This window comes from Xenopus tropicalis, chromosome 8, assembly GCF_000004195.4.
Source record: "Xenopus tropicalis strain Nigerian chromosome 8, UCB_Xtro_10.0, whole genome shotgun sequence".
NCBI lineage: Eukaryota > Metazoa > Chordata > Amphibia > Anura > Pipidae > Xenopus > Xenopus tropicalis.
This window is the reverse complement of record NC_030684.2, coordinates 52,023,247-52,145,142: the sequence shown is the minus strand read 5'-3', so window position 1 is coordinate 52,145,142 and position 121,896 is coordinate 52,023,247. Positions and strand designations below refer to the sequence as shown.

The 121,896-nt window shown below is 40.1% G+C and overlaps 2 protein-coding genes and 1 long non-coding RNA gene across 3 annotated transcripts; 2 read left to right on the top strand and 1 right to left on the bottom strand.

Moving 5' to 3' along the window:
* Positions 1-284: 284 nt before the first annotated feature.
* Positions 285-66,512, top strand: lhfpl1 (LHFPL tetraspan subfamily member 1). Its single transcript, XM_018096945.2, has 5 exons — positions 285-439; positions 11,705-11,789; positions 46,786-47,493; positions 59,648-59,746; positions 61,821-66,512. Exons 3-5 carry the CDS (start codon positions 47,112-47,114, stop codon positions 61,937-61,939), a joined length of 600 nt encoding a protein of 199 aa, XP_017952434.2. The 5' UTR covers positions 285-439; positions 11,705-11,789; positions 46,786-47,111; the 3' UTR covers positions 61,940-66,512.
* Positions 33,042-34,758, bottom strand: LOC116406746. The gene is made up of 2 exons (XR_004219788.1): positions 34,670-34,758; positions 33,042-33,292 (listed from the first exon to the last, which is right to left on the bottom strand). It is a non-coding gene; the product is annotated as an uncharacterized LOC116406746 (long non-coding RNA).
* LOC108648385 (acidic leucine-rich nuclear phosphoprotein 32 family member B-like) lies at positions 33,072-34,691 on the top strand. The gene is made up of 5 exons (XM_031891538.1): positions 33,072-33,120; positions 33,299-33,331; positions 33,740-33,884; positions 34,391-34,422; positions 34,504-34,691. Exons 2-5 carry the CDS (start codon positions 33,316-33,318, stop codon positions 34,671-34,673), a joined length of 363 nt encoding a protein of 120 aa, XP_031747398.1. The 5' UTR covers positions 33,072-33,120; positions 33,299-33,315; the 3' UTR covers positions 34,674-34,691.
* Positions 66,513-121,896: the final 55,384 nt, after the last annotated feature.

The following is a 121,896-nucleotide window of genomic DNA, read 5'->3' as shown; positions in this document are numbered from 1 at the left end:
GGCAGTATTAGGCAATGCAGAAAGGTTTGTGCCATGTGGCTGTGTAAGCAAGGTTGCCAGGTTGGTAGGTTTTCTGCCAAATTGGGCTACTAATTTAAAGCTCAGGCGGTTTCCAAAGTACAAATTGGGGCTAATTTTTGGAGCCCTGTCAGGGTTGTAGTTTGGAAACTAGCCAAACTTTTTTCCTCAGACATGCCTCAGTGCATCCTGGGTAATGAAGTTTTTATCTTACAATTAGCCTACTACTAAGATTTATATAAAACTACAATACCCAGCATGCAATTATAGACAGACGTTCCCTTTTTCTCTTTGCTGAACCTGAAGCAGCTAAACTACAATAACCTGCATGGACTGGGCACAGAGGGCAGGGAAACATCAGCCATCCCAATAACTGGAGAGGGGGTGCAGGGCATACGTAGTGATTATACGCTCTAAAAAGGTCATATATACTTTTATTGTTTAGAATTTGTTCATTGCTCATATTGGGCTATTTTTGGGCTACTTTTGAAGTGGCTTTTGGTTAGTTTTGGGCTGGTTTGGAAAAATAAATCTGGCAACACTGTGTGTAAGGGAATATGGAAAAAGGTAAGGACTTTACTCTCCTTTCACTTGAGGCTCCTAGGTTCCTGTTCTGAGCAGGACTGAATACTGAACACTGCGGTCCCTGGGATTTCTGTATGGATTCAAGGATTACAGATAAGTGGACACCAGCAAAATTATACACGGCTAGCCCTGAACTGTCATTTTTTATGTAGTTTATGACAAACAAATTTACCAAAGGGTTAAAAAATTGTCTTGTTTTTGTTCTTTGTTCTTTTGGGTTATTTTTCTATTAGTTTGTTTTGCTGTTTTACTGTACGCATCTCAATAACAGTACGGCAATCCCTCTCACTATAAATATGTGTGCCATCTTTGCTTTGTACAGTTATAGGATCTATTATCTGCAATGCTTGGGACCTGGGATTTTCTGGATAAGGGTTGTTTCTGTTTTTCAAATCACCATACCTTAAATCTGCTAATAAAATAAACCGAACAGAAATGCTAAACTATGCATTTCCATTCTGAGATCTGCTCCCTTGTGCTATTATTCTAAGGGCAGGGGCACATGGGGCAATTAGTCGCCCAGCGACAAATCTCCGCTGTCGCGGGCGACTAATCTCCCCGCAATGCCATGCCACCGCCTGGAATGTAAATCGTCAGTGGGATGGAATACGAGTCTCTGCGATGTCCCGCAGTTGCCCAAAATTTCCTCTCAAGGCAACTTCAGGCGACTGCGGGACATCACAGCAACATGTATGCCATCCCACCGGCGATTTACATTCTAGCCAGTGGGATGGCATTGTTGGGAGATTAGTCGCCCGTGACAACAAAGATTTGTCGCTGGGCGACTAATCGCCCCATGTACCCCTGCCCTAAAAGTGTTAAAAAGAATACAACTTCTTTACTAATAGTGCTTTTAGTTACCCTTGAAACTTTTTTATGATTTTGTGAATTATTTAGTTGAATAATAGGGTTGCTGTGCTGACTTAAATACAATTCCCCCAAATAGAAAATGGCATGCATATTCCATGTTCTTTTAGATCACAGCCCCATCCCTCGCATTAAAATGTTTGATCAGCTGTTTGATTTCCACATTGCTTTCTATCTAGCTTTAAATTCCCCAGCCCCATTTTTGCTAAATACCAGGCCATTTTATTTAAAACACATGGCTGGAGTCTTGTTTCTGTTAGGAGGAGCAGCCCTGCATAGGATTATAACACACACGCTGTTTTGGGCAACTGACTATAGAGCCTGTGAGGAGAAGTTACATTTCCCAATACACAAAGCAGCGCTTAAGATTTAGGGGTGTTGGCCATTCTTCCCCAAATATAAAGTACATTTATCCTGTATAGAACTATAGGGCCTGTAATTTGCTGCCTTACATATTATTCATATTCACTGAGACCTTTTGAGACCTGATTTAGAGAGTTGCAGTGTGCCATTTACATAAAGCCTAAATAGGCACCCATTACTTAGAAAAATGGGTGGGGCTTGTGGGAGACTTGTGAGGAGTGGGACTTGGGACAGGACCAACACCCAGGGCACTTTCATTGGTTAATCCAACCCTGGACAGTTGTAAACTATTAAAAAAATTAACCTAATGATGCATAAAGTTTTATTTTGGTCAGTCCTATCCATTGGAGTCCAAAAGGTGGAACACAGCACCCTAGCATTGTCTGCAAACGGTTCAGTATTATCACCTGAGTGCTTCCCAGTATTTAGATTTTTTTCAGAGTAAATGGCTTGGAAACATTGGTGGTAATATGTGTTTTCATTAGCATAATACAATTAATTTATTGTATCCTTACAGGGCACGATTTAAAAATTGTGCACCCCTGGCTGCTTGCACCCCCACCTGTCCCCAGCCCACACTTACCCCTGCCTGCTCGCATTACCCTCCAACCCCCCCAGCATCTCACCCTTCCCTAGCACTGCTGCCACTATCCACTCCTATGAAATCTTTTTTTGCTGGATGGGAGATCTAAATGTCTGGCAAAATATTTCGCCCAGTGCAACTGTGGCCAACTAGCGGCATTCCTAGGGTTGCCACCTGTCCGGTTTTGACCAGAACAGCCTGGTTTTCGGAAGGGCTGCCCAGGTCAAAACCTCCTGCCCAGTTTCCCTAATTAGGAAAACCGGCAGGACTCTGCAATCACCGCATAAAAGCCCCATCCCTGTCATGTCATGGCCCTGCCTCCGCTCCACAATGTCACGGCTCTGCCTCCTCCAGCCCCCCATTATGTCACCCCCACCCCCTGCTTTCTTAGCCGGCACAGGTGGCAACCCAAGGCATGCCATCCCTAGAATCTTGCCATCCTAGGCCCTGGCCTTAGTGGCCTGCCCACAAATCCAGCACTGTATCCGTAATAGTTTAACATTTAAGGTGTCACAATGTAATGCAGTAACTTTATTTAAAATAGTCTCCACCTAAAGTCTAGGCACCCAAACATTAAATAAAACCAGTAGGTTTGTTTTGCCTCCAGTATGGATTCATTATATCTTATATCAAGTACAAGGTACTGTGTTATTACTACAGAAAAAAAAATATGTTTTAAAATTATTTGATTCAAATGGAATCTATGGGAATCTTTTGAATGTGCTCTCTGTGGAGTTTTATTTTTTTGTTCCTCAAGGCTATTGAATTACAACCCAGATTTTTTTCAAGATACTAAAGATAAGGCCCACATGCAGCAACTGAATTGTGCATATAAAACATATTTGAAAAATCAAGTAGAGTAGCTCTTTTTGTTGTGTTGCAATGTAATTGAGCAGCATAGGAGCCCAATCCTTTATTGCATAGCCTTTCCCACTATTCTGCTCCCCTTGTCTCTATGCCCTCCCCCCCCCCCCCCCCCACTTTAAATCTAACTCTTCTTTTTGATTAAAAAAAGTAAAATATGGAGTTGTATAAAAATTCGGAAAGCTGGAGCGTTTTTGGAAGGAGCCAGGAATAATGCAAAAAGGTTGCTTTGCACCCAGCTGGAGAAGGAAGCTGTTTAACCCTTTTAGTTGAGAGCAGGCAAGGAAGGAAACAGGAATAGAGGCAAATACCCGATATAAATCATCATTACATGTGGATTTCTGGTTTTGTGAAATCATTTATTTGTCTCTTGGTAAGTAGTATGAGGAAACGGCAGCCTGAATCATTAGTAGCGGCGGCCGGGCTGAGGTGTCAGCTTTCAGGTAAGGGCTCTGCGCAGCTGTTCTATGTTGGTCCATGCAGGAGTTTGTAAGAAGCAGACTGCTTGCATTTTTGATGGAGTAGGTAATGCTCTTCGCTCTGCTCTCACCACACCGAGCAATTTTCAGGATACTTTACTCTGTGGTTAAAGAGTTTTGGGACACATAATTGGCAGAGGTTAAATTGCTATCTTTTCATTCCAGCCCAGTTAACAGAACTTTGCACTATTTACTTTGCAATTTAAGCTTGCAAATAGCAACGGCGAAGGGTTTCCATTTAGGGCTGACTCCTACTGTGGCTTAAAATTCCCCTAGTCTTGCAAAGAATTCAAATAAGGGATTAAAGGTGCACATAAATAGAAAAAAAAATAAGCAACTATTAGAATATGTAACCAGGTCCATTTTTTTTCAGCTTTAAAACTTTTAGGGTGCATACAGTGATTAAGGGGTGTTGTTTATTTAAAGGAAAACTAAACCCCAAAGCAAATATGGGTTGAAGCGCTGTACTTTATATCATAAACATACTGCATCAGGCTAAAGTTTCAGAATCTCTAGTACATTAATGATTCAGGCCTTCAAAGTTGTGCATAGGGGGTCACCATATTGGATTTTGATAGGTTTTTTAGTGACACTTGCATGCTTAGTGTGCTCTGGGCAACTGTTAAAAGCTTTTATTTAGGGGTTTAGGGGTTGTCGCAAATCACCAAGCAGAAAACGATGTTCGTCTGTTATAGAAGCTGATGCTACAGGTTGATTGTTAAATTGTAATCAGGCCTGGATATGTGGCGAGGCCACAAAGGCCCGGGACTAGGGCGGCACAAACTCAGTGGTGGCATGCTGCCCTTCCGCAGCCCATGCTCCGTATGGGAGTTTTAACATTGACGCATGCATGCTCACGGGGGAAGGGGTGTGCGTGTTCGCGCGTGCGGGGGGGGGGGGGCGGTAGGGGTTGCAAAATGGGTAGAAATCCGGTGCTGATCGTTATACAAATTGCCCTTGTTTCTTAGTTGGCATGTAAAATGTGAATCTGAATTAATTTGTGATCAGCCTTGTATTGTAATTCTTATATATATGCATATATGGAGTCGATCCCTAAGCATTTGACAGCAGCCCAGAGTGATGTCAAAGATGGTTTTACGGCGCATGTGATTGGCCATATTGCACATCAGTCGGGTGTTTCAGGGTCCTGAAATCCAGGCAGGCAGTTTTGAACTAGACAGCCCATGTTAAAACTGGCAACCCATGTTTTACAGCTCTTTGAAATATGTGACATTTTATAAATACATATTACTAATAATGTAGGTTGTATGATCACATGCTATATATAATATAAAAATACATTTCATTGGTCTTCCTGTACTATCAAGATTCATGCAAGGTTTGCAAGAAAGTTTGGCACTGTCATAGGCAGCAGGGAAGATGACTGCAGGCATTCTGTAGGATGGCACCGCTATTACAGGAATTGGGAATTAGTATAAACCATATATCTGCAGATGTGACCAGTTATATAGATAATTTTATATAGATAGGCCACATGTACAGTATATTACATAGTAAATAATCTACCCCTATAGTAAAATATAAGGATATTATATTATATTAAGTCACTGAGGAGTTCCATGAACATACACAAGTCATGGATCTCCAAGGTGACTTCTAATATCCTCATATTTTACAACAGGGGGTACTTTATGTATTACACCGTTTCAGTGAGCCATGTAACAACAATGACATCACTAAATACTGATTATACTGATGGCATCACCAAGCACTGTTTATAAGGATATAATTTAAAGGGCTCTTGTGTATTATATTTCTATTGATGAGATCACAGAACCCAAGTTCTTTTGCATTACATCAAAAGGTAGAATTCAATGCTGAAATGGCTTCTCTTTACCAACATGGAGGGTTGCTAAAAGCTTGTGGGATCAACTCCCAGAGAATCACAGATATGATTACAGATTATTAACAAAGGAAAACATTTAATTGGATATGGTGGAGAGTTTTGAAATTAGAAGAAAGAAAACTTTCAGAGATCAAAATGTGGATCTGACTTATTTTCTTGCATGGACACATATAACAATTTTGCAGATGAGATTTGGTTGATTGGATGTGATATTTATATCTGTAAACCAGTGGAAAAGGAGGTCTGAGAAAGTCTAATAGCAAGATCAGATTGGTTAGATGTTGGTGTTATTAAAAACTCTGCAGCTCTGAGTGTGCATATTATTGTTGTGATTTTTCCATCAAGGGCCACCTACTACTACTATTAGACAGGGGATACAAAACTGCTATATAGTACAAGTATATGTATTTCTTCCACAGAAACAAGTCATAATCAGCAGAGGTGGAATGCAATGTGTTGACTTTAAAGCACACTTTGGAACAAAACAATAGTAAGGGGTACAAGGAGCCCCAACAAATGTGCAAGTATGCTCCACAAATGAGGCTGGACTTAGGGTTGGTGGATAGAGTGTGGGAAAATAGCTAAAAAACAAACAACAAGATGATTCTTTTCATACTCAAGGAGGAGTTTTGTTTGGTCAGGTTCTGTTATTTGAAACTGTCCAAACAACCCACGCTCACAGTTTTTCATACAGTCTGTATAAACTTTGGTGCATGTGTGGGCCCCTCGGGCAAGCAGACTCTGCAGTGATTGCACCAAAGTCCATTGCTTAAAAACTGGGCCAGACAAAAATGAAGCGATCAAGTCCTAGTAGAAGGTAATCCAAAGAATTTGCTTCCCTTTACCCCACCTAAATTAAACCCCACCTCTTACATACTGTATGTATATGTATATTTTTATATGTATAAACTTGTAGAACTATAGCTTAAAACCATATAAAATAAATAGGCAGCAAAAATAGAATATAAATTCACGTGCTAAAAGTTAAGAGACTAGGGGAAGGTGGTCCCAACCCATTAGCGCTTGAACCCAAATACAAATGTTCTTCTGACCCATCTCTTTATCACGACTGTACAGTCACAAAATAGACATTCCTAACAGGCACTTTTTGCTGTGCTCCTTGCAAATAAAAATAAATTTCAGTCAGGTCTGGGCTGGGATACAAAATAGGCCCTGGCATTTTAAGTGCACAGAGGCCTAAACGAGAAAGCCCAACCAACAGTGACTGTCTATGGCATCTTTCAGCAGCCTCCCTGGCATTTGCCACAACCCACACATTGCCAGTCTGAGCCTGATTTCAGTCCCCCAGCACACTTACTTTCTGTTCTTTTACATGATTACCCTGTCTCAAACAACACACCCTAGTTGTTCTCACTGCTCTGCTTTATAAAACTCCCACGTCACCAGATTCTGGCCAGAAATGCTGTTTTGCTAACCAAACTAAATTATCGTTGGTCAAAAAAATGACAAAAAAGAGCTACTTAGCCAAATATCTAGGCAAAATAAAAATGTAAATGGTAATCTAATGTCAACAGCATTATTCCTAGCCTAAAGGGGGTGGTGAGCAAGTTGGCAATATTTGGTTATTTTTTTTTAAAAAAAGTGTGGATGTTGGCAAAATGAGACAATGGCATTCACACAGGCACAGATATACACACCCACATATACACACATACAGCTAAACACACCTGCACTTACATTATATTGCTAAAAGTATCAGACACCTGCCTGTACCATATAATTATTGTTTCTCCACTATAGGCTAAAAATTAGCATTATTTTTAAAATGGTATCTTTATTGGACCTTCCTGTAGATCTGCTATGGTCCCTGTCAATGTTTCAATTGAGGGGTTGGCGTGTCCTAATGGTCTCTGCCAAAAGCACAGTAAGAGAGGGACAGCCAATCACAGCTCTGCAGTCACACAAGCAAAGACAGGTTTCAGTTCCCTATCAGGTCAGCCTAGTTGCTGATTGGTTGCTATACTATAGCGCAGAGTGGTGTTGCAAGCACCCCTGCACAGATTGGGAAAGGAGTCAGCAGAAAGAAGTACAGATGGGTGGGACTGGTAGGGTTTTAAAGAAATGTTCGATAAATCAGCCTGAAACACAGCTTTCTAAGCACATTCCATCAGTATTGAAAAGAGTATAATGCACTGGCATTCTTGTTTTTTACACAACATGTCCCCTTTAAAGGCCAGAGGTGTGGCCAGGAACTAGCTTCACTATTCACTTGAGAGTATTTTAAGCTTGCTCACAGTTAATGCAGTAAATGCCTATTGACGGCTTTGATTCAGCAGACAAGGCCAGCGATTGTCATTTTTTTTTTTCAACGCAAAAATATTTGATGCAATTTCTTTTGTTCTCTGTGTTTTCGACTCGGCAAAGGCCTTTTGCATGGCATTGCGTGATCTGGAATGGGCCCTGCAGTGAGGGGGAGACAGGAAAGCCTGATGTGGCTTAGCCGCTGGAACAATAGCGCAGAAATCACTGCAGGATGTTTACAGCTGTTTATGAGCTAAAAGGAATGTAAACAGGAGCTGGAGTAGTGGGTTGATAGTAACTGCACAATCCCCGGTGGAAGAGAGCTGGATTATGTCTGAGCAACGCAGAGTCACACACCCACTCTTTAACCTACATACATTTTACACTGTAATGTATACAAATCTATATATACACACCACTGCCTAATGGATTTACGGTTTGACTTTGTGCATTACAGGCAAAAGATAAGTGTGTTTAAAGAGAAAAATTGATTTATTGAGTAACTGTATTTGTAATGTGTGAGTGTAGAGCAGAATAAATGACACAGCGCATCTTGCATTATATAATGCAGCCCCAGGGTAAACTGCTTCTTGTATTGCTTTTTGTCAGCAGTTAAGAAAGTTCTATATAACATTTAAATCAATAGAGGAATCTTAACATTTATCAAAGAGTGAAAAAAGAATTTGCCACTGTTCTTCCAAGGAACCTCCCCTGCTCTTTATTCACTTGTATAGGATTATCAGCGGCACCCTTGATAAATATGGCCCATAAGGCCATTTCCCATTCTTAGAAGCTGATGCCACTGAACCTGTATACCAGGGGTCCCCAACCTTTCTTACTTGTGAGCCAGAGTCAAATGTAAAAAGATTTGAGGAGCAACAGAAGCATAATAAAAGTTCACGGAGGAGCCAAATAAGAGTTGTGATTCTCTATTTGGTAGTAGAACTTATAGGAGGCTTTGTTTAGCAGTACATCTTTTTTTTTTTTTTTTTATTCAACCAAAACTTGCCCCCAAGCCAGAAATTCAAAAATAACTACCTGGTTTGGGGGCACTGAGAGCAACATCCAAGGGGTTGGTGAGCAACCACTGGTTGGGGATCACTGCTGTTTAGTGTAAGTAAAGCTTTTCATTTGTTTTTTTTTGTTTTTTTATTGGACACCACCCTTAGCCACTTGTATTTGTTTTTAAATATAACTAGTTTCTGCCAGTGTTTGGCAATGACAGAACTCTTGTGCTTCTTCTCACCCAGTGGCCTTATGTTCAGGTGCTTACTAATGCTTATGCTAAGAAAATCTAGTTGATAGTATGCACATAAGCGCATGTAGTGTTTAGGAACAATACTTATTCCAGTGGGAAAAAATTACTGCAATTCTACAGTAAGTGTTTGCAGTAGATGATTTACTAGATAAAGAAGCAGCATTTTTAGTTTTTAATGTGAACTGTTGCCTGTAGTAAGAGTTACCATGTGCCATTGAGAGCACAAGATTATTTCCATTGCAAAACCCTGAATTTGACAGATTTACCCTCCAGCTTTGGACAGATGGTTATATTTATGGTTCTCCAACTCCCTCTAGTGGAAATTAGCTGACACACATTATCCAAAACACTATTTCTATATGATGCCCAGCTAACCAAGCCAGGGTTATTTACCATAGCTGTACAGGGAAATAGCAAAAAAAAAAAAAAAAATTAAGCTATAGACATAACAGAGTAGTGGTTAATGCGGGCATGATTTTGAATCAAGTTGAACAAGTATATGTGACAGTCGTTCTACAGAATTGAGTGCTGGCTATTAAGGGTGAAGACACACAGAGCTACTAGTAGCAGCTACTTGTCACAACTACTAAAATAGACAATGCTGATCATTTACTGATAATTGTCTCTATGTGTGTTTAAGCAGAGGCAATTCTCGGTATTGTCTATGGCAGGGTATTTTCTGGAGTCTAGGAGCCATATAAAAGTAACAGCTACTAGTAGCCCTGTGTGTATCTCCCTGAAGGGCAAATAAAGCCCTGTATAGTAAATGGGGTAGTTTACCTTAAAAAAAAAAGGCATTGATACTTTTGTGCAATTTTTTAAAAAAAAAATACATAAAAACCAATTGTAAAGCTGCTTTTAGTATGTATCTATAACATACTAAAAGTTAACTTAAAGGTGATTGTAGAACTGATGGCACATGTGGAACTTCTTAAGCTGGTTGGCTGAAAAGCATCACAAACCACCTCCTTCGACTAGGGTCAGCCTAAAGAACACAGCTAAAATAATACAGTATGTGCTTCTAGACAATTTGGAAAGTAAAGTCCACAGTGCTCTACTGCTCTATTTTTCTGAAATGTTATGTATCATTCATATCAATTCCTGCTACAGTAGAGGTTCCTATAACATAAATACAAACACACTATGGTCAGTTTTATTAGGAGTCATTTAACCGCCTGTATGTTTTTGGAATCTGGGAGGAAACCAGGGTACTAAGAAGAGATAATGGAAAATCTGTTGGGCCCCTTCCTTATGGCACTCTGTTCCAAACCACTCCCATTTCTGGCTCTGCTATTTAGTTGAGTGGAAAACACTTGTAACGTCAGATTCAGGTGCTTTTGGGCTTTTGTGAGGCTTTGCAGGATGAAAAGTACCAGAGGTGTCAGGCAATTATTATTCATGGGAATAAAGGCTGTAGAAAGTGTTTTGTTGTGCTATTTAGGTCAGGAAAATGTGCCAGACTGAGAAATGCTGTGGGTGCCATAGCCCTTAGGCTATATTGCCAATGTCTACTATTGTTTATTTACCGATCTATGCAATGGTGAAAATTTTGTTGGAACAACAGAGCCACATATATTGGCGTGGCCCCAAGGTATTTCACGACAGACACAATGGTAGCTTTCCAAACATATCTTGACAAAGCAATGCCCCCCCCCCCAAGCTGCTTTTTTATGACAGAAACTCTGGTGCACTCTCCAAAGACTTAATTGCAGAAACAGAGGCGGCCCCCACGGATTTCACGACAGGCACAGTAGTGACCTCCTTAGCATTTTCTGACATACACCCTGCATGCCCACATCCTACCAGCGCTCCCTGTACTTGTGTCTCCAAGCTGCTGTACTTTTGTTGGTTGCCGGTATGGATAATACTAGGTAAACTAGCAAAGAAGAGACAGGGTATATACAGAAGCTCTTGAAGCTGAGCTGTCCAACATGATTTTATCTTTATGCTTCAGGCGATAGCCCAAAAATTAGATTATAAGGCCAGTGCCACACTGGGTGGGTTGTTGGCCTGCGGATTAATGCAGGCCATCGCAAATTCCACTTAGTGTGACTGAATCCGGGTTACACAAATGGCTTGGGTGCAGCAACAACTGATTTTTCAAGCAAAATGTTTCTTATCCGCAGGCCAAGAATCTTCCATGTGGCACTAGCCTTAATAAAGTATATATTTCTGGTATCAATATATTGGGACAATGTTTAATTTGCATAATTCTACTTTGGTAGGATTTAAAGGAACTTTTCCTTTAAACGTGCATTCTATGCACGGGTAGAGGAAAACAGATCCACTTTTCACTTTTTCACACACACTTGTGAACGTGAAAGTGTGCATTTTTGCCCCCAACAGTCACCCTGCCTTAAGGAGTAGAATTTCCACTAATTGTAGCTTCATGGGCATCTGCAAATAGGGGCAAGTCAGGGCACTCCCCCTGGCATTTTGCATACCTCGCAGCCTTTCTGTCCCATATTGCTGTTTAAATGTCCCATGGTGCTGCTTGTCTTCAGTTCTTCTCAGCTCCCTTCTCCTTGAACACACAACCATCTTGGATTTTTTTACAGGAGCGAGGGAGAGAGACAAGCAAGCAGCGTGGAAGCAGCAGGAAAGAAAAACATTGGTGTTGGTATTCTGCATGTACAAGTGCAGGTGAGGGAATGCTTCCAATTTATCAATTTCTGCATTAATCATACTGGCTTGTCTGGAGTTAATGGAGTCCTCATTGGCTATTTCACAGTGATTATACTTGCATGTCTGGTAAATATGCTGATCTGTTTCCTGTAGTAATTGTACTGGCATGTCTGGGGATAATATGCAAGTTATCCCTATTCTGCAGTAATTATACTGGCACTTCTGCGGTTAAAATACCTGTATCTATTTTAATTAGAGATTATATTGGCTTGTGTGAGGCTAATATGCTCATTATCCATATTCTGTTGTAATTATACTGGCAAGTCTGGGTTATGTTTTGGTAAAATGGGGATGGCATTTAGAGGTGTGTTTACAAAGTGCACATTCTTAAAAAATGTTTGCGGCACTGCACACAGCAGATTTTTATGATTTATACTCAGTGTCGAACTGGCCCACCAGGATTACAGGAAAACTCCCAGTGGGCCCAGGTGTAAGTGGTCCTGACCATTTGGCCTGTTTTATGGTCAATTCCTTATTTCTGAATAGGAAGAAAGAGGAGAAATAGATGGAAGAATAGATGCTAGCATGTAAATAAAAGAGACTTGTAAAATAAAGAGGTTGGGTGAGCAAAGGAGGAAAAATAGCTTGGAAAGTGGGCCTATGGTCTAAGGTTTTCTGGTGGGCCCCTGGATTCCCAGTCCGACACTGTTTATACTCTGTACTTAAACAGCCCCCAGTTTTACAATTACATAAGTTGTGAGCAACTTTATGCACTTTGACAATACATTGATTTCCTACAACCTTGGCACCTAGTTATTGTATACAGGCTACAAAAACAGGTTGTTTCCCACCCAAGGAAAATTTTCTGCAGACACCCATGGCTAGCTTTGCCCTTTGCTTTAAAGAATCTTAAAGCAGACCTGGTGGGTGGCCACAATATTATGCAGGTAACATCTTTTGGTGGGTGGCAAGTACTTTGAGGATGGAGTATGTACATATAAATAAAGGGGTTATGCATGAAACATTGTGGAATTGGTCAGAGCAGAGTTGTGTCTGATTGTAACTGGGCCATGTTAGTACAGATCTGGGTGTAGCTTATAACTTATAACCTTTTTTCCTGTCAGGAATCCAGGCCACTTTTACAATTGGGGGCCTATTTGCTATGCTGTGTACAAAAACGGCGGCAAAATTTGCCAGGCTTCACCGTGTAAAAACAGGCGGTTTTTTTTGTTACATAAAATAATGGCATAATCTGGTATCTCATTGCATATCATATAGAGGAGGCTGATCTGGAAACACACACACAGCTAAATCTAGCCATCACACTTAGTGAGCTGTAAATCTTTTACCCAGTTTTTTTTAAATCTCATTAAATATTAAGGAATTGTTTTAACTTCTTCGGCATTCTGACAAAATTAGTCTGTGTGAGACCAGAATAGCATCTTCCCTTCTCTTTATTTCCAGCCATTAGCTGTTGGATCAATATGCAGGGGATGAAAAGAACAGAGAGAGTGTTTTAGTCAGTGGGGCCTTTACTTAACCTGTTCCTGCCTGTGTACAAAGGCTTCACAAATTGAATGTTCACAGGATGCGTTGGTCTGTACAACATTAGGGTCTCAGAATTATTAAACATTTAACATTCAAGGGATACTATCACTAGTTTTATGCTATGTAGAATTGCTTTTTTCATTAATATATTATTGATCCAGACTGTACAGTATCTCTAAAATATAAATATTACATACAATATTACACTCGTTCAAATACTTATGTTCCTCACAGTATGTACATGTATGTAATGTTTAAATGGTTTTCTAGTAAACATAAGGTTTACTAATAAATAAGTGTCAACAATTTTGTCACCAAATTGCTTCATTCTTCAGGATACATGTACCCCAGGGAATGGGCAAATGTATTTATTTTATCAAACAATGCTGTATTGGGACAGTTAATTGTGCTTGAAAATGGCTGAAGGCTGAATGTCAGAATGGAGAGAACTGTAAACAAAGAATCAAGCAGTCTCCTGGTGATTCATTTCTGTATATAAATACTATTAATATCCTTTATATATACAGCACTAACATGTTAAGCAGCACATAGGTTATTTACCATTCAGTTTCCTGCCCCAGAGCTAATAATTTCGGGCCCCTGCAACATAACACACAAGGTTTAATGTAATCAGGAGCCAACTGACCTGCTTTTATGGGAAGACCACTGGCGTAATTATAGAGGAAATAGAGCCTGGACCTAGGGTTGCCACAGTATTTCAACTGCCTAGCTGGTAAAATTCTAGCCAGGGCTGTGGCCGGTATTACAAATTTACTAGCAATGTACATGCTGGTAAATCTGTAATCCCTAATGTTCTGCCTCCAGCCTGCCCCAATTACACCCTCCAAACCCCCTCCATCCAACCCATTACCTCTTTCACCTTGCAGCTCCCTCTGGTTTACCCATTAGCTTAGCCACTACATGTTAAGTCTGGCAAAGAAAACACACAATCTGCCTGTATAGGACTGCAACACACTGCATCAATTCCAGGAAAACTTAGAATCCAGGGATGTCAAATTGGGGTTCTACTGTAGTTCCTAGGCAGATTTGAACTAAGGACCCCCTGTAAGACATCTTAGTTGCTTATCTTATTTTAATTTAAATATATATGTGACAGGAAAAGGGGAGACAAGAAGATACAATATATGCATATTTTTAAATCCAATATATAAGGACTACTAGTTCAGTCCCCTTGTGCAGTAAATTTCCTTGTATTCTTTATGTCTGACTGAGGAGGTAAGTGCATATTATATAGAGTTTATTAACCTTCTTGCAGGACTAGGGTGTGGGACTTATTTACTCCTGTATTCCCAGAGCAGCATTGCTTTGGGATGGAACAGTGAAAATGGTCGTAGCAGTTTTGCACAGCTTGATAACAAAAAAGTAGATGTTGGAAGCAAAAATGTAATGGAAGCAAGTGGGATAGTTTTAAATATATTGAATATTCCTACTAGAATGCAATTTAGCTGGCTAGTTTGGGATTTTATCCTTAGGCCTATGGTACATATAACATTTCAGAAACTCTCCGTACTCTGTGCAGTCTGTCATGGGCATTGGGGCTATCTCTTTTAGCACAGTTTATCTTTCTCTCCCCACTCTACATTTTATGTAGAGGGTTAATCTGTATTCTGGTTACTTTTCCATGAATTTCTAACCTTATGCAGTGCAGCCATTTCTCTGCAAAGCTTTTATTTTAAAGTTGCTGTGCAGGGTTATGTATTCTAGCAATGCCTTTTCTTTAACATGTTTCCTCCTCTATTATTGATTGACTGCTTACTGGCAGTTACTTAGCAGATTATATTGGAAAGGTTACACAGTCCTTAGCAGCTTAACCATGAAAATGGTTACTGATTTTTCAATGGCCGCTAAAGGAAAAAGCTGAACTTGTAATCTATATGTGTATGTATGCAATGTTTTGGGCATATAAAAAAGACCTTCATAGGAACCTTTAGTGCTAATGCAGAATGTTGAAGGAAGTCTGAACATCTAGAGAAGGGCAGTGTAGTGGCAACAGGCTGGTTATGTACATTAGTATAACAGGTATGGAATCCATTATCCGGAAACCCATTATCCAGAAAGCTCAGAATAACAAAAAAGATTTCTCCCACAAACTCTATTTTAATCAAATAATTCAAATGTCTAAAAGGGATTTCCTTTGTCTCTGTAATAATCAAACAGTAGTTTGTACTTGATCTCAACTAAGATATAATTAACCCTTATTGGAGGCAAAACAATCCTATTGGGTTTAATGTTTAAATTATTTTTTTTCCCGGTGCCCTGCTGGCCTAGTCCAACCCTGTTCTGCATATACTGCTTTTAATGTACTGTGTATTCTGAGGCACGTGGAACGCTTCATTGAAGTGAAATATATTTCTAGGGTCCATGTAAAAACAATAAATTGGGTTTTTCTTTTAAATATGTTCCGTATGTTATTCTAATTATAAACCATGGTGTAGTTTATTCCACAGCAGTTATTGTATTTCCTTACTTCCTCCCATGACACTCGCCCACATATTCCTTGACACCCATTTATTTGCCTTTCAAGTGTCTTCTCTTGCATCCCTATGCAGTAGTGATGTGTGGGTCAGGCAGGTTCAGGCCGACCTCGGCCCATCACCTGCCGGTTGTGGGAGGGTTCGGGCTGAGCTCTTCCTCTCGCCCTCCCCACCTACAACCTTACACTTCTTCTCGAAAGCCCACGGATCTATAAATAGAGGAAGGAACCCGGGTCACGTAGGTTTCGGGTTGGGAGCGGGCGGGTTAGGGTCAGTTGTGGGTCGAGAAAATCTCGACATGCGCATCACTAATATCCAGCCTATCACCTTCTAGATATTAGAGTACATCAGCTCATAGCATTCCACTTACAGCAGTTGCCCATGCATTATGTGCCAGTAGAGATACAGTACATTATGTAGCACATCTAGGTGACTTTAAGATAGCATACTAGTGCTATTTTGTCAGCATTGCAATTCAATGCCAAACAAGTTATAATTATTGAACATTCTGTTTAGGGTCCCCTAAAGCTTCAGGAAGATGACTCGTTTACAAATGAATTGAAAGAGGCTACCAGTCAGGGGCACCAGCCAGTAGGGTTGCACCAAATCCAGGATTCAGTTTGGGATTCAGCCTTTTTCAGCAGGATTAGGATTTGGCGAATCCTTGCTCCTGGCTGAACCAAATCCAAATCATCAAAATCATGTGACTTTTTGTCACACAAACACAGAAGCTGAAATTTTTCTCTGTGCACTGCATGCGCAGTTCTCTTTAACAATGCCTTTTCACCAAGGATTCGAGGTTCAGCCGAATCCCAAAAATAATGGATTCAGTGAATCCCTACCAGCCGGTTCAGCTTTTAGTCCTCAAAAAGTTGTTCAGTCTAACGTCCCTATTATCACAGTCCCTTAAGTGGCCTTTTAATATGTGTTATATATGAATTCAGAGAGGGCTATACTTTAAAAGCATAAAGCATAAAAAAAGATTCAAACAGTAAGCAAAATTGCTAACCTTTTGCCTAGGGTTAGTGTACTTCTCCTCTCTGGAGGATGGGGGTGCAACACTGCACTCCCCTGCAAAGTACCCCCAGGGTGGCTTGTTACTTATAGAAGACAAAAGGTTAGTGATTTTCACCAATGGGCTGTTTCCCCTTTGTCACTATGCCTCCCTGCATTTATTCCTCCATGTAGCCACTCTCCCTTTAGATAGGTTGAAGGTTATGCTTCTTTAGATTGGAATAACTATTTTTTTGGCTGTATTTATAAATCATAACTAAGCTAGTTTGTAAGCACATAAGTAAGTGTCAGCTTAGATCTAGTTTCTCAACTATTTGTATATGTAGTACATTTGGTAAGGGTAGAGGCAGGCCCAGAATGGCAATGTGTGGATTCTGGGAAATGCCAGAGGAGCTGCTGTAAGATGCAACAGACAGTCATTACTTATTGGGCCTGTAGGGGGTTGTTTGGGCCTCCGTGTATCTGAAATAGGGCCTCTTTTGAATTCCAGTCTGGGCCGGGTAGAGGGTACTTGAAAATCTATTCAGCTCACTAAGACAGCCACTTTCCTTTTCTTGTAATAGGAATAAAAACTGTTTTTGAGAATGAAAAGTAGCTACAAAAAACTTGATTTCAAGGGTTAAAAAAGGTTAAAAAAAACAGAAAATAATTAAAAAAAACAGAAAATAATTTTAATAATACAGAATAATTTTGCGATGAAGACTACAAGGTTTATATTCTTAGTGATATTTGTTTGTCATTGTTACGTAACATTATATTTACATGCATAGAAATGGTTTTAATTTGTGTAACAAGTCCTGGCATAGCTGGTTGCTAGGGTGTCATTTTAGGACTTTCTGGTTGAATGCAAGCTTAGTCAGTGACTTAATGAAATCCTTGTTAGGATAATCTTCATGAGCTCCTCCTTTTCTAAGCTCATGATGTTAACTTAAACTTTAAAATTTATAAATCCAGTCCTGATTACTTTGTCACAAAACACTTTTTCTTTTTATTTTAGCTTAAATTCATTTACTACTTCTCTTTGCCTGTGAGATTTATTCTGTCACTATGCAGCTCATACTACACAATTCCTGCCAAAGGGTTATCAAGGCATTCTGGGAGTTGTAGTTCAGGGTGGTGTAAAGGTTTTAATATGTTTTAAATTGAGTTCTAGTTTCTGCCATTTTCTGAGAAAAGTTGGATTTTTTTTATGTTTCATTTTTCTTTTAGATTTATGTATGTTTTTTGGCAGTGTACGATTGTTTTGTTTTTTTCTCGGAAAATTTGAGAATTCAAATTTCAAGTTTTATTTTTAAAAACCACGAACATTCAAGATTTATATTGGGCCCAGTTCTAGTTCACCCAGTAGCAAGTGAAACTTAAACAAATGCTCCTAAAATAGCTGCTGAAACAATTCCTGTTTGGGAATAATAAATAGGATTTAATGGAAAGGAATGGGCATTTAAATTTCATAATTTTCTTGAATTTTTCTAATTTTACGGCTCGAAAAAAATCATTTATGGAAAGTAAACTCAACATTTTCATTTGACCCTACCAACATAATTGTGGCATTCAATAAATGTAAGAATGATCATGTTTTATTTGAAAGAATACCGTCAATTTTATACGAGTTTCAAGGCCAGAAAAATTCTAGTTTTAGTAAATGTGCCCCTTAGTTTCTGCCTAAAAAGCCATCCTGTTACCTTTCCTAACTGATAAAGCATATATTGTGAGTGGATTAGACAATGAAAATGCTAAATGTTCCTTGTCTAATCCAAATTTTATGAAACAAAGGGCACAGTTTATATTTATTTCCTTTTAGTAACAACTATAAAGCCACTGTATGAATTTGTGCAGATTGTGCTCATTTAAATCTGTCAAAGTAACTATGTATGAGACATTTCATTTACAGCTGCTTAGAAAGCCGCACCCAACAGTCACTAACAGTCTCAATCTCTGTCGCATTGTGACATCATAATGCACTGAGGTGCAGTGAGAAAGGCATCTCAGATTTCTTGTCATAACTGATGAAGAGCAAGATGGCGTTGTATTGGCCAATCATGTTTTTCATCTTACTTTTATTTTCTTTTGATTTAATCCTTGGATCTATAATAATAGGTAAATAGATTTAAACAGATAAGACAGAAGATTAATTTGTTTTAGCTGTAGGAATATTTTCAGGTTTTTTTTAGATGTAGGAATATGTTAAATTTCATGTTTTGCAGTGCACATCGATTTGCGTTAAGGGAGTCTGCAGGGCTAGAGTATTTCTAACATGTAGTATATCTTTTAGCTTTCACAGTTTACTGTTATAGATTATATTCTGTAACACTACGAATCTTATAGGGTTTTATTTCACAGGTACCCCGGGCTGGTGCTGTTTTCTCCTAACAGCGGCACCAGCCGGGGTAAAAGATAGGCGATTTAGGTCACTTGGGGGTGCCTAACATTTTGGCACCCCCAAGTGACTTTGCCTTTCCTTCTCCTTTAAGTTAATTTAAATCTGATCTGCCCCTTTAATTCAAAGTATTAGTCAAAAAGTAATGTAACATTTCTAGCCATAACTACTTAAAGCCACCGAGGAGTTGTGCAGGAGAACAACGTATATCATCTTATTTCTAATTTTAATGAACTGATTTGTTAAAGATGTAGAAATATGTTCAGTTAATAGTTTACAGGAAACTCATTATCCAGAGCATTCTGGATAACGGGTCCCATACCTATATGTGGTGCTAAACTGAATTTAAAAAAGTGTTTAAATTTCACTAGTTACGTCAATGTATTATATTCTGTAACGCTTGGGTAATTGTTGGGATTCTACTGTTGATCTTCATAGACACAGTTTTTGGATCAATAATAATAGGTGTCAGATATGGTGTCAGATATTAAAAGTGAATTAGATAAGATATAAGATTTCTCTCTAAAGTGACTTTTTTTTCTTTTTGCAGTAAAAAATGATACAGAAGAAAGTGACTATGTAGGTAAGTATAAAACTGTGAGTTTTTTATACTCAATCCCTATTATTTTACTGTATATACAGACTGTAATTCATAAATTACTTATGTTAATTGTATTTCTTGTTGGATGAAGTCCTTTCCATTTTTTAACATTGATATGTTTTGTTTTTAGCTGCAGAAAACTTAACAACTGCCTCTAGCAGATCATTTATAGGTAAGTGATTTACTTTACCTATTAATTTCTATGAATACACCTGTTGAATGTAGGTCTGTTTTTATTAACACTGAAATGTTTTGTTTTTATCTGCGGAAAATATAGATGATGACTTCAGCAGATCATTAATAAGTAAGAGATTCACTTTTCCTATTTATTCATATTAATACACCTGTTGGATGTTGCTCTTTCCATTTATTAACACTGAATTGTTTTGGTTTTATCTGCAGAAAATGAAGAAACTGACTCCAGCAGATCATCACTAAGTAAGCAATTGAATTTACCTATTAATTCCTATGAATGGCCCCTGTCTATCTTGAGAGGCTGTATATTAGTGAAGTTGAATGTTTCCAGTTATAATACAGCGACTGCTGTAATATTTTATAATGTTTGAATATAATTGTTATAACTGTTTTTTCCATTTCCAGTAGATATAGAAAAGGAAAAGATAGAAAGAGGTAAATATATAGTGCATAGTATTTAACATATTTACCTGTAGCTAACAATAACATTTGGCAATTCCCTGCTACCAGCAATGACCCCACAGCATGGGCACATTCTTCCACGTTTCTATACACATATGTATTGTTCTATACATTGCAAGTACTGTGGCAGCACTCCCTCATGTGGTTAGAATATTCTGTTTTTGCTTCTCTAGCAGGACAATACATGGAATATACAGTATAATGAATTCATAAAATCAGTTTACCCTGTGTTATGTACATATTTTAGTGAGAGTGCAAAAGTAATTTCCCAGAATGCCCAATACATCCAGTAACAATCTGTAGTTACCTAAAAATGTTGTTTCTACGTATTCTTTCATGTTTATTTTATCTTTTTCTTTTTTTTTTTTTTTTTAGAATTACTAGTTAAGCTTGTGTTGGAGCGTGAGAGCATGAATATAGCAGGAACAATCAAAAAAATATCTGTGTTTGCAATTGTTTTTGCTGTCCTGCTTGTACAAGTTATACTCGGTACATACCTGTACAGATGTTTTACAAAACCGTGAGTATTGTTTTCCCCGGCAGATTTACCTTAAAGTTAACTTTTGGTATGATGTAGCATATTTGCATTCTAAAACGTTTGCAGTTGGTCTTTGTTTTTTTAGATAGTCAAATTAGCCTCTTCTATATCTTGGAATGTGATCTGGTTTCTAGTGTCCCATGTCCCTAGCATTAATATGTGTTACTGTAAATAATATTTTTATTTTATTGTTATACCAATCTATCTTGGAATTTATCTGCTTTCAGGTTGCTAGGGCATTTGACCCCGGCTATCAGACAGCATTTTAAATTTAAAACTGGATAAAGAGAGAATTTAAAAAAGAAGTAGTTAAAAAGAATTACACCAAACAAAAATAATTGCTAATTGAAAACTACCTCAAAATGCCACATTGTGATAAAATAATAGTGTTTGTTCACCTTTCAGTTAAATTTTAGTATGATGTTGAGAGCGCTAGTCTGAGACAAGTTGGTCTTAATTTTTATTTCAATTTTTGTTTAGCAGCTCTCCAGTATAGAGTTTCAGCAGCAATTTGGTTGCTAGGGTCCAAATGACCTTAACAACCAGGAAGTGTTTTTTTAAAAAGTAACAATAACAGTTAACCTGTAGCCTCACAGAGCAAAATTTTTTTGCTGTTGGGGTCCGTGACCCCCATTTGAAAGATGCAAAGTGTTAGAAGAGTAATACATATCATTCAAAAACTACAAAAAAATAAATCATCAAGAAAAAGTGGCTTACAATTGACCATTCCATAGCATAGTAAAAGTTAATTAAAGGTGAACCCCCCTTTAATGTAAAGGAGAACTGCCCATGTAATTTGGTTAGTTTATGTTTAAAAACGTTTCATAAATACTTTTATCTTATACATATTTTATTGCCAGTTATTAACGTCTAACCTGTCTTTTTTCCCTGCAGCAAAACTGATGGAGCTGTTGAAGCAGAGGAAGGTAAGTATGTTACATAAATATGGGAAGTAGAATAATGTATTCTTGGGGAGTGACACAAATTAAGCAAGTGTTATCTTATAGGGCGTGTAGGAAAAGATGCAAATGCAGATGAAGAGGTAGAGGAAGAAGAAGAGGTAGAGGAAGAAGAAGAGGAAAATGAAGTTCCTTAAATAGAAAGTAAATATGTTGGGGAAAATGTTGTACTGTACCTAAAAGGTTATATCATGGGGTATATTAATATACTGTATTTTTCGCTGCGACAGGAGAGGATGAAGATTAAGCAGAGCCGTTTTAAATCAGAGAATTCAGCCTCATCACAGCCAACCCCTTCTGTTTAATATCTGAATCCAAACCTAAAGCCATATAAGAAGATGTGCATCTGAATATGTAACAGGTTACAGGGTAACCCTTTTGAAATAAAAAAGAACAAAAGTAATATAAAGTTGATACCTTTTATTGGCTAACTAAGATAATCATAGCAAGCTTTCAGAACATTTTAGTTCCTTCGTCAAGCTGATTACAATGAAGCTGTGGTGCTCTCTGATATATATATATATATATATATATATATATATATATATATATATATATATATATATATATATATATATATATATATAAAACATTCAGCTCATGGATCAAATAACCAGAAAAACGGAATATCTATCTGTGTGGAAGGTGATAATAAAGTCATATAAATGGGGGCCTGCAAGGGACAAACAGATCCACATTATCCTGTACCTTATCTTAGTGGCTTGATTTAAATTAGGGTAAGGGCTCTGGCACACAGGGAAATTAGTCGCCCGCGACAAAACTCCATGTTCGCGGGCGACTAATCGCGAGTCTTTTTCGTCGATTTCGGGAAATCGCGCTGCTGCGTGTTCCATCCCGCCGGCAACTTACATGTTCGCCGGTGGGATGGCGGGTCATGGCAACTCGGGGAGATTAGTCGCCCGTGACAAGGGAGATTTGTCGCGGGCGACTAATCTCCCCGTGTGCCAGAGCCCTAAGTTACTGGAGTGTGAAGTGAAAGGAATTCCTTGTGATTAACCAGTCCAGTATCTCTACAGATGTTTGTATTTCTGGCTTGGTGCAGGCAGTTCTTAATCTATATAACTCGCCATAAATCCAAGGCTCAGGTTCAGTCCCTTTTCCAGAGAGTTGAAAGTTTTCATTAATTTGTACTCCCATGCCTTCCTTACATTCTTTGTTTTTAAGTTTCCCTTAAGGACCAAGATTCTTAAATCATCTATGGAGTGGTGAGGGCTGTAAAAATGGTATCCTACTGGTGTGTCCAGTTTTTTATTTGTTATAGTAAAGTGGTGATGTGTATTTCTGTTTCTCAGGCTTTGGCCAGTCTCTCCTATATACAGTCCTCCTGTTGGGCATCTAGTGCACTGTATTAAATACACCACGTTGGAGGAAGGACAGTTGTACTGCCCATGGATGCTGTATTCCTCTAATGTGTCTGGAATCTGTATTTTGTCTGAATTACAGATGTGTGGGCAGTTTTGTATCGTTTTTTGCCATAGGGATAAGTTCCATTTTTGTTGGAACTTATCCCTGTGGCAAAAAACAATGCAAAACCTTCCCACACATCTGTAATTCAGACAAAATACAGATTCCAGACACATTTGAGGAATACAGCTCCCTTGGGGAATGGCACCATCAGACGCACCAAGTGCACTAGTGTTTTAAGCACTTTCTAGCCAAAAAGTGTTTGTTAGGTACACAAAAGACTTAGGGAAAAGGGCCACAGTCATATTTTTGTTACACAGGTATAGGACCCGTTATCCAGAATGCTCGGGACCAAGGGTATTCTGGATAAGGGGTCTTTCCGTAATTTGGATCTCCATACCTCAAGTCTACTAAAAAATCAATAAAACATTAATTAAACCGATAGGATTGTTTTGCATCCAATAAGGATTATTTATATCTTAGTTGGGATCAATTACAAGGTGCTGTGTTATTTCTACAGAGAAAAAGGAAATCATTTTTAAAATTCTGAATTATTATATTAAAATCTATGAGTCTGAGTCTATGTAAGACGGGCTTTCCGTAATTCGGAGCTTTCTGGATAACGGGTTTCCTGATAAAGGATCCCATACATGTACTTTGTATAACAGCTGCTATATATATTGGCACTATATAAACAGAGATTATACATCATATACCACAGTATATACCTTATATACCTTTGTTCCCAAGGTCTTTGCTTTTATTTCCCTTTCCTTATCCCTTTGTGCTTTTCCTTCACTTCCAAGATTTTCTTTTCACTTGCATTTTTCTTTTGTCTTAACTCTTTTTTATGGCTCAGCCAGATCCCCACCATGTGTATGTAAATACAGCAAATTGTAAGTGGGGGATAATATACAAGGCAGAGTTTGAAGAGTAAAGGGTTAAAGTGCACACAAAGTGAATAAGGAAACACTGCCTATCTCTACAACAGTACATCTCTTTATTCCTGCACAGACTATTGCACAAAGCAAAGCTCAGCCCAGCACCGGCCACACTTCCCCTCTCCAGACCAGCTGCTGCAGAAATCCAGCCCCCTGTTCCCTAGCCATGTGAGCAAGCACATCCAATAGGGAAATCCAGTCCCCTGTTCCCTAGCCATGTGAGCAAGCACATCCAATAGGGAAATCCAGCCACTTTTCCCTAGCCATGTGAGCAAGCACATCCAATAGGGAAATCCAGCCACTTTTCCCTAGCCATGTGAGCGAGCACAGCCAATGGGGAAATCCAGCCCCTTTTCTCTCACCATGTGAGCGAGCACAGCCAATGGGCAAATCCAGCCCCTTTTCTCTCACCATGTGAGCGAGCACAGCCAATGGGGAAATCCAGCCCCTTTCCCTAGCCATGTGAGCAAGCACAGCCAATGGAAGCATCCTGTGTTTTACTTGTAAGTGGACTGGGAAAGGTGTAACACCCCCCAAACTTGAATAACATAATAATGAATGAATCACCCCGAATGAAACAGCAACATTTGTTGGATGACCCCAAAGCGGGAGGGGCCAACAACAGCCAATCAAATTCACCCATTGACTTTTATGGGGAAATTGAAACTGCTGCCAATCTTACAGCGTTGAGGCTACACTCCCCAAACTTGAATCACACAGTCATGGGGTCAGCCTGAATGAAAATATGATTGTTGGATGCTCAAAAGTGGGCGGAGCTGTGAACAGCCAATCACATTTTATCTATTGATTTGTCGGAAATTCAACCTGCTGCCATTCTCACAGTAATAACACCAGGGTCCCCAAACTTTGCAGGATTAGGCACCAGATAACTGCAGTTCAAGGTTAGAAAAAGTGTGCAGAGCCACCAACAGCCAGATCAGATCAGATTTCACTTACTGACTTTTAATAGGGAAATTCATCCTGCTGCCATTCTCACAGTATTAACACCAGGGTCCCCAAACTTTTCTCAGTTGGTCACTAGGGGACTGCAGTTTTAGTTTTGAAAAAGTGGGTGGAGCCATCAACGGCCAATCAGATTTTAACTATTGATTTTCAATGGAGAAATTCACCTTGCTGCCAATCTCACAGTATTCACACCAGGGTCACTAAGGGACTGCATTTTTAGGTTTTAAAAAGTAGGTGGGGCCACCAACAGCCAATCAGACTTCACCTATTGAATTTCTTTGGTTTATATTTAAATTGATGCCATTATTTAAGTATTAATTCCAGTGTTGTTAAACTTTCCAAAGTTAGTCACTGGGTATTTGTCGTTCAAAGTGGGTCAACAGCCAATCACATTTCACCTATTTACTTTCAATGGTGAAGTGTAAAATGCTGTCAGACTCATAATTTTTATGCCTAGTTTATGCATAGTTGGTCACTCCAGTTCAAAAATAGGAAACGTGGGTTGGGCCACTAGCACCCAATCAGATTTCATCCATTGAATTTTATTGGTTCAAATTTAAAATGCTGTCATTCTCACTCACTATTTATCTCACTATTTATGCCAGGGTGCCCACTGTTTGTCACTGGGTGACTTCAACTCAAGGTTAGAAAAAGGGGGCACGCCCACTAACCACCAATCACAATTTACATATATTGATCCTAGGGTCCCTAAACTTTGCAGAGTTAGTCACTGGGTAACTGCAGTTCCAACTTAGAAAAAGTGGGCGGAGCCACCAACCGCCAATCAGATGTCACTCATTTGCTTTCAGTGGGGAAATTTAAATTGCTGCCATTCAGACACTATTAAAACCAGGGTCCCCAAACTTTGCTATATAACTGTGGCCCAAGGTTAGAAAAAGTGGGCGGAGCCACATTAGATCAGATTTCATTCAGTGACTTCACGTTTTTCCACCCAACGTGAAACTTCCCTTTCTAGTTTGTATATATAATTGCTATTAAAAGCCTGTCCTTTTTTAATTGTGTAATTGGGTGTTACCCTATGTCACAGATTTGCTCAAAAAGAATTACATTAGGCAATGTTTTGGGTACAGCATATGAAGTGCTTCTTATATCTTGGCTTGTTTTGACTGATTCAGTTTTATTATAAGACAAATGGAAATAGATTATTTAGTGCAGGGCTGTCCAACTGGTGGCCCCACACCTGTCTGGCTGCTTTGATGGCTTACCTTTGTGTAAACTTTAAATGGTATCGGTACTGAGATTAACTGGCCCCCTACATGGTTCACACCTCAGATGCAGGCTGTAATCCCCCTGTATTGTTTACACGTTTAAGGCCTTCTATTGTTCACACCTTTTAGTCCCTGTGTTGTTTACCCCCTGCATTGTTCACAACTCAGGCTCAGACTGTAAGCACCCACATTGTTCACCTGTTAACACCTCAGTCTGTAGGAGCAGTGCCAGCATTGCATCACTGTATGTACTGCCTGCCCTATGCTGCCTGTGTGTGCCGTACTCTGCCTGCCCTATGCTGCCTGTGTGTGCCATACTCTGCCTGCCCTATGATGCCTGTGTGAAGTGAACCTGGCAGGGGTTTGTTCTGGGAGTTTGTTAGCATTTGGAAATAGCTGTGGGGTCCCTAGGGTGTGTAATTATGTTCTGGGTGTTGCTGTGCTACCAAAGGGGAGCAAGAGCAATATGAATTTAAGGGGGTGTCTTAATATGACATAATAAACTGCTTTTACATATGAGTGAAGAGTGATATCCCTGCAGTGAGCACGTTTTTCTTGTTTTTTTGGGGGGGTAGTTTGCTGCGCTATCACCATTAATGTGGGTATAGTTTTAAAAGCTCTTGTGATAACATGGGTGTGGCTTGACATGGGTGTGGTTTAAAAAAGGTAGTGATCATAACTGCCTTCCATTATCAGCCCTCCACCACACTGGTCAGAAGAATTCCAGCCCTCGTTACCACAGAAGTTGGACTGCTGCAGATATTAGATAGGACTTTGATGTGAGGTTACTTGCAAGGCATGAGTTAATGGGGTTCAGAACAAGGCAGGAGGGGGAGTAGCCCATCAGCACTGAACACAGGTTTTTTAAGCTCTGGAAATGCACACATCACTTCAATTTGGCTTTAGTGTGATCAAGTACAGAGCTCTCTCAGTGTTCTTGAATGCTAGTTAGAGTGAATCCCTGCAACCTTGTGTGTTCTGCTAAGGCTTGCCCCTGGAACCGCACTCATTTCTGTAAAGATTGAATTTCCTCCCTGAATATATCTGGTCAGGGTCGGACTGGGGGTGAAGGGCCCACCGGGGCCCGCGCCCATAGCCTCCCCCCAAGAGGGGCCCCTCTAACCCCCCTCGCAGGGCCCCCCACCCGACGTCCTTCCCCGAGCGCGTAAATTTAACGCGTCGGGGCAGGAGCAGTCGGGCAGGGGGAGCGCCGCAAGGGTCGGGTCTGGCCCGCCAAGGCCCACCGACCCTGTATCTGGTGCTTGTTCCCCAGTTCCTCACTCTGAACTGCAATGTTTACCTTGTGCAGCCTGCTGGGTCCCCTCTTTAATCAATCCCATCACATTCAGCACAAGCAGGTAATCACTGTGACAGGAGTTACTCTATGATCCCTGATGCAAATGAACTTAGGTGCAGATGGGCTAAACACCTAAATTAGCTTTATATGTGGTATATATTTTTTAGATCTTATTGCTCTTTCTTTCTGAGAAGAGAATTATGTTGCTATGGAACACATCTTAGGTTATATTTATTAGCCTGCCCAAACAAAAAAATCACACCTTCACTATGGAAAATAGACACGGGCGGATTCTGTGGAATTAGATTAGACCAGGGGCGGCTAGGCAACCTGGTCAGCCACCTTGTCCCTGTACCTTCCCCTTGGCTGGGGCAATGACTAAGGAGCATGTACTAGGGGTAGGCAGGAGTGGTGCCCCCCCCATTGTTGCGCCCTAGAGAGATGACTCTGGCTACCCCTAGTTCCAGCCCAAGACAGGAGCCCTTTGCCAGATCATTTTTCACTTTTTTTGCAGTAAATAAACAAAACAGAAAGTAACTAGTTTGGTAAGTTTAAAATTGTGACTTTTTTACACTCATTCCCTATTGTTATATTCTTTATACAGAACTGACTGTAATACAGAAGCAAGTTGGTTTATGGTATTTCTTGTCTGATGTAGCTCTTTTTCTTTTATTAACACTGAAATGTTTGTTTAAATCTGCAGAAAACTTAGCAGCTGACTCCAGTAGATCACTACTAAGATACTATTTACCTGAATGTTTTTCTTGTGTATGTATTTTTATATGCAGAGAAATAACTATGTTTTTGTATAATTGGTTCTGTCATCCTGTTTCTATAATCTGTAACCCTGACAAGCAGCAGACTTTAAGATTAGAGGGCTCATTTACTAACCATTGATTTTTAATTTTAAAGTCGACTTTTACGAAATATACCATGCGTCTAAACGGCTAAAAATCCAAATTCGACAGTTCGCTAGATTGAACTCGCTGAGTTCATGTAGAAATCAAGTTCAGTTTTTTATCCCTTTTCTCGTAGCAACTTTTCCTAGCAACTTTTTTTTAAGTAAATATTAGGCATTCGGGAAAACTAATTTAGTTAAATTTGAAAATAAATTGCATATGTATTGAGGCCCTTTTAGTATAATGATGAATTCTGGCATTCAGATATATGGCTGGTTGCTAGGGTGTCATAGGACTTGCTGGTTGAACATAAGCTTAGTGACTTGAATCCTATTTAGGACGCTCTTCATTAGCTACACCTTTCCTAACCTTATTTTGTTAACTTCAAGTCCTAATGGAGCAAATCATAGCTCTGTAATGTGTTACTGCAAGCAACCTGCAGGGAACCCACTTTCTTGCAGGTAACCCATGGGTACCTAACCCCCTGCAGGGTTCTCACCCTTTCCATTAAATGCAGTCCTGGTTATTTTTATTTTATGTTTTCATTTATATACAAATATAAAAAAATGACTCAACTCAACTTGAATAAATGTAGTCCTTGCCTTTGCCTGTGTGAAACTACACAAATCCTAAAAAAGTTTTTGTTTTGGAGTTGCACCATTCTGTTGCACACTTCCACGGCATGTCTCAACAGTGTAAAGAAAATCATACAAAATAAAAAAACAATAAATATACAATATTTTCACCCACAGTGATTCTTATAATCTACATAAATAATGTTCCCTTGACACTTTTGTGTTGCAATTCATATTCCAGGACCATATATTTAAATATACCCTGTCAATATTCCCAATTTATATTTATGCTTTAATGTTCTCTCTCCAGACATGCTTCTACTAACAGACTTTTAAAGGAACAGTAACACCAAAAAATGAAAGTGTATAAAAGTAACTAAAATATAATGTGCTGCTGCCCTGCACTGGTAAAAGTTGTGTGTTTACTTCAGAAAGTCTACTATAATTTATATAAATAAGCTGCTATGTAGCCATGGGGGCAGCCATTCAAAGGAGAAAAGGCACAGGCACATAGCAGATAACAGATAAAACACTATTGTATTCTACAGAATTTATCTGTTATCTGCTATGTAACCTGTGCCTTTTCTCCTTTTTTCCAGCTTGAATGGCTGCCCCCGTGGCTACACAGCAGCTTATTATATAAACTATAGTAGTGTTACTGTAGCAAACACACCAGTTTTACCAGTGCAGGGCAACAGTGCATTATATTTTTATTACTTTAAAGCTCTTTCATTTTTTGGTGTTACTGTTCCTTTAACAACATTCATTGTAGGGTTGCGACCTCTGCAGGAGTTTGTCACAGGACAGGGGGCGGGCCATAATGTTCCAGGGCCAGGGAAGAGGAGGTGCCAAGTTGTCACTGGGTAGGGCTATGATGCAGCGATTGATGATTGCCCGATCGCTATGTCAATGTCAGTGAGTCCTGCCCGGTTTTCCCAATATGGTAAACCGGGCAGGAGATTTTGACCCGGACAGCCTTTCCAAAAACCGGACTGTCCGAGTTAAAATCGGACAGGTGGCAACCCTCATTAGTGTGGTAAACTGCAACTCTTTGTTTCCCATGGCTCTCTCAGATACTTCCAATTACTTTACAAGAATAAGAAGCATGCTCGTGTATAAAATTTTTACATACTTTAATCTTATAATCACTAATATAATACACTCACAAACTTTTTTTTTTTGTCATTGCACCAAATAGAAGCACTTCTGTATCATTTGGATGAGTAACTTATTCGGAAGTGCAGTGGGGCATACATACTGTATTTATTTACCTCTTTTTCTTTTACTAAGTTGTACTACTCAACTCCTGCCACAATAGGAAGACCAGATCACTTGAGAATTCAGGGATATGTTCAAAAAAATCCAGCTAGCAGGGCTGAACTGATTGCAGTTTATTTTAAATGAAATAAGTGCTGCCTTGCAACATGTATTGGCTTGCATGGTATTCTGGGAGTTGTAGTTCAGTAACAAAGGTGTCACTATTTTAGTATCCGGTAACTGAAGATAAATTCTAGTTTGTGACATTTTTCAGAATGTGCTAAAGAGCTCAGTTTATATATATTTTTTTAGTAAAACTCTGCATGAATTAGGGCAGAATGTACAAATTTATATAACTGTCAAAGTAAATATGGGCCAGATTCAATTCGATGATAATTTATTATTTTATGGTTTATAACATGAAAACTTATGGGATATTCTATTTGAGGTGAAAACGCTTGCAATTCATTTCTAGTTTTCCCCATAGGCTTCAATAGAGTTTTCATGTAATGAACAGTTTTGGGGTTAAATCTGGCCCTATGACATTTAATTTACAGCTACTTCTGCCTAAAATCCATCCTGTTACCCTAACTAACTGATAAAGCATATATTGTGTGTGCATTAGACAAGAAATATGCTAAAAGTTCCTTGTCTAATCCAAATTTTATGAAACAAAGGGCCCAGTTTATATTTATTTTCTTTTAGTAACAACTATAAAGCCACTGCATGAATTTAGGTAGATTGTGCTCATTTAAATTACTGTCAAAGTAACTATGTATGAGACATTTCATTTACAGCTGCTTAGAAAGCCGCACCCAACTGTCACTAACAGTCTCAATCTCTGTCACATTGTGACATCATAATGCACTGAGGTGCAGTGAGAAAGGCATCTCAGATTTCTTGTCATAACTGATGAAGAGCACGATGGCGTTGTATTGGCCAATCATGTTGTTCATCTTACTTTTACTTTCTTTTAATTTAATTTATGGATCTATAATAATAGGTAAATAGATTTAAAGAGATAAGATAGATATTTGTTTTTGATGTAGTAATATTTTCAGGTTTTTTTTTTTTTTTAGATATGTTTAAATGTAAAGGTTTGCAGTTTGCTTTTAGAAAGTCTGCAGTGCTAGAGAATTTCTAACAATTATTATATATTTTAATATTAACTATTATGGATTCAATTATTAAACACTAGGGATCTGTTGGGAATTCTCAAATTTTTTGACAAGAAATATGCTAAATGTTCCTTGTCTAATCCAAATTTTATGAAACAAAGGGCCCAGTTTATATTTATTTTCTTTTAGTAACAACTATAAAGCCACTGCATGAATTTAGGCAGATTGTGCTCGTTTAAATTACTGTCAAAGTAACTATGTATGAGACATTTCATTTACAGCTGCTTAGAAAGCCGCAACAGTCACTAACAGTCTCAATTTCTGTCACATTGTGACATCATAATGCACTGAGGTGCAGTGAGAAAGGCATCTCAGATTTCTAGTCATAACTGATGAAGAGCACGATGGCGTTGTATTGGCCAATCATGTTGTTCATCATACTTTTACTTTCTTTTAATTTAATTTATGGATCTATAATAATAGGTAAATAGATTTAAAGAGATAAGATAGATATTTGTTTTTGATGTAGGAATATTTTCAGGTTTATTTTTTTAGATATGTTTAAGAAAGTCTGCAGTGCTAGAGAATTTCTAACAATTATTATATATTTTAATATTAACTATTATGGATTCAATTATTAAACACTAGGGATCTGTTGGGAATTCTGACATTTTTGACCTCTTCATAACTCAACATATTTAAACATTTTATAGGTTAACGATTTAGAAAAAAAATGTCTATGACATTAGAATACAGGTATGGGACCTGTTATCCAGAATGCTCGGGACCTGGGGTTTTTCCATAATTTGGATCTCCATAATTTTAGTCTGCTAAAAACAAATTAAATATTGAATAAACCCAATAGGATTGTTTTTATGGGGTGCCGTTTGTCCAAAGTACATTTTGGGATCAAGTACAAGGTTCTGTTTTATTATAAGAGAAAAAGGAAATCATTTTTAAAAATTAGAATTATTTGCTTATAATGGAATCTATGGCAGATAACCTTTCCGTAATTTGGAACTTTCTGGATAACTGGTTTCCGGATAAGGGATCCCATACCTGTAGTAAAAAAGTAATCTCATGTTTGCATTCTTAGCGCCATGGAGTCATGTAGGAGAATCATGTTGATAATTTTACTGCTGATCTTTATGGACACAATTTTAGGATCTATAATATTAGGTGCCAGATGGGTTTAAGAGTGCATTAAATAAGATACAAGAATTTTTCTCTAAAGTGACTTGTTTTCCTTTTTGCAGCAAGAAAAAAAACAAAAGAAACATATAATGACTATCCTGGTAAGTATAAAATTAAAACTTTTGAATACTCAGTCCCTATTGTTGTATTGCATAAACAGAACACACTGTAATACACAAATGAGGTGAACACTGTTGTTTTTCTTTATCTGCAGAAAATGAAGAAGCTGACTCTTCAAAGTTTTTAACAGTATTTAAAAGTAAGATCCAATTTACCCTGAATTTTTCCCTGAATGGCCTTTGTCTTTCTTAAGAGGCTGTCCATTAGTAAAGTGCAATATAGTTGCCAGTTATAATACAGTAACCGTTTATCTGCTGTTATAATAATTTGTAATTTGTGTGTCTGATTGTAATAACTGTTTTTTCCATTTCCTGTAGAAAAAAAAAAAGAAACGATGAAGGTTGAGCGAGGTAAATACATTGGTGCATAGTATTTAACATCTTCACCTGATGGTAACAAAAACATTTGGCAATTTCCTGCTACAAACAATGGCCCCACAGCATAGGCACATTCTTTCATATGTTTCTATACACATGTATGGTATTCTATACATAGCAGCCACTGTGGCAGCGCTCCCTCATTTAGTTGGAATACAGTTGGAATACATTATTGCTTCTCTAGCAGTACAATACATGGAATATACAGTGAAATTAATTCATCAGTTTACCCTGTGTTATGTACATTTGTTAGTGATATTGCAAAACTAATTTCCCAGAATGCCTAACACATCCAGTAACAATCTGTAGTTACCTAAAAATGTAATTTCTACTCATTCTCTTCATGTTTATTTTATAATATAATCTCTCATTTGTTTTTAGATTTTCTAAATGAGCTTGTTTTAGACCATGAGGACTTGAATAGAATGGAATCATTTAAAATAGTATCAGTGTTTGCAGTTATTTTTGCTGTCCTGCTTGTACAAGTTATACTTGGTACATACCTGTACAATCGTTGTACAAATCCGTGAGTATTGTTTTCCAGGGCAGATTTACCTTAAAGCTAACTTTCGGTATGATGTAGCTATTTGCATTCTAAAAAGTTTGCAGTTGCAGTATTTTTTTATTCCTTATGTTTTTTACATTTGGTTTTGCAGCTCTACAGCTTGGAACATGATCTGGTTTCTAGTGTCCCATGTCCCTAGCATGAATATGCGGTATAGATATAAAATAAAAATGACAATAACAATTTAGCCTTAGAATTCATCCACTTTCAGGCTGCTAGAGCCATTATCCCCAGCTACCAGATAGCATTTTAAATTTTAGACTGGACTAAGACAGAATTGAAAGGGAAACAGTTACAGAGAAATAATTACTATATTACTATAATTATATTACTATAATTAATATTATAAAAATAATTACTATTTGAAAATTTGAGATTGCCACAAGTTAAACTGCCCATTTAATAATTCTGTTGTATGCATATTTTATACGCAGTTATTAACTTCATACTTGTCTTTTTCCCTGCAGCAAAACTGATGGAGCTGTTGAAGCAGAGGAAGGTAAGTATTTCACATAAATATGGGAAGTAGAATAATGTATTCTTGGGGAGTGATACAAATTAAACAAGTGTTATCTTATAGGGCGTGTAGGAAAAGATGCAAATGCAGATGAAGAGGCAAGTAAGGAGGGAGATGAAGAGGTAGAGGAAGAAGAAGAAGAGGAAGAGGCAGAGGAGGAGACCGAGGAAGAAGAAGAGGAAGATGCTGAAACAGAAGGTAAATATTTTGGCAAAATGTTGTACTGTACCTGAAAGGTTATATCATGGGGTATATTAATATATATATATTTCACTGTTACAGGAGAGGACGAGGATTAAGCTGAACTCTTTAAAAACAGAGGATTCAGCCTCATCACAGCCAAGCCCTTCTGTTTATTATCACTTCAGAGCTTCCCTTAACCTCTACCTATAATGTAATCTTCACGTGTTTCTGCATTTATCCTTGTGCATAATGCCTCAGATTGAGACATCTGGAATTCTTCTTTTCTTCATATGAAAAAAGAACTTTAATATGAAATTGCCATCTAATGTACGTTAGATTTCCTGAGACTCTTTTGCCTCTAACTGTAAGAAAAAGCAGATGAAAAGAGAACATTATGAGATTCTATGCCATAGTCTTGCAAATCTACATCTAAATCTACATCTACGAGTGCTCATTTGGGCTGGAACAAAATATTGCACCGATTAGCCCTACAAGCAGCACTTCCAGCAAGAAGCATTTTGTGCACTTTTGTGACTGTGATCCAGTTAGGCACATGGTGTAGCGCATCGAGGGGCATCAGAGCAATCTTTGCACCTCGTAGAAGCACCTGACTGCTCTGGATGCATCAAGTATAGTTTCATATTTGCCTTGAAAATAAACATTTTTCTTTTAATAAAAAATATTTTATTATTTATCTTTCATGGTATAGGTGGGGGATAAGGTTATTATATCATAGCTTATAATAGAGTATTATTATTTTGAATATAAAAATTCTTAATCTAATTTCCTATATCCCCAAACAGTTAAAGAATCTTACTAAAGATTAAAAAAATAAAACAGTTATTTGTAAAATGTAATATTTTTACTCAAAGGAGAAAGAAATACACAGACTGGCAGGGGGGGGGGGGGATGCCGAAATGTTAGGAATCCCCATAGTGATTCTGGGCCAGTGCTTCTGTTAGCAGAAAACTGCACCGGCTCAGGCCAACTGAGAGCAAGTGATCCTCTTCCTGTGTCTGTCTTTGCGCAACATGTGCAGTACAGTGAAAAGATTTTAACAAAACACTTAAAACAAAAAAAAAGCTTGAGAAAGGGTCCGGAGTCCGGAATGTGGCTCATAAACAGTTGGGGACCCCTGTTCTAGGAGTAGCAAGTAGGAAGGTGAACTAGTAGTGATCACATGAGGAACCTCCACTCCAAGAATGGTGTATGATTGGGGGTAAAAGTAGTAGCTTGGTTAAGTTGCTTAATACACACACACAGGTATTTTACTAATTTGGCCAAATCTGACTGCTTAGATTGTTTGGCATCTGTGGCCACATTCAGCATTCCTCCAGACCCATTGAAAGAAAAATGATCTGGAATAGCCATCATTTGGACCCAAAGAACAGACCACTAGACCTCCATAAAACCGACCCATTACACCCCTTAGCTTTTGAAAGATGCAGCTGAAACCTAATCAAACATGCAGGCGGATTCCCCAGTTTGAATGTTGCTTGCCAGCTCTATGTCAACCACCTTTCGGTTATTTAACAGATTGCTGCACAGTTTTCCTAATAGTACATTGTAATAATGAACATAATAAGGATGGGCACAGGACTGCTTAGCTGAGCAGTGCCAGAAAATGTGTATTTAATTCTTCCAGCTTCCATTTTCAGGTAAAGTAAAGTCAGAACTGTGTCTTTCAGGAGTGAAATTTTTCACTTTTTCCGCTAGAATTTTGGACCCTTTCATGCCTAAAATTGTAATATTTTTATAGCTGGCATAGTTTAAAGGTCTGAAAAAAAAAATCTACGTTAAACTAAATTTTGGTAGGAGAATCATTTTGATCATCCTACCTCTAGGTTTCAAGAACTCAGCGCTTGGGTCTATAACCTTAAGCACAAGCTAAAAATATATAAAATACTGGAGCTCTTTGCAAGATCAATTTTCCCACAGAGTAATTGTCAGGACAGCAAAAGTCTCTTTAAGAAATATTACTTTTAGTCAGCCAGCAGTAGTTAATAAAAACAAAAGCAGTTTCTTTCAATAAACAGATTAAAACAAGAAAGTAGCTTTCAGCAGCAGAATAACACTAAGATATAGAAGGATTACAGACCTCTTGTTAGGTAAAAGTGTGTGTACAAGTACATAGACTTCTAAATGTTCAGTTCATGAACTTTGCTCTGGGCTTTCCGTCATACTCTCATATTTTCTCTAAGACTTAGTCAAATGGACCAGCCAGGGTTTTAAGGCCTCTTGGTTAGTCAGCTGTAGCACAGCTAGTCAGTCTAGAGCACTTACACTGCTACAGGCCTCATACAAGTAAAGCTGACCATATACATTAAATCTCAGCTTTTAAACGGTATACACAGACAAGGTTGCCATCTGAAATCTTGGGGCCCCATACATTGGATCATAATTGTCACTATGTGGGGATTTGCATCGAGGGTCACATCAAATCGCAGATGCGGTCCATGATCTGACCGGAAAATCAAACCTGCCCAATTGATATCTAGTTGATTTTTGGCTAGATTTCACTTAGGTAGTCCAATCAGAGCAACCTATACATGGGCAGATAAGCTGCTTAAATCTGCCCCTGTATGGCCACCTTTATTTGTCTAGGGTCCCCCATGAACAAAATCTTTGACCGTGCCCTGTGTGTGCTCTACACAAAAGATCAACTAGCAGTTGTGTTTTAAAAAAGTTTGCAATTTGTCTTTTTTGTCATTTTCATGAACTCTGTAGTTGGATTTATAATAATAGGTACCAGATGTTGTTTAAACTGATATAGATGAGATACAGCTGCCCTTTGCAAGAGACATTTTGAGTGAAAGTATTTTTTATTTTGCAGACGAAACTAAATGTTAGTAATTTTATAGGGAACTCAATTTAACAATTAAAAGAAAATCCACTTTTAGTCAAGGTATTGTTAGTCTGAATTCCTTTGTGTCGGTATCAGAAAGTGTCAGAAAGTCAACTCATATTTGTATTCATAGCGCCATGGAGTCACATAGGAGAATCATGTTGATGATTTTACTGCTGATTTTTATGGGCGCAGGTTTTGGATCTATAAAAATAGGTACCGTGTATCATTATTAATAGATAAGAAATAAGGTCATGTGTCTCTAAAGTGACGCAGAAGAAACAGAAAGTGACTATCCTGCTAAGTATAAAATTGTGAATTTTGTATGCTCAGTAGGGATGTAGCGAACATCGCCAAAAATGGTCGCGAACCCGTTCGCGGACTTTCGGCAAAACTCGCGAATATTCGCGAACTTTGCGAACCCCATAGACTTCAATGGGAAGGCGAACTTTAAAACCTAGAAAAGCCATTTCTGGCCAAAAAACTGATTTTAAAGTTGTTTAAAGGGTGCCACGACCTGGACAGTGGCATGCAGGAGGGGGATCAAGGGCAAAAATTTCTTTGTACTTTTTACTTTGTAAAAAAAAAACGCCAAAAAATAACGCCACAAAAAACCGCAAGCTATTCCTATGTATTCGCAAAGGCGAAAAAACGCAGCGGAAAAACCCGAGGCAAAAAAAACGCGGCGCAAAAAAAAAGTGGCAAACCCAAAATGGCGAACATCGCCAAAAGTTCGCGAACTTGCCAACACCCGATGTCAGCGCGAATTAGTTCTCCGCCGAACAGTTCGCTACATCTCTAAAGGTGGCCATACACGCACCGATATTATCGTACGAAACCTCGTTTCGTACGATAATCGGTGCGTGTATGGCATGTCAGCGAGCCGACCGATATCGCAGGAAGCTGCTGATATCGGTCGACTCGCCGATCGGCCAGGTTAGAAAATTTTGATCGGGCGCCATAGAAGGCGCCTGACCAAAATTCTCCCTTCAGAGCTGAATCGGCAGAAGGAGGTAGAAATCCTATTGTTTCTACCTCCTTACCTGCCGATTCAGCCCTGAATGGTGTGTGGCGGATCTGATGATGTTTCGTGCGACCGACGGTCGTACGAAACATCGTGAGATCGCCACGTGTATGGCCAGCTTAATGCTCAGTCCCTATTGTTATACCGTATATACAGACTGTAATGCATAAATAAGTCAATTATTGTAATTCCTATTGGATGTAGTTCTTTACATTTATTAACACTGAAATGTTTAGTTTTTAGCTGCAGAAAACTCAACAGCTGAATCCAGTAGATTGTAACTAAGTAAGCAAATTCAATTTACCTATAAATTCCTATGAATTCACCTGTTGAAAGTTGTTAGTTCTTTTTGGCTAATGCTACACATAGGGGCACATTTACTTACTCACGAACGGGCCTAATGCGTCCGATTGCGTTTTTTTCGTAATGATCGGTATTTGGCAATTTTTCGGAAAATTGTCGCGACTTTTTCATTGCCATTCCGAATGTTGCGCAAAATCTGGCGATTTTTTCGTAGCGTTACTACTTGCGCGACTTTTTCGTAGCCTTCGCGCCGAGTACGAAAGATTCGGATTCATTCAAGCTTCAGTATGGTGACTTTTCTTGGGCCAGGTTGGAGCTGCAGGGTGCCATTGAGTCCTGTGGGAGGCTTCCAAAATCATGCTAAGTCTGAAAGTTTCGCCCACCGCTTACGAGCGCGCAATACGAAAAAGTTGCGACAAGATACAAGCGCATCGTACGAAAAACTCGCGTTTTTTCGCGCAAATCGTATTGGTAACGAAAAAGTCGCGACAATTTCCGAAAAGTCGTAAAGGCGCCGAAAAAAACGCAGAAAAAAAATGCTGCTACCTGTGCCTGCACCCAAATGCATGAAATACGCTCAGGTGCAGGCACATGTAGCCAATATCCGCCAACGCGTTGGGCCTCATTGATTGATACGCTTATTGTACTGCAACAATTGTAAGTGCAACTTTTATGTATTGAACTATTTACTTTTGATTTTACACTAGGGGAGTGCGCTTCTCTGTTTTCATGTGTTTATTGGTTGCAGGGACAAATATGCAGGGACAGCAAACACATACTCATGCAGTGCCTTCTGTGTATTTCTCTTTAAACTAACATCTCTATGGAAGCCATTGTTTTCAGATGTGTGCCTTTCTTACCCTTGGGACCCACAATGCCTTTTTTATGTCAGAGGATACTGGGCCCCAACATTTAGAGGAGCCAAGGGTAAGAAACAGGTTAGTGATGCCATATACAGGTATGTGACCTATTATCCAGAATGCTCAGGACCTGGGGTTTTCCAGATAAGGGATCTTTCCGTAATTTGGATCTCCATAACTTAAGTCTGCTAAAAATCATTTAAATATTGAACAAACCCAATAGGACTGTTCTGCCTCCAATAAGGATTAATGATCTCTTAGTTGGGATCAAGTACAAGGTACTGTTTTATTATTACAGGAAAAAAGGGAATCATTTTCAAAAAATAGAATTATTTGTTTATAATGGAGTCTATGGGAGATGGCCTTTCCGTAATTCGGAACTTTCTGGATAACGGGTTTCCGGATAAGGGATCCCATACCTGTACCATGATACAATCATAGTTTTAAGAACCATGCAATTCATCCCTTCTATTAATTTAGAGTACATTTTCCCTTTTCCAAAGATACACCACTATTGGTTCACTGCTAATTAACCTATGCAAATCAGTTTTACAACTGAAGTGCTATCCATATCTGTATGTTTTTAATATTGTTGGTATTTTTTCAAGTTTTTCTATCCCATTAAATACATACTAGAGCAATAGTCAGATTTGGAATAGTAACATTTTGTTGTTGCCAGGTTGTGCCCAGGTTAATTTCTCTCCATTAGCATTAGCCATACTGGCTGCCCATTTCCCTGGCACAGTACTGTATGGGAAGGGCAGATTCCCTGGAGTGAACTTTAGAAGCTCTCAGTCGCTTTCTCCCAGCTACTGACTGGATCCTGCTCCTGGTATACTCCACCCTTTCTGTGCAAAGTATATGAAAAGCCTTGGCTAATATTACATACAGAATGGGATACAGAATGCATGCAGGAGAATATTCTGCTGCTGAACTAAGAACATTCTGTTGCAGGTAGGATTCATTCTGTACATTCTCAATTTGTCTCTTTGCCCTGCTTGTCTGAAATGCCTTTACAATGGATAAATAGGATTATTTAAAAATGTATTTCTGTTTACAAAAGCATCTAATTATGAAAAATGTCTCCTGCTCAGACAAAGGAAGATTTACCTTTAAATCCATAGCTTATTATAAGGTGCCATCCTCTGTGTGCAAGGAAAACAAAAATGTATAGATTCTGGATTAATTTAAATATTATCTGTCCTGTCGCACTAAATCAAGTTGCACAGAAAGTGTATTGGCATTTTTATGATGAAAGTTGCTGTCAATAACTGCTTCTCCATTGTGCTGTGATAACTAACAACAGAATGGGAAGAGATACCTGTTTTACTACTCTATCTGTTATCACAATGATCATCTGACACTTATTAGTAGCAAAAATCTATGGTGTAGAATTTTGCTTGATGATTTCAGATGGAATTCTGATTTACATTAGTAAAACAGATATATCTCTACTATGATCATGTCATTACTCATCACAGAAGAATGGCATAATGGTTCTATATGAAGGTAGTTAATGGTAACTTTCATGATAAAAATTGCTGCAATATTGCCAAATGACTCTGCTATGTACTGTAGTAGCATGTTTGCCTAAGTGCCTTGGGTTGTAGGCAGTAGCATGGATCTCTCTGTAATGCAGTGATTATGAAAGTGTGGATCTTATGCTATTGCTGAACTACAGCTTCCCGCATTCCCTGCCCATGCTGGCAGCACTTACAGGGAAGAGGGAAGCTAAAGCTCTCGGCTAGATACAGAAAGCAGAACAGCTGCAACTGTGGGTGTATGTTATTATATTATAATATAATATATTATTTTCTGGAGTCACCACACCTAGTGAGATCAGGACCCTAAAGCCCTGCCCAGGTGTGGCAGCAAATGTCATGCCAATTCCCACTGACTTCATACAGATTATGTAACAAACACCAAGGCACATACATCTGCACAAATAGTGAGTTTGCTCTTGTACAAACACAAAAATGGCGACAAGAATTTGTGTGAGGCCTGCTGTTGTAGCTATAGGAAGACAAATTATCAGAGCTGTGAGTAAATTACTTTGTATTTCACATGCTTAACAATCATGGGACCTTCATGTTAAATGTATTAGATGCCTTAAGGCATGGTGTTTTCAATTGTAGCATGTAAGGGTAATCTAACTTGTAGTGGGATGGAGCTGCTTTACCCCAATAGCACAGTGCTAATAAACATTGAAAGGAATTGTTCAGTGTGAAAATGAAACTTGGTAAATAGATAGGTTGTGCAAAATAAAAAATGTTTTCAACATAGTTAGGCAAAAATGTAATATATAAAGGCTGGAGTGAGCAGATGCCTAAAGTAATAGCCAAAATTCAACCCGCCTTTGCAGATCTCTAACCTGTTTAAAGTCAGTAACCAATCAGTGACTTGAGGGGGGACATATGGGACATAACTGTTTGCTTTTGAATCTGACTTGTGTGCTAAGAATGAAACACAAACTGACTGAACAGTTATGTCCCGTGTCGCCCCCACTCAAGTCACTGACTAACTAAAAGGTTAGAGAGCTGAAAGGAGGAAATAGAGTTCTGGCTATTATGTTAGACATCTACTCGCCCCAGCCTTTATAGATTACATTTTTGGCTAACTAACTATGCCAACAGTTACTACCTTTGATGGTAGCATTAGGGTTCGGGTAATCATGGGTGTAGGGCAATGACATTAGGGGCGTTGCAGTAAAACCATGGAGGCAGATTTTTATCTGTGTTTCATTCAAAAATGGATAGACAATATTGAACCCTTAAAGCTAAAGAAAAAAACAGGCTGTTTAATTTGAAACCCCAAATATGCCTGACCGGGTGCTGAATTCTCTAAACAAGAGGGGCCCAAGCTGCTTTCCAGGGAGGTCAAATCCTTAAAGAAGAAGGTAAAAACTAAGTAAGCTTTATCAGAAAGCTCTATGTAAATACAGCCATAAGCACTCACAGAACACTCACAGAAATGCTGCACTGAGTTCTCTATCAAAAGAAACAGGATTTATTGTCTGTTTGTTTTCCTGTGCCAGGGTCTGCGCAGCTCTCTCCCCTCTCCTGCTCCCCCCTCCATCAAGAATGCTAATAACTCCCTCCCCCCTCTTAGGAATGTGTGATCTGAGCCAATCAGCATAGTCTCACGAACTGCGCATGTATAGCAGTCTTGGTCTTGGTCTTGGTGCAGGAGCGAGGCATTATAGGAATTTTCTTTACAGAGCTCAGCGTTTTTTGTTTTTTTTTCCTATGAGGCTTCTGATCATCTGAGTGGGAGAAATATGGGGAGACTTAAGGGCACTATTGAGAGAACTGAGATTGACTGTTTATTAGCCTTTCCTTCTCCTTTAATATAATCCTCCTCAAAACTGCTGGCTGCCCTTACAATATGCCATAACTACTCAACAGTAAGGACTGGACTTGGCTCTCACCTGTGCACTTCCATTGAGGTATACAACCTCAGGCCTTTGGCCCCTGTAACATCACTCCAGCCAAAGTGGATTTTCTTAATGTTAAACACATTATTTTTACTGCAGGTCAGGTTCCAAGGCTTTAGCCCTTGTAAAATGAGTTATGACACATATTCTTTCTCTGACCTTTACTGGCCCACCTATAAGACCTATGCCGGCAAAAAGGCTAAGTGATCGCGCTGTCCCAGTTCTTAAGTTTTAAGCATTTTTTTTATGATGCACAGGAATCACGTCATAGGTTGTGATGAAGAAGGGTCAGGGGAGGATGCAGCTTGTTCAGGGGAAGGGATGAGTGTGCAGGCTGCAAACTCCCCTGTATGTAGGAAAAGAACCGATTTTGGTAAAGTACTTTCTTTTTCTAATTCGGGATTTTTAGAAGGGGGGAACATAGTGATCATTTAGGGAAAATATTTTAAAGTAAGGTTTCCTTTATATATATATTTTATAGTCATTTCCAATTTTGGTCATGAGGGGCAGAATGGTACAGGGAATTACCCTTGTTAGGAAACTTTTAGTAGCAAGAGGTTCCCTGAGTACCAGACACAGAAACTGACCCCTTTTATCCCACCAGGATGGTGAGATAGAAGGGGTCAGTTTACCTGCAGTTCATGGTTGGAGGCTATGCCATAAAGTACATCACTGTTGACAAGAAAACTTGCATGATCAATTCTCTTAGCACTTGGCTCCATGTTACTGTATCAGCCCTGTGATTGGTGCTGCTATGACACAATCACAGAGCCTCAGTGGCATGACATAGCTATAACTCTTGCTTTGGAAGCTAATAAAGAGCTTGCAGTATAGTTCCTTTCACTCTTAAATTTATTATGCTGTAAGCCAGATGGAATGACTGGGCGTGGGTCTCCAGGAAGGAGTTTATCCATTACTACTGAGTGGCAGCTCCCATAGTTTCTGGACACACATTCAACCTACTCTTGAGGGTGATCCAAAAAAAGAATGGCTACTCTGCTCACTTATACATACTGTAGCCCACCCTAGGGTATGGCTTGATGTACTGTAGTTGTGACTGTGGTGACACCCCAAAGATTCCCAGTAAATACCAACGCAAACAGGAAGTAAACCCAGATTTATTACACAGAAACTGGGCTGAAAATGAGTTAGAAAAATGAAATGCAGATAAATGCAGAAAGTATGAACAGGCAGAAATGGCAATTACAGTGCAATGAAATGTAAACCGCACTAGCAGTTAAGTTCTAACAACAAAGTAAATAAACACTTTAAATTTTTTGGGAGCTCCCCTAATGTCCTATAAGCCGGCAGCGTTGGGGCCCTTAAACAACAATTTACATCCAGGATGCTTGAACTTTTTTTTATTATAGCTTCAAATGTATACTGTCACCATTATCTGTGATTCTAAGTAGTGTTTTCACTGTAATCCACTTGTGTTGATCAGTAATAATAGTCCCACAGGGGCTTGGTGCAGTCTGTATCTCCTGTGACAACTGACACAGATTGTTCCTCCTGTAAAGTCTGTGAGGAAGCTATATTGTACAGGATATCCCAGTGTTACTGCTGCTGCACCAGTTAGATATATATATGTTAGTTACCTGTATGTCAGTACTGTGGCACACTTACTACTGAGATGTGAGACAGGAAACTTGTTTGGGACCGCAGGTCTCCCCTCAGTGCTGAGCTGGTGAGTAGGAATGGCGCTGGCAGGATTCCAGTCAGCTTCCCAAACTGCGCAGGGGGGATCTCTGTCACTGTCTTCCATGTAGCATCCACACATACTCTGGCCTTTAGCAGAGATCTCTGGCAGCTCTCCACCCCCCAGGTCCTCAGATCCACTTCCTCCCTTCTTCCTCTTCCTTTTTGGAGCACATCCTCTCCAGAGCATTGCCTTTTGGGATCTGTAGTCCCTTCATTCCCATTACTATAAATACTGCTGCAGTCCTTATATCAACAGTGGAAATCCAAATAAAGCAGGAAAATAAGCTTATTTTCAAGGAAACCAGCTGGGCTACAATACTAAAGGGGGAACCAGCTGACACTCCTATAAGCAATGTGATATCAATCCACCCGCTGGCTATGACATCAAACATACCTCCCAACATTTGGGCAAATTTTTGACCACACCCACTTTTGTGGCCACGCCCCAATTACCACACCCCATTTTAAAAAAAATACTCCTTTTATATAGATGAAATGGCGGGATCAGACGCAAATATGCTATTCCCTCATACTGTACTACCTAAGGAACACAATATAGCAAGTCCTACATTAAAATACAAATATAGAGAGAAGGCAGTCAGTTATAAGTGAGTTCTAACTATGTACCAGTTTTGCCCCCCATACACACTAGCCCCCCATACACACTAGCCCCCCATACACACTAGCCCCCCATACACAGTAGCCCCCATACACAGTAGCCCCCCCATACACAGTAGCCCCCCCATACACAGCAGCCCCCCCATACACACTACCCCCATATACAGTAGCCCCCCATAAACAGTGCCCCTATACACAGTAGCCCCCTCATACACAGTACCCCCATACACAGTAGTCCCCCATAAACAGTGCCCCCTATACACAGTAGCCCCCCCATACACAGTAGCCCCCCATACACAGTACCCCCCATACACAGTGTCCCCCATACACAGTAGCCCAACCATAAACAGTGCCCCCTATACATAGTAGCCCCCCCATACACAGTACCCCACAGGCGCTCTGCCTTCTTCTACGACTTCTCTCCTTATGCGGCGGTGCCAGGCCCTTTTATAAGGTTGCGCCCCGTGCGTAATGACGTCACGCGTACGCACGGTGCGCAACCTTATAAAAGGGCCTGCGCTCTGTACAAGGAGCCGCATAACGAGCAACGCCGCAGTAGAAGCCGGAACGTCCGGCTCCAGCCAGCGCCATCCTGCTGTGCTGGCTAGTTCCATGAATGTCCCGCAATGCGGGACATTCATGGAACTATCCGGGACAGCGGGATGCACCATAAAAAGCGGGACTGTCCCGCGAAAAGCGGTACAGTTGGGGGTATGCATCAAATAATAAAGATGTACATATACACTTAGGGGCATATTTATCATGCTGTGAGAAAATTCGCCACACGTCGCCAGGCTTCGCGTGTAAAAACGGCATAAAATCGTCGTAATTGTTTTACGCATTTTTTCTTCCACCGGCACTTATGGAAAATAACTGCGTAATATCTGGTGTAATATCCGGAGTTCAGATGGCGATCTTTTACACAGCTTTTTACTCCCTTTTTTCTGCGAATTAGTTTTACACAGCATAATAAATATGCCCCTTAATGGATGCCCAGCAGCACAGAGTGAAAAAAAAAAGAATTTGAAAAGTATATATTAGTTACCAAGCTAGACCTACAATTCTATATGTGTATTGGTTAACATAGAGCAAAACTTCTGTAACAAGGCATATTTGTGTTGATTGGAATCAGAGACTGTGTGATGAATGTTGGCAAGCTCTCACATGTTAGACAAAACCATGTGTAAAACACAGAATTTCACTAATGTAATCCTTTCATTCTCATATGCAACATAGGAAAGGTGTTACCTATCATTACAAATGATGCTGGAAGGGGGTATGTGAATATCTTTTACTACCAGCAATTATGCTAAAATTCACTTTCCTCCAGTGCATAGAGTGTTCCAACCTGCTGTGTCCTTATTCTGTCCCCTGACAGGAAGAAAACATTGCAATAAAAGTGTTTTATAGGAGAGTGTGGGAGAGATGAGCTGAGCTCCTGTCTCCAAGACTGTGCATGTTCCGGCCTCCCAAGGGAAAATACATTTATGCCTCAGGATGTGTTCTAAGCACCACAGACTCGGTCCAAGTCTCAGGCATGACATTTTAGAAGAGGGAAATACATTAAAGACTGTTGTGCAACATTATCAACAGGCAGTGGAAAATTTGTGGCAGCCATAAGCGAGTTCCCTGAGACAGCTAACTCTTGCTTCGTGCACTCGAAGAAAGCCAGCATCATTGTACTCTTACTATCAGCTGTGAGGGATGGCAAGTAGTCTGACCCAAACTGGAGCTGTCTGGGCACTTCTTTCTATGCTCTGCGCAGCTCTGTGCAGCACAAGTTTCTTTATGCCCTACTGGCTGTTTGGCTTCCAGATGGGCAAACCGGTTTCCTTCAGCTCATTCCGCAGATGCACATATCCCACCCAAACTGGGGAAGAGAGTGTGGTGATGGTGGAGGAGTGTGGAAGATATGCCAGTTTCCATGCCATTCCCAGTCTATCCTGGCAGATCTCTACCTTGGTAATAAGCATTGGCTGTACCTTGCTCCTTTTGGTGTCCCTGGCTGCAGTTTTGGGCTGTTGTATTAAAGACCTAATTTCCAGAATGACAGGACGGTTGTTAGGAGCAGCGCAGTTTGTTGGAGGTAAGGAGAGCAGTTACATTTTATTTCTTCTGGAGAACAATCATTTTGAATCCTATATTAGGCTAATGCCCCATGGAGAGATTAGTCACAATCGATAAATCTCTGCTACCATGAGCGACTAATCTCTGCGAAATGCCTTTCCACCGACAACAAAGTGAACCTTTGTCTGCAGGAGAAAACTTTGCGACTTCAGAAAAATTAAGTGACGCATATGCCTTTCCACTGGCGATTCACTTTGTTGCCGGTGGAAAGGCATTTCGGAAAAATTAGTCACTTGCGGTAGCAAAATTTATTGAGGGCGACTTATCTCTCCCTGCGGGAATTTGCCTTATTCATATATTTACATTAGTGAGGGTAAATCCTTTAGGTTTTATCTGCTCACACACAACACCACTTCTTTCATTAAAGATGAAGATGCTGGTGTCTCACTGAGCGTGTTAGTCGTCCGAGATGTCTCTGCTTTCACAGGCAGCTAACCGTTCCAAAATGCCTTGTTACCTTCTATATCTGTCCCAGTGTATGAGAATTTGCCAGAGGGGAAGTAGTTAGGAAAAGAACCTTATCTCATAGGAACCTAAAGGTGGCCATACACGCTTTTTAAAAAGCAAGTTCCAGCGACAACTCGCTTGTTTTGTCTCTACATAGAGAAGAATATAAATCTCCAGTACCTACTATGATTCTACTTCAAATTGCTTATCACTCCGAATCGCTATGAGACCCTTTTCCGAGCGATTTTACAAAGAAAGCATTGTCATTCAAAACTAATGGAATCGCTCAAAGGAAAACCCACTGAGTGGGAATTCACTGCTATTTCCCCATTGCACTGAATGTAATTTATAATTGTGGGTGGGGAATATGACACCTGGATTTGTGGGAAATAGAATTGTTCCATTGTTGAAATCTCTAGTAATCTCTTTTTAGGAAAAGACTAGCGACTTGTAGCTGGAACTTACTTTTTAAAAATCGCAGCGACTAAATCTCCCCATGGGACATTAGCCTAAGGGCTCTGGTACACGGGGAGATTAGTCGCCCGCGGCAAAACTCCCTGCTCGCGGGCGACTAATCTCCCCGAGTTGCCTTCCCTCTGCCATCCCACCGGCGAACATGTAAGTCGCCGGCGGGATGGCAGACGCGGCGGCGCGATTTCGCCGAAAAAGACTCGCGAGGCTTTTTCGGCGATTTCCCGAAATCGCCCCGCCGCGTCTGCCATCCCGCCGGCGACTTACATGTTCGCCGGTGGGATGGCAGAGGGAAGGCAACTCGGGGAGATTAGTCGCCCGCGAGCAGGGAGTTTTGCCGCGGGCGACTAATCTCCCCGTGTACCAGAGCCCTAAAAGCCAGACAGTCACTAATCTTCCCACAATTCCATGTTAATATTGAAGCTGGTCCACATTGATTAATGGAAGTTATTTATATTTAAATGTTTGATTTTGTTTAAAACCATTATTTTTTTTAGTTCTGAGCAGTATTTTAGGGCTCTGGCACACGGGGAAGATTAGTCGCCCGCGATTAACTCCCTGTTCGCGGGCGACTAATCTCCCCGAGTTGCCTAGCCCTGCCATCCCACCGGCGAACATGTAAGTCGCCGGCGGGATGGCAGACGCGGCGGGGCGATTTCCGGAAGTCGCCGAAAAAGACTCGCGAGGCTTTTTCGGCGATTTGCGCGAAATCGCGCCGCCGCGTCTGCCATCCCGCCGGCGACTTACATGTTCGCCGGTGGGATGGCAGGGCTAGGCAACTCGGGGAGATTAGTCGCCCGCGAACAGGGAGTTAATCGCGGGCGACTAATCTTCCCCGTGTGCCAGAGCCCTTAGAGGGCTGGGGAGATAAATTCACATGGATTTATGAGCCAAGCCTGTGTCTAGCCGGTACAGATAACATCATATAAGCTGCAGCTTGCAATCTGTACCAACAGTGATACTGTAATAGCAACAGAGATTAGGATAAAACACTTCCCTGCTTCCCAGATCTAAATCAGAACTGTAATTGTGTTAATCAGGCGACTGCATTTGTTGCTGCCACTCAGTACAACTGATAAGCAAAATGAAACTCTCAATAGAGCTGAAATAAGCACTAGCTGACATAGAGAGAGTGCATGGTAGTGACCTGGCAAATGGCAAAATATGCTCATACCTAGTGATACGCAAAACTGGCCCCTTTGGCGTCATCAAAAACATCTCAAAATGCTAAAAGTTTGCCAAATGTATTGAAGTCAATGGGAATGCAAAGTTACATTGCAGTGAAGCACCTATCCACTATGCTACAACTGTTCATTAAAAAAAAGCCTCCCATGTTGCCAATTTATTCAAAACATGGCACCCAGTCAGCTCCTTACATAGACAGTGGAGGGCTGGGTGGGTTCTGATTGGTTGATGTGAAAGGCAAAGAGTGCATAATAATGATGTTGCCCCTTTTTGTCTAGAGGTTTTTTGGGTGTAAAACCCCACACTTTCACAGCTGCTGAAAACTTTAATTTACCAACAAATCTTCTAGGTGAAAAAATTTGTGATTTCCTAGTTTAAGGAGATGTGGCTCTTTTCACCTTAACTCTTTTAACCACTTAACAACTTGCAATAGCGTAACTATAGAGAAAGCAGACCCTGTGGGGGGGCCAGCGAACAGGGAGGGAGGTCAAGACCATAGGATCCGCTTCCTCTATAGCTATAAAGCCCCTCTTCCCCAGCCACTCTCCTAATAGCAAGTGGGGAGGAAGGATATAGGCTGGCGGGGGGCAGAGAGTGGGATGATGGGGGGCCTGGAAAAGATCTCGGTTCAATGATTTTGCAGGGGGCCCCACACACTAGTTTCTCCACTGAACACTTCTTTACCTAGCTCAGTCATTATGTATTCCAAGCTTCAACTTGCTGTAGTGAGTTCCTTTATTTGCTGTTATATGTTCATTTCATTTACCATGTAGCTAACAGTTTGGCACAGAGGTGTTTATATATAAATATATATATACAGTATTTATGACTTGATTAGGTAATCAATGTTTTTCTCTCACTCCATAGCTGTTTCTTTAAATATTCTGGTACATTTATAGTTAAATGAGTGACCTAAGCGTCTCTCAGATAAGGGAGTGCCCTTGACTTACTTAGCAGGAAACGTATTGATTACTGATTAAATTATTGAAAAATACAATACCCTGTTAAAAGGCAGTTGCTCTGGTAGAATAAGTGTTTGTGCGAGCCTGTCTGTAATGCACAGGATCTATATATCCCAGGTTTGCATCCGAGAATGAATATCATCAAATGATAATTGCAGCTCTGGAAACAAGGGGAAAAAATACCGTTTTACAGTTTATGGAACTTTAATACCCCATTATACAGTTTGGTTAAGAAAGGTGTAATATGTTTAGTATGTGTAACCTCTATTTCAGCTCAATAGCTGCCCTTCCAGACTAGTACCAGTAGAACATGGGTTACACTGTACTCTTTCACATAGAATGGGCCTTCGCTAAGTGGAAGAGGAAGGTGAGGGTGTTGTGCAGCTACACCTCTCTTGCTGCTATGCAGAAAAATGAAAACAGAGGGCGCCATAAATTATTGCAAACAACAAAATAACAAGTGTTTACTGAACATCCACAGGGTTACGCTTTTCAGAGGCCAGTGGTACAGGCAACACCACATACAGGGCCTGATTCACTAAAGGGCGATAAAACGTGCGCTATTTTTATTGTGCGCTAAAATTTTTACCGCGGCTTAATTTTGGCAATTTTTCGCACGATTCAATATAAGCATACTCGCGCTTTTTTACGCGCGATATTGCATTCGTTATTTAACTCGCGAAGACTATTTCAATGCGGTATTTGCTGGTACATGTGCTAAATTACGCCCGCGAATAGTCACCGCATATGAATGGTAGCTTAGAAATAGTGTATAAAAATTGTCGCCGCATATAAATGGTGTATATAAATATTAGCCACATTTAAATGGTAGCATATAAATGGTATCATATAAATAGTAGATGCTTATAAATAGTAGCCACTAGTGATGAGCAAATGTGTTCTGGTTCTCTTTAGAAAGATCCACGAAACGGCAAACATGTTGTGCGGGCAAAAAAATTGTTGCTGTGACTATTATTTTTTGACGCTTGTATAAATTTTTGTATGTGCGGTGAATTTTTGCGTGGCAAATTTTTTCATGCGTTTTGCCATTGGCGGATTGTTTAGCGAAACGCATGAAAAAATCCGCCGCAAAAAAATTCAACGCACGTCCAAAAATTCACTGCGAATCCATGCCTGGCGAAACATTTCATCACTTGTAGCCAAATATAAATAGTCGCGCAAATGAACGCACGCCATGTTAGCCATACACGCCAATACTTGCAGAAAATTACTGTATTAAAAATGAACATTTCGCTGCAAACTGGCAGCTGCGTCACTCTAGGGGAAACACAGACTTGAATAAATAACACTGTAAGTCCATATTTTATTGCAAAAAATAATTTACTGTACTTTTGTATAATTTTTCGCCTGCCTGTAGTAGGTGTTAATTTTCGCATAGCCGAATGCGATATTTAGCGCGCAAAAGTTATAGTGAATCATGCGATCGTATTCTTTTCAGCGCGGAAATTAACGCATGCGGTAAAACTAGTGCGAGAAATAACCCATGCGAAAATGGCGATTTTTCGCACGCGATAATACTATGGTGAATCGCGAGCAAATTATTTTGCGTTTTTTAACGCAAAAAAGCGTGCGATAATTTTTATCGCACTTTAGTGAATCAGGCCCACAGAGTGTTATACATACTGACACTCTCCTAAGGACAGATTTGGCAAAAATCTCACTTCACCTCTGCGACACACCCTGTAGTGGATCCCCTCAGGGAATTCTCTATCCTGATTCCCTATTCACTGGGATCCCTACACTACAGGCAATGTGGCCTGGGAGAGATACTTCCAAAACTGCCAGTCCTATGTAGATCTGCTCTAACTGCCTTACACCCCTAGAGTGATACTATAAAGGGAGCTACACCTGCCACTATCTAATGCCTCATTCATGGGGCCCTGTTCACCGACTTCAACTGGGCCCGTGCCCTGGGCTCACAGCAACATCCACCCTGTTCCTCAGGTGGAAGCAAACAGGAAGATGCCACTCCTTTCCCAGCACTATACCAAAGTGAGGCAGGAAGTGGTCACTCTCCCTGCTAGCCAATAGCACACTTATGTTAATGAACTTACTTAGATACATTCCCTTCTGCCCAGCAACTAAGAGAACTGAACCTGTAGGCCATTTAACCCTATGGGTCCCTACATATGTGTGACATACAAGGCTCTTGGTAATCCGTCTGGGCCGGGAGTTTTTCCAGCATGATTGATTCAGCCACTGTAAGGTCAGTAATAGGAGTGTTTAAAAGAGCCTGTTCTGGCCCAATTTGGGGAAGAGGAATGGCATCTGCATACTCCTTCTTTGGTCCTCTGAACAGGGAGTGGAAGTCCTGTATAGGTCAGCATAGTATTTTAGTAATACCTTATTCATTTCAGAGGGGAGCGTAACACAGTTCCCTTCACTATTACGATTAGCTGGAAAAGATCTTTAGAAAGCATGACCAGTTTTATTTTCATGGTCCTGTATCTCTAATTGAGCCTGTTTATTAAGTTTCTATATATGGGAAATATATAGTCCTCTAGAATGTCCCACTCAGTCTGGGGTGAGGCAGAGCCAGAGTTTATGGCAAAATGAGATTTTTTATTTCTGTCAGCTATATATCTATATAAGTTTAATCCAGAAGCTACTGGGGTTGCATACAAAGTTAAAGATATTAGTAAGGGGGAATGTTTCAAAATACCTTTGGTGGCAGGGGCAAGACAGCCAGGACTAGGGGTAGGCAGGAGAGGTACCTGTTGTCATGAATCGGCGACGCTCCCTACCTGGCGTGCGGCGGCGTCCTTCCTCCCGGCGCGGCGAATCCAAGATGGCGGCGCCCAGGGCTCCACGTGGGCGCAAGGACGCCGGCGCGATGACGTCACGCGCTATGGCGCCAAATTCAAACTTAAAAGAACGCCAGAGACCCAGGTTCAATGCCCGAGTATAGCTCAATTTACCTATTGTGTTCCTGGGTTTCTAATATTCCTATCTGCTTTACTGTTGCTGTCTATTTGCCTGTTCCTGACCTTGAACCTTGCTGCCTGCCTTAAGTGACCTTTGCCTGAACCTGACCTCTCTATTGGATAATCCTGCATCTGTACTTCGCTCGGACTCGCTGGAAGCGGCCTTCCTCCTTGATCCTGACTTCTCCCCTCCCGTGGGTGCCGGAAGCCCCCGCTGACATTATACTCGGGCCATGGATCCCGAGGAAGCGGTACCGGACGTCGGAAGAGCCCTTCGCGGGCTGGCGTCCCGTATGGAGGCGTATGAATCCCAGCAAGTCAGAATTGGGCAAGTACTTGATTCCATTTTGTCCCGTTTGCCCATTACTCCCGCTGTCGCAGAAATTCCTCCTGCTGTGGTGGTTCCCCTGCCAGCGATGCCGCCAGCTCGTGAGCCACGAATACCTCCTCCTCCGCGCTACAGTGGCAATCCGCAGGCCTGCAGGGGATTCGTGACTCAATGCCAGATTCAGTTTGAGTTCCAACCTTCCCAATTCTCCTGTGAGCGAGCGAAGGTGGGCTACGTTATGTCTCGTCTGGAGGGCAAACCACTGGAATGGGCAACTTCTCTCTGGGAGAGTCAGTCACCCCTGACATTTGATGTGAAGGAATTTCTACAGATGTTCAGAACCATCTTTGATGCCCCTGGTCGGGTCGCTACTGCCTCTTCACGCCTGCTGCAAATTCGCCAGGGCAGTCTCGGTGCCAGTGAGTATGCCATAGACTTTAGAACCCTCATGGCGGAAACTTCCTGGAATGAGGAGGCTTATAAGGCAGTCTTCTATCAAGGCCTATCGTCCCGTCTGAAGGATGACCTGGTATCCAGAGATCTACCTGACTCCCTTGAAGATTTGATTGCTCTCGCTATTAAGGTAGACACTCGCCTTAAGGAACATCAGGCTGATAAAGAGCGGAGTAAAAAGTCTCATCCAGTCCTGGCTCCGCGCTTCCAGAACCCTATGATACCACCGTCTTCCCCGCAGTTTACCTCTTCCCCTTCGGAGGAACCCATGCAACTTGGGAAGGCTCGACTATCTGCACAAGAGAAGCTTCGGAGACGCCTTTCCGGCCTATGTCTATACTGCGGCGGACAATCCCACTTAGCGGTTTCCTGCCCTGTCAAGCTGGGGAATACTCCTGCTTCAAGTAAGACTGTTGTTTCTTTTGCTGGTAGTATTGTTCCTAAGTCAGCGGAACAATCTCACCAATTTCATGTTCCTGTGCAGATCCGGTTGCCCTCCCAGGCAATTCCAGTCTCAGCCTTCCTTGATTCCGGAGCTGCAGGAAACTTTATGGACTTGGCATTCGCAAAAAAGGTTGGCATTTCCCTCTTTCCAGTGACTCCTCCTATTCGGGTCCTCGCCATCGATGACAGACCTCTCTCCACGGACACCATCACTTTAACCACCGGAGAACTATCTGTCCAGATTGGAGCACTACATCTGGAAAAGATGTAATTCCTGATCATTCCATGTCCTTCGTCTCCTGTTGTGCTGGGGTTGCCATGGCTACGACTCCATAACCCCTCCATTGACTGGTCATCGGGTCAAATCTCCCGTTGGAGTCAGTACTGCCAAAGACATTGTTTAATTCTTCAGCCACTCCAGCGGGTTACAGTCTCCTCTACGAGTCTTTCAGCTCTGCCCTCCGTCTACAGGGACTTCTCTGATGTCTTTTGTAAAAAATCAGCAGAGTTTCTTCCCCCGCATCGGCGGTATGACTGCCCTATTGATCTCCTTCCTGGAATCATGCCACCCCGTGGGCGGACCTATCCCTTATCCCCTGCAGAGACGGCTGCCATGAAGGAGTATATCTCTGAGAATCTCCAGCGTGGATTTATCCGTCCTTCTACCTCTCCAGCAGGAGCTGGCTTCTTTTTTGTCGAAAAGAAGGACGGTGGGCTCCGCCCCTGTATTGACTACCGGGGTCTCAATAAAATAACTGTTAAGAACAGATACCCTTTACCCCTTATTTCAGAACTTTTTGACCAACTAAAAGGGGCCAAGATTTTCTTTAAGTTGGATCTCCGTGGGGCCTATAATCTCATCAGGATCCGAGAGGGCGATGAGTGGAAGACGGCTTTCAATACCCGTGATGGGCATTACGAGTACCTCGTGATGCCCTTCGGCCTCTGCAACGCTCCAGCCGTCTTCCAAGAGTTCGTAAACGATATTTTTCGGGACCTCCTGGGGAAGTCTGTTGTCGTGTACCTGGATGACATCCTTATCTTCTCTCAAGATTTGGAGACCCATCGCTCCCAAGTCAAAGAAGCCCTTTCTCGCCTTAGAGAAAATTCTCTTTTCGCCAAGTTGGAGAAATGCACTTTTGAAGTACCAAAGATCTCCTTCCTGGGCTACATTATCTCGTCTAGGGGCTTCGAAATGGATCCTGCCAAGGTATCTGCTATCCAGAAGTGGCCACTCCCCCAGAGTACTAAAGCAATCCAGAGGTTTATAGGATTTGCGAACTATTACCGCCAGTTCATTGAAGGCTTTTCTTCACGCATTGCTCCTATCCTTTCCCTCATCCGCAAAGGAGGGAGACCCAATTGTTGGCCTCCTGTGGCCCTTGAAGCCTTCCAGTCCCTGAAGGATGCCTTCATTTCGGCCTCTGTTCTTCGACACCCAGAGCCTCATCTACCCTTCTTTATTGAAGTCGACGCCTCTGATGTAGGAGCAGGTGCTATTCTTTCCCAGAGACATTCTGCAGATGGTAAGCTCCATCCATGTGCATACTTCTCCAAGAAGTTTTCCTCCGCCGAGCAGAATTACGACATTGGGAATCGTGAACTCCTGGCTGTCAAACTCGCCCTCGAGGAATGGCGACACCTCTTAGAGGGAGCATCTCATCCGGTCACGATCTATACCGATCATAAGAACCTAGAATTTCTACAGTCTCTAAAGAGACAGAACCCCCGTCAGGCGAGGTGGTCGCTTTTCTTCTCCCGTTTCAATTTTGTCCTGACGTATCGTCCTGGGACCAAGAATCGGAAGGCAGACGCCCTGTCCCGGAGTTTCTCCCCAGAGGATCGTCTACCTATAGAGCAAGAGCCTATCATTCCTCCATCCAGGATCATTGCCTCTGTATTGCCCCAATTCGCTGAACAAATATTACTAAGCCAGTCTGCCGCTCCTCCAGATACTCCCATAGGGATGGCATTTGTACCTCCTGAGTTACGCCTTCCCATTCTCCAGCAGACTCATAGCTCCAAACAAGCTGGCCACCCTGGTTCTGAAAAAACTCTTGAACTTCTTCAACGCCTAGTTTGGTGGCCGACCATCCGCAAGGATGTCCGAGACTTTGTCGCAGCTTGTACTGTATGTGCCACCACTAAAGCCAGCCACTCTCGACCCTGCGGTCTTCTGCATCCATTGCCAGTACCCTCTCGCCCATGGACGCATTTGGGTATGGACTTTATTGTGGAGTTACCGCCCTCCTGTGGTAACACTGTCATTTGGGTAGTGATAGACCGCTTCAGCAAGATGGCACACTTCGTACCCTTGAGGAAACTCCCCTCGGCTGTAGAACTGGCTCAACTCTTCATACAGCATATCTTTCGTTTGCATGGTTTCCCTGTGGAAATTGTCTCCGATAGGGGGTCTCAGTTTGTGTCCAGATTTTGGCGCTCCTTGTGCAAGTCTCTGGGAGTATCTCTTCAGTTCTCCTCGGCCTATCACCCTCAGACCAATGGGGCAGCAGAGCGTGTAAACCAAGCTCTTGAACAATTTCTGCGAAACCATGTTTCCCTTTGCCAAGACGACTGGTCAGATTTACTCCCGTGGGCAGAATTCGCTCACAACAATGCCAGTCATTCCTCCACTGGAAGATCTCCTTTCTTGTCGGTGTATGGTCAACATCCTTTGGCCTTCCCTCAAGATTTTCTCCTCTCCGCAGTTCCCGCTGCAGATGACCTGGTGGCTCACATGTCTGTTATCTGGGCTGCCACCAAGTCTAATTTGGAGAAAAGTTCCCTGGTACACAAAACCTTCGCTGATCGTCGGAGAAAGCCTTCCCCTCCATACAAGGTTGGTGAAAAAGTCTGGCTTTCTTCCAAGAACATCCGCTTGAAGGTACCATCTCCGAAACTGGGTCCCAAGTTCCTGGGTCCCTTCTCCATCTCTGAGGTGATCAATCCCGTGGCAGTCCGGCTACAACTTCCCCCAGAGATGCGGATTCCTAACGTGTTCCACGTCTCCTTGTTGAAACCAGTGGTGCTCAATCACTTCTCTTCTGCTCAGTCCCCTCCTTCTGCCGTCCTCGTGGATGGTCAGCAAGAGTACGAAGTTGAGAAGATTCTAGATTCTAGGCTCTCCAGGGGATCACTTCAATACCTCGTCCAATGGAAGGGATTCGGCCCTGAGGAATGCTCCTGGGAGAAAGACTCTGATGTACATGCTCCTCGTCTTGTGAAGGCGTTCCATGGTCAATTTCCTCAGAAGCCTCGGTCTAGTGGTCCAGTGGCCCCCCGTGGGGGGGGGGTACTGTCATGAATCGGCGACGCTCCCTACCTGGCGTGCGGCGGCGTCCTTCCTCCCGGCGCGGCGAATCCAAGATGGCGGCGCCCAGGGCTCCACGTGGGCGCAAGGACGCCGGCGCGATGACGTCACGCGCTATGGCGCCAAATTCAAACTTAAAAGAACGCCAGAGACCCAGGTTCAATGCCCGAGTATAGCTCAATTTACCTATTGTGTTCCTGGGTTTCTAATATTCCTATCTGCTTTACTGTTGCTGTCTATTTGCCTGTTCCTGACCTTGAACCTTGCTGCCTGCCTTAAGTGACCTTTGCCTGAACCTGACCTCTCTATTGGATAATCCTGCATCTGTACTTCGCTCGGACTCGCTGGAAGCGGCCTTCCTCCTTGATCCTGACTTCTCCCCTCCCGTGGGTGCCGGAAGCCCCCGCTGACACCTGTGTAGTGCCCCCCCCCACCGCTGCACCCTAGTCAGGTATCTCTTCTGCCTACCCCTAGCTCTAGCCCTGCATCTGGGGAGTATAGTTGCTGACTAATTCTGGAAATAATATTTATTGTTTCTTTAAAGCTACACAGCTAACTGTACTGTTGATTGGATAATGTTTTGCACTTGCCAGATGAGTGCATCTTACCATGAATTGCCACCTTCGCTCTCTGTACAGTGATCTAGAAAAGCCCCTGAACAAACCACAGTTGATTTCAGCCTATTGTAGTGAACAATATCCTTCCTGAATCAATAGTGTTAGTTGGTAATAACAGGTTAATAACAAGTTTCCTCTGGACCTCTCAGCAGTTAGATTTCACTGGTCTCGTACAATTATAATGATAAAAGCATTATTTGATCGACACTCAGAGAGTGGTGTTATGTTGAATACCTACATTCATTCCGTAGAGTGTAAGCTGTGATGTCAGTTCTTTAACATGAGCAGACAATATTAATGAGTCCAATAGGGAATAATATGGAGTTTAAATAAATCAGCGCCAAGAAACTTGCAACTCTTCAGAAACAAATGCTAAAACAACTGTTATCACAAATCAAATGTTAGATATTTTAACTGCCCAGTGGTTGTTATTACCCAATTAAAGGAGTGGCTAGGGGCCAATTTACCATAGCAACCAGGTTTCAACGAGAAGATGAACAGGAGAGATGCTGTATAGAAAGATAAGCAATAAAAAGTAACAGTAACAATTAATTTGTAGCCTAGTGGAGTTTTTTGGCTGGATGGGTCTGTGACCACAACTGAAAAATTACTCAGAAAAGGACATTTTATACAGAAAGCTAACTTAAAGGTGAACTCCCCCTAATGAAGATCTCTACTGATGCACTGTGGTTGTTCATACTGCTGTTTTTTACCCTTCTATTTCTTCATTAGTACATATTGAGCAGGCATTGTAATTAGTTAGTTTTTAAGTTGCAAAACTTTCTCTCAGATCTTCTGAGAAAAACATTAAAGGGCAAGTCAAGTGATATTCACTGGGTGTGTAAATGTTTTAGTCACCCCTCCCCTGACTAACCTTAGTTTAGCAGTCTTTTAAATGTAATAACATTTTTTAATCAGAACCATTTCCTGATTCATTTTGTGATTTCACAGGCCTTCTCATTAGCTCGGGTTGTGCCCTTTACCCCTTGGGGTGGAACAGCCCTGAGATCCAACAAGCGTGTGGGAATGCCTCCAGTCAGTTCCATTTAGGTAAGTAATGTCTCCAAACCTCTGATTACAGTTACAGTAAAATATAGCCAGTAAACACTCCAATATCAAAAATGTACCAAAAATATAATTGTCAATACATTAAGGCACCCTTAATTATTAGGCCTCATTCTACCCAGTTATACCCAATCCCCACCCCCTGGCCAGTTCTATACTTCAGCACCAGTTCCTTTTTTTGAAGACAAGATGAAAATGCTAGCAGCATAAATCTCATTATAACTCATACAACTTTAATGCTATAGTGATCTAAATAATGAAAAAGGATGAACACAAAAGCTGCCTTTGATGCAAAGTAATTATCACCCCAGTGTCGGACTGAGGTGTCAGGGGCCCACTAGGGCTGCCATCTGGGGGCCCCCCACTTGAATCGCCAGCACCCACCCCTTCCGTGATTGGGGTGGGAAGGAGCACATTGTTCCAGGTGGGGGGAGCAACAGTGTACATAGTTACCAATGGAGGGAGTGGGCTGAGTCGGCAGGGGCCGTGGTAGGCCCAGGGCCCACCGTGTTTTTTCCCGGAGGCCCCGTTGGCCTTGTCTGACCCTGTTACCTTGCATTACACTGGATGATATTTGTATTTAAACATTTCTTTAACACATTTAGAGAAAGATGGTGGTGTAACTTCAGCTTCTGACCTCCAACCCACCCTTCACTAAAAACAGATGTAAAAGCAGGTGCACTGTGTAATGAGGATCACAGGGGTCCAAAACAAAGATTCTAAGGAGCAGTGGGGGGTCATGGGCTTAACTGGGCCTCCTCTGTCAATGGGACCCACAGATAAGGACTCTGCTCCCACCTAGTTATGTCACTAACTATATATTGTCAGACAGATAAATTGTGTAGATTTTATAAAATATATGTGTAATCAAGTTAGGAGGCAGGAACACGCAGGTCAGCACTATGACGCTCAAATTCACAATCACAATGTTCTCTGTAGGTTCATTTGCCAACACTCTAAATAGCACTATGGAATCCTCACTTTTTTTTGCATTCATCTTCATTTTAAATATAAAACAATACTGTTCAGTTCTGCTCTACATGAGCTTTTATTGCTTCTGTTGGAAACCCAAGGTAGACCTGATATTCAGTTCAAATGTGACTACGCCTGGACTCGCCCCCCGTAGGGCCTGCCAGAGATGCTGCTCATGCTACAAGAAAATCTAAAATAGAGAGCGGGCGTGGACCAATCTCATCTTGCAACCAGGCAGTGGTTTCAAAGAAAGACAGAAATATGAATAGTGGAGGACCATTCACAGAATAGTTTTTTGGTTGCTGGGGTCAGTGACCCCCATTTGATAGCTAGAAGGTATCAGAAGAGGAAGGCAAATAATTAAAAAGCCTATCAAAAAAATAAAAAGACTATTTGAACAGTTGATAAATAAAGGTTATTATTTAAGATAATAAAAGTTAACCAAAAGGTGAACCACTGTTTTAAAGGGTCATTATATACCAATATACATATATATTTATATATAGCAAATGGAAATGTCCCGCACTCACAGGTCTTAGGTGAAGCAAAAGGTGTTTATTGAATCAGCATCTAACGTTTCGGCTGCCTCCGCAGCCTTTCTCAATGTATATATATATACATATTTACAAATTTAACTTCTAAGAACGTAGTCGAGTGTAAAAAAAACTAACTGAATTCTCATTGGAGGATCCTCTTTGTTATTGCATCTCAATGGCTTCTGGACTCTATTTCCCATCAAGCTTTACCCTATGTTTATAAGGTGGAGAATGCTGGGACTTAAGCCCATTGCTATGGAGGGTATATGTCCCCTTTAAGTTTGATTGTGCATGGCAATACATTCCAAAGAGAAAATGTGTCCCAGGATAAGTCTTCTGAATGAGAGCAGTTTATGATAAGTGATAAACTCATAAGCAGCCGCATGATCCTTGTAACACAGTTATGTTTACATTGTATTATAATACTTGTGTAAGTCCCCACATGAGTGGATATTCTGGGGCATCCAGTAAACTGGCTTTGTTGTAAAATCCTGCAGTAGGAATGTAGCAGATCTCATGTATAATTCCCCTTTGTTTCTGTGTCCCTGTAGGAACTTGCAAGCTCGGCTGGGCCTATTACAGTACTGGGGCTGGCGCTGCAGCCGCAATGCTCATCTGCACTTGGCTTTCGTGTTTTGCTGGAAAAAACGGCAAATCATCCCTTTACTGACACTTCCTGCAGCATCAGAAGGAGCACTACCTTTATTCCAAATTATGGCTACAACAAAGCACTTTATAACAAAAGGACCATTAAGACAGCACAGTGATGTTTTATCTGCCATAGTATGTGGATATTACAGGTATGGGATCCGGAAATCCGGTATCTAGAAAACTCTGAATTATGGGTAGCTCCTCTTCCATAGACTCCTTTTTTAGCAACTAATTTTTCTTTTTCTTTGTAATAACACAAAGAACCTTGTACTTAATCCCAACTAAAATATTATTAATCTTTACTGGAGGCAAACAATCCTATTGGGTTTATTTAATGTTTATTTATTCAATGTAAAGCATGAGGATCTAAATTATGGAGACCCCTAATCTGGGAAACCCCAGGCCCTGAGCATTCTGGATAACAGGTCCCTTGCCTGTATTTTTATTTAATAATCACAAACTACTCTAAACTGCAGTTCAGATGATAAATTACCTGTAACCTGGGGTTTTCTGTGAAGTAGTGATTTGCAGGTTGATCTGCACTCATGGGACCCACAGGTTTATCCTCAGGTCAGGCAGGTTAGGGTTGAAATTTGGGCGACCATTGCATGTTTGGGTTGGGTACGGGTTAGACTGGGGTAGTACACTCTTTCTCTGCTCCCAAAGTTTCCCTGTCTTGGAACCTAAGGTGCATGCAGAAGTAGCATGCAGGATGGTAAGCCATGGGGATGGGTTGGGTGCGGGTCTTAAAATGGCGATATTTTGTGTTTTAGGGTACACAGGAAGACAATGGAGCATAAAAGCTTCCCAAAAGGTATTTTAGTGGGGGGAAAACAAATCAAAATTTTGTTATGTCGATGTTTAACTGTCAGATCCGCTTTAAAGTATAGTTTTTTTGTCTAATTGAAAATGGTCATATTTTCTTCATGCCGGTACAATTCACAAGGAGGATTTTCTTCTGCTACAAAATCCATTCAGTCAACAGTTTGTGGACTAGACACATGGTGACAACTAACAATTTGGCACGTTATACACTGAGAGTAGAGGTTTTGGTAACCCTTTAGGATCAGGCAGAGTAAAAGAGCAAAAGCCTTAGCAATGAAACTGAAAAATAACAGCGTAGTGCTTCCACCTAGTGGGCATAAGGGATACACCTCAGAGGAAATTAAATACACATACATTTTCAGCAATGCTTAGAGCTCCGAAAGCTTGCAATGTATTTTTATTGTTTGCCAATATAGGTATCATTTCTACAATACTCTTGTATTTGTGTTTTTTTTTTTTTTATTATTATTATTTTTGACACTGGCTAACACGGTACTACAGTTTTTGTTTTGTGATATACTGTATATAGAAAGTGTAAAATGCAACAGGCATCTAATACTATGAAACCCTCCAGCTATGTGGACACGTGAGGCCTGTTTTACTCACTAGCAGAAATATTAGCTGACAGTCTATAACACACAGTCATTCAAACTACCAGTCCCACAGATTGTGTGAGATAAATAAATGCACAGTTCAGTTCTTTGCATAAAGTTCCACTTATAAAAGCCTATCAGAAAAAAGTGTATATTTGTCAGGAGCAATTTATCACCACTGGTAAATGGGGAACTGTCCCTGCTGGTTAATGCATGTTATGGGGCATCAGAAATTGCATGAGGTAGACATGACTTGCTTATTATGCTGATTATCTAAAAGGACAGAAAAATAACAGTGCAGATTTAAGGATCAATTACACCCAAAAGTTTTGGTTTTTTTGGAGCAATAAAAGAAAATGTAATTTTAAGCAACTTTCCTGTACATATTAATGAAAAAATGTTACTGGTTTTTAAGTTATTTGAAATGTAATTACAAATAAACCTTTGTCCCCTCTGCATTGCTGGTTCTGACTCCTAAAACAATGTAGCAGGAGCCAGCTCATCTCCAGCCAAGGCTCTGATTCCCACAATGCCTTTCATGCTTCTCTGCGGATCTGTCTTTCATTTGGCTTTTGCTGCTCTGCTTCAAGAGTCTGATCCGGCAGTGCAGCATGGTGCATGAATAAATCGTTTTTAAACTCTACACGTGGTAGAGTTTTTAATTAAGGAATATTTTTTAAACAGTACATGATCAGTTACCTTGTAAAGGGAAAAAAAATAGAAATTAAGAGACTGACTAAACAACTGGATAGTTTGATGCTTTCTCAATCTGATTTGACAAACCAAATTCAAAGGGCTAAGACAGAAAGAGACTCAGCCCTCACCTCTAAGGCACACAAAGCAATGTAGTAAACCCAACAGTGTTTTTATTACGACTCAAATTAACCAAGGAGGTTGCGTAAATTGGATTATATTCTGATAACTAATATACTCAGAAGGCTTGACCTCAAGCTCATTGCTGATAATCTTCCAGGAATTTCACAATTTTTATAAAAAACTTTATAAATGCCTCAGTTCTCAAAAGTATACCTATGCTCAAAACACTCAAGACTCAGATATAACTGGGGACAAAGCTAAGTTTGCAATAAAACAATTACATCTTCCAAAATCCCCAGGCCCCCGTGGGTTCCCAGCCCTATATTATAAAAATTCTCCCATATACTAACCCCCTACCTGACTGTTTAATCAGTTAATCATAGGTGATACTTCTCCTCAGCAGACACTTATGGCAAATATAACACCTATTCCTCAACCTAATTCAGATCTTAAAGATTGCAAAAATGATCTCAGTACTAAATCTGGATAATAAGATACTGGCAAAGACACTAGCAGGCTGCTTAAGCATGAGTCTTCTCTCCATAATACACAGAGAAGAAGTAGGTTTTGTGTGAGAAAGGCAAGCAGCAGATGCCATTAGGAGGCTAATATTGTTAACAAATTGGGATAAAGGAACTTTAACACTGGCTATGCTTCCTAAGCTAGATATAAGGAAGGCTTGGCCATACCTATATCAAACATTTCAGGAATGGAGTTTCGGGCGAAAGGTTTCCACTTGCATTCATGCCTTAAATGGGTAAAATACCAGTAGGCCCCTAATTCCTCTGCAACACATGGCAGGTGTGCCCATTGTCACATTTGCTGTGCGACCTAGAGACGCTCTTAATGTAGGCTCTCACAAACTCAGCATGTTTCCTGAAGATGTGATGTTGGTTGTGTCATACCCAAATACACTGTTACCTAATTTACATGATACACTTCAAAAATTTGGAGCCATAATCTGATTACAAATAACTCCCCCATAAAACTGAAGCTTGGGAAAAAGAGATCTGGAACCTACTACTTGGCCATATTTTGATATTTCAATGGTGCATCAGTGGTAAATCACCTCTTAAGGCTATATCACACTTATACCATAACATGATCTCCCCCGTAAAGGTCACTGATATACCCTATATTAAGTCCTGGGAAATAGAGCTGGAAACCATGCTACCGGAGGAGGACTTGTTTTAAAATATGAGATAACTTGAGAAGTTGTTCAGTTAATAAAGTTTTTCAGGAGGCTGGCTATAAAGTACTCTTCCGCTGGTACCTTCCACCAGCAAGATTAGCACAAATATACTTAGGTGTTTTGGGTGTTTTCGGGGTGTTGTGGAAATTTCAGAAAGTCGTTTGAGGTAAATCGGTAAGATTTGTTAGACACATACGTGGGTTCTGAACAAAGCCAAGAGTCAGAACTACAGAACAAAGACAGCACTGAGTTTTTATAAACTTTGTGACATAGTAGCATACATCATAAGAAATGTATGAGCATAGGCCTAACCAGTTTACCAGTGTACATGTATAGAAATATCTGTTCACATCACAGAAAAAAAGTAGCAGCTCTTTTCCAAATAGGTGGTTCTGTCTTCAAGGCCACAGTTGACGTAACTAAGGCAAACAGAATCCATCCGAGACAGGGGGGCCTGCACACACAGAATTTTGGATAAGGGTATACAACCTGATATAGTCAGTCTTACAGGTGAATCTAAGAAAAGCCCTGTATGAAGCACTGATGGGAGCCCCATCAAAAAGGTCCCTTAAGTAAAACAATTATTATTAAACCATATATTTCTGGCAGCAAGGCAGACTGTTGCAAAATCTTTGAAATCTCTGTCTATAAACATTTCCTTATTCAAAAACAATATTGACTGGATTTTCATAAATGAGAAACTGACCAGTCTTAGTAATGACAGATATATTCCTAAAAATATGGCCCTGGATAACCTACAGGTTAAACTGAACTTTAACCCACCCACCTTCTTCCAGTTTGACAGTAGTGTTGATCCATAGAGCAACAGTGTTTTTATAATGGTGACAATGACAAACTGATAGGTCTCCTTATGTTTAGTTACTTTTTCCTATGTTCATATATTACTTTACCTATTGTTATACATAGTTAATTGTGATGTGATTTGAATTTCTTATGGTACAGACTGCTATAATGTTATGGAAATGAAACATGATTATTGTTTAGGGGTGCTTCCCCCATTGTATGAAATATGGTTAAAATAAGTGAGACATACAAGACTATGCCAATTCTTCTTATATCATGTTGAGAACTTGTCAGTCTTTACAATATGCTGTAAAAACCTGTCTAAAAATAAAGAAATAAAAAAAAACCTTATTTACCTTGAATCTCTGCCTTAGGTTTTACCTTTTCCTTTTTATGACAGTGAAATGCGTGTTCTCATGCAATCTGCAGGATGCTAAAAGCCCTCTGGGTGCCGCCAGATGGTTGCACTTAACAGAGAGGAGCTCAAGGAAAGCTACTGCGCAATTGGTTTTATTTAAAAGAACATAGAGGTTTCTTTAGAATATCTCCTTATTTGTTCTCAGTTCTGTACAGAAAAAGATTGATCTATGAGGCTTGTGTAGTTTTATCAACACATTGCAAAGGTGGTCCTCACAGTTGTAGTGATGTAGGGAATGTCGTTCTCTTGCCCCTTCCACCAGTGAATATAATTGTTTACCCCAACCCCAGCTAATGTACCATGGGTTGGTGCTATTTGCTAAAAAGTGCACCAAGTATTGGTTCTGTTGCTTGAGAGGAGGGGGAGGGATGGGGAAGGGTTGGCAGGGATTAGGTATGGGTCGGCGGGCCCATGAGAACCAGTGCCCACTAGTTTTTTTTCCGGTGTCCCACCGGCCAAGTCGGACCCTGATCAGGGCTCCACAAACTTTCAGCCGGACCTAAACAGATTCTCTTTTGTCAGTTGATCTCTAGCTTCATTTTAATCCCAGCGCAAGCCATAATGTTTACGGGGTTAATTATGGAGGTACATGGGGCAGAAAAAAAAAGTGTAGGGAAATTGTATTTGATTATGCTTTCCTCTTGAAAAAAAGATCTCAGGCGCATGATTGTTATAACCAGATTTTCCAGTTTTATAGTCCAAAACACAATAATTTTTATACATTAATATGTCAGATAATTAAAAGCAATTCATATGCAAGCCCACGTTGCAAGTCTTAACAAATGAAATGCACCCATAATCAATTACTGTGTAAAGACCATAAATTAATCAACTTAGAAAAGGTTTACATAAGAAATGAAGTCTATACAACACAAAAGTTAAAATCAAAATTGTGGGAGGAACGATGGAAGAATGCAACTCAGCACATCAATATTAAAGTGCTGCCAACTGTAACCCACGTTGACATTAAGAAATGCAGATTCCATTTTTAGTGTTACATATATATTTAGTTTTATCCTTCTGTAGCCCTAGGCTAGTGTGAATGAGAACATTTTAAAAACACAAATATCCCTTCCCAGGATGTACATGGTAGATGTATTCGATCTGTGTGAATCCATTCTGGTGGCAAAATAATCCTATTGGTTTATTTAACATATAATTTTATTTGGAGATCCAAATTACGGAAAGATCCCTTATCTGGAAAACCCCAAGTCCCAAGCCTTGCAGCACTTATTCCCCCACTGGGCCCGCTGTCTCTATGGCTACTCCCCTTGTAGCAATCCCTTTGACCCCCCTAAGGTGGACAATAACAAGATTGTTATTATTATTAAAGAGCACGGCTGCTCACAAATCAAGATTATTACCAATTATTTATAAAATCAATACTGATTCAATGCCTGAGATTAGGGCCTCCTTATCTTGCTGCAACATTATTACTGGCTTACGACTCAGCACTACAGTTTCCTTCACCCTTATTTCACCAGATGACACTGATAATATTGGAACAAAACAAAGACCCCAAATGTATCTGCCTGTTTAGGATAACTCACAGATAATGGTCACAGTGTCACAGGCTCGAGCTCATTAGCTGATTTGCGTCGCTTGTAAATACTTAATGAACATTTTCCAGATGCATGTGCCTCGGCTAACTCAAGTCCAGTGTCTGTGATGCTTTGTATCAGTCACTGCTTCCATAGTAGAACATAGTTGGGCTCTGCGCCATTGTGTCAGTCCCATATTATTGTGCCCAAATGTGCCTATTGACACGGCGGAACCCTTAAAAGGAGGTTCCAGGGTTCCCACGGCAACCTTTGTCGATAGACGCAGCCTATTTATATATAAAGACTAAAATACAGAGATAACAACATTTTGACATATTACCCACAACTGCATCAGGAACATCATCACCTCGTAGATACTTTTACACTGGAGTTGTAGGCACTTGCTTCAATTGGTTTTATAGCCCATTGCGTGATAGCACCACAGCTCACTTCCTTTACTCTACACCAGTGAATGTGTTTCAAAGCGGAACCAACTGCAACATGGAGTACTTCTGATCATGGCGGCCTACAGAAATCCAGTTATCTCCCTATGTTACTGAACAAGAACACCATCACAGGCCACTCATGACTTGATACCTCTATATATGAGGTGAAACTTAACAGAAGAACCCCATGTATTCCGTGTTATAACTGTTACCTCCAGAGAGGACTATGCAGGCAAGGTATGGTAAAAGCTCCACTGTACAAAACAAAGACAAAGGCGAACTAATAAGTCACTGGCCCTTGATTTATTATAAAGATGAAAAAGAGACAGTCATTAAACTTGCAGGTCACCATTGGTACTGAGATATTTATTCACATTTGTGTTTGTCATGGAAATGGCACTCTCAGTATTACAAGGGGATATTAATAACCAATACAGCTCTTACAGATAGAAGTCATTTTTTTAACTGTCCCCATTTATCCGGTGGATCACTAGAAAGAAAGAGGGCCCTGGAGAATGACAACAAAAGGATGTGTGTGATACGTAGATACCATGTGTAACCCAGAGGAGAGTCCAGCCACAGAGCAAATCAATCATTCTTTTAGTAATTCGTCTTGATTTATTACGTGAAAGGAAATACTTTTTTCACTAATATCCAAGGCTTAACCTTGGCACTCGATTTCCATAGTAAGTATGGAGCCAGTACCAGTATAGAATAACTGTATCTTATATTAAATCTGTGACCAATGAAATATATCTTATATATTTGGCATAATGATGTCAAAATAAAACACACATACAGATGAAGTAAATGTTAGGCAACTGTTTATATACTTCTAACGTGTCGGCCCCTACTTTTCAGTAAAAAAAACACTTTTATAGCAAAAAAATATCACAAATGTTAAAACTGCTGTGGAGTTGTGGTTCCCATGTTATTTCTACTCATTTCTACTGTAAAGGTGGGGATTGAAAACCTTCCACAAAATTTAATTAGTATTCTACAAATGTAATTACTGAAACTCAATTTCTGCAACTTTAATGAGCAAATGCTTAGACCTGAAGGAGCATCTCTTGGTTTTGCTGTGCCTGCAGTCCAAGCGTTAATTGAACCCAGAGGTGGCTTCTCCAATGACATAAAGCTTGGGCTGTCAAGTGCGACAGGTAATAGGGCACTCAATAAGTGCCAATGCATGTTTTCAAGGGATATTTGCCAACACAATGGAACGGGAAGTAGGTGCTGGCATTTTGATCACTGCGATAAGAATGATGATGAAAACACAATCACTGCTATAAGAATGATGATGAAAACAGAATGTGATCCAGAGCCCTAAAAATTCCTGTCATCATCAAGTTCTTTTGGAACCTGACATGGTCCCCAAGCACCCACTGATTAGGTGACAAGCAAAGAAACTCCCTCCATATTCCATTAACCCAAGCACACAAGCAATTAAGGAGACCTTCTGTGTGAGGCTTAGGTATTTACTTGCTCCTTTTAGAAACACCTTCATCACACTTAATATATTCTTCATTGTGTTGTTTTTTTGAAAATGTTAATCCCTTCCTACCCCTGTACCCAGCCTTTTCATACTGTAATATTTTATGATCCCAGGATGCGTCAATCATCAAAGTAGGAGCTGGAGCTAATAAAAGTAGCATGGGCAGGGGCAGTTTTGGGCATTTCAAAGCTGGAGATTTGCAAAAGATATGATGGATTAGATCTGTGCATCACCAGGTTGAACTCACTGTATCAGTAAATAAGAGTTTATTCAGACATGACCTATACAATCAAATACACTAAAATATAATATTTCTGTGTCCCTTCCTGGTTTTCTGACTCTTAAGGAAGAGTTATAACAGAATATTTTATGAGCTGAGAAACAAAATGTGTGGAAATGCATAAAAGAAAAAATTCTGATTGATGACAACATATTTGTAATTAGATCAGTATCTTCACATGACTGGAAAATTACTTTTTCCTCATTATGTTGGACATACTATTAGTATTCTGAGAAATCATTTTCCTACTCAGGATGTCTATTAGGAACCTCTTGCACAAGCAGCAGTTGTCCGGCATGATTTCATGAACACTTTTTAAAGACTAAAGATGGTCATATATGGGCTCATCAAAAACCCATCCAGACCCAACTATGGGGCTTTCCCAATGACACGCCCATTCATCATCTAGCCAAAAATTGACCAGATATCTGATGGGCAAGAGTGTTGATGCTGTCCCCAATATAATCAAATCATTGGTATTGGTGCCAAAGCATCACCTTAAGCTTACCCCGAGCATTGGTGGACAAATTAAGTAAAGACTTCAGCTTCAGACCAATGCAATATTTCCCAGTTTTGCAGTAGAGGTTTTAGCAATCCAGATTCATTCCATGGGGTAATGAACACTGGTTAAGGTGGCCATACACAGGCCAACCAGGCATGCCATGTAACTGACTGGCACCTGTGCCTAAGCCATAGAGGCAGGACAGGCAGTATATGATTGCCAGCATGAGATTTAAAATACCTTTTTATCATGTGTTGAAGTTATAATAAACAAATGGCTTTCATGTTTAATTTAGAAAGAACATTTAATATACAGTTTTTTATGCCTGGGTGACAGGTACTGTTTAATGAAACCACCAGACTTGTGCCCTTACTAATATTCCTGCCGAAGACTCCAACATCCTCCATTTCTTACCCATGCATAAAAACTACAAGGGCCAATTAAGAAGGCACAATTAAGAAGCACCTGTAAGAAGCAGCGGGTGACCTGGAATGGATTTTTTGCATTTACCAGGATTGCGACTCCTTTTGCTTTGCTGTTGGCACATGCGAGGTAGTGGGGTGTGGGAAGGATTTGCTATAAAATTTAGGAGGACTTTTTTACTGAAATGGGTGTCTTGGCAGAATAGGACATCTATTTTTGCCTTATAGACATCGTTGAGGAGTTGGTTACATTTATTTGGAGAGTTTAGAACCCTTGTATTAAATGAGAAGCTGTTTAGAATGCTTTACTGTACCCTTTGGCAAAGCATCTTAACCTCCGGTATTTCAAACCATGTACCAAAACAGAGACAAGTTTTAACAAGAAAACTTTCAATAGTTAACAGGTCAAAACCTGCTTGCATAAAACCATTCAAAGAAATATAACTTTCCCGTATAATTTTCCCAAGTGTGGTTGTCAGCTGGAAAACATTGTACAGCCCTTGTTGGTTCTTGTGGAGTCTGGGGGTGTAAAAGAATAGTTAAGACGATTTTCCAGAGTATTGCCATCACACCTGTTGATTTTTTAGAGGAGAGGTATGTCTACTATTTCTTTTTATGAGTCAGGAAAAGATCACACTTTGTGCCATTCTTTTGGCAGTTTCTGCGTTGGAGATGTTGGTGATTTCTGTGTTGGTTTCTGTAGGGAGCGGGATGTCCTTCTAAGAGTCTTTCCAGCTTCACTCACTGTAGCCAGTGTGGTGGGCACCCATGGTGGGACTATGCATTTCACCAGGTAGCTACAATTTTATTGTTATTGTTACTTTTTATTACTTATTTTTCTAATCAAACCATCTCCTATTCATATCCAGTTATTGGATTGCAGTTATTCACTGCAACTCTACCTTAGCAACTCCCTGGTTGCCAAGGTAATTTGGACCATAGCAACCAGATAACTGCTGAAATTTCAAACTGAGGTTCTAAACAAAAAGTTAAATAATTTAAAAACCACAAATAATAAAAAAAAAAAACCTTTAAATATAAAGGTCCTTAGCAAGTGTCTTGAGTGAGTAGGCTGAGAAAGATATGAAACTAACCACACTACTGACATTCCACAAACGACAATACCTTTTATGTTATATTTCTTATGAGATGTGAATCTAGTGACAGCTCTGTATACTAATCCTTAATGGAAAAATAAATCCTTCTGTAAAGCTGGCTTTACATTTGTTGAGGCTGCCCACTTTTACCATTCACAGATCAGGCTGATCTGAACATTTTTGATACTAGGCCAATAATTTAATCATACTGGAAGCTTTTGCAGGCCCATTGGGAGAAGTCTGCTTTTCAGCCACATATAGGTCAGACGGGCTGTCAAGTAGGCCCCTCACATGGACCAACTTGTCCTCTCAAGACTGAGCTTGAAAGGACAAAAAGCTGATTTTCATTGTTTTTTTATTGCCCAAGCTGGTTTTGGATCCCCAGACCTATGCCTCAGCCTAGTGTATCCTTGCTTGCTGGTTTTGACCTTTGTACCTACTTCTGCCTGTTTAACGACTACACCTTTGCCCCACCCTTGACTTTACTCTGCCTTGGTTATCTCTCCTGCTGCCCTCTTCCCTATCTTTGCTGCAGACAGTTCTGGAGCCCCAAAAGGGCATTGGTGAAGACTGATGTTGAAAGGGATCTCCAGTTTGCAGTCTCAGAACTTGTGCTTTACAGACTGCAGCACTGCCTCTCTGTTTCATTAAAGACTTAATAATTTCCATCATTTAGAGATATTTTATAAAAGAGATATTTGCTAGAGAAGTTATTTTTCCTTTTGTCCTAAGAGTCCACTTCCTATAAGAGCAGTCTTGAATTAAACTATTGATTGCCTAGGCAGAGACATTTATTATCTACTTAGAGAGTCTCATTTCATTTGCACCTAGTCTTTACAAGACGCTAATGTCCCCACAAAGAATACAGTATGTTGACAATTATAAGAAGAAGCACAGTGGCAATCAGAGATGAAAGCTGTGTAATCTAATTATGTAAATCGTGCAAAACCCCAGCTAAACAACATGTGCTCTGAGATATTGATTCTGCTAATGCAGAATCATATCAGTATGGGACTCTGTAATAAAGGAAACCTTACTATATTAGTGTTCTCTGTGTGTGTACTATTATACATGTACATGTCAGAATACACTGTTGGATGTACTGTAATAAACAGTGGTCAATGTGGAATGTAGCAGAACTGGCTGGAGTGTAAACTGGGAATCCCACTGCTGTTAAACCATTCAGTTTCCCATGATGTATACTTCACTTCTCCCACTCAAAATATTCTTATTGTGCATCATATATAACTTACAGTAGTTAAGTTGGGTGAAAAAAAGACCAAAGTCATTCAAGGTGCTTATATATAAGCACACTCATACCAACCTTTCTATACACTCTACACACACTATATATATATATATATATATATATATATATATATATATATATATATATATATATAGAAACAACAACAAGAGATCCTCTGCACTCACCCATTATCGATATATAGAACATTAAGACATTCGGTGCATTTAAGCTACTAAGAAATGCCCTTCCCTTTAAGCAAAACAGGGATTGTTTGTCCATATATTGCAATATACTTCAAGCTGGCCAACTGCGTCAAATGGTCTAATGGTTTAAAATTTAGTGGTTGAGCACAACTTTCCCTTTTTTTGCTATAGCTTATACAGGAGCAGTGGCCAGCTCCTTGTTGTAGCTCCCTCCCTTCCCAGCTGCAGTCAGGTGATCCCAGTGGAGCCAATAAAAGGGCAACCATATGGGGGTTTTAACCTTGAAAGCAAGAAAGTTGCAGGTAAAACTTAGTCCCTTGGCTAAATGTATATTGAAGCAGTAGAATTCTTAATGAATCGCATTAAGTCAAGTCAGTGTAGGAACTGGTCAAAAGGGATGACTTTGACGCAGTTGGCCAGCTTGAAGTATATTCCAATATATGGACAAACAATCCCTGTTTTGCTTAAAGGGAAGGGCATTTCTTAGTAGCTTAAATGCACCGAATGTCTTAATGTTCTATATATTGATAATGGGTGAGTGCAGAGGATCTCTTGTTTTTGTTTCTATGTATTTCTTGGTCACAACCTCATTGCACCCCCGCCTAATGGTTTAAAATTTAGTGGTTGAGCACAACTTTCCCTTTATATATATACATATATATATAGAATAGCTGTAGAGAGAGTCCGCACTCACAGGTCTTAAGAAAATATAGAAGTTTTATTCAAATCAACATCTAACGTTTCGGCTGCATCCACAGCCTTTCTCAAAGGCTGTGGATGCAGCCGAAACGTTAGATGTTGATTTGAATAAAACTTCTATATTTTCTTAAGACCTGTGAGTGCGGACTCTCTCTACAGCTATTCCATCTATTATTTTGGGACTGCACCCAGGCTCCCTTGGACCTACTTATACGTGAGTGCCTGTCTTCTTGCAACATACATATATATATACATATATATATATACATATATATATATACACATATATATATATACATATATATATATACATGTATGTATATATATAGCAATATCTATACTAGTAGATTATAGTATCACCATAGCCTTTACACTGACATTACATTGTAAAGGTCTAAAACAAAAAGAAGAAGAATTTGACCTACATACTTAATGTGGTAAGGGACTGTTTAAGGATTTACAGTGCCACAAGGTTATTAATCGTATACTTTACTAGAAATGTTCAGTATCAGTGTAAACAACCAATATGAACCTCAATGGACCTTAGGGCTTTTTAAAAATGTTTAAAATTTGTTGATTTCTGTGCATTCTGCAAGAGATGCCTTGTGTGTAACTTGTCCAACCCCTTGTGATGCCCATCATTGGAAGACATGTCCATGATACAGTAGCTGATCTGTGGGTTACCAAGGAATGATAAAAGGGGGAAATGGAGCTAGACTAAGAAGTACATCAGTACTCCAAATTGTATGCCTTGATAGTTGCAGAAACTGTCTGAGGTAGAAGCTGCCTATCAGAAGCATGCAATCTATATGCCAACAACTGAGTGGATAATAAAGCTTGCTCAAGAGAGAATTTAGGTTTTTTACTTCAACCGATTGCAGGCTTGGCTATGTCACCTTGAAAGATACCTCTGGAAGCCTATATTTATTCTGCAGTAGAGATGTAGCGAACTGTTCGGCGGCGAACTAATTCGCGCAAACATCGGGTGTTTTCGCGTATGTTCGCAATTTGGGTTCGCGTGGTGTTTTTCCGCTGCGTTTTTTCTCGGCCTAAAAACGCTGCACAAGCCACACATGGCGTTTTTCAGCAAATCCCGTTTCCATGGTGCTAATAGTGCGAAATAGCAAAAAACGCTGCGTATTTCCGCTAGGTCTGCCAGCTGCCTTTGCGATTTTACGCAACGCTGTGTCAACAAAGTATTTTTCAGAGAAATTTTTGCCCTTGATCCCCCTCCTGCATGCCACTGTCCAGGTCGTGGCACCCTTTAAACAACTTTAAAATCAGTTTTCTGGGCAGAAATGGCTTTTCTAGGTTTTAAAGTTCACCTTCCCATTGAAGTCTATGTGGTTCGCAAAGTTCGCGAATATTCGCACTTTTTTTTTGAGGTTCGCTACATACCTATTCTGCAGAAACCATTACTATACCTGAGTAAAGAGCCCTATAAACTTTCCCATTTGCTTAAGACAGCAGCTGCCATTTTAAATAGCTTCTTGTTTGCAGTCTAGCCTTTTTAGTTCAGATCACACATTCTTAAGGGAGGGGGGAGCAGGAGAGGGGAGAGAACTGCCAGACTCTGGCCACGGAAATTAAGGATTTTTCTGAGAGAGGAAGTCAGACCCCCGAACAACCTGTTTACAAAAAATGAGACAAGAAATCCTGTTTCTTTTGATAGAGGACTCAGTGCAGCATTTCTGTGAGTGCTTTGGCTGTATTTACATAGACCTTTCTGATAAAGCTTACTTAGTTTTTACATTTCCTTCTCCTTTAATACAATAAAACTATTACCTAAAACAGGCAATAGCAATTCTAGTGGAATTCATCATTTTGTGTTTACAATGCTTCTTGGTGGTGTCATTTGTTTCACTTTTAAATTTTAGTCTTGACCTCTTATCCAGTGAGTGTTCTATACTTATCCCATGATCTGAGCCATTCCAGTTGTATCCCAGAATTATTTAGAGAGATCCTTGGTATTAGGCGCTGAGCCTTTAAAAAAATGGCAGCTAGCAAACACAATATGGGTAGAGCAATCACACACACAAAGGTGGAAGGTTGTGTTGCCACACATGAGCATGACATTGTGACAAGAATACAGTGATGATATATAGTAATTAAATGCTATTATTTATTGCAGTGACCCCTACCCAGTGGCTCATGAGCACATGTTGCTCACCACCCCCTTTGATGTTGCAACCGTAAAAGTCGTAAAAGTAGTTACCCAATATTACTTTTCTGGCTTGGAAGCAAGTTTTGGAAGCACGGAGACACAATTTTACTCCTACTGCCGAGGCCAGGCAGCTCTGCAATACAAAAGTCTGGCAAAGGTCAAAAGAGGTGGCAGACATGGTCTGGAAATATTCAAACGGTTAAAATCCACAACAAGGCAGATTTAAATAAAGTCACAGCACAGAAGCAGATTAAGAGTCATGATTTGGTGCTGACTTACCTGCAACATACTGCATCGCTGTTACAGAATAATAATTGTAATTAATTGTTTGCAAAATAATGTCAAGGTTGTTTTGTTGTGTACGCAATGATTTAGCGTGGTTGCATAATGTTGTTCTAATCTAATATCTTGCAGAATATAATATTTAATTTGAACAATAACCACACGTATGCGCTAAGCACCTACAAGCTGAGCCCAGCTATTCGTAATTAATGTGTCACATGACCTTTGAATCCCCTTGAGAGCCATTGCGGGAAATAGTTTCAGATTATACTGTAGCTCACTTTATTAGGATCAGTGCTTTTCAGAGGTAATATAATTGTTACTATGGTGTAAGCCCTGAGAACTACACTGGCATTGTACTTACAGGGGTGCAAAGACTTTTCAATAGAGTGTTTTGGCATATGGGCAGAAACCCTTTATTAACCAGGGTTCAGAGGCCATACAACACCAAGTATATATTTAAAGGGATACTTAAACCATTTTAAAATCTATTGGGGAGTTATCCCCATCCCAGTCTTGGACTAATCCATTTGCATGGTAAATACATGGGTTTTGTTGTTATGATGCTGCTGATTTTAAGCCTTACCCAGGGTTCCAACAACAGTGCTGCTTATAGTTTAGCCACTGTAATATAGCCATTATAGCATAGCCATTATAGTATAGCCATTATAGCATAGCCATTATAGTATAGCCATTATAGCATAGCCATTATAGCATAGCCATTATAGCACTGATCCCCAACCAGTGGCTGGGGGGCAACACGTTGCTCACCAACCCCTTGGATGTTGCTCTCAGTGCCCCCAAAGCCGGTAGGTATTTATGAATTCCTGACTTCGTGGCAAGTTTTGGTTGAATAAAAACAAGATTTACTACCAAATAAAGCCCCCTGTAAGCTGATAGTGTGCATAGAGGCTGCCTAATAGCCAATCTTAGCCCTTATTTGGCTCCTCCATGAACTTTTATGGTGCTTGTGTTGCTCTCCAAGTCTTTTTATATTTGACTGTGGCTCACAAGTAAGAAAGGTTGGGGACCCCTGCATTATAGTATAGCCATTATAGTAAAGCCATTATAATATAGCCATTGCAGCAAAGAGGGATTATAGCATTCTTGGATGCTGCAGGTAATACTTTATGTGGAAGGGCCAATAACAACAACAATAAAAATAGCTTAACTAACATTAAAATATATTTACACACATATTTCAAATTGTGTATTTGTACATACATTCTTATACAATTAATAGAGAAAAAATTATGTGTACTTGTAGTGGTAGAAGCAGCCAAACAAAATATTTTGGGATACTGTGGTTCACTCCACATCTCATTTACTTTTCAAGCTACTTATAAATGGAACACAGTTTATTCTGCCCTCTGGCACACAATGTCCCCAGATCAGATGTATGGCAATAGGCTAACTAAAATGAACTGGGTCCTATAGGAACACTTTTTATATGGCCATAGGTGGATTTTCAATAAGGCTAGGGGAGGCTAAGCCTCCCCAAACCTGCTTGGCACCTTTAAAAAAACAAAACAAAAAAAAACTTCACTTCGTTTCTGCACTGTCCTGGAAATCTTCTCCTGTTCCTGCAAGCTTGTGCTGCTGTGCTCTGATTGGATCTTTCTTCTTGTGGATTCTCCAATCAGAGCACAGCTTTCTTGACAGACAGTAAAATTGACCAATCAAGGCACAGGGCTCGGGAGATATTGCAAACTGAAGTAAGTGCAGAAATGAAGACTGAAAAGAAGAATCTGCAGACTGTAAAGTTACCTAAGAACCAACTCTCAACTTTTTCCGCAGATTTCATCCCACAGGTACTATACACAGGTACAGGTATGGGATCCCTTATCCGGAAACTCGTTATCTAGAAAGTTCTAAATTATGGAAAGGCCATCTCCCATAGACTCCACTATAAGCATATATTTTTAATTTTTAAAGATGATTTACTTTTTCTCTGCAATTATAAAACAGTACCTTGTACTTGATTCCAACTAAGATATAATTAATCCTTGCCTGACCTGACATTTATAATATGCCTATCACCTACCATAAAATATGGATGGTAAGTTAACTCTTTCCTCCTGAAAAAGCTAATTGTGCTTTTATATATTTGTTGTTGTTTTTTGCACTTACTATTTTTTTTTTTTTACTTTTGTCATTGTTTTGTTCATTTCTAGTTAGTTACAGTGGGGCCAATGTTGGGTATCAGTGCCAGTGTTATAGTGCTAGGGCCTGAATATCTGCCATCAGTACCCACTGCTTCTCACTGCATATAATGTGCTGGTTTTGTAAATACAGACTGTGTCTCACTGTTTATAATGTGCCTGGGATGTCAGTACCGACTACTTCTCTCTCTATAAAACTAACTTAAACACATCTAAACGGGTGGTTCACTTTCAAGTTAACTTTTAGTATGTTATAGAATGGCCTATTCCTAGCAACTGTGCAGTTGGTCTTTCTAATTATTTTTTTTTTATAGTTCTTGAATAATTTGCCTTTCTCTTCTGCCTCTTTCCAGCTTTCAAATGGGGGTCTGCGAGGCTACAATTTTATTATTGTAATTTGTTATTACTTATTTTTCGATGCAGGGCCCTTAACTATTTATATTCCCATCTCTTGTCTTTTTTAATAGTCAATATTTATTGATTTTCTTATTAATAAGACTTTGGATCTGTTAAATTATCTAGTAATGGTGGGCGTCAATGGAAAAAGACTTTATCACTTACTGTATTATTCTGTGTCTCCTCCAAATTTTCCCTTCCTTGTGGTCTCCTTCAAACTCCACCTGTTCCCTCTAGACCTAGGACCCATTTAGCCATGGACTTTATTGTTGAACTGCAACTTTCCAAAGGAAATACCATTATATGGATGGTAATCAACTGTTTCATTAAAATCCTGCTACACAAACTTTCATCTCTCTCTATAAAGCTAACTTAAACACATCTAAAGGGGGAAAATGATAGAAAGAGGAAAGTGAGGATGAGGAAGGAAAGGAGGGAATGGAGCGTATTATGGTGTTTTAGACAGCTGTTGCTGGAGACTCCAACCATGTAGGGCCACAATTTTTTTTGCATAAAATAACAGAGCCCTCATAAGTGATCTGGAGGCTGTTTTGGTAGTAAGGAGTCCACCAGGCCCAATAGGCATGTAATTGGGTTTAGAACTTAAGGTAAGGAGAGTTTGTCTGCTAGGAAGCACATGACTTGTTGCCAAAATCTCTGGATGTCTGGGCAGTTCCAAAGTAAGTGAATGAAATCAGCATCAGGTTTATTACATCGAAGACATCTGAAGTGTTCCAAGCGACCCATAGGTGTTATATAGGTTTGGTGCATAATGTTGAATTAAATTAGTTTGTCTCTTGTACTTATTAATAGGGAGTAGAGATTATCTTCCACCTCTTCCCAGTCATCTGGGTCTAAATGGAGACCGCTTGTTTCCCACTTGAGTTTGACTCTGGGTCTGGGGTCATATTTGTGAGTTGTGATTGCTGCATATGTTTTGGAGAGGGTTTTAAGCTTATCTGGGGGAGAGATTATGTTTTCTACTGTCGTGTACTGTATGGGGATGGATATCATTCTGAAATTATATAAGGAAGAGATGACATATTTGCATGTAACTGAAAACCGACAGGTCCGCCAGGGCAGGAAGTTCCTGGAGCTGCTCGCAGGTTTTTAGGGACCCTGAGTGTAAAAAGTGAAGTTGTTTGATCCCTGATCTTGCCCATGTAGTGCCATTTTCAAAAGTTGCAAAACTGTTAAGGAGGGTATAGTGCCACAGAGATGTGTCAGGTGAGATTGAGTTTTTCGTGTGGGAGATTTTGTACATTGTATCCCAGTTTTTTTGGTGGCGTTTAAAAGAGGAAGAAGGGGGGGGGGGGTAAGCATTTACTTGGTCTATATAGTGTGTGATGTAAGGATTCAATGGAGCCAAAATACAGTGCTTCTAGTAGAGAAGCCGGGTTTTCAGTGTCAAATGTTTTCCATTCGAAGCATGAGCTCCCTGCGCTGCAAGATAATAGAGTTCAAAGTTGGGCATTGCTAATCCTGATTGTGAGGTTGGTGCATGAAGAGTGGTCCTAGCTACTGTTGGAGCTTTTTGAGCCCAGACAAAGTCAGCATGTATACAGTCTATTATTTGTAATGTGGATTTGGGAATGTAGCAAGGTGAGTTAGAAAAGAAATAGAGTAATTTGGGGAGATATTTCATCTTGCATATATTAACTACCAATTTGTGTAAGGGGTAATGTAGACCAGCGTGATAGTGTGTTCTTCATTTGTTGTATGAGAGGTTTGAGGTTTAAAGAAATGAAGTTTGTGTATATTGATTGCCAAGTATTTGAAGGTGTCCACTGTTTTAAGATTAATCACAGGATTTATAGACTGAGATGCTCGGGCTATAAGCGGAAGGATTTGGGATTTGTCACAGTTTATCTGTAAGCCTGAGAACTTTCCAAATAGAGAGATGGTATTAAGGGTTGTTTCTAGGGATTTCATCAGGTCAGCTAAATATGACAGGGTGTTGTCAGCATATAAGGAGTCCCATCCCTTGTTTAAACAACTACCTGGTTGCTAAGGTAAATAAGACCCTAGCAACCAGATAGCTGCTGAAATACCAAATGGAGAGCTGCTGAACAAAAAGCTAAATAACTGAAAAACCATTAACAATAAAAGAGGACCAATTGGATGGAGAACCCCTCACAGAAATGTACGGATGGATACTTTTACATCTTAAGCATTTTAAGTTAAAAAAAGCACTCCCACCCGCACTTTTGCACAGTGGGAACGGCAAGAGGTAGCTGGGAGGATAATTTTTTACACCAGCAGCGAATCCACTAAGTCTCACATTAGCTTTAGGCCAGTCTATTTATGGCCCATCTTTAGCCTAACCACACAAAAAAGTCACCCTCCGCCTATGTATATGGCGCAGACTCCTCTCACACAAAGATCTGTTTTGCACACATATACAGTATTTACCTGTCAATAAGTTAGATCTTTTACTGAGCCCGCCACACACCTTAGCCCATAGGAGCTTCTCGATATGCTAACCTAATTATTAGGGTGACAGGTGTTAAAATTAGCCATGTACTGTACAGAGGCATAAATATGGCCCAGCCCTTATCCTTACTGTCTGCCCTATGCCAGGTGTAAAGTACACGGCTGCCTTTTCCCCACCAGGAACTGCACTATGCACCAGATTATTAATCCAACGTGAGACTCACAGCAATGCCCCTGGGTAGATAAGCACACAGGGGCTTTTGTAAATTACCCCTTATTTGTTCTGGGGCAGAGCACTAGCTAAAGGATTACAGAGAGTGGTGATAAATGGAACATTGTTTGCTGTGACCAGTGTTCCTCAGGGATCTGTCCATGGTCCGTTGCTTTTTTAACTGATTCATAAATGACCTTGAGGTTGGCATTGTAACAACAGTCTTTTTCTTTGCTGATGATACTGAACTGTGCAAAATTATAAGTACAGTGCAGGATATTTCCACTCACAGACAAATCCTAGGGGGGACTAAGCAGTTAACTGGCAAATAAAGTTCATCATTATAAAAATGCAAGGTTGTAAGCATTTGAAAAGAAAGCAATAAGCAAGTTATACACCATATGGACTTTTGTCCTAAACTGAGATGGATTTTAGGTTATTGTGCATAAAGAAATAAAATATAACACAGCTCTAGGCAGGTCTGGACTGGGACGCAAAATAGACCCTGGGGTATCAGGTACATAGAGGCCCAAACAGCCCCCCCCCCCCAGGCCAATAAATAGTGACTGTCTATGGCATCTTATAGCAGCCCCTCTGGCATTTGCCAAATACCCCAGATTGCCAGGCCTGGCTCTTGGCAGTGTTAGTTGGTGGCCACTAAAGACCTGATCGTGAGCCTACAGTGCAGTTTCAGGCACTCTTCTATAAGTTCGTTGTTGAAGAGCTGGAAATTATGCAGAAATGCGTAATTAACAGAAACAATTAAAGGAGTTGTTCACCTTTAAATAAACTTTTTATATGATGTAGACAATAATATTTTAAGAAAATTTGCATTCGTTTTTTTATTTCTTTGTGGTTTTTCAGTAATTTAGCTTTTTGTTTAGCAGCTCTCCTGTTTGGAATTTCAGCAGAAAATTTGGTTGCTAGGGTCTTGATAACCTAAGCAACTAAGCAGTAGTTTGAATGAGAGACTGGAATATGAATAGGAGAGGGCCTAAATAGAAAGATATGGAAGAAAAATTAACAGTAATATTAAAATTGTGAGTTAACAGAGAAATAGTTTTTGATGTTGGAGTCAGTGACCCCCATTTGAAAACTAGAAAGATATAGAAGAGTAAATAGGCAAAGAGGCAAATAATTCAAAAACTAGAAAAAGTGAATAATAAAGACCAATTGCAAAGTTGCTAAAAATAGGTAATTCTGTACCACAGGGCTGTCCATTGTCTAAGAATATTACTCTCTACATCACGTGACAAGTCGAAAAATTTTGCGACTTTTCCGACACATTTTTTAAAATAAAAAGAAAAGTTAGAGTTTTAGTAAATCTGCCCCTATAATGCTGAATATCATTGCTATCCCATAGATGTTCTAACGATGTAACAGCAGTTAAAGGACATGCTAACCTGACCTCCTGACGCAATCTCATTATTCAGGGCACCATAGGAGGTTACTTGTCAAATGCAGAGCCTGGAGAAGTCAAGCCAGTGGCAGAAAGGAGGTCTCACAGGAAGCAGCGCTGTCAGTTGCCGTTATGCTTCATGAAGTCCCCGGTATAGAGTATAGCGAGTATTCAGGAAGTAGGAAAATGATTGACAGAATTACAATGGCAATTGTCATCTTTTCCTCCATGGAATGTTCTGCAGCAGATTTATATCAGCTCAGTGACCTGTCCTGTGGGCATTGACTGCTGTTTTTTCCGGGGATATGACAATGTATAGCAGAAGTGTAAATGCTACTGAACGTCTGTTTTAGCATCGAACCCTAATGGCTAATAATTACTGCTCTGGGCTGCAGGTTCTAAATCAGGAAAATATTTTCTCATTTATTTCATTTAGGCAGCAGCATCCACTAATATAAGAAAACAAGAAGAAAATAAAGGGAAGAAGGAAGGGAAAAGCTGTATCATTCATTTACAGGAGACCATAGGTTTAATGACTGATAAACTGCAAAATGCTATATTTTGTTTTGCCAGTTAAAAAATGTGATTTAAATCTGACAAGTGCCTATTGGTGAGGTCAATAGACCCAAATGAAATTTGCTGTATGTGTAATCAGATAGGGGCAATAGTTTATTGGATCAAACATGGAGGATGTGAAGAAAGATTAATATTTGGAAGCCCTTGGGTGCATAAAGTGTAATGCACTGGGTGGTATTAAAGGAGAAGGGAAGTCATTTTGGCATTTTACTGCCAATAGATTTGCCACATTAGTGCCACCTAGAACAATATATTTATTCTGCAGAAACTATTACCATACCTGAGTAAACAGCATTAGAAGCGTTCCCTGTTTGCTTACGATAGCAGCTGCCATCTTAAGTAGCTTCCTGCCTGCGGGCTAGTAGATATAGCCCAGATCACACATTCCTAAGGGAGGGGGGAGGGAGTCCTTAGCATTCTGGTGGGAGGAAGAGCAGGAGAGGGGAGAGAGGAGAGAACTGTGCAGACTCTGGCCATGGGAATTAAGGATATTTCTGAGTAAGCTTACTTACTTTTTACCTTTCCTTCTCCTTTAATATTAACCTAGAAGGAAAGCACCACCAGCAGCACCACCAGCACTTCCTCAAAAATGTTTTAACATAAAATAACAAAAACATGTTATTAGTTATTAGAAATTTGTATCCATTTTCTGTTGCTAACAGAACATGCACATTTGATAAATTCCTGGAATCTACCACTTACCAGTGCCCGACAGCGCCATAATTGGCAATTTTCAGCCATAAAATGATTTAGCAATTCTGGGCACTTTTCAGCCATACCTAAATCTAGCATTTTTTGTAAAAAGAGAAAACTTTCTCTGTGACAATGAGTAATGTCTAAGGTTAAGTCCAGGATAGATCTATGAATCAGAGGCAGTAAAACTCCCTGCTCCGAGCACTTTTATTATTTCTTGCCCTGTGAGAAGCAGTAATTACAGTGCTCCCTATGCCTAACACACCCCTTTGCAAACTGGTTTGGCTTTATTCAGGTCATTCCCACAGCTTTCCTCTATTCCCCCATTGTCATAACTAACTAACACAGAACCTATAACATAGAGTGTAAAGGCAGAATAGAACCGGTTGGCGAATGTTGTCTGCTCAGTGCATACTTAAATGTAAATGTGATTAATGCAAAGGAAAATGCGATGAACCAATGCAGATTTTATTCAACAATTTCTTGCAGATGTCACAGGGGCAGATCAGAGCACAATTATCAACCAGAGTTTATACAATTACACAAAAAGCACAGCATGGAAGATCCTCTTTCTTCTTTTACACACTACATTCTTTCTATCTGTACAAGCCTCCAATACAGAATGCTGAGCGCTGCTAACTGTTGGGGGGGGGGGGGGGGTCTCCCCTTCTAATCAAACTATCCCCCTTTTCTCGGTTGTGTTCTCATACAGTTTATGAGCTTCTCTCTAGCTGTCTCACTATAGCACCAGGTTTCCATTAACCTATACCTACACACTCCAATAGCAGGGCCGAACTACAGGTAGGCAGAAGAGGCACCTATCTAGGGTGCAATGATGAGGGGTACCAGCAGCTCTCCCCCCAGATCCCCTCCACTGCATGGGGGAGGGGAGGGTAGGGTGCAGTGGCAAGGTGGACAAGCGGGTTGCCTTGGGCACCCAGTTGGCTTGGCCCACCGCTGCTAACTGGTGCAAAATCTCTCCTAAATACAGTCATTGGGACACAGACTGACAGACTGTCCTTGTTGGATATTCTGATTGTCTCTCACTCCTAGAGTGAGCTGATACCAAAATACTAACTCACTTTGTAGTCCTGACAAGATAGATATTTCCACCTGGTCTGGCTTGGTATTCTCTGTCTTTCCTGTTGGCAGGCCAAAGAGGAAATGCTTAGCTCTTGCACTTCCTACAGGCCAACCTTAAGGGTTAGTGCCACCTGCTTGACAAACTAATGTAGGGATCCATATGGTTAATGTTCCCCTATGGCTTTAAACCCTACCTTTCCTTTATTCTTGTCACTAGGCAAGTATTAAGGTATCTATTTGGTATTACCATATACCAACTTACTTGCTCCATCCAGGAGAGGAGAGTCAAGGAGTAGTCTCCTAACAGGCTTACTTGCCTTAGCTTAGGGACAATGAAGTGCAAGGGACTAGGTCAGTTTTAACCCTGCCCATAATCTACAAGAGAGGGATAAACCAATGGATTTACCTCCTGTCACTCTGTTGGTTGTCTTTACCCCGCCCATAATCTGCGTTAGAGGGATAAATGGTGGACACCATACTTCAACTGCTTAATCTGCATTAACATCAATTGTATTGCTGAAATTCTATTGTGTCCCCTTATAGAGTGAGTATTGACTTGCCCTGCATTTCCATCATTTCTCTTGGACAAATAAACAGTTATTCTTTGTTTGCAAGAGCTCCTGGCATCCACCTGCTTAATGATTGCACTTTTCACATACGTTGCAGTGGGAGAAATAGTTTTACAACATCCTCCATGTAGAAGTGTCCACTTTGCAAAGGTTCATCCTGTGGAAAGAGAGTCACATGTACCCTGTGCTCTAGCCTAGCTGGACATTTTGACTAATATAGCCATAAAGGGGTTACACTAATTATAGCCTAACTATTTATACTGAAATAAAACATGTTTCGCCTCCTTACAAGTCCCCATAACATGTACTAGTAACTTTTTACATTGCTATTTCATGTAGGTGAGCTTCTGCACCATTCATGTGGATCCTGGCATGGTGTCTTCTTGCAAATGTAAGTAGACATGAGGCCTGCAGAGCAACATCCAAATTCTGAGAGAATTTAGACATACCCACAGCTCAGAGGGTTTTTAACCTGGTACAAGCTTTAGGTTTGCATGATTATGTAACAATCTTCTGGGTGTTAAAGGTTAATATCTGAGTAAGAAACACTGTCAGACTTGTAGCTCATAGAGCAGTCTTTTTGTTCGACCCATCTCTTCCAATTATCTGACTTACATCTATTATTTCACACAGAAGCAGAAGGGAGAAATTACATGGCAGGTTGCAATTCAACATTTCTAGAAATTTCTTTTTTTTAGCAGAAAAATGATTGATCACAAATTGCTTTACAAATACATTTGAGATAAGTAATGTTTTGTGGCAGCAATTAAAAATTCCAAAAATGAGTGCATTACTTTTTTTATTATTAAAATCAGAAAGCAATGTACTGTATATAGGAAAATGTGGGCTCCTTAGTGCTCCAGCGCTTGGTGCCCTTATTGGCCAGAAAGGAGCCCTCATGGGGTTTTATTTGCCTTTGCTGCCAAGGTCAGATAAGATAGAGAATCTACAAAAGTGCAGTTTAAACCACACAAGGCACCCATTGCTAATGTAAAACCTAAAAGTAGAAGACATTAATAGAAACTGTCATCACAGAGCAGGGAATTTTTTTAGCTATAGGACAAATGAAATATTGTGGCATGGGTAAGAATACAGATAGTCAGCAGAGGAGCTAACAGATCCGGCTCTTGGGCATAACTACTGATGTCTCTTAAGGTGTTTCATAAGGTTAGCTACCTCTACAGCAGTCATTTGCTCTGCTGCCACCCTCATCCTCTTTCCCCTAGCCAGAATGGTGTATTTTCTAGCATCATCTATGTGGTAGGTATTCTTAAGAAGTTGCTGACCTGGCCAGACAGGCTTTTACTGATTGCCCCCCATGCTCTACCATCTCACATCAAGGCACCAATAAGGGCAGTGGCAGATGGGGAGATTAGTCGCCCCGTGACAAATCTTCGTTGTCGCGGGCAACTAATCTCCCCGCAATGCCATCCCACCGCTAGAATGTAACATGCTGGTGGGATGGAATACGCGTCGCTACGATGTCCTGAAGTCGCCAGAAGTTGTCATGAGAGGCAACTTCGGGTGGCTTCGGGACATTGCAGCGACGTGTATGCCATCCCACCGGTGATTTACATTCTAGTCGGTGGGATGGCATTGCGGGGAGATTAGTCGCACGTGACAATGAAGATTTGTCACAGGGCGACTAATTTCCCTGTGTGCCACTGCCCTAAGCTACTAAAAATTATCTTTTAATCTTAATGGAGCACTTCACTAATCTTCCTCTGCTGCAACATACCCTTGACCTATGCACTTATACCCCAGGTTCCTGTTTCTGTTTATTTCCTTTTTTTATATAGAATGTAAACTGTTTGGAGGACTTAATCCTAACTGTGTACTGAACACCTAAACACTTAAGCATATATTTACTTATATTTACTGTAAAACGTAATAATAATAATTTATAATAATATAATTATAACCCTGTTTAAGTTTATGCCTTGCGAAGCACTGTTCACACTGGTGGTGCTATATAAAGAAATACATACAACTGCTGAGCCTTAGGATTTGCATGAGCCTGTGGCTCCATGTATAATCATTCTGGTAGGTTGAGTCTCTGAGGGTGCATCCATCTCGCACTGTGCATTTCCCTTGTACTTCCCTTGCCTATATCTTATACTGTATCTCAGGAAACTTCCTAGAGAATTAGTATTTTGAGAATGATACTGTGTCCCTTCCAAAAACCTGCTCCAAAACTAACGGGCGGAAGATGGATGCAGTTTTACAGTAAGTGTAAAGATGAGTTATTTATGTGGCAGATAACTTCCCTACCAAGAATAAGAAATGATGGCAAAGGGATGTCAGAGACACTTATTTCTTCATGACTTTCTCAACTCCAATGAATATTAATGTCTGTATATTCCCAGGGTTATTTAATAACAGAGTAGTATCATTAGTATTCTAGCAGTAGTCCCTATAATGTTTGAATTACTAAGTACAAGCTGTTTTTCAAAATGAATTTGGGGATGAGTGGTGATCTGTATTCATGGTTAACTCTTTGCATGATGGAGAACTCTTCTTTCTTATCAAATCTTTAACTCTCAAAAATTGTATTTTGTTCTTTTACAACACTTTGTTCCAGTTTCACATTCATCAAATCAGTATCTGTGTATAGATGTTGGCCAATAAATAACTTGATGTATAAACATGTCAGAGGTAGAATCACAATTAAACACTAGTGTTGCACACGCCTATGAACAGAAAGAAAATGAACCCCATTGGGGTGGTTAACAAGGGCGGGCCTAATCACTATTGTGCCCTAGGCAAAGTAATGGATTCAATGTGCCCCACAGGAGACAGGTAGAGGGAGGCCAAGACAGCTTTCCCAAACTCTTGTGAGAGCTCTGGAGAGTTCAAGCTGTCTTGACCTGCCTCCGCCTTTCTCTAGTAGGGCGCAGAAGTTTCTATCTTCTTCCCCAGCAACAAGTGGTTGTTTAGCAGAAGAGGGTATCAGATTTACCTTTGCGCCACTAAAAGGGACAGATACGTTTTTTAATTGCAGTTACATTAACTAACTAGCAACATTTTATGAATGTATATTGGATAATCGCTTAGAATTAATTTTTTTTTCATTAGGCATATTTTTTGATGTCTTGAGGATTCTGGCTGTACGAGGAACCCAAGACAGTCACACCTACCTGAGGCCAATCACAATAAGATTTTAGGGTGAAGACTTGTTTAGCACTTCAGCACCAATGCCCAACTTTTGACCCAACACTGGAGCTTGAGGGTAAAAAGGCTAAAGGCTAAAGGCTAAAGGCTAAAGGTTTTGAAGGTCATTAGGATTAACTAATATCATATTAACCATTTATGGGCCAGGTTTACCTTGAGAAGAACCTTTTTACTTTTTTTTGAATAATGTCAGTGCCATTTCTTGTTAAAAACCATAAGATTTTTTCATCAAATTCAGTCTGAACCTACGAATGATCTTATTTAATAATTGCTCTTATGTCTACAAACTATGAGAAAATGGGGGGGAGGGGCTTGATCACAGGTAATACATTAACTTCTCTATGTTGCAGATTTAAATGTATATATAATTACAGATTGTTTGGCAGTTTTGGTCTTTAAAGATGTTTATAGTGATGCCAATGTACCTTTAAAATGTTTTACTTTTCTATGGACGTGATTCTAAAATTTCCAGCCAATGTTCTGCATGATAGTACCCCCCCTACCTATTTCCTTTAAATGTCACTTTGACAAATATTGTGTTATTTGGCTATGGAAACATCAATTCACTGCACTGTGCCTTTTATTCATTCACTTGCGTTTGAAAAATGGTTGCTGTGAATACCTGGCAGCTATTCCATTAGTTATATCTTATACAGGAAATATGGTTGTAAGGCCAGAGTACAAACTCCAAACATTAACAAATTTGATCTTCGGTCCCATTCTTCACTGATAGCAACTGTACAATTTGTGTGTTGTTTGTTATTTTTAAAGAAGTGATCAGTGATACTTAGGACGGGACAGGGAAGATGATGTTGGAGGCATGGTCAATGACCTCAGGCCGGGGTTATGACATGGAGATAGGCAATTGCCTGATCGCCTTTGTCAAGCTAAGGGAGTCCTGCCTGGTTTTCCAAATTTGAAAAATCAGCTAGGGAGTCCAGGCCAGGATGTGAACATCCCTCCTGAAAACTGTGCTGTCTGGGTCAAAACCGGGCAAGTGGCAACCCTACTGATACTGGTCATGTGCTTTATTTTATGGGCTTTCATCATTGTTACTGTAAACCTTGGATTAAACGCTACCATATAGAATAATAGTTATTATGTGTTATCCTTTATTAAAGCAGCACTACATATACCCAGTGCTTTACAGAAATTGTTACATATTGCTACATGTTTCATAATAATAAATAGTAATGGTAGGAACCTAATTAATCTGATGCAAATATTATTCTCAAACTGAACATCAGAAATTACACCGACCAGATTTAGAAAACTTTTGGACAATTATGTTTAACTTGGGTCAAATGCAGTTGTGTGAATCTTGACACCTTGGCTGCAATTGTATCAGGCACATCTTCCCCTGACAATCACAGTTACAGTAGAATTCTGGAAAAAAAGATGGCAGAAAACATGGGTTTGGATATGCACTTTGTGCGTTTGCAGTGAGTAAATGACTCAAATTGTTGCAAATTCTTGGGAAACTGTAGTGCTAAAGCACTATTGCAGTAATACGTCAAGGAAATAAACTCCCACATGCTATGGCTTATAACACATGTATTACTTTATTATACATTATTATTAAACAAAATGGCTACAAACAATCCTAAACAATACACGCAATGCTAAATGTACTTAAGTGAATAAAACAGTTATAACACTAATACTTTACAAGTCTTTACATGAAGTAAGAATCCCTGGGCCTTTAAAATAGCTAACTTCAATGATATTCCCTTTCTTTCATCCTGGTTGGGATCCCCTATTCAGTCCAGGTTGGGATCCCCCCTCTCACATCCTACATGGGATTCCACTGAACAATCCTGGGCAAGCTCATGGGTACTCTGAACCAATCAAATACCCCAACCTAAGCAAGCTAACTCCACCTGTAACATGGGGACCTATCAGAACAAACTAATGATCCCTCCCATATTCCTGTATATTAATTGTTAATAGAAAAACCTCCTCCATGCAGATAGTGGGAGAAAGATGTCTTGATATCATAAAACAGGTTCTGGGTGGGGTACAGTCTCTGTGGTATGAAGACACCCAGGGTATTTTTCTTAATGTTTACTGTAAATAAACAGCCAGCCTCAGCTCTGATAATGTGTTTACACTGTTTAAAGATGCTGGGAGTTGTAGTCCATGAAAACATTTTGACAGTCATTAAGTACATTTATTTTCACTTCCAGATTGTTTTTGGCCACTTTTTTCTGATTGTTCAGTCTCCATTTCACCCTGTTTCCAAGCTATGATTTGTGGTAACTCTTAGTTCCTAATGTAGTTTCCTCTCCAGTGGGTACGACATGTTAAATAACTTCATCTTGTGTCAGATTTTGGGGTTAATTAAGCCAAAATGTTATCTAATGGCAGGATAAAGCCATTTCTGCAGTTTATTGTGCGGATTGTACTTCTAGAAGTGGCACTTTATCATTTTCACCTGCCACAGGCCTGGGAGCACAGTAAGATTAATTAGAATAAATACAGCTCCAACTGAGCTAATTGGAATAGGGAATTATAAGGCTTCGGCCTTGGTCCATGTGTAATTGTTAGATTTGCCTTGGTTGCTGGCATAGCCACAAACTGGTTTACTGAATGTCCACCTGCTCGTTCATATTCAATTAGAATTTTACATGCAGTCAGATTGGATCTTGGAGGGTTCAGAAGCCCCAAATCAATTTGATAAACCCAGCTATGTCTTTAATAAAGCAGCCAATTGTTTAAAACCTCTAGTTAATCAGAAGGCATGTGTATGGATAATTTTAGTAATATCCCCATTTAACATTGTGCTTTGTCAAGCACGTTCCTATGGTTTTAAAGGTGCAAGGATCAACGGAATCTGTCAATGTCACCGAGACTTAAAAAGCTTTGCAAATTAAACATGAAACCCAAAATCACCTGCCTGCTTGAGGTGATTGTGAATTCCAAAACGGAAAGAAACAAGATTTTTATAATTTATATAAGATAAGTAAAGTTTAGGATTTGGAATTATTTCTTAAGGTGACAGATTCACTTTAACTTGTATTCTTACAGAGCAAAAATCAAACCTATTCAGACCAGGCCCTCTTGATTAGACTGACATACAGTCCTAACTTGTATTCTGCCCTATGCAATTCAAATATGTAGGCAAGGAACCTGCATTTATTAACATAGATAACTGTAACATGGTATTTTCAAGGTTCTGCTTAAACATGAAGCTTGCGTAGTAGTCTGGACTGAACCATACTTAAAGGAATTAAGGTTTTCTTCTGAAGAAGAGCATCAGATCAAGCAGATTTACACCTTTTGTGGAGGTCATTTAGTCCCACATAATGTTAGGCATATTGTCCGGTCTAGCCTGATTGCATTTTATTCGCTCCATAACAATAACTCAAACCGATTGGCGTTAGAGGGCATTCCTGCTTAATTCACAGCAGCCTGAAACACGTTCTGCACCTACTACATCTCATTTGAAAAAGTCAATACATTTCAATATATGTGCATATATTAGATTTTCTGCATCATTCACATTTCCCTACAGCATGCTCAGCACCAAATGCATCTCATTAAAAAAATTATAGATCATAGACTCGAAAGAAACATTGGAGCCGCCATAAGAAATTTTTTTATTGCTCCAACAAATGTATTTATTTTTTTAATAGGGATTATAACTTCTACTAATTTCCATGATTAATCTTTATAGGGCTTGTTGTGTTATCTGTAATACATATACTGTATATTAATGGGTATACCATAGGCTCATTTACTACATAGTAAATTATATAGATGTACATCTACCCCTCCTGTTAGCCCCGGAGCAGCAAGGTTGGAGGAGGGGCTGCATGACCCAGCCCAGCATCACTAGCTGGAATAGGTCAGTTTAAGCCAAAAGGGGGGGGGAGAAAAAGGTTGGAAGAGAGGGTACATAGGAGAGTAGCGAGGGCTGGCTATCCACCATTTTGGGAGATAGCAGCAGAGGAAAGGTCCCCTCCCCTAGCTGGGGGTTGGTTCTATTGGTTTACTTTATTTTTTCTAGCTGTCACTCATGTGGCCTTGGAGGGTTAGGGGTACACAGGATTTAGCTAGAAAGGGGGGAGAAGCAGGAAAATTACCTGGATGATCGGCGTCATGGTAGTTGTCACAGCTTTGGTGGGTCCTTGTCAGTCTGCCGGGGAGGGAAGCTTGTTCTGGTATGCCAGATCAGGTAGAGTGAATAGAGTGAAACCCCTAAGGTGGGTGACCATTGGTGGATGGAATAAGAAAGGTGCGCTATAAAGCGCTGGGTGGGTACTGAACATGGCTAATTGAGAAAGGGGACCGAATAGGTCCCAGATTGGCAGCAGTTATCCTCTGAGCTAGGGATTTGGCGGCTGGAGGATAGCATGGCTCAGGGTGGTTTTGGAATGGCAGACTGGCAAGGGGCTCGGGGTCAGTGTTTTCGGTTCGTTAATGTTTGCACTTATTACTTTGATGTATTGTTATGATTAAACATGTTACAAGTTTGTATTTAATCTATTTGCACTGTTTGTATTTATAAATACAGCTGTGGCCATTATCATTTCCAACAATGATATCGTCACGCAGTTTTTATTGGTGAGTAAGGTGTGAGCAAGTGTAGTTGGATGCGTGGGTCATGCCTTTCCATTACCCACCTAAACAAGGGCCTGGTCTGTCCTGTCCTATTACAGAAGCAGCACTGTACTCCAGACAGGGGTATAACCAGGCCTGGACTGGCAGTCTGTGGATTCACTATTTAGTGGGCTGGTGGGGCTGTTTGGGCCTCTGTGTACTTGAAATGCTGGGGCCTATTTTGAATCCCAGTCCGGACCTGGGTGTAATGTCAGATAAAATTGGGAGATGCAAAAAGTCTTTTTGGGCCCCCTCTTTTCCTGCCCCCCTCCCCCAATGGGGTCTGCTTCCTCTGTACTTATTCCACTGACTCCCAGCTAGGGTTGCCACCTCTCCTGCCAAGGAACTCTGGACATGGAGGTGGGCCGTGACTTCACAGGGGGCAGAGTGTGATATCACAGGGGCGGGCCTCTCCATCATTAAGGCAGGGCTATGATGCGGCAAGCAGCGATTAGCCAATTGCTGTGTCAATCTAAGAGAATCCTGCCCAGTTTTCCAAATTGGGAAAACCGTGCCATAGTTTTGACGGCCCTACCGACAACCAGGTGGCAACCCTCCCAGCATTCTCCAGCATGCTATTGAACATTTAAGCACTTGAGAGTTGTAGCTCAATAAATACTACGTACTTTACTTACACTCAACTCTTTATTCTTGGCACTCTGGGATCATTGGCATTAAAGAAAAATCCTAAATTTAATTACAGATGCAAAGAAAATCATTCCTACCAGCACTACACAGTCACCTTGGTTTTTTTTTCATCATTGCTGAAGCTTCTATCCACTCAGATTATTTGAGTTAATAAAAGAAGATAAATGGCACTTCACAGCATCATACTGCAAGCAGTATAGTGAGGGCACTAGCAGGGCTTTTTGTAAACGGGCAGGCAGCATCCTCTGTTCCGACTCTGAGCAAGTGAGGGGATGGCAGCAGTGGGGATGAGTCAGGTCGTTCCTACTACAGGTGATGGGGATGTCAGCTCAGATCAGAAGGAACCAGCAAAACCCCCAGGGTGGAAGCTCTGCAAGGAACAGCAGCAGAAAGCTCATTTCATGGACAGATTCATCTCCCTCCTGGTAAATCACCAATACAGAGATTTAAACAAACATGCAAGGATACAGATAACCCTTGTTTGTCCTGGTAAGTTAGGCATGCTCATCAGCAGTGTGCAACCTCTGGCATGTACATGTATTTCTCTCTTGCTGAGCAGTGTGACTGGGGGGCTACTTTACCTCTGTTTAACTGCATGCTGTTCTTTAAACAGCCAATATACTGTACATTGCAACATGAGCCACATAAATAGGGCTTGTACTTAAATATGTCTATATTCTGTCTGTTTATTTGGTTTACATATATTATTTATTTATATATTTTTCATTATAATTCACATTTGGCTGATAGTTGTGTTTTTACCTTTGCCACCTCCTGCTCCTATCCCCTGGGGGTTAGTTTGAAGAGAGATAATGAGCTCTGTATGAATGAGCCCCTTCCTTTCCAAACTGCTATTTACGTCTTAGGTTTACAGATAAATACAATACATGGAGTTTAACTGGGAAGGGTCATTCGATTAACTAATGTCTTCTCCTCCCACAGTGGCCTGGAGGGACCAAGGACCTGGATAAAGATTTAAATAAAGAGGGTTTCTGCTAAAAGCAGAACATTTTGTGTGTTTGCTGCACATTTGAGACACAGGATTAAGTGCACCAAAATGCATCAGCTAATAATTTCATTATATTCTGTCTGGCTATATTCATGAACATTCATAGTTGTGCTCTATTGAATTTGCATTGCATTGCATTATTTAAAATGCAACATTTCCTTGTGCTTGATTCTCGTTCAAAATACAATAGAATAGAGGTTTGCTTTTGGAAGTTACAAAAATACATATAAAAAAAACCCCCATATACAGGTCTGGGATCCGTTATTACAGGAAGGTCGTCTTCTACAGACTCTGTTATAAGCAAATAATTCTACTTTTTAAAAATGATTTCCTATTTTTTCTGTGATAAAACAGTACCTTGTACTTGATAATGTTTAATGGAGATTCAGATTAGACCCCTTATCTGGTAAACCCCAGGTCCTGGGCATTCTTTTTTAGGGAAAATGACATCATACTTACCGTGATTTTCCTTTCCTGGCCTTTTCCATGTCAGCTACATATGAGTTAGTGTCTCCCCTTTGACCCCAGACAAAAGATCCTCCCCTATCAAAAACGTTAAATCCTTCCCACTCCCTTACACACGTGTCTCTGTACCAAGCTGCCAAGTTCCTTTATGATAGAGAATAAGGTGGAAAAAACTTGCTGACATGGAGAATGGCCAGGAAAGGAAAATCCCCACACATTTTCTTTTAATAGTACTATAAAAGTATTAAAGGAGAACTAAACCCTAAAAATAAAAATGGCTAGAAATGCCATTTTTGATATACTGAACTTACTGCATCAGTCTAAGGTTCAGTAGTAATAATCCGAGCCTTCAAATTTATTACAGGATTTTGTTATAAGTGTGAGTGGAACTGCACATGCTCAGTAGGCTTTGAGCATCTGTTGAGAAGCTGAGCTTAGTGGTCATCTCAAATTATCAAGCAGAAAATGAGTCTGGCCTTTACTATAAGCTGATACTACAGGGCTGATTATTAAATCCTGATGCAATTTGCACTGGTTTTTGCGCTGCCATGTACTAATAGTTATGCTTTAGTTTTCCATTAACACATCATGGCTGGGTTGTGTTAGGAAACCAGGGTTCACTGTGTGCAATAAAGGGCCCCTGGCTCAGTTAATGATTTATTCAGGACCAATGAGGAGGCAGAGCCAGACCAGGGGCTTGGCAAGCAGGGGCACTTAAATAAAGCATGGGCACATTTAACAAGACAATGCAGGATGTAGGCACTGGCACAGGGTGTCTTTTGCCATTCTTCACTTAGCCAAAGTCCTTTATAGTAGAATATGGAGGCCTGCTGAAGCACTAAAGTGAGACATAAGGAGAGAATTCTGCTTTAGTATACAAGGGTAGTCTCTGTTAGTTTCTGTTGCACACTCAGTTGGACATTCCCAGACAAAATGTGACAGACACTTAAATCTACTCTAAGCTCCTACTGACTGTATCTACCTCAGGAAAGCATACCTGCTGTATAGGTTTGCCAACCTGCCGCAGCCTGGCATGTCCAATGTTACCATATATTTATATGTACAGGTATTGGACCTGTTATCCAGAATGCTCGGGACCCGGGGTATTCCGGATAAGGGATCTTTCCATAATTTGGATCTCCATACCTTAAGTCTGCTAAAAATCATTTAAATATTGAATAAACCCAATAGTTTTGCCTCCAATAAGGATTAATTACATCTTAGTTGGGATCAAGTACACGGTTCTGTTTTATAATTACAGAGAAAAAGGAAATCATTTTAAAAAATTAGAATTATTTGTTTATAATGGAGCCTATGGGAAATGGCCTTTCCGTAATTTGGAACTTTCTGGATAACGGATTTCCGGATAAGGGATCCCATACCTGTATAAAGTCTTATTATTTTATATAGCCATAGTGAATTACATAACATATTAATTTAAGCAAGTGCAGTATTAATTCTTGTATTTCTGCATGTTATTATTAGAGAAAAATTGCCTCTGTATTTACCAAAGCCGATGGTATCGGATGCTTCAGGTACATGTCTGTAAATCCCTTCTTCCATAATCAGCTGTAATTGAGTGTCTGCCCCACCACAGCTTAAAAAGGTTTTTTCCTTCCCTTGTTACACACATTATTCCTCCTCTGCCAGAGATCAACAGAACATATTCTCTATAATAATATTCTAAGGCAAAATGTCAAACATAAAAGTACATTAAACAGTAATATCATTACAACGGCTTTTTGTAAATATATGGCAACTCCAAGACTGATGTATTTTTTATGAGCTGCACAGCCTGAGGCGGTATAGATTTACCTTTAAATCACTGTGTGTGCATGACTCATTCCAATTTGTACTTGTGCCTTTATTGCGACAAGAAGTCAGATTTACTCAGGACGGCTGTATGCGCAGCACAGGAAATGCTGTCTGTATTTGAACAAGAAAAGATACATATCTAACCCATTTATTGTTTGATTTTTTAATTTAATGAAACTGAAAGTTACAATACAGGTAACTGACCTGTTATCCAGAAAAATATGGCAATGGCATTTCCAATGGCATTAAAAAAAAAAGAAAAATGTTTCCCTTTTGGAAAATTTCCTCATTCTCTTTAATAAAAACAAACAAACAAACCCCACCCAAGCAACTAAGGGGCATTTAATAAAACTCTAGATCAAGAACATTGCAGCAAAAACATACAATCAAATTCCAAATTTTATGAATTTTCCTTGATTTATCAATTTAAAAAAGTTCTCAAAAATCTGAATGTTGAAACACATTTCCTCACAGTGCCTTGCATGTTAAACCCAATTTATTAAAGGTACAGTACTTGCATCAAAATGCGCTTGGCACCGCTCAATCCTTTCATTACGAATTAAGTGCTATTGTACCTATTGACTGCTAGAGCTCCCGCCATTACTGACCAGGCAGTAGATTCAGGGTTCCATTCGAACTCAGCGTCAATAGGTGCAGCGCACTTATGGATAAAGAATTAGGTGCAAATGTCACACACCAAAAACCGGAAATAGTGACAGATGGACTTCCATGCATTTGCATCCAATTAGTGACGAAATGTAAGTGCAGTTGTGTCCTTTGTGGTGAATCTGAAACAGGTGCATCAAACACAGCACAACTGTGTCAGTCAACTGCATAAGTGCTGCAATTATGGGAAAAATACGGCATTTTTGGAAAAAACATAGATTGTGCTCACAATTGGACAATGTTCACTGCACTTGTGAATGTAAATGAGCCATATAGTGTTAAATCCCATATTTGTATTTAGAACATTGTTTCTTAGGGCTATGACATACAAAGCTACAGGTAGCCAGCTACTTGTTGTGGCTACAAATTGCCAAAAACTACCCTGCCATAGACAATACTGAGAATTGTTTGTGCTAAAACACACATAGAGACAACTACCAGTAATCATCAGCATTGTCTCTTTTGGTGCCGTGACAAGTAGCTGCTACTAATAGCTTGGTGTGTCTATAATGAGCATGGTCATTGTTTCTTTTCTGCATTATATTTTTGCAGTAAAATGGCTTTTTTGCTGCTCTTATGTGTTCTTTTACCTGTAGTTTCCTACAGAATAATATTTAGCATCCCTACTGTCCGTATGCTAGTCAGGGTTATTAAAGTTCCCCCGAGAGCTGAAGGTAAGCCTTGGATTTCATAGCTGTGCAACCCAAATGTAGTCAAGAAAAAAGAAGCAGATGAAAAAAAGCAAAGATCAGTGAAGAGTTGAGGGTAAAGGCCGCTGAAGTTCAGTTTTACAAGTTATTCAAGGTTAAAGCATGCTGGGAGCTGTAGTCAAGCAATATCAGGTTTTAATTGGTAAAGCAACATGGCTTAGTAAGCTTCTCCTGCTCTTTTGAGGCAGTGGCCAAATGAAGGCACAGCAATTGTCCAATTGATTAATAATGATTAGTTAACAGCTAAACTGACATATGTTCCCCCTTCTGATGTTTGGTTAAAGTGCAATAGCAGGAAGCCAAAATTAGGCCAATATCTTAACATATAACATAACAACAGAATAACCAGCACAGTGTTGGTGAGCTCCATTCTCACTGGTCAATCCTTTTGCCTCTGTAACTCATATTCAATCAAAATCTGCCAAAATCTGGTTTTGGGGGGCATTTATTAAAACTCAGATTTTTCATTTTGATCAGTATTTTTTAGTGCTATAAGTTGTCAATTTTTGGAGATTTACTATGCGACAAAACGGCTAAAACTCTGACATTTTTGTCAGCTAAAACTTGTCGAGATCACGTGAAAGCCAACAGCAGATGTCCCTTCCCTGGAGGATCCTTCTTTGCTTCAAAACTTTAGAGTTTTTTGGATTTTTTTTTTTTGTGTTTTGGGTGACAATTCAAAAAATTTGAGGTTTTGGTGTGACAGGTCGAAAAATTTGGAGTTTCGTGACTTTTCTATGACTTTTAACCGCACTGACTTTTTCAGTTCAGACTTTTTAGTAAATGTCAGACATTTATGAAAATGAGTTTATTCAAGTTTTTAAAAAAAGAAAAACAATGAGAAATGTTAGAGTTTTAGTAAATCTGCCCCTTAGTGTGCACTTCATCTGTTTATTCATCTTCATCTATTAGGGCTGGTCATTATGATAAGGCTTCCAGAAGGCCTTTGACCCATTATCATTGTTATCCCTGATTAACAATTGGATCATAGCCTATAAAGACCTACCTGGAGGGATTAAATTAAATTACAAATGTGGTCCTTGTCTAGCAGGATTTTTTAACCTGCTCAAAGATACAGTCATGGCCCAAATTGTTGGCACCCCAGAAATTTTTCCAGAAAATCAAGTATTTCTCACAGAAAAGTATTGCATGAAAAAAGCCTTCTGGGAACCACTTTGTTGTACATCAGATCACCTTCCTAGTGATTTTCCAATTATATTGTATTGCAAAGACTTATCCTTATAATACTGCGAATACTGCTGTGCATTGTATTACAGTGTAATATAATGAATTCAGAGTTACACAATAATCGCTGTATGTAAGACAACAGGAAGAGGACTGGCAGCATTCTCATTGGTGGGTTCTCTTGCATCTCAAACCTCCTCAGAAAACTAGAGGATGCTTTGGGGCAGATTTATGTTGGGGATTTCATTTATATTTCATCCATAGGCAAAGGCTTTGAAATGTATCTCAGAATTCCTTACCTTTATAAATAGGCCTCATAGACATTTTTTGTATACAAATGCATGCTGTTCATGAAGTGTGCACAGAAATCCCGGTAATTTTCAGGACTAAGTGAAGCAAAAAGGCTTATTGAAACATTACAAAGGATGCAACATCTGCTGTGATAATTTCCCTTGACTCCTATTGTCAGCTCTTCCAAATGTTCTCCCTTATGCCATTTTAAGAAAGAGGAGAGGAGAAAAACATTGAGTCGGATGCTGAGAACGGACAGGCGAAGGCATGGTTTATGAGGTCTGGTCTCTGTCTCAGGGAAAAAAAGGGGAGCAAAACATATTTCTTCTCGTTCCATCTGCAAATTACCCTTTCAAGATACAGATGCACGTACAGTAATCTCCTTAATTGCAGGCAAGCGTGGAAAATCTCTGCAGCAATTATAACCAGTGAGAGAAACAAATCACACAATGGCACTGCCCACAGTTTGTGACGCAAGACTCTAAAGAACCACTTTCTGCTTTGTAGCCTACTGTGTCCAAATAACATTCCCAGACTGTGCAAAAGCTTTGCATTCTGATTGTGTAATGCCACCTACATGGCCTGTTCTTACACGCAGCTCTGTAGGCTTGGCAAGGGGATACACTATAGTGTTTGCTCTTGGTCAGGGAAAATGGAGAGATTGCAGGGAATTACTCCCAAAGGGACTGTGAGAATATGTTACATTGCTACCTTGTATAAGGAGAAGGCTAACAATGGCTAACAATGACAACAATAAACACACACTGCCTGCTCTGTATGCCATTTGTTGGTGTTTTTGTTAGCCCTGTCATTAGATGCTACATCTGAGGTAAATGTAGCACTGCAAATTATCAAGGGGCATCAATGTTTGGACTATAACGCAATTTGTCAAAGACTTGAGAAACCTGTGGTAGAGTCCTGAGTAGGTCTGATTGGGCAGAGCTGTGCCCAACTTTGATCAGCTTACCCAAATCACTGACCCTGTGCCTTTAACCTAACCCAGAGGACCCTCAAAACTGGAACTGACATCACTGCTGGCAGAAAGTGATTTCACTCCAAAGATGGATCAACCAGGTTGGGGGAAAAATAACTTTTAACTCGGAAGGTAGGGGGAATGTGAGCCTGCAAACAACCCTGATACCCTGGCAGGGTACCCATAGGCCACCCGTTTGGTTAAGGTATTGGTGACTTTCTGCCCTAAACCTTACAGATTTGTCGGTATTTCATGGGTACACACCTGACCCGATGCAAGACTCTAACCTGTGGCCTTCCATATGTTGTTTGACTATATTTCCCTCTATTGCACTGTCAGATATATAATTTGCCAAGGGATACTACCCAGGTGCAAACTTGATTGATAAATGATCCCCAGTGACACTTGTTAGTGTTCTGAGCTCCAGTGACTCCTGTTTATTTGATGGTGTTTCAGACTCCCAGGAACTCTTGTTAGTATGACTGTTATCCTTAAATTCTTTATCTCTTGTTAGTATGACAGAGTTCCGAAATCCCAGTGACTCTTGTTAGTAAGACAGTGTTGTTAAGTTCCATCAACTCCATGTTTCTGAGCCACACTGGCCATTGTAAGTATGACCATGTTCTTGAGTACCAGTAAATATTGCTAAGATAGCAGTGTTCCTAAGTCATAGTGACCCTTGTTAGTATGACCATGTTCCTGAGTTCCAACTATTGCTAAGATAGCAGTGTTCCTAAGTTATAGTTACCCTTGTTAGTATGCCCATGTTCCCGAGTTCCAACTATTGCTAAGATAGCAGTGTTCCTAAGTCATAGTTACCCTTGTTAGTATGCCCATGTTCCTGAGTTCCAACTATTGCTAAGATAGCAGTGTTCCTAAGTCATAGTTACCCTTGTTAGTATGCCCATGTTCCTGAGTTCCAACTATTGCTAAGATAGCAGTGTTTCTAAGTCATAGTTACCCTTGTTGGTATGCCCATGTTCCTGAGACTGAAAGACTATTTTAGTAGTGCCATGTTTATGAACCCCAGTGACCCTTGCTAGTTTTACCATGTTCCTGTGCAACAGGGACCCATGTCAGTATGACCACATTCTTGAGTTCCAGTTACTTTTGTTAGTATGACAGTGGCCCAGAGCATGACCAGGTTCCTGTATGTTCCAGCATTTCTTGGGAATGACAGTGTTTTGAGGCCCAGTGACTCTTTTTTTAGTATGTTTGTGTGTGATGTTATGGACTCCAAGTGACTCTTGTTAGTAAGATGGCATTCATGAACCCAGTGACTCCTGTTACTATAGCAGTGTTAAGGACTTTAAGTGACTCAGCAGAATGACAGTGTTTTCCAGAAACCAGTTGTCCAGAAAGCTTCAAATTATGGGAAGGCCATCTCTCATAGACTCTATTTTAATTAAATAATTTAATGTTTTAAAATTGATTTCCTTTTTCTCTGTAATAAGAAAACCATACCTTGTACCTTGCTATAATAATTTTTTAGTATACTTAAAGTATGAAGATCCACATTACAGAAAGACCCCTTATTTGGAAAACCCCAGTTCCTGAACATTCTGGATTACAGGTCGCATACCTGTATGACCCTGTTCTTGCATTTTCCAATGGAAGGTGGTAGGGGATATTTTATGGCACTTTAATATTGCAGGTGCAAAAAACCTTAGAAATGCCATAGGCCATAGGCCTCAAGGTGGGGTAATATTTGTCATGCTCTGGAATTTTAGGCTGGGGACTATTAGGGCCAGGACCCACCATAAAATCATTTGGTACTATGGCAGGCCAGTCCATTTTGGAAACAATAACATTCATCTGTACCATTCCCACCCTTTCCCTTGTACCCTCCCTCTCCTGCCAGTAAGGGTTAACGTGTTGCATTGCTAGGGAGGGCAGATTGCTATTAATATGGAAAATATTTTCCTCTCAAAGTCTGGAGAAGTTTTTGATATATTAACAACAAGGTGGAGGCCCTGATTAATAATCATCACACACAGTAATTTCTACAGTACAGAGAAATGCCTTGCACTGTTCATCTGATCAAACGGCTGGTTCCATCCCAGATTGCTAGCAGTGAATTCAAGAAAGGCATATTTTCTGATGATGCTTTGTATTCTCACTGGCATATATGGGTCAAGCTAAAAACAGAAAAGAATTCAAACAACATCATGAATCTATAGTAAGCATTAGCTATTTTATTAGAGCAGAGCACAGGACTGCAATTAACTGTGTATCTTAATTCATTACTGTTGGTATCTATAAACATCATCTATTCACACGATAGCTCCAGCAACAACTTGTAAACACATTAATCGAGACGCAGGAGGAGCCTCCTGAGGTTTAGTTTTCCAATGGGTTTCTCATAAATCACTGTCTGGCAGGCTGTATGAAGTACGACTTTATAGTCTTATCATCAAAATACATAAGGCCTTATTTATTATGGCAAGGGCCAGGAGTCAAAAAGGTAGTGGTTTCCTAGAGGGAGCCCACATGCCACCCATGTTTGGCCCTTCTAGTAGGAGTGCTGCCATAGGCAGGCAGAGACAGATGCACAACTCCTTGCTCTCCACTCTTACTTTGCACCTGTTTTTTGTTTTGTACTGAGTAACTGAGCCCTAAAGTGTTTTAATTTGTTTAACTGGTACTTTTTATTCTTGCATGGGGAAATTCATATGCTGGAACAGATCCCCTATCTTTTTTTTCTGATACACAGGTATGAGATCCGTTATCCAGAAACCTGTTAACCAGAAATCTGTAAATTATGGGAAGTCTCCCATAGAGAATAATTTCAATTTTAACAATGATTTCCCTTTTCTCTGCAAAAATAAAACAGGACCTTGGACTTAATGGTAACTAAGCTGCATGAACCCTTATTGGTAGCAAAACAATCCTATTGGGTTTATTTCACATTTAAATGATTTTTAGAAGACTTGAGGTTTGAAGATCCAAATTATGGAAAGATGTGATACTTGGAAAAGCCCAGTTCCCAAGCATTCTGGTTAATAGAACCTATACTATACTAAAAACGTAGACAGCCACTGTTGTGATGCACTATTCAAACAGCTAATGCTCAGTATGGCAGACTATGGCCTTCAGCAGGGATCCCCAACCTTTTTCACTCTTGAGTCAAACTCAGATGTAAAAAGTGTTGGTGAGCCACACAAGCATGAAAAAGTTCTTTGAAGATGCCAAATAATGATTATGATTTGCTATTTGGTAGCCCCATGTGGACTTCTAGACTGCAGGAGGCTTTGCATGGGGTGCAACCGTGTCTCTGTGCTTCCAAAACTTGGAATTTAAAAATGGGCACCTACATTGAGGCCACTGGGGTAGCATCAAAGGGGGCCACTGGTTGGGAATCTCTGGCCTAGAGAATAGGCTCTAGCAACAATTTGAAAGGACCTTGCTTAGAAAAGAAAATGACACTGTGTAAAAGTTGGTTGGCTCTGTTAATGTTGTAAGTGTAAATTTTCTAAAGTTTTATATGAAATGTTAATACTAACTAGTTCTGCCCACTTCCAAGTTAATTGCACAAAGAAAGCAAAAACGACAATAGACACACCTCAGTAAAGTCCCTAAAACAAGTAAATGGCACTGGGGGTGTTTGGAAACTTGTCCATTAACTATAAAGAGAAAACCGAAATACCATTGGGAAATATAGAAAAGGAACATAAACCATACAACGTAAGAGAAATGGTATAAATAACCACTGTACAATACTTCTTCCACTATCCTTTAGCTCATACTCTGTCCTTTTAATTTTTCTAGAGGATCCTCCCAGCAAGGTTTACGTCTTGATTAGGTGACCTGGAAAACCTAAGTGATATTTTCCAAATCTCTCCATCAGTATTATGGCTGCTGTCAGTTTCAATGAAGGGAAGATGCGGAAAATGTGACATATTAACCGAACCTATCCATCAAATGTGATTAAATTCAGCCTTACGTAGGCTCAGCATGCTTTATTTAGGACCAAGAGTAAAGGTTCATGTGGCCCTCTGATATAATGCTAAAATACTAAGGGATACACTTTATTGTTGGTTCACTTCCAGATTTAGAAAACCGCAACAAGGTCAAGCTGAAAGACAGGGAGAAAAGAGACTGACATCAGCTGCTTGCTGACTCTGCTTTCAACTTAAAGGAGAAATAAAGCAGTAGGGAGGAAATGCTGCACATTATGTTTTCGGGTTCTGTACCAGCCCGATCAAACCACAGCCCTTTAGTAGGGAATATCTTTGCCTTTGATTATGCCCATAGTAGCCCACCATCTTTCTTTGACAATTCCTAGCGCTTCCTCTGTGCTGCTGTGTCAGTTAGTGAGTTAGGGACTGGCTAAAAAATACTGGCACAATACAAAGCTAATTGGTAACACTTAAAGAGGTTGAGTTCCTGTGGCCAAGAGTTAGTTCTCCTTTAAAATACCATTTTAAGGCTTTCCTAATATTAGTATTAAATGAAGAGATGCAAGAACTGTAGTAATCTTGTGCAACAACTTTAATTGCATCCAGAATTAAACACCATTAAAGTGTATGCACATTGTACACACTATTTAGTACCTTTAACCTTGGTCCAACAAATGCTGGTCAATTTCATACATGATCTGACATCAGACTCGCTTTTCTGCTGCTCCCAGCGCCCTGAACACTGAGCTGGAAAATGCTAAAAGTCAATACTCAACACTGCCTGAGTAGAGCAACACTGCTATGGAAGGTATATGCCCCTTTTAAAGGTGATCTAAACACTGTTGCTCAACCATATGCATAAACTGTATTTAGTGCATATAATACAATAATAAAAACAGTAAACAGAGGCCTTTTGAGGTTTAGGAAATGAGGAGGTTAAATCAGATTTATATTCCCATGTGTACTGCAAATCGCTGACAATTGTTTATACCCCCTGTTGCGTTTGACTGACAGCATAGTGCTTTCATCTCCATAAAGCAGCAATTCATCTTTTGTGCATTAAATGCTTGTCAGGCTCCCAAATCAGTCACTTCTCTGTCTTGGATTTACCCACGGTCATGTAACTGGCAGAGAGATCAGGCATACAGTAACACGCACTAGTCTCCTCTTATTTCAACTTACCTTATACTAGTAAAGGCAGGTGGCACATAACTGTCTCTCTCTCATTTTCAACTAAACACTCACGATTACCTTTTGAAAGGTACTAACACACTCCCATATGCACAATTGGCCACATTAATATCACACCCAATCATCCCTCACAGACACTTATGCCTACTTGTTTCCTGAGAATATAAACTCTCAGATGTTTGCATTCAGTTATGCATACAGTTCTTACACAGTCTTATATTCACAAGTCCCTAATTAACTACTTTCCCTCCTAAAAAACAGTCATACAATCATTTGTTAGTGTATATACACACACCTAGTAAAACCCCATAAGTTATGACTCCTGGGCACATTGCCCAGCTAGGCAGTTACATTAAACACTTATGGGCAATAGCTCTGTATATATTAAACCAGTTTTTATTGGTGGTAAAACAATCCTACTTGGTTTATTTAATGTTTAAATATTTTTTGGCGGTACAGAGATCCAAATTATGGAAAGATTCCTTATCCGGAAAATCCCAGGCTCCGAGCATTCAGGATAATAGGTGCCCCATATCAGTATATCTTTTTAAAAAATAAGTAACAGTTTTGATATTCTACAGATTTTGCTGATTAGTAGCCAATAGCAAAAATAACTGATGATGAAAGGCAAACATTATTTTGCCATCATTTTACAGCACATTTCATAGTAAAGGTGCTCTGATTACTACTAACTTCTAAAATAATATAATATCCACATACCCTCATTCTCCCCAGTTTATGGAGGTGGGGCTGTGATATCATCGGGCGGGGAAGAGGTGGGGCTGTGACATCATGGTGGGGCTATTACATGACAATTGCTGTTTGGCTGATCACCGCATCAATGTTAGTGAGTCCTGCCTGGTTTTCCTAATTTGGGAAACTGGGCAGGAGGTTTTGACTCGGACAGCCCTTCTAAAAACCGGGCTCCCCGGGTCAAAACTGGACAGGTGGCAACTCTAGATCCAATCTTGTTTCACCTTCCTTCACAGGCTGAATCCAGAGAAGACAAGAGAACAGGCAGAGCATGTTGGCTTTCCCTTTATTGAACAGAACACTGACACCTACTGGCCAGTTACTGAACTGTTAGGACAGGATACACAGGATAAGGAAACAGCTATCAAGCTATAACTTAATCCCATACCTGGTGTCCAAAACTCTATGGGACTGTCTTAGCACAGGCTAACTACCTTCATTCCTGTACATATATTTACACCTATTAAATCTGTGAATTTAGTTGAAGTGAAATTAAATAGTAGAAAGGGATAATATTGTATAGCAGCTTGTTCCTAGTAATAATACTAGGGTAAAATGAGCAGTAATGTAAGTTAATACCTGTCCAGATTTCTTAAGAAGAGGTAATTTAGAAAAAATGCTGCCCGCCTTTTGGGTTTACATAGGGTTATGCTTCAGTGATGAAATAACTAATATTTCAACCAGTAAGACATTTTAGTGTATAAAAGTATATATATTGCATCCTTATATTATTAGAAACTAATGCGGAAAATGTAACAAACAAGGGTCAGACTTGTTTCTTATTTAAAGGGTGTATAGAACCTAGGAAGCAGGATACATTCTATTCTGCTAAACTGACACCATATAAAAATAAATCACATATTGTTCTTCATCCTTAAAGTTTAATTAAACAGTTCGCTGGGTTTTGCCTTTGACATATGTGTTGCAAAGGAGTGCACAACCTTTTATTTATAACCATAGCTTTTTCATCCATTATTTATCATTAGCCTTGCCTTTGCTAACTGCAAGATAGATTCCAACCTCTCTACAACATATTCAGGCTGCAGATAGCTGCTTGCTCAGACTGGCAAACAGCAGTATAATACATCATTGTCACTGCCTGATTCACGCTGTGAAATAAATACATCTATAATAAATATAAAAGGTAGAATATAGGCAGGGTTGCCCTTAAATTATATGGCAAGTTAGATAATATTCTCTTAAAGGAAAACTATATCCCCAGAATGAATATTTAACCAAGAATTAGTTTATATCATATTAAGTAGAATATTAAAGAATCTTCCCAAAATGTAATATGTATATTAGTAAATATTGCCCTTTTACATCCTTTCCCTTGAGCTACTATTTTGTGATGGGCTGTGTGCTCCCTCAGAGATCACCTGACCGGAAATAATGCAGCTCTAACTGTAACAGGAAGTAGTGTTGGCTTTAAAACCCTGTCCATTAATTGGCTTATGTGAAGGGTATGCCATCTCTGTAAGATGCTTCTGCCAAAAGTTATCCCATATGAAATGTGTGCTAGTGGCCACCTCTCCTGGTGGGTGCTGGGCAAACACCCCTTTTGCTCATTTATTAAAATGGTCCTGCCGAGCACTAACTCTCACCACCTGCAGTGAGCTCCAACAAATCACCTAAATAATCCTACCTATTACATATTGTTCCAGGGTATAGATTTCCTTTAAAATGTGTATCTTGCTCCAAGTTCTGCCAGTGGTTTTTTACCCTTTAGGATTTCTATTATTGGGTGCCTTGGGAGAGTCCGAGAGAAACCTTCTTTTCCTTGCTGCCATTTACCACATTGCTCCCTCAAACTCTCCTGGAGACCTCAGTGACCTTTGTAATCTGGGAGGATGTGAGCAGTTTGCAAAAGCAGAGTGGTCCAAACTATCAGTAGAGAGAAAATTCCTTTTTGCCTATAAGATGGGCTTAATTTCAGTTGTTTTTCTTCCAAAGGGTATCCTACCAAATAGTTTAGGGTGACGATAACTTTAGCAATGTAGTAGCGAAACAAGGAATTATAGAAACTTAGATTTGTCAGCTTTGTACTTATTTTGTTGCAGATCAATTTATTTTAGAATAATTTGTAAGTCATTTGGCAACATTTTTGGTCACAACTATGTAAATAAAAATCACACATTATGCTGAATTACACGTTTATAATTAGTTCATAACCCCCAGCATGAACTGTAGGAAGGTGGCAGCATTTGTTGTCTTCAAATGTTCATGTTGAACAGATTTCATTTGGCTTTGAGATGTCTGGGCAGGCTGCTCATGGACAGACTCATGTTATGTATATAAACATTGAGCTTACGGAGACAAATAATTCAGCCTTAATAACGGCTTTCCAGTTGAAGTTATTGCCATTGAAATTTCATTATTCCAGAAGTAAATTGGGTTTACAACAGTCATCGCATTTGAAATCATGCTGTCATTTTATATAAAACATTATTTGACTGTTATTTTATTTTGTTGGTGTTGCTATTAAATATAACAACAGATTTTTTTAAGCCACAGAGTTGCAGCAACTAAAACATTAGAATAGTGTCAGTAAAAATGCTTGATATACAATGAGAATAGGGGTAGCTTCTATCATAAATAAAGATGATAGGAATTCTAGTACTATACTGACCCTTGCGAGATCTGTTTGAGCATAAAAGTGAATAGTGGGAGTTGTGTAGGCAGAGTATGGCACATAGGCAGCATAGGGCAGGGAATGTATGGCACATAGGCAGCATAGGACAGGCAGAGTGCTGCCTGTGTGTGCCATACTCTGCCTACCATATGCTGCCGGTGGGAGGTGAACCTGGCAGGGGTTTGTTCCTGGGAGTTTGTTGGCAGTTGGAAATAGCCATTAAATGGTCCCTAAGGTGTGCAATTATATGCTGGGGGTTGCTGTGCTATCCACAGGGGAGGAGGAGGCATATGGATTTAAGGGTGTGTCTTAATATGACATAATATAATTCTTCAACATATGAATGACGGTTGATATCCCTGCAGCGACCATTGTGATAAAATTGGTGTGGTTTGAAGTGGGTGTGGTTTAAAATGGGGGGAGTGGCCAAAACTGGCTTCCATTAGCGGCCCTCTACCATGTAGGCCAGAAAAATTCTGGCCCTCGGCACCGCAGAAGTTGGACAGCACTGACCTAAATAATCCTACCTCTCCTGGGGGGATCTCCTACCTAACCGCACCATCTAGTGGTTGGAAATGAAATCACATTATTTACACAGAATAAAAATCTATATATAATATAATAATAATAATACTCACCTAAATGAGGCTATAATAACAAAACTTGCATATTAAATTAAATTGTCAACTAAATAGGTACATTTATTTACCATACAAAATGTGGCAGGCTAGACTACCAGTTATTAGTTTTACAAATGTTTTAAGAAATGATCTCAGGTCGTAACCTAGCAGTTCATTACAAAATAAAAAACAATTCTAAAGATGTAAAAAATTCTATAAAATATAAATATTGGGATTTTGGCTTTTGAAGTTAACAGGATCAACTTTTTGCCGCCTGAGGTGAGTTTCTTAACTCTGGCTATGAGTTTATAATGTTGTTAGATGAATTTCCACATTTTTAGTATTGTTTTGTAGTGATGGACAAAATAATTCTCCAGACATGGATTTGCAGCCAATTTGCGCTTTTCTCCATTGGTGGATTTTTTTGTGAAATGGGTGAAAAAATTCATTGCATGAAAAAATTGTCGCCTGTGTCAAAAAATTGTCACGCCATTAAAAAAAAACGACGAGTATAAAAAAAAAGTTGCACGTCAAAAAAATGACTCGTGACAATTTTTTTTGATGCGCAACATTGCCTTTTCACAACTTTTTCAGCGAAACGGGACAGCTTTGCTTATCAGCATTGTTCTGTCTTTTATTAGTTTATTTATTTATAAATATAAACTGGTAGTCAGGCCAGCCCAGTGTCGGACTGAGATGCCAGGGACTCACCAGAAAACCTTGGACCATAGGCCCACTTTCTAAACTATGATTCCTCCTCTCCTCCCTCAACCTTTTTATTATCCAAGACTTTTTTCTCTATTCTTCCATCTCTTTTTTCCTTACAGAAATATGGAATGACCATGCAATTGGCAAAATAATTAGAAGCAAGAGAGCCCACTGACACCTGGGCCCACCGGGAGTTTTCCTGGTATCCTGGTGGGCCAGTCTGACTCTGGGCCAGCCACAGTTTTACTGGTGACTAAATGTATTGCTTGATCAATATTTAAATGTAATTTGTTATTACAGGTACGGGACCTGTTATCTAGAATGCTTGGGACCTGGAGTTCTGGGTAAGGGGCCTTTCCATAACTTGGATCAAGTACAAGGTACTGTTTTATTATTACAGAGAAAAAGGATTTTTTTTTTAATTTTAATTATTAAAATGAAGTGTATGAGAGATGCCTTTCCATAATTCGGAGCTTTCTGAATAACAGTTTTCCAGATAACAGATCCCATACTTGTACCATATCGCCTTAAATAGATGAGTAATATTTATATTTTCTACATTAACATTTCTCTTGTATTCAATTTACATTACATTTTCTCCATCATTCAGAAAATCAGCTATTGCTGTGTTATCTTTTACCTTCCAGCCAGCTTTCTGCGATTGTCTTTTGGCCTTACTTCTTTTTTGCTTGTAACTTAATTTATCAGCATTTAAAATTTCCCCCTAGCCAAAAATGGAATTAGAATGTCCACAGTGTCCAGAATCACCCTGTGATTCAAATTCATGAATTCCTCCCGGGCTTTACAGGGTTTAGTGCATCTTCTCCTAATATTTGGCAATTTGTCCAAGCACACTGGAGACTTTGATAAGCTGCATAGGTCGCAATGACCCACGAATATAAACAGCAGAAAAACAATTCATGAGTCGGCATTAGTGTTTTACTTACAATCTGCACAGCATTATCGTCATCAGAGTAATCAGGGCTTTAGCATTAAATGCTGTAAAAACATACCATTCTTTTTTATATTAAACACTGAGTGGGCTGGAGAATTCGCTATTGGGCTGGCAAATATATTGTCAGCAGCAGCAATAATCCTGAAAACAAAAGAGCTCTAACAAACATGTTGTTTTTTTCCCCTTTTCCTTGCAAAATGTGCTTGTCTAGTCATTAGCGGTGATGTTGTTGCGCAGCTCAGCAACCCTACAATATGGTGATGTTTTCCATTCAAGTGTCTTTATGCTGATTAATCTGCCGGCCTATTCTGTATGCGAACACAAAGTTTCAGTTAGAAATACTCGGAAAACCATCTAAGGGGGCCCTTATATTGCCCTGGCTAGATAGGGGTACTTGGCTTCCTTTGGCTGCTAGAATCTGGCTTGGTTGTACATTCAACACAATCATCACAGGAATAATATTATGACATGGTACAAAACAATGTAGCTAAAGGAAAGTAAAATAATGAAGGGAACAATAGCTTTATCTTGTATAAATAAATCTTGTATAAATAGACATATATGTACGACAGGGCCAGAACTAGGGGTAGGCAGAAGAGGCACCTGGGGTGCAACTTTTGGAATTTTGAGGCAGGTGCCCTTGGAATTTTGAGGCAAAAGACCATACCTGCTTTTCTCTTTATATGGCATGACCTATTCCAAAGAAACCATTCAGTGATTAAGCGAATAAATACCTTCTTAGCTGCAAGGCTATCCTTAAAGGGGCAAGGTATGGGTCTTTCTCCCCCCAAAGAAAATATATTCTCTTTTATCACTAGGTTAGGACTGACGCAAGGACACTGCCTTGACGGGGCACGTCAGCTTTTGCATACTTTGTACAAACCGTGTAACTAAACGTATCTCTTTTCACTAAAATGCAGACATTTTTCCTTCAGTGTGTGCAAAATTGGCTTTTAATTTTCTCTTGAAGCTTTATAATGGAGTGCTGGGGTAATGTGTATAGTATATATATTCATCATTAATGAATTTACATTGAGAACATGACAAAGTGATACTGACACGAAAAAACTACTTTTAAAAAGTTGCATATAGGTTGTGTTGATCATTTTTTGCTGATAGGGCTGCTTTTGTGAGTAATTGTTACTTGAAAACCCAAAGCCTGACTGTCCCTTCTCAGCCTGTCAGTTACAGCTTCTAATGCTAAGGGACTCCTGCAGCACTTATATGGCCACCTCCTCATAGAGGAACATGGGGGATCAGATAGGGAATGTAAAAGCTTGGACAAATACTTTTAAGGCAAAATTATAAATAGCATGCAAAGACAATGTTATGACAGATGTAAAAAAGGTTTTATTTCTGGCGTCAGTATCTCTTTAAAGCAATCAGGTTTGAGAATGTCTCTCTGACAAGCATGCAAGTGGAATTAGGCTATTAGTAGAGTTTATGCCTTTATCACACTGTTGCTAGATGTGCTACTGTGGCAAGGAAATTGGCCATCGGCCCTACCAGTCTGCACAGTATAGTGGTACCACAAAGAAATTCTGTATTTTTCTTAAGGCTGTACAGTTCTCTGTAGGAATCTTCTGTGTGCAGACTAATATACTTTCAAATATATAAAAATGATTGATTAGGCTGTAGAAGGTAGCATTTTAATTAACATTGCTGTTTCCATTGGGTCCCTGCTAGTACTTGGACTCCAACTCCAAGGAATGTCATTTTGGCATATTACCGCCAATAGATTAGCCACATTAGTGCCGCCTAGAACACTATATTTATTCAGCAGAAAGCTTTACTATACTTGAGTAAAGAGCCCTAGATTCTCCCTCCCTGTTTGTTTAAGGTTGCAGCTGCCATTTTAGCTTGGTCTCCCTGCTTCCTGCTGCAGCTCTAGAGACTGGTAGCTCAGATTACACATTCCTAAGGGAGGGAGGAGTGAGTTTTATGAATTCTTAAGGGAGGGGGAGCAGGAGAAGGGAGAAAGGAAAGAACTGCACAGACTCTGGCACCGGAAATTAAGGGTTTTTCTGAGAGAGGTCTGATACCAAAGAATATGTTTACAAAAAAGGAAACAAGAAATCCTGTATTCCTTTAGATAGAGGACTCAGTGCAGTGTTTCTGTGAGTGCTTATGGCTGTATTTACTTATGGCTGTATTTACTTTCTGATAAAGCTTACTTAGTTTTTACCTTTCTTTCTCCTTTAAGTGTTTTCCTGCTTTTATCACCATATTCTGCTGTGGTTGTTGATTTATATGATTGCAGTTTACGTGGGAATGCCACACAAAGGCCTGGGCCTTGGATGGGATCCCCTAAAAAATTCCCACTGTCCTCAGCGGCTTTTTTTCTTTAGCTAATGTGGCACACAGGTCAGGTTTACAAAAAGATGACACTGGGGGCTGTAGTTGGTAACAGCTATTCACCTATAATGTTGATTCCATCTGACAGTGCTGTGCTGAGTAACTAGAAGTTCAGAAGGAGAAAATGTTAATACTTCCCAGTTATCTGGAAACTTCTTTAAAGTTTACAAGGCTAATGCATTCCAGAGTTCATTTCTGCTTCATTTGAATGGTTCCACAGGGCTCACTTGTCTTGTAAGTTCTATTGCTTGGTAATACTGTGCAGGTGGCTACTGACGTGCTTCATGTACTTATAAACATTACAACTATGTACTCCAACGGCAGCATTCATATGATCTACTGAATTCTGGCACCTTATTATTAATGGCATATCTCTATACAGACACCTGATCTATTATGTATTCCTTCGTACTGTTTTGCTAAAATAAATATAATGTAAAATACAGCCTATAATACATATAGCATTTAAAGCAGAACCTTTGCTATTAGGTAAAACTCACTAAAATGTAGTAAATGTTTAATAAATCAGCATATACTTATATATGAAAAATTGTAAAGTAGCTGACATATTTTCTCTTCTACAGGGAGTTACATAGGGGCGACATATGCCTTGTGGTAGAGCGGTATCCCTCGGTTGGCTCAAGGTATTATGGGTTATACTGTTCTCTAGTTGATAAAAAGGAGGGCTTTCCATGTTCAAGGCTCTTAGAGCTGCATCTGTGTAGCAGTTAGGTGTTCTTAGGGTACAGAGGGAGTATTGGTAAGAGTTTAGATCTTGTCTTAATACAAGGAGTGTAAGACAGGCAGGGCTAATGAGCAGGGTCAGTTCTGAGCCCCAGCTTAGGAGGAGTAGTGGGGTTAGTACCATATTTACTATAGTGTGTAAGCCATCTTGACCAGTGATGTTGCTCATAGCAACCAATCAGCAATAAGAATCTAACAGTCACGTACAAATTAGAAAACAAAAGCAAAGATCTGATTAGTTGCTATGGGCAACATCACTGGTTATGTTGGCTTACACACTATAATAAATATGGCCGTCAAATGTGATATTTGCTTTGTGTAGGGATAGAGCCAAGTTCAAGTTCTTCTCTTCACAGTGGACACCCCAGAATTTGAAAGGGTTTGTCCTATTCACCCTCTTCATTAGAAGGGCTCATCCTCTTATGATGTTCTACCTCATCTGAGCTCCTTATTAGTGAGAATGTTTCTTCTGCATCATCGTCAGTTCTGCTACTGAAATATCACATGACTAAGCGCTTTAGGGTAACATGGAGTAACATTTGTGAAAAAAAAAATGATTAAACGCTGCATGAACATATAATCACAGCAGTTCCCCTTAAATATTTTGGATGCAGTTATGGCCTTATGGTCATGATGCAGAATCCATACAGAGGCCGAGGTATTGGGGCTTTTGTGAGAGTCAGTTATAATCACCGCATTGTTCAGATAATTGAACACACACACTTGCTGACCTCTGTTGTTTTGCTGTAGACCTTTGCCTATAAGTGAACACAACACAGCAATGACTTTATTACCACCATCAAGTAAATGATTCAACTGTTTCAGGATTCATTTTATAATTCATGATTCTGATAACATGAAACTGGGTTGTTTTCCAACTACTTATTTGTGCAAAGACACAGTAGCCTGTACAAATCTATCAGTCCTTTTGCCCATTTTTGCACAATGTCCCATGCATGATAAATGACCCCTCTTGTGTTTTATTTATAACTGGACACAGCAGAAAAAAAACACTAAAACCATAGATAACAATATATGGTTCTATCAATAGTAGTGGTAGTCTGTATTGATCCAATTAATTGATTCAGAGGTCAGTAGACCATATAAGTGCCATTGGCCAGCCACGTGTGGGCCACAAATCACATAATTGCAGTACTTAGAAGAAGTTATTGTACATATAGCAATGCCTTTCTGAAATACAGTTTTGTGCTCTGTGATAAAGGTCACTGTCAGGATACCTGGGAAAGTCCAGGACGGAGCTTATATTGTCCCAGGTTCCTAAAAGAATGGTTCCAGGACTGCTAGTCCGGCCCGGGTGTTGTGGGTCTACCTGAGGCATCTCAGCTGGCTAATTAAAAGGCAGCCTGAGCAAAGTAGAAGGCTGCAGTCTGGGGGACAGACACAGGGAGGCTGCCTGTGTGAGCTGACTGAGAGTTTTGAAAGCACTACAAGGTTTGAACTCTGGTTTTCTTTTCTCTGTGTGGGAGACAGGCGGTAGGTCTGCTCCTGGTTAGTTAGGACAACTGACCTGTGTTAGTTAGAGCCCATTAAGTGGCAAGGATTTTATTTTGAACAAATTTGTCATTTTTGTGCAAGTGAAACTAAACTGCTAAAATGAGACACTCTCACGTGTTGTAATTGTGCCAAGGGCTGCTTTACCCATACCTCCCAACATTTGAAAAATGAAAAGAGGGCCAAATCTTTTGACCACGCCCACTTTGTGTGGCCACGCCCCAATTGCCACTCCCCATTTAAAAAAAAAATACTCCTTTTATATAGATGAAATGGCGGGATCAGACGCAAATGTGCTATACGCTCATACTGTACTACCTAAGGAAAACAAAATAGCAACTCCTACATATAAAATACAAATATAGAGAGAAGGGAGTCAGTTATAAGTGAGTTATAACTATGTACCAGTTTTGCCCCCCCATACACAGTGCCCCGATACACAGGTGGCCCCCCATACACAGTAGCCCCCCCCCAGTGTCCCCCATACACAGGTGCCCCCCCATACACATTAGCCCCCCCCACAGTGTCCCCCATACAGTGCCTCCATACATGCTGCAGCTTCTTCTTCAGCGTTCCCTCTCTATATGCGGCTCCTTGTTCGGCGGAGCCAGGCCCTTATATAAGCTTGCACTCGTGCGTGCGTGTGTGTGACGTCATACGCACGGGCGCAACCTTATAAAAGGACCTGGCTCCACAGAACAAGGAGCCGCATATAGAGAGGTACCACTGGGGAACGCCTGACTACAGCCAGCGCGTCCCGCTGTCGGGATAGTTACATGAATGTCCCGCATTACGGAAATGCGGGACATTCATGGAACTATCCGGGACAACGGGACGCGCTACCAAAACCGGGACTGTCCCGCGGAAAGCGGGACAGTTGGGCGGTATGCTTTACCCCAGAAAGCTGGTCCCAGCTACCTAACCCCTGACAGCTCCTAATCATTACTCATAAGGTCTAGAAAGTAGAAACACCTAGGCTGCTTTGCCAAATACAAATATAAGTAGTACATATGTTCTGTGAAGAAGAGCATGCATGGAAATATAACATTAGAATACGTGTCTGCACCCTCAGCCAGCACCCTGTAACCCTTCACGTACAGATAAAATTACAGCATTTACATTATATGTTGTTATGATTTATTCTTGCCACATTAAACCTTCTTACATTGGACAAAGAAGAATCTATGTCGCCAACATTAATTACATAGTGGTAAACGACAGTCTACATTTTTAGTTTCAATGTAAGCCTATGGTGACTTGCTTTTCTTTATAAATTTAGTCCTCTTCCCACCTATTAGGGGCCCTTAGCTTATATGTATATATATATATATATATATATATATATATATATATATATATATATATATATATATATATATATATATATATATTATACATTTTTACTTTTTTAAAATGACTTTCAAAATCTTTTAATTAACATATTGTTTAAAACCCTAATAAAGTACAATAATTACCTTCCGCTATTTCAGCTATCAAATCATAATTCCTGCGCTTCAGGTCCGACCATATCCGCTGGAGAAGGTGGAGGTCCATTTCGAGGGCAAACCTGTGTCGCAACCTCCGCATCAGCCTGCGGAGGATCGCCCTCTTCATTTCATGGACCCCTATGGTCCCCAGTGGCCCCTATGAAACCCCAGGCATGTTGGCAACAGATGTCTCTGTAGGCTCTATGAGACAAAATGACTGCAAGTCGCGCGTGTCATGAGGTTACAACGACATTGTGACCGAATAGTCGCCAAAATATACCTTGTAATGTATTTTTGTGAGTAGTCGCCAAATATACTTGCGTTTATTGTAAGGGCGCGTAAAATGATACGCTCAAATTAGTCGCATATTTGCATTATAGGAGTGGAAAATGCAGCACACTAATAAATTCTCATTGCCCTATATGGTAACTTTATTCTCTCTGATGTAACTCCCAAATTTGCTTTCTTTTAGAGGAAAATGAGAAAAAAAGTTGAAAGTAAACCATTATGAAGATTTGATTTCACAGAGAAGCTAAAAATAGACATTGGCATAGGGATTAGCAGAAAGCATAGCACTAGGGACTTTAATGCCATAAAAGTAGACTTTTTTTAGAGCAAGAATAGTCGCAAAGTTAATTTTGTTGCCAAAATATTAGCCGCTAGTGGCGAATATTATGGCGACTAAATATTTGCCACTATAGTAGCGAATATTATGGTGACAAAATATTCGCCGCTATAGCGGCGAATATTATGGCGCCAGAAGCAGGTTATAGCGGTGAATATTCTTGCAACAAAATAAACTTTGCCACTATTCTTGCTATCAAATATTCTACTTTGATGGCGTTAAAGTTAGCGACTGTTCATAGACTATACTCAGACAATTTAAATGCACATTAGTAAACAGACCCCTTAATGCCCTGTACTCTACTTTATCAAGGAGGATTATTGTTTAAGCATTGGTTAACACAGAGAGAGTATAAGGGAGAGTCCTGAGAGTTAGCTAGGCCACTTAGCAGCAACTTGCAGCATTTTAGTATGGTTTTTGTGTCAGAGCACGCCTTAGTATTGTTACACTTGAAAGTAAAGGGAATTGATTGGGGCAACAATGAGTAACAAAAAGTGACTGCGTTGTTATGGCTTGCTTATTGGAGACAACACAATAAAACCATTTGTATATTTTCTTTAGATCTGGAACTGGAGGTGGCCCTGGCAAGTGGGTGCATTTGACCTGATTTGAGGAGCTGCTGCTGCCATATATACTGCAATATATATATATATATAATGACGGTAAAACAAGTGTATTAAGGTTAAACAATCTTTTCTCCAACAGATTCATCTCCACCTGGCCCGAGCAGACGCAGACAAACTGGATCTGCTCCCATTCCAGGTATTATTCCTAACAGAATGTTAAGAATAATACCTGGAATGGGAGCAGATCCAGCTGGCCCTCCAGCAACAGGGCCAAAAGCCAACAAGCTCTACCAGTGGAGCTGCTGGTGAGAGTGCAGCTCCCACTCCTGCAGGTTCAACAAGGCAGCTTCGCAAACGAAAATAAATTGTGCAGATTAGGGTTTTGTGGAAATTCTCTTTTGTTAGACCTATGTTTTGTTTTTTTGTTTTTTTTTTTGTTTGCAGGTGTTAAACCTGGTTAAAAAAAATGATTTGGGAAGTGTTCCCTGCAAATTTTTTTTGGGAAAAGTTGTTTGGTATTTCTTGTGTATGGGATTAAAGATTGTAGGTACTTACAGGCAAAGTTATTGGTAACAATTTGACTCCCTCGGGCATCCGCACATTGGACAAGATCTGGTGGATGGATGGGGTCCTCCAGGTCATCGGCCACATCACCTGGTAAGCCGTGCCGGTTCGCAAGATTGTGAAGTACAGCACACGCAGCCACAATGTTGCCAACTTTGGTGGGGCTGTACATAAGGCTGCCTCCTGATTTATCCGGCTTTTTAGGACATGTGCTTGATTAAAAGCACGCTCGCCCGTGAACACGGCCTGTGAATAGGTGTTAGGAGCCACCGACCGCACGAGTAGCCAGCATCTCCTGAAATAAAACAAGATGGAATAAGATGCTGCAAACAAATAAGCTGCTTCCACTCTCACTGTCTCACGGCCCTTTTCCAACAGATGTGACAGTGTGAGACTGATAGAGCAATAGCAGTATTGGGGAGCTCAACCCTCTGTTAACTTACCCAAATGGGTATCAGGTGCAAATACTGGAAGAACCTCACCTTGCATGGGGGTCAATATCCAACAGCAAAAAAATCCAGTAGCACACTGAAGATGCAAGCCGTGAAAAAAGTGTTTTATTTGCCCAAGTACATACAAAAACCAAGAGCAACATTTCGGACCCTTTCTCAAGCTAATGGTGCTAGTGTGCAAGTTATAAAGGTTGTGAAATGGGTGGGGATAGAGAAAACATCCCCTGCTCTAGTGATAGCATGGTTAATTACAACAATTTAACCCCATATGTGCATACTGACAACCAGTCTTTGAATATTCTTATTTTTTTTAAAAAAAGTGTTAAAAAATATACAAATATACATTTAGTCCACATTTGTGCAAAATTCAAATCATTGTATCAAATATCAGCATAGTGTATAACTGGAACACTCATCTCTGAGACGTATAGAGGACTAGTTCAGCACATCATACTCAGTACCTCCCTGAGACTCATTGTAGTATGCTGGACTAGTCTTCCCCCTGTTATCCAGTTAGTAACCTTAAAAAAGATATATATATTGATACATCACATAAAATAACAAATATATGTAAGGTTACTAACTGGATACACTGAGGGTGGAAGACTATTCCAGCATACTACAACCCATTGGGGATGCCACTTACCCCATAAAAATCCCTCTTCACGGCGTTCCATTCATTCCGTGGTTTGGGAACGACATGAAATTCCTGGATACCGAGCGGATAGCGTACAGGACTTGGCCAAGGCACCGTGAAAAGGTGGGCTGTGACACCCCCCCATAAACCCCCCCAACCCTCTGGAAACTTCCAGTGGCCAAAAAGTGCAG

Excerpts from the sequence above, each read along its gene's own strand:
- lhfpl1 (XM_018096945.2), top strand. The coding sequence starts at position 47,112 with ATGGCAAGTAGTCTGACCCAAACTGGAGCTGTCTGGGCACTTCTTTCT. Across the intron at positions 47,494-59,647 it reads AGCAGCGCAGTTTGTTGGAG|GCCTTCTCATTAGCTCGGGT; the intron begins GTAAGGAGAGCA and ends GTGATTTCACAG. Across the intron at positions 59,747-61,820 it reads CTCCAGTCAGTTCCATTTAG|GAACTTGCAAGCTCGGCTGG; the intron begins GTAAGTAATGTC and ends GTGTCCCTGTAG.
- LOC108648385 (XM_031891538.1), top strand. Across the intron at positions 33,885-34,390 it reads TACAATCGTTGTACAAATCC|CAAAACTGATGGAGCTGTTG; the intron begins GTGAGTATTGTT and ends TTTTCCCTGCAG. Across the intron at positions 34,423-34,503 it reads AGCTGTTGAAGCAGAGGAAG|GGCGTGTAGGAAAAGATGCA; the intron begins GTAAGTATTTCA and ends GTTATCTTATAG.